This window comes from Strix aluco, unplaced genomic scaffold (assembly GCF_031877795.1).
Source record: "Strix aluco isolate bStrAlu1 unplaced genomic scaffold, bStrAlu1.hap1 H_1, whole genome shotgun sequence".
NCBI classification, from domain to species: domain Eukaryota; kingdom Metazoa; phylum Chordata; class Aves; order Strigiformes; family Strigidae; genus Strix; species Strix aluco.
This window is the reverse complement of record NW_027436666.1, coordinates 1,606,678-1,714,096: the sequence shown is the minus strand read 5'-3', so window position 1 is coordinate 1,714,096 and position 107,419 is coordinate 1,606,678. Positions and strand designations below refer to the sequence as shown.

Here is a 107,419-nt window from a genome sequence, read left to right as displayed (position 1 = left end):
TTGGTTTTGCTTAATGATAATTAGTTTGTCTCTGACAATGTCTTCAAATAAATGAAAACAAGTTTCAGAATGCAGGAAGAAATGAAGAATTCTTACTCTCTAACTCCATTGCTTCCCATTTTCTATTTCTTCTCCTGTCTCTAACCTTTGGGATTAATCTACAGGAGAGCACTTTTCTGCCAACCGTATTTTTCAGGTTACGAACACCATAATCACACGCAGGAGGTGAACTGCATTTTAAAGACATGTTGCTAAGCATTAAGTGAGTAATTCTCAATTTACTTTCAGACTGAAAAACCTCTACAAGTTTATGAGGCAGGCAGCTATCCTTGACATTTCACAATAAGCAGATACACAGGAATTCAGCAGCCACTTTTCAGAAGCAACACTTAGCACCAACAACTGCCCTTAAAATCAACAGCAGCATTCAGCCTTAACACTTCTGGCAACCTGACTACAAGTAATCGTGGTCTCAGGCACATGACTGAGATAAATCAGCTTGCTAAAATGCCATGCACTGCCACATGTGTTAAGAGTACAGTTTCATATAACCCCAAAGTGGACCCAACTATCCATTGCCATCAAAAGAGCTGGTCTGCTCTCTCTTTACACCCCCAGCAACAAAACTCTACTGATGGCCTTGTATTGGATCACAGGTGTCAGTTGGATTAGATCTCATTGGTCCAATGGAGAAATACACTTGCAATTAGATTTCCTTGGAATCAAAAAAATCTGACTCAGATTGCAAGATTGCTATAACCAACATTATGGAAGGGGAAAATATGCAACTAGAATATAAAATAAGCACAGAAGGTTGAAAGCAGGACTGCTTCTACAGCAGCTGCCTATTCTTTTATTAAAATAAAGCATAATGCAAAATGATACCCTTCACCTGTGGCCCACATAGAGAAAAACATATTATATATGCTTCAGTGATCAAAGTTTAGATGGACAGATTGTGATTCAGCTACAGCACAGTAGCCCATGAGCTTGACTCAGACTCTTAGGGCTCTTCAGAGATGGGCAGCCAAAACCCAGCCCACATGAAAGACTGCTTTGAAAACACATTGCTCAATGCAAGAAATAGGGCAACTGTGCAGATGTAATAAAACTGAGGACCTGCGTCCTCATTCTGCTGCAAGAATCTGACTTTTATTTCTCTATAAGCATTATAACTTGTACCTTCATCTTTTGACAGGCCAGTACCTCTACATAAAAGGACATTAAAGAAAAAAAAAATCAAACATAAATACATCATGATCAAGCTTACTTGTTTGTATCACCTAGACATTGGGGCTCCTGAATTTCCCCTATTGCTTTCCAGGAGTTACTTCCTGAGAACTAGCCCCCACCCCCCATTACTTTCTTGGAGTTTCCTGTGCTGCTTCCAGACAATCCCCAGACTGCTGTGCAGGACTGCACCTCCCTGCAATTCCTGGCATTCCAAAAACACCCCCACGCTACTTTCTAGGATTTCCCTCAGCTTTGTAGGAATGCCCCTGCCCCTCCAAATCCTTCTGGATTTCCAGGAAGTACTTGTGCTGCTTTCTAGGACCACCACGGATAGCTCCCCCCACCCCTACCCTTTTCAGGGAATCTTATTTTCTATCCAGGATTTCTCCCTTTTCTATTTTGTAATTAATATGATTTGCTTGTATAGCACTAGGAAAAGTACAATAATCTTGTTATTTTTTCCCCTTATACTATTTAAGGCCTCTAGCAAGACATGGGTCTGTGCTTCAGAAACAGTGTAATGAATGTTCATAAAATCATGTAATACTGCAAGGTCACTGGTAAAGTGCATTTAAGTCTTTCCAAAATTGACTCTAATCACTTTTACTGTTGTGAAATAATCAATTTCATAATTTACTTTAAACACATTGTGCTACCCCACTAGAGATAGGCAAGTATTATACTGGTTCCTTAAGGAAAGTTGCTGGAGTCCATTGGTTTATTGATCTTGCCATGCAAGACAGCAGAAATCTCAAACACACAAAATTATTTCTTCAAGTTTCAAGATGTCTGCCAGAATGAAAAAAAACAACCAACCAACCCACATCCAGAAATTCAACTGCCAGGGACAAAGCCCTTAATTGTCTGGTGAAAATGAGGAAGGACTGAAGCTAGTGGTGTATGTAGAAGTTCATGAGAACAGTCAAGTCAATGACTAGGCAATCTCATGAGATTTATCTGCTATAAGTCTTCGAGATCCAATTTAAGTCCTGATTTTCTAATGAATGAGAAGTCCCTACCACACACACACAGTTACATCCACTTCTTCCTAGAATGTTTCCTGAAAATCCAAAACCGCTGGAGGCAGCCTTCTAAAGCTACTGTTAAAAAGTACGTAATTAAACATAACTTTTGGTAAAGATTATTTCCATGGTAACTTCATCTCCAATACACCCATCTGCAAGTCTAGTGAGAAATGCAGAACTACATAGTCACTGTTTCTCCAAAATACAATATTGTTAAAACAGAAAGGAACAGCGTGTTTAACAAACTGTAAAATGTTTTGACTCAAAGTGTTGTACAGCAGATGGAGCTACAAGTATGGTCTATGAATAGCCACCTACACATGAGAACATACAGAGATAATAAATATACATAATGTATCCCATCAAGTGATTATCTTAACTTTTCTTTCTACTACAAAATGACACACTTTTGTGAACAGAAGTTCACAACAAAGCAGCTTTCCACGTTTCACATCAACAAAGATTGAAAATAAATAAATGTAGTCAGCTTGCAATGCTCATTCAAATGTCACACAAGTTCAAGGTCTTCTTTTGACCAATATCTACAATTATGTCATCCACATTCCTCTTAAGAGAAGATAAAAGCAGGACAGGGATGCCTGCCATCTTCCTCTGAAGTGTGGGGACTGAGAAAGGACATGTGTTACTTCACCATACACCAGTGACAAAAGTAAAAATCAGTTTGTTTCAAGTAAGATTCCTCCTGGAAGATCACGTGTTCATCCATTACTGCACTTCAAGAAAATTGTGACACTCCTCTCCTTTATCAGAAATAAGTGCACTGCAAGCATTCCACAGGTTCCTCTCCACCTCTCCCCTGCGTTCCTCTCTCCCCAAGACAATCCATCTGGCTGACCAACCAGACTATGCCAACCAGATCTGGAAGTGCTCCCAAGTGCACAATGACTTCATTTAGCAGAGGAGAAAGTCAGTTTTCCCAACGAAATCTTTCCAACCTCAGCTCCACAGCAGAGTAGAAACATTAATAAATTTAAATTAAGCACCTACCTTCTCTTCCTTCCCCCTCACAGAAATAAAGGACTTGCAGAAATGGGCAATATTGCTAGAAACATTTACTAATTCCCCTTTTTTCCCTACTAGCTATGAGGTGGTCAAAAAGAAGTATGTGAATAGGTCAGCAGAGTTCTTAAGGGTTTTACAATAAAATATGCAAACTCTTTGCCAGTAGCTCACAAGTCCAAGACCATCCAACCTGATGGTGAATCTTTTGACTTTTCCTTTAAGTTGGTATGAATTGAAAGCCTCACACAATTTAGACTGGACTCTTGTATACATGCTAATATCTTCTCCCCCTCACAATCACATTTTCTCCTTTCCATCTGGCTAAAAATCATGGCAAATTGTGTCTAACACACAGCAAAAAAACCAGGTATAAGACAGAACTGCCAAAGGAAAAAAAAAAAAAATCTAACAACATTACTTGTTACAGTTTTTCAAAATTTAGATACATCACCACAGGAGCATACTATCTTTCAAATTATGCTTTATTAGGAAAAAATCCTTCTTGATGGCATAAATACAGATAACATGCTCAAGACATTATCATTTTAGGCACTAACTTGATTTTGAATCATAATCTGTATGCTCAAGACTAAACAATTTCCCACTTTTAACCCTCTTAACAAACAACGAACTGCTAAAGGTGTTAATTTGCATGATGAGTTCTGAAAACAACTACCATGTATGACATTTAAAGTATGATTGAAGTCAAAATGGAGAAGGTGGCATCCATACTCAATATCCCTAAGTAGCAGTGGACAATTCTCTGGCAAGACAGGCTATATTACCTCATTAACACCGCAAAGCTGAGGCATTGTGAGACTCTGTGTTCTTAGAATTGTTGCCTATTTTTGACTATTCCTTATCATCAGTGAAAAAGGTCATATCCAAATTTGCAATTTGGCGTTTAGATCTCAGTCATTGAACCCTCAAAGCTGTTGTTTCTCTTCAACAGAAAGATTAACTTTTGTTTCGTTAGGAGGAAATTCCACTTCAGCTTGCTTCCCAAGCAGGCATAGTATTTTTGTTTACTCAACCAAAGATACAAGTATAAAAATCTTTTTCAGATGTTAATTTAAGCCAGCTGTGGTAAAATGGCTTTTAATTCTACGTTTAAAAGATCTACAATATCCCTCTACCCGGATGAGTTTCTGTTGATAATTCCAAAGACTTTCAGAAGTCCCGTGTAGATGTAAAAATCTACATGCTATTACACATCAATTTAAACTAATTTCTTGCTACAGGCTTCAAAAAATTATCACTTAAATAAGCAACTACATTCAAAAACAATTGTTTGCAGTTAATCTATTCCATTAATAACATTACAGAAGAAACAAACAAAAGAACACTAGTTTGGGAATCTTTGGACTAAAATACAGTTTCATAGAACCATAGAATACCAGGTCGAAAGGGACCTCAAGGATCATCTGCTCCAACAGTTTTATATCTTTGAAATTCAAATGAGGGTTCGAAGAGAGAAGTTCTGTATTAATCTAGGCAGATATATGCTAACATAATGTAATTTTTACTTTGACTATACTCACAGGAAAAGGCCATCATCATCTAATAATCTTTCATCTCATTAAAGATGAATTAAAGAACACGAAAAAAAGTTTTCATACACGTAAGCAGGTTATGAAATAACTGACCTAAACCAACTGAACTTAACCAAAACAGACTTTCAAGAAGTCAACCAGATGCTTCTAATATAATGTATACACAGTCCCACGAGTCACAGGCCACAACAGCTTCATCACTGATACTCTCATAATGCTGAAGAATCCAGCAGGCACAAGATTCTCCATGACAGTGTACATATGGCAAGTGACAAACATAATAGCACACATAAAATTTATAAAAAGATTTTTGGTTTCATTAATAACACAGGAGAGATTTGACCAATATGTTGTACTTTAATCCAAAAGCCCATTTGTATGGGCAAGACATTCTTGGTCACCTCCTCCTCCCCAGCCTCACACGTATACATTGAGGGTAGAATTCCAAACATTTCAAGAGTGGTAGCACATCACTTCACATGGTACCTTCCCACCCTCAGAGACAGAATAGCTTAAAATTCCAGCAGGACAATATAGCTCCAAGACCTCTGTAGAGTATTTTTAGAGGATCAAACAAAATGCATCTTGTCTCCTTTCAGTTCAGAGAGTAGCCCTAAACTAGAATGATTTAGATAGGACAAACTGAGAATTAAGGACTACGCTTCATGAACAGATTGCTTAAAGAAAAGTCCATGAAAGACAAACAGGTCTTGCCCAGAACACTGTTTTACAAATGTCCATAAATACAAATAATGTGGAACTGGGATGAGACCAAGAACAGTGTCCATGTTCAGAAAACTAAAAAGGAAAATGCATGACATCTGCAAATCAGCCACATGGAAAAGGTTAACTACCTCTTTGTCAGACTCTAAAACCTAAGTCATCAATCCCAAAGTGCAAGTCTCTGTGTCACTGCTGTGTGGCATCCAGCACATACTCTGAAGAACAACATCAAGCAGTTTTGCAAAAGAAACATCAAAGAAACCATGTCCTAAGTGCCAAAACCAAAACTTACTGAAGTGAAGCAAATCTGCATAGCAATACTTTCTGAGAACACAGTTCCCCCAGGAAAATGCTTTTCTTGGGATGAAAATCCTTTTTTAATAAAACATCAAAAAAGCCTTTATCTGTCGAAAAAGATCTTCTATTTCCTCATGTCCTTGTCATGTTAGCTGTTCAGCAATGATCTTCCACAATTCCTGTAGGAGTGGAAAAAATACATACAGGTATTTTCTCAGATCAGTAGGTTGCAATTATAAAAAAGTTCAACATGCCCACTTGAAGACAAGTTTTAAGACACACCCTCTACCTCCATCTCTAGAATCTCTACGTAATCTCCTAGAACAACCACCAAATTATCTTTGAGACAGAGCAACAGAATAGATTTCTTCATTCTTTTGCATGATTTTTAAAAAATAGTTAATATCATTCAAATAATGTTTTAAAATAATTTCATTGGTCTGCATGACCTTCTGCAGTATTTTGACTGATAATCTTGCTCTTTTTCTTAGCCTGTGTTGACAAATGTTTTCCATAATGCCAGTAAAAATGCAACTGAAAAAATACTCAATTTACCGAGGAATCAAGGTCTCACAAATGCATGTCTTATACAGACACACACACCCTTCTCAATCTGTTGGACGATAAAGATGAGAAACAAACAACTTTATTTCTGTAGAATAAATTAGCATATGCTTTGTCTGCTGTACAAGACTCACATACTCTTCACCATGACATCCTGAATTGTGGCAATACACCTCATGATAAATAAAAAACTTAGGCGTTTTAAAAATGCATATATTTCAAAGACAAGTAGCCTTCCACAAAAAGGCTAGGGAATGACACATTTAGGTATAATCCAGGTCACATTTATATACTTGTAAAAATTTAAAACAAGTTTTGCATGCATGTTTTATGCCTGAAGGTATCAGCATTAAGTAAAATAAATCAGTCTCATGAAATAACTTGTGGCCCCCGTAATCTTGCTGCGCATACATACTGCAGAAGACACAGCAATAGTAAGTTGACTACAGGAACATCACTTCTTGGTAACAGATTTGCAATCCAATACAAGATTTGCAAATTCTCTAAAAAGATCTGTTAGATTGTATTGTTCTAGAAGCTAGCAAGCCATCAGCTACCCTGCATAATATTCGTGAGAGCAGACAATTAGAAAAAACAAATAGAGAAAGAGAACTGTAAGTGCTTGGGAGGTAATTTCATAACTACCAACATTGTATCCGACATGTTTCTGAACAACAGAAGTTTACAGCTAATCAACTTCTTCATAGATACTAGAACATTATTTCCTGAACCCTGAACCGGGAAAGGAATTTACTAAAACTATGAAATTAATGCTCTTCTACAAGCAAATAAATGAAAAGAGATATTGGTCCCATTTTCTAGTCAATCGCAAAAATTGTGTTTTACAAAGTAATGGAGATTGTTTCTTAACCTTTGAGGAAATGAGTGCAATACAAGCCACTGTACTGCTACTGATAGAAAAGGGTGTTATGTCAATCTAGTATAGATTATGTAAGCATAAACAAGAATCATTTTAAAACAACAAAAAGCTAAATGGAAATGAATGAAAAGGTAATGTCTATTCTCCTGTTCTTACTTCATGTTAAGTAAACAGCTGAAAACTAATTTTAGATGATTAGCCCAACACATTACATTTATTTTAATGAATGCCACTTACCAACTGCTCAATTCGTTCATAAACGAGAAACTGGCAGAAATCAAGCTTAATGGGCTCCACAGTATATTTCATTTTTCTATCTTGGAGGTTCTCCAAATCATTTAGATTATTTCTAAAATGACTGTAGGCTTCACATGTAACATCCATATGTCTTAAAGTGAAGTTCAGCCTGGCAAGAGAATATTTCATTTAAAATGTCTCTCCTATACTGGCATCTTAAACAGCTATGTAACTTTCCTCAGCTAATAGAAAATGTGGGTCTTCTCAGCGTAATTAACTAACTTCAGCAGCCAAAAAAAAGTAACACCCCTCCCATCATTCCTGAAAGCAGACAAGACTTACGATAGCATCAATACACAGTAACTCTTGCATGAATCTTTCCATTGATTTTAATGCATTTTGCTGCAGAATCATTAGTTTGGCTTGGCTTGGCTTCCTGGACAGCACTTGGCAACAAATCACATGAACAGCTATTGCTAACATACCTCCAGAGATTTAAGCAAAGCCTATTTATATATTAGTTTATGAATGGACTGCAACACATGACTACTTAAAAACATTCAACGATTCCTTGAAAAAAACACAAGAGAAATTGTTATAGAGGTATTCAAGCTAGGAAACATATACACTAATTCTAGGCCCCTTCATTCCACTCTATGACCTCAAAAATGTATAGCAAATGTTGTCAAGCATTATAGAATACATCAGCCTAGCCACCTATTTATTCTTACTTGCACAGAGGTTATCTGATGCAAGACAAAGGTAGGACAAGGACAACAAAAGCCAAACTCCTGTGGAAGTCAAATCATGAACTGATAAAAATTAAGCACGTATAAAAACAAATGCTTGTCCTGAGCGTATACTGCAGCCTGTGATCAACTAACACAATGAAAATCAGAAGCCAACCTTCAATCAGATCAGATGTTTCTTCCAAATAAAGAAAGCAAGTGAAGTTTTTAGTGCTTTTTATTTGAAGTTCTTGGTAATACTTACCTCTTTTCTAATGCCAGGTAAATCGTGCAAGATTTTCTCAAGTTGTGTGTGATTCTATACAGTGTTCTGAACAAGGCATCTGTCAGGTCATCATCATAGAACACTACAAAAAAAGATTAAGAGCATAAAATATGTATGTTTAAGTGTATTATTTAAGTCTCACATATGAAATAACAACAGGCCTTAGTTTGATTATTCTAATCAAACAAGTCACTATTGTAACTAAATCCCAAAGTATATTTTTAATGGCAACAACCAACCCTGTAATAGTATCCTCTGCTGCTGCTTATGTCAGGCTTTCTTTAAGATTTGTCTCATATCAATGGGAATCACTTCTGTCAGACAACTTACAGAACTTTGACAAGTTTTCTGTCAGCCTGGAAGTATCTTACTGCAAAGCTAAAAAAAGACAGGATATTACAATGTATAGGGCCTCATTTCTTACAAAAATACAAAAAAGGCAGTAACTAATATACCATTATAACCACATCTCCTTGGAAACTGCTTGCAACACTTTTCAATATCATAACATATAAAACCAATGCTCCTTTATTTATATATCAAAACAACAATGGTTTTCCTATACAGCCAACTTACCTAGCCTGTCATTTTTCAGTCTTTCACGTAAGCAAGAGCAGAAAAAAAGACAGAGATATCCCAAGGCATAGACTCTATGGGCAAATGTAGCATCTGAAACTGTTTTCCACATTATAGAATATATTAGTCTAATGACCTATTTGTCATTATTTGCATAGAGGGTATCTGCTGCAAGACAAAGGTAGGACAACAAAACTCTTTTGAAAGTCAAATTCATCACTTACTTGTGCTTGTGTTCTTTGAGTAATTTATTTAGTCACAAATAATTACCACATCAAAGGAAAGAAAAAGCTGGTGGTTTTCAACATCTGTTCCCCTATTGCTAATTCAGCATGTAAATACAATAGTTTAAAAAAAAAAAATGCAGGCAGGAATACTTAAGGCAGAAATCTGACAAATTAGGTAAAGATCTGACCTATTAGATTTTAAAAGCAAACTAGGTATGTTTAGGTTATTACTCATAATGCTCAAATGTTTAAAACATGTACTGTTTACACTTTCCTACCATCAGCTGCCATTATCACAGTACAGTGGTCATGCAAATCAGCAATCTCTTCTTCCGACCAGCTATAAGGAGCTTCAGGATCTGTAACAAAGAATATGGCTTTGGTGTACATGATTAAATGTCTCAAATGATTGACAGCTGGAAAAAAGCAGCTTCTTAACTCCTGTGATCATCTGCTACTTGACAAATGGAGCACCCCACTGAAGGTAAACCAAAACCTCCCTCTATTCATTCCCTGAAGTTCCCTACAATTCTTTGCTTTCTCTGTGTTATGCTCAATCCTCCCAAGGCTGACTGGCAAAAGTAAGTTTTGACTTTAGAATTTACAACCAGTTACTCCCCTGTAGTGAGATCACAGATTTAACTAGGTTAAAATAAATACTGCTTTAAATAAAAAACCAAATGCATCTCCGTATAAGTTTTGATTAAGCTTCCTACTTCATCACGCTTTTTAAAATTTAGACTTTGTTAAAATATAGAAACTTTCTCTGAAATTCCAAAAAACAGCCTCTTCAACTGGCAGTATCAAATATTTTCATTAACCAGAATTTTTGGAGATTCAAGAGAGGCTTTTGAATGTGTAAAGGATGTTTCCACTTGCTTAAATAGTTGTTCTATTTTTAAGAAGCATCAGATCCAACTGATGATATAAAAATCTATAAAGCTGGCTTCATATAACCTAGTGCTACAATTTTGTGTTGACCTTGCACTCACTAGAAAGAAAGTTTTAGGGATCTGCTTGCACTTTAAATGTTACTCAAGTTAGTTGCCTTTATTTTGCTAAAAGGAGCAGAACACATTTCCTTGGCAAATATTTAAAATATAAAACATTCGCCACTACATTTGGAACAAGTATTTATACATCTTCAAATCAGCACCTCCCCTCCCTACCACCTTTTTGTAATTTTGTATTCATGCAGTCATAAGCCTCACAATACCATCGCATCAGACAAATCCACGGCACTGTGCCTGGATTCCATTATCACCACATAACAGACACATCTTGTTTGCACCTCTGGACCTTGATCTAAATAAAGGACAGACACCACTTGTCTATTCTCAACCTACCAGTAAACCCTTCCTTACTCATTCACATGACAATGATGCACCCTAAGAAAACTGTGTACTTTCAGCTATTTTTCCAGAGGCATATGTGCTGGAGGACTTACTTCATAAACAACAGAATAAGCTTTTCTTGATGGCTCTGAAGGGAAAAAAAAAAAAACCAAACCAAAACAAAACACCAACCCTATCTGGAAGGACCCATTATAACCACCTACCAGTGCAGAATTCATCTTTCAGCCAGTCCAGTTCTTTTACTTTAACTTCCCCTCCTGTGGGTGAAGAAAGACCACGTGTCACAAATGGCCTTTCAGACAGTGCCTAAGCAAAACTAAAGAGTCACAATCTGTACTGAAACAAGTGATGAAGATCTATTATGAGGAAATACAAAACAAGTAAAGTTGAACATCAACTCATGTGCTGCACAAAGCCAATTACTCACTCACTAGAGAACAGGATGAACTTAAGGGTCAGAAAGACAATCTGTGTTCTCTTTTACATGTCTCACTTGCAAAATACTTCACCTTTCCAGAGTTCTACCTCTGTCATTTACACTGTTTATGTGACCCTTGGCACCTGGGTATCTGTGATTCTCCCAAGTACCTCAGTGAAACTCACACAATGACTGTGTAGGAACTACAGCTGCTCTTAAATGATGACCAGAGAAACAGTAAGTATTTTGCTCTTCTCAAAAGGAAGCTGTCCCATTACAGACCACGTATATAGATATCTTGCGTCTTTCTTTTTAGATGAGTCACTTTTAACCAAGACAAAAATTTAATTTTACTTGTGAATATGGGAGGTAGTCAATGACTGTGCTGTTTAATCCCAAAGTAGTTCATATATAGGCAATTGTACAAACACTGACGTATAGCACTTACTTCCCAGCTTCAGCAGGTGTTTGTTTAATGCAACATTTTGCTCACACATGGCCAGAAGATCTTCACCAACATCTGGAAAAAAGGTACAATGATGCCCAAAATAAGAATATTTTGCATGGGCCATGCAGGTCCCTGACTTCTCAGACTAATATTCTAAGTTTCTGTCAAGATGACGAGATCAAGGAAAATTCAGAACAACTCTATCCACTGATGACTGCTTCCCTAGTATCCTCCTTGCTTTTGTCTTTCAGTGCTAAGCTTCGAGCCACCCCTGAAGAAAGAAGTTAGATCCCCCTACTACCTATATTAATCTAGGCACACTACCTTGAATTCACAGCAATGCATCTTGCTTTTAAACTGTTGCACTTAAAATAGTATTGCTTTTTCAATCTGTTGAGAAAGTTCTTGTTATTTTTCAGTAAACATGACTTTAATACACATTAATAAAAATTTATTAACGAAAACTGAACAGGTGAGGATGAAAATGCCATGATGAAAGCACTGCTTCTTGAAGTTTCATGAAAATATTTAATTGAAAATAACTGACTTACCTGTGCAATAAACTCTCTTGGCAACTGTTCCCATGATAATGCTTGTAATTCCAGTGCCACCTCCAAGCTCTAGCACCAAGCAACACTTGAATGCGTCCCGTTTAAACAGAATGTAATCAGCAAGAAGAAAGGCTGCACGCCAGACCTGTGGATAAGAGAAACAATTAAAACTGAGCAAATTCTGAAGCCCAATCCACGAACAGCAAGATACGACAAGGCAGAACACATACTTGTTTACCGACGTCTTCTAAGGGGGTTGCCATAGTATGTTCTGTGAAAATCAAAGCAGAGCAGAAACAATTATCTCAAAATGTTGTTCAAATCAAGTTCCATAGTGGCAAATTTGAAAATGAAGACATGCTTCTTTTTCAGATACAGAACTGAACACTCTTAATTCTATATAATAATGCTAGATAATGCCAAAAACCCCACTCTAAGGAGCACCGGGTTTCCCATTGTATACTATTGCCCAAATCACTTCTGGAGAGAACTGGTAAATTTTAAAAATATTTATAGTATCACAGTATTATGTTTGTTTTACTATCTCCTTTCAGTTAACAACTTCTGTTCCATTTCTAAAGAAAACCTGGTTTTCTTTTGTTTTACACAAACATATTTATTCCATTTCTCTTCGACTGTAAGCCTACTATTTACCTATTTTAACAACATCACTGCAAGTGCATTCTTGCTCTTCATCTTCAAAAGCATCTTCTTTCCCTTTCATCAGAATTACAGGATACACTCTATCCCTCAAAAGACCCTCCGCTTCTAGATCAGAGGCGCTTCGAGGTCTTCTGACCACTTCCAAGTCTCCATCATCATCCAGCAGAGCTTCTAATCCTTCACTATTTAATTCTCTTTCTTTTTTTAGATTATTCCTATCCTTGTCACACTGTTCATCTCCACTTCTGTATTGATGCTCTCTTTCTGTTGTAGCTTCTCTCACATGTTTCTCAGATGCCAAATCTTCTGCGTTCCAAAGGAGTTTGAAATATGACAGGAATACTGTAAGAACACAGAGGGAGGGAAAAAGTTAAACACCAGGTAAGAATAGAATCTATGCATAACTTCCACATGCATGAAATTGTGGTAAGCATCTCACATATTAAAACTCTAGAGGATAAAAAATTATATATAAATAACTTGAAATATAGTTCAATTTGCTACAGAAATATTTCTGTCAGTAGAAATAAATGAAGCACTTTCAGAGTCTACTGACTGACTCAGCATCTATGCAGTCACAGTGCACACTTACATCTGAATTAGTAACACTTATTTCACAGTTTACGGAGTTCAATTCCAGTCTCTTTAGAAAGCAAGATATCCAAAGTTGGTCTACTGTAAACTGAGAGTTTTCCTCTAGAGAGACCATTTTCAGCTAGATCTAAAAAAATCTTCATTGCCTATCCTAGCATGAGAAATTTTTAAAGTCATCTACTGTTTGCATGACATCCAGATTAAGCTGATTTGAATATTTAACAAATTAGAGGATGCCATGAGTGAATGAAATGCTTTTGTTCAAGTCCATTCTGAACCTCTGCATGTTCTATGGCATTTCAAAAGGTGTAAGGTAAAACTGACCCAAACCAGCAGACGCTAAATCCCCATGACGTTCCCTAAAAACCAGCAAAGCAACAGTGGTAGATTGTCACTGTATTTGGTAGAGTAAAAGCTGTCATACTACAATCCAATTCTTAATAACGGAACTTCCCAGACCAAGTACATTCAGAGTAGACAGCATTTCATTCTGTTGAAAGGTTCTTTGCATCAAGCAAAATCACAGCAAACAAATGTCGAACAGCATGAAGACACAACACAGCATTAATTACCTGGTTTTGACCTGATCAGGGTCAAAATTATTATCCACTCCTTTGTCAAGCCTACTTTTATCATGTTATACGTTGTCATATGCTAGAACAGCTGTTAAAAGTTATTCTTTTTATGTCACAGCCAGGTTTGAAAACAACTAACACTTCTGTCCCAGCAGGAGCAGTACTTTTCTACAGAATGTTTTACTAGCAGCTTCAAGGTCAGTCTCCCTGACAACTTTATAGAAACCTACAAGCTGGCAATCAGCCAGAGGCATTTGCCAATTCACTTCCACTACAGCCTGGACCCTTCAAATTATATAAGTCAGTCAAAGCTTTCTTGTTGCCAATTTTTTTAAAACAAAAAAAAACCCGGAACCAAACAAAGCTGTTAGGTTCCTCTGGAATAGATGGTAAGTCATCACATAAAATTTTATAAAAATTCATAAATTAATTACTGATAATTTTTGTTTTAAACTTAAGTTACACTATTTAAAATCCCTAGCTTCTCACCTTTTGTTTGTACGCAAGAAACATCCCAACTTTTTATCATGATTCCCAAAGTGCTATATGGAGCTATATATAGCTAAATGAACAAATAAATAAATAAATTTAAACCTGCAAGCAAGTTAATTTGGTTACTACTTCTCAGAAAGTAATTAGGCTGTCTACAAATTCTCCATTAATAGTTTTCATTTCTGTAGTTAACTTCCTGAGGAGAATCCAGCTAGCCCTCTTCCTGAAGACTGAGTAGGCAGTGATTATGCTTCTAACTGGAATAAAATATCTAATGATTAATATCAGCCACTGAAAGGAGGATTCAGATATTACAAAGATATGAATACACTTAAAATACAGCTCTATCAGTCTAAACATACATTACCTGGTTGTCCAACCGCATTCAGTCGTACCATGAGATGTCTTTTGTTCGGACAGTGTAAGTGAACATCAGAAAGTACAGTGTCACTTTTAAATGTGGGTTTATCCATCTTCTCCTCTGTTACATCTACCATGACGTGTTGGCGAGAGGAACATCTGTAGTACCCAAGCAGTCCCCTATGAAGTGCTGTCACAAGTGATTTGATACTCTTCTATTAACAGGCATCAAGTAACAGTCTTGCTTAGCAAGATAACCTCATGACATAGTTTCTGAGAAGACCTCAGGCAAGATGTGACCATACAAGCTCCACCATGCTCCAGTAAGACAGCAAGTTGCACTTCAGGATATTTAACCTAAAAGCAAACACAGACAGCTTTTAGTGACATCCTGACACTGAACATTGCTCCAGCAATATTTTAGAAGATAAAAATCAGATTACACTGAAAGTTGCAATGCTCCAATGCTCTTTTACAATGCTTCAAAGAGTCATCAAATACATAATTGCTAGTAGCTCACTGGCAGACATCACATATTTTAGGAAGAGCTACTAATTAGCTTGTGCTAAAAACACCACCCCACCCTACCCCTGCAAAAAAACCCCAGATGTTACCATGAATGCACACACCTACAATGCTAAGTCAAAGTCTACAAAGGAACATAAGGCCTTGTATGTACAATTTCACCATTTTAAGGGATCTCATTCTTTATAAGAATCTCTGAATTTTCTTAGAAATGGACACAATTACCGAATGTGTTATCATAGGTTAGTTGCCCAAATTTTGTAAAAGGAGTATCTGCCCTTCCTGGAGAAAATTCAGCTTCTTTTATATGCCTCATTGGGTAATTAATGTCTCCTGTCTTTGGTGCTCTTTATTCTTCCCCAGAAAAAAAACATATAAACACATGAAATCATCCTCATTACTTCACATTCAAGGCTGAGTTGTCTCTCTGTCCCAAGGCACAAATTAATTACCTCTTGTGAACAGAAAAATAAAGAGGACATTTATTTCCCTACGCTCTACAAAACTTGACATTTTGTGAAGGGTATGTGCAATACTGATGAACCACAGATCTGAAAACAAAGTTTATGTCTTTAAAAACTGAGATGACAAGCTTAGATCACACACACACAAAAATCATCAAGTTTTATATGGCTGATTTAGTTAAGAAAGACACCCAGGTCTCACCAGCTATGAACACCCCTCATACTCCTTACGTAGGAACTGTTGGCATTAACATCTTGGAAGATTAAGCTATTTTTTTTATTATCTGCTTGTGCTCGAACAAGATCATAAATATATAATGCTTCAAGTTATACAGGCAGCCTTGATAACTTTAGTTATGAGGTTCTATCAGCTTCTGCAAAACCCACTCCAGCCTCCAAACCTGCCCCTTGCCAGCAGAAATCTCCCACAAGCCGCATCCACGCTCGACGCGTGGCAACAAGCTGCTGCACTCCGGCGGGACGGCCGGGCCGGCGGGGGGGGGCGGCTGGGCCGGCGAGGGGGGGAAGCCGGGCCGGCGGGGCGGCAGCCGCCCAGCGCCGGGCGCCGTCCCGCGGTCAGGGCAGCGCCCGCAGCCGCGCGTTTCGGCCTGTCCGGCGCAGAGCCCGCAGCCCCCGCCGCCTCTGCCCGAGGAGCCGCCGCCCCGACTCGGGCAGGGCCGCGTGGCTGCGGAGGGCACGAAGGCGCCGAGGCGAGCGCGTCCCCTCGGCCTCTCCCCGGGCCCCACCTGCCGCCGCAGGGCGCCTCCCGCCGCCATTTCGGAGGCGACGGCTCCTTCCGGCGCGCGGTGACGCCGCGCCCGCGCCTGCTGCCCGGCAGCCCCCGCGCTGCGCGGCCCGGCCGGCGGGGCGGAGAGGCGGGCAGCGGGGCCCGGGCAGGGTGTCCTGCCGTGTCGCGGGGCTGGGCCGCTCCCCCTGCAGCCGCCGAGCGCCAACAGCAGCCGTGTCCTGCGGCCTCGCGTGGTGCCGTGGGCTCCCCCGTGCGCGTGGGGCCGTGTCACGGCCCACTCGGACGAGGCAGACAAGTGACTTAGACTCGTAAATCCCCAACGGAGTGGACAACGGTGAGACAAGTCTCGAAGTCCGGACATTTATTAGCTTCCCACAATGTGCTAATTGGATACACGATAATTGGCTAAGTGTATAACGACTTGTGGCAGGCAATACAGTGTGCCTTGCATTGCTTAATGGTCGTGAAGGAAAAGGGGGAAGAGGAAAGAAGGGAGATGGGGAGAAGCGAGGAATAGAGATCACTGGTTTGGGTTCCTGCGTCGATCCCACCAGCAAAGGTTCCAGGAGGCATCTGTCCACTTCCACTTCACTCTCCAGACAGCCCCCCACCCTCCTTGCCCTCAATTTATACGCAATTTCCTTGGCTTCATCCCCTAGGTCAACCTATGTATCCCATGTATGGGGAGGGGCAAGGATTTTCATGGGATGATGTAATTAGCAAGATCTTGTTAGTCTTTGTTAGCATATTCAGGGGTGTTTAATATGCATTTCATGGATAACAAAGCAGAAGTCATTCACCGGACAGACGGCCCTTCAAACTTGGCCAGGTGCCCAGGGCAGAGCCGTCCTGTCTCCACAGGGCTCCCCCTCCAGCTGCACCCTGTGTTATTGGGGCAGCCTGATCAGCTTTGACCTCCACACTATCCACCCCGCCACTATAGTTTCATTACTTGCAAGTGTTTGAGACATTCCTTAGCTCAGAGGGCCTCCACTCCCCCTGCTATGCTTTATCTCTTTCTCAAGCTGTTTTTCTCAGTCTTTGTTTCTCGCAGGCCTGTTTCTTTCAGGACCTGTTTTTACAAGTCATCTCTCACAGGGTGCTCCGTTGAAGACCTACCCGGCACTAAACCCTGGTGAAAGTCTCTCTGGGGAGTCAGTAAAAGGAAACAGCAGCGGCTAAGTTTAGTCTTGCTACTCAGGCATCCACCGCAGTTGCCCAGAGTTGGAACCTACGTACCTTACCCCCATTCTTTTGTTGGTTTCACCCTGTCTCAGTTCATGTGTAATTGCATGCAAAACCTCCAAACGGCTTCAAAAAAAAATACGGAAATGCCTGTATAGAGGTAAGTGGGCATTTCTTCCTTAACCCAAGTAATGTCAGAACTCAACTACCACCGTAAGGTTAGATGAAGCAACAGCAGTATCTGATCACTTACTTGGGGGATACGGGGTTTAGCTGCTAATTTTGCAGGGTTTTTAACTAGGTATCATGAACCAGGTGACATAAACAGAAGACTCTGTTAGGTGGTTGAGCAGGAACACCATACCAGAGTGCTTGGGGAAACTTTAATACCACAAGTTTATCTAACTTGCTGAGCTAGGCAACAGCTGACTGGCAGATTTTAGTACCTACATTCTGGATTTCAGTGTCATCAGTAGTCCTTGCACAGCTGAGCTCCTCTGCAGCTGAGCGCTGCCGCTGCCGTGGTGCCGGCTGCGGGGCCGTGCAGCCCGGCCGCGCTGGCCGGAGGCCGCGGGTGCTGTGGGGACACAGTGCACCGCAGCCGCTGGACACGCCGTGGCTGGCCCTAGCTCTGCAATCCAGTCTCTGTGCGAAATCGTAGACAGATGTCCTCCAAACTCCTGTCTCTATGCTAGTTAAATTCCTCTGCAAGTCTGCAAGGACTATTGAAGTTGTTTGTGTCTTTCAGCAGGAGGATCCAGTTCAAAAGCGGGCATTTACATATTAATTACTTGTTATATGATACTAATGTCAATTGCTACAGATGATCCTTGTATTTTTCTTGAGTGGATGCTTGTGGGGAAGGAGGAATTACAGAATTAATGCTGGAAAAAACCTTGGAATGTAATGCATGGTCTATATTTCTAGATGTCTGTTTCTCATCATCTGCATCCTTCTATAAAGGCTAAGAATTATTAAGAGAATGAAGTAATCTCTCCCTAATTTTACAGTCTGGAGTGTTGAGTGGTAATGAAATGGAAAACACAGCGAGCCATTCAGATCTCTCATTGGAATTTCTCTGGAGAATTCTATTGGATGAACAACTGATAAAAATGCTTTGCAGATTTGTTTTCCTTTTATCTGGCTCCTGTGAAAGAGCAGAATATTATTTTACTTCCTGTGGTGATACGCTGGCACATAAATTATTACTGTAGTCTCTCTCTGCTGGCATATTTCCCACTGCTATAAAGTGCTAACAATATGCAGACAAAGCAGATTATATTTGTCACAAAATCTTACCAGTTTGCACCAAGAGACTTACTGGTATGCAGACTGAGTATTACTAGAGGAGTAGCTAAAAAGCGAGGTGTTTAACTACACGGGATCTTTTAAACACAAAGGTACATTATATGAGAAATGGAGCTGCTGTAATTTATTTTCTAAAAAATGCAGATACCAAAGCAGAAATATCTTGTGGCTGCAGAAGGTCTTAAAGGAGCCAGTGTGGCTGCAGACATTATAATGTGGGTGATAAGCTAATGATAGTTGTTTAGGGATAATCTAGCACTGGAGATGCAGTTTCTGTACCACATACAAGAGGGATTTGGCAGCAAATTCCTGAGATCTACCCCTTTTTAAAGACTTTAGGATGCACCTCAGTTACATTTCCTATCTTCCTCACAGCCATGTAAGCTTAAAGAAAGCAATGCAAGAGTATCCCTTAGTCACATTACACCAGGAATTAGGGGACTGCTTCCCACATGATTTTTGCCAATCCTTTCATGGCCCAAAGGATATTGCTAGGATGAGGCCTTACAGAGTGCTTTCTAAAATGCCAGCACTGCTGCAGGAGGCTCAGAGAAGAAGAAAACTATACAGACAACCCTGAAAAATTTGTATTACAGGGAAAATCTAATTCCTTAGGAATAGATAAGAGTACAGAGCTAATTCTAAGCAGACAGGAATAACCAGATGAATTAATACACCACCACATATTTGTTCTTGTACTGTGCAGTAGTATATCCCTGATAGCTCATGGTATCTTTCCAGTACGTACTGTACTGTCTCTTTGCTTGTCTTCTTTTCTTTCATTATATGTCTACCAGACAGAAGCACATTCTGTGCTTTCATTAGGTCAGTAAAAACAAAAAATAAAACAAAAAACAAACTGAAGGCTGTCAGGAAGAAAAAATGTATAGCCTTCATCATTTCAATCCTACTGTAGCGGGGCTGTTGAAAGGAGATAATGCTGAACTAGTTTTCACTTCATCTTGTTTACTGGTATGCTGATATGCAAAGTACTTGAGACAAGTTCCTTAAGCTGCCAGAGCAGCACGGAGAAATGTCAGACAACACAGCAAATAAAAGGACTATTGGTGTAGATGATAAATCAGTGAAGAATTTTGCTCTGTGCTCCAAGCACGTAAGGTACCTCAGTGTTGGTCACCAGGTTGAAAATTCCTAAATAACTGCTTCAAGTTGAAAAGTGCATGAGAGGAATAACTGAAAAATAATTTAAAAGGACAACTGCAGCTGTCAGCTTTTTTGTCGCCACATTTCCTGAATATCCATTTCTCTTTCCCAGGGTAAGCTAAGAATCATACTGCCTCACCAGCAAGAAAACTGAATTACAAAGCACTAACATTAGCAGCACAGAGCTAAAATCCACAGTAATTTCATTTTCATTAACTGTTTTGTGGTTGTTTATCAGATGCATTCACACTCTTTGACTATAGCATTTTTCTCCATGGGCTTATTCAGAACAACAATTTGCATGCCTTTGACATCACCCCATCATGCCTTCTCATGTCCAACACAAGCTGATTGGTACACAAGTTTTACTGAGAGTCATGTATGTAATGTCTCAGGTGATTCTTAGAACGATGTCAACCCAGTGACTATGACTGCAAACACCAAAAATATCTCTCTTTAGTCAGGAGAGAAGGAACAAAATTAAGGTAAATGTAAAGCCCTCCCTCACTCCCAAGCACATCAAACCCACAAAATACAAAAGCCACTCTGATTCTTCAGCAGCAATCAGGGGTCATCAGCTGTCTTTTAAATCAGTATTTCTACACTAGATTACAGTGAAGAACTGCAGAAAAGTATTTTATATTTATGTGCTCCATACCAAAATGCTCTCTAAAATTTTAGCAAAGACTTTAACACTGATCAGTGCTCCAGAAAGTAAGAGAAAGTTCCATCCATCCATTCTGCTCAGCACTACTTCCCATTACTTTTTCAAGCATGTCAGCCTAACGAGGCAGTGAATCAGCTTCAGGCATTTCCTTAGACAGCCTTAGACCTGTAGTGTATGAAAAAGAGGAAGGTAAAGACTTTAATTTACCTCACATATCAGACAGCTTTACAGAGGTTTAACTGCTTGTTTTAAATGGTGAATTGGGCCAATTTAATCCATTGACTGAGTCCAAGAAGTCTATGCTAGACATAAAGTGGGCCTATTCAAGACAGAGTAATAATTAGATAATACTGCAGTTTATTCCAGGCTGTTCACATCATCATCATCACTGGTCATTTAATCTCAGTTTAGATTCTCATTAGACCTGCTCTTCTCTGCTATCCCGTACTTCTCACCTGCCCCTCATTGCGTCTCCTCTGTATTTGCCTGCATATACCATGGCAGACATCCTCTTTTGAGCTAGCTGGGCTAACCAAAAAATGCTACTGTTCCTGTTGCTTAATACAATCCACCATCTTGTCTACTAGTATTAAGACTGTAAGTGTCCCGTAATCTCCTTGAAGCAAACTCATACAGACGAGGTCACCTTTATCATCTGCTTCAAGTGGGCAGTATTTCACTTACTCTGTAACAAATCATAACTGTGCAATGGAAATGAGACACTTTTATTAAACTAAGCACTTTAGCATCACCATTGACCTTGAGACTATGAGAAGGTTTTGTATCCCATCCACCTCATTCATGTCTTCCCTGATCTGTTTTAGAGGCAGGCTGTTAATATAACCTTTGTTCACAGTTTGAGGATTCAGATGAGGCTATTCTCTAAGACTCCTGTAATTCTCATCCATATACTGAGCACTTGGGGCCTTATTATCTTAAAAAAAAGCCTGGATAATTCATGTCTGGATAACGCCCAAGAAAGAAGGTTTCAGTGTTGCTACATGTCTGTCTGGTTTTCCTCGCTGTATATGCACCATTAGATCTTGTGGAAGAAGCAGGAGACTGCAGCCTTTCAGAGACCAAATGGACATGCTCAGCTGGGAATCACAGAGGTTGGACAAACTGCGACTGAAAGACACACGTAGGGAACTTCCTTCCTGGGTATGGATGGAGAACAGAGCCTGACTGGGTGGCAGAGCTGATGGAGGGACAGACTCAGGGACCTAGAAAAGGCTGTGCAAAGTGTTGCGATGCTGGAGGCCACTTCGAGACGTCATGGCAAGGCAAAAGGCCCACCCTATGAAAGCCTCAGTGGGCAAGATGGAAAATAAAAGTCCCATATTTTAACATGATTTTTTTGTTTTAAAAGCTGCTTTGCTCCATTTTTTTTTTCTTGATAGGTCTTAGAGACCAAAGCTAATGCATCCTGCAAGTTAGGGTGCTGAGACACTAAGGGGGAATTTCTCTTAAGCTCTTTTTTTCCACATAGCTCTTCAGCAGTCAAAAATACTTCTGTGGATTGGTTCCTTCCTGTTTTTCCTGCACTGCCTTTGTGTTGTGCCCTCTTTTCCCTAGTCTTCCTGAGCAGTATTTGTCCCTGTCAGGCCTGTCACTTCCAGTGTTTGAGCTTATCAGCATCTGTTCTACCTGCTCAATACACTCTTATTAGCTATATATCTTCTGCTTGACGTGCTACATAAATACTTGCTTGACTAAGATTAAGTAACACAAACTTCCTTTTTCACTTTGTGTTTCCTACAGCAATTTCCAGTAAATCAAATTATGCTTCTCAGAGTTTTATGCAGTTCTTTGTACGTAGCCATGTCAGAATTCAAACCAGTGCTCCGTAAATCAATTTCCTGAGTGCACAACTTTCAAGAGAAGAGAAATGAGACCAGCTGTTGTTTTTTACTTTCAATACTCATTTCTTTTTTGTCTGGCATCTTTCTTGTGTATCTGAGGGATATGAGGCTAAGGCAACTTTTTTGGGTATGTTTAAATAAAATATTGGAGCTGGGATGCCCCACAGTGAAACACGGTGCCACTACTGCTGGGGATTGCCATGTGGATGGCTTGGAGGCTTTATTACTGAGAAAGTGACACATAAGAACAGCCTTGATTTTTGGGTGTTTTACAGTGATGGAGATCAAGCCCAGAAGAAAATGTTAGGAAATGTTATATTCAATAGAGCAACGAGATCATTTTCAGATGTCATTAGGCAGGATTAAAAGCAGAGTGCCTAAACCAGGAGCTCTTTTTTCATATCCTTGAGCTAACACTTTGTATGTTCAGAGCACTGGATTAACAGTCTTGCATACTTCACAGCTACTGGCTCCCTATTCAAAGAAAAGCTAGATTAAAAAATTTTTTTTTTTTTTTTTGGCTCTAGACAAGGAACTTTCAAAAGGATGAGAGGTGGCTAATCCCTTTATTGAGTGTTTTGTACTGCCTTTCAAGCAGAAAAGTATTTGGAAAAATCTTAACTACAAAGCTTATCTGAGCCAGCGTCTTGAGATCCTTCTTCAGTTTTTGTTCATGGTATCACCAAGTATAAGCATGGATAATCAGAGCTTTCCCACACTCTATATTGTCACACAGTGAAAACAGGAAAATGTGAGACTTACAGTGCACCCCAGTCCAAAGGAGGAAGCCTATGTACCATGTGACAAAACACAGAAATACATTAAGAACGAATGCCAAGGGAGCTTATTCAGCATGTTTTGAGCCTTCTTTATATTCTTTGCTTATAACTTGTGTGAAAGCTAAACCCTCTAAAGATAACAAAATACTAAGTTTTGGTACATATAGTCAAAGCAACTTCCTGAGATCCTGTGTGTCACACCATAAATTGGTAATGTTCTTAGCTGATCCAGTATGGAGTTTACAGGACTTAGTGGCATATTTTTCCTTCTTTGCATCAAAACACGAGCCTGTATTGTATGCAGCAGCAGTAACTTATTACACACCATAGTTTTGCCAGATAATCCTAAAGGCCAGAATGGCTTTGCCAGAACTTTGTCTATATCCAACGTACATGCCATAGTAACATCAATATTTTTTTTTCTTTAGGAAACCACTCTGATATAAACTAACATGGCATAACATTAGAAAAGAAGGTTTTGAGCTGCACTGTAAGGCAGCATTTGATCAGTGACTGCAGATGGCTTACAGTAGTCTTTTTCGTTGTTCTTGTGACTCCAGTAGGAAGGTTTGATATAACTGAGTAGGAAAGTTAGTTTCTGATAGTATGATATTAGATTTTGCCTAAAGATTGGTATTTTTCAATAGAACTGCAACTTCTTTTAGTGGCATGACCAGAATAGAGAATTACAGGAGCTACAGCTCCAGCAGATACACACAAGACAAATTCTAGTTCATAAAATATTTCAGTTGAACACTTGCACAAAGAATTCACCAATGCTCCTATACCTATCAAATGCTAGCACTTGCTAACGGGACAAGCAGCTACTGCACAAAGCGTTTCACTTCCCAGCACTTTCCCTCTCTGTACATGGTTAAGCGTTAGAACCTGAACTTTGTAAAGAAAAGCACATACTTGGTTTGTGCCATTCAAAAATATTGTTTCTAATACTCCACAAAGTCATCTCCTTTTCTGTATCAGAAAGCCCAATAATTGTATTTCTTCATTTTTCCACAGCATGTTCTGCAATCTTTATCTAAAAGCAATTACTTTATTCAAATAAGCCTTCTTAGGTATCCTTGGCAGTGTACTTCCTAAGTGGTTTGGAGAAAAGCTATTCCTGTATCACAGTGGAACTAAGCCTGAGACTAAAACATTTACACTTAACATCATGAAAAAGATCACAGGGCATCCAAATGAAAACTGAACACTAACCGTGGATTGTTTACAATCCATGCGAGCTTCGCAGTAGAGAGATTAGTATTCTACCTACATTTAGAAATGGATGGTGGTGTGTATGTGTAGACGGAAGATGCTTCCCTGGTGAATGGTAAGCAAAAATATAAATGCTACTACAGAATTTTTTGTTGCTGTAATTTGCTAGAATAAAATTGCTAAAATTTGTTGCAGTAAGGTCACAGATTATAATCTAGCCGGCTGGCCGAAAAGGAGATATCTCTGCTACTATAACCTCAACAACTAGTTTTCCATCAAAACAATTTACAACAGGACTTGAAAAAAACCCCAAAGTTGGCTGTGATAATCTGTGCTGGGTACTTCAGGCATGTCCCTTCTGTAATTCCCTTTTAATTCAATATGACATATCTACACTCCATGGGTTTCTTTGGCAGATCAGGTAATACTGAGTAAGAGTCAGGACACCGTGATATTATGCCCCGTAATCTCTTGTCAGAGATAAATTGTGACTGGTCCTTTAAATTCACTGCAGGTTGTGGCTGTTCAAAAAATGGACGTGTATAACTGCATAATGCAGAGATTAAATCTGAGAAGAAACGGTCAAACTTCCAATCAACCAGCCAAAAGCTAGTAATTTCAAAGGGCAGCAAATCTGAAAATTGTAATATTGTACATTGCCTTTCAGCTTTTCTCTTCAGAGCCACGGGGGAAGTAATTGTAATCTTTTAATTGTTTAAAAGAAGAATAAATTTCAGAATCCAATTAGCTTTACTGGAATGCTGAACGGTAAACTGGTTCTCTATGTAATTCTTCAGTCAATGAAAAAAAAAACAAGGGGAAAAAATGTGTTATGTCCCAGGAAAAGATTGTGAATGATATCAGGTGTGTTGATAGTACTTGTTTCTGTGGCAGTAACTAATTACAGTCATCGGTGCACATTTATGCTGACAGGCTTTTACTTTCCAGCAGTTGTAAGGGTAAACATTGCGGAAATCCCTCCCTTCCTCAGGTTACATGTAATTTACTTCTAGTAACTCAGTCACCTCTTTCACAAATGCAAACAGAGCAGGGGAAATGAAATAAAATAAACATTGGGGAAAACTGAGGAATTCATCTTGTAAGAAGAGTCTTCTTTAAAAAGAAAGGTTTTGATGAATGTCTTAAAAAGTATACGTGCTTACTGAACTTACATGGATAGTTTATACAGTTTAAAAAGACAAACACCGGGCCTATGAGAGGAAATGCTCTTTTCAATCCAGACAGAAGTTAAATCCAGAGAGAAGGTGGATGTTTTGCTGATAGCAAGCGCGTTTGTAAGAGGATTAATGACATGCTGTTTCCTACTCTGAGCGCTGATATTCAGTAAACCATTTAGAATGATTGACCACAAAGTGCCAAATCACTTTCTCTGGCTTTCAGTCACTCCTTTCCAGTATTAACACAAGTAGTATAGTACTTCACTTTACTTCAAGGATCTCATTTGGACTTAGCTCTCATATCATTAAACGTAACTGGGCTGGAGCCTTTGCTGCACCAGTACAGTGCAGGTTCAGAACAGCTCAGAAGGAACTATATTATAGATGCATTTTACCCAGGAAGAGTCCCAGGAAGCCACGCTGGTGATTTCCAGAGCACAATGCCCTCTGAATCCTTCAGCACACAAGTAATCTTGCAAGCAGAAAGGATAGGGTGAAAGTTACTTACACAAGCTCTGCTGTGCTCAGGCTGGAAGACTGCTAATTTTGCTGCATCACACTCTGTGGGCTATTAATTGTCTGCAACTTTGGGAGCATTTTCTGAATTATCTCTGATATTCTGAGTAGCAGATTGATGTTAGCAGGTCTAACCGACGCCTACTCTGTCTATGCAAAGTGAATTACTCCTTCTCCACAAAGATAAATCTAGATTAAAACTTTGAATCTTTTATGCTGAAAATCCTAGTTTAACTTTCACAGTCTCGTGGTCTTTTTAGAGACCTCAGTTAATTGGAAATTTCGTTTCATTACAAACCTTTGCTAATGAATACATGAAGATGTTTTGATGGACTCTGCTTTTTTAGTTTTCTGACTTTGTAGGAAGTAACTTTTCCTCAGCATGAGAATGAATGCCTGAATAGATTATGCTGATGTGGAAATCAAACCACCATGTAGACTTGATTTATTCTTCACATAAACTTTTCTATCATCAGAGTCTGGTCACAAAAGGATCAGAGGTTAGCAAGCTCTAACTTTTCTTACTGTAAAGTTAGTCTAGACAGATTCTAGAAGGAACTCCACATACCCTGATGGCTAGAAATAAGCACATGTCCAGAACTTTGTGGGCCCCAAGATGAGGACAAGAACTCTCTGGGACACAGATCATCACTGGTAAGCTTTTTGTCTAATACCTGATTAACAGCTTGGACCCAACTGCATTAAATGTTCCTGCAGCTTGACACCCTTTGTTTTCCCTTGATTTTAATTGGGAGATGACAATGGCTGATCATTACAGTGGCATGATGGTTTTGATGTATGAATGCCTCTGCTTTAGATTTATGAGAAGAGAGCTGATAAAACAACTGTGCAATACACAGTGTTTGTGGGGCTAAGTAAAACTTTCAGGTGACTGCAAAGATAGTTGGAAAAGACAGGCAAGCTTGGGGTCCCAGTTCAGACTCATGCGCCAAAGCTCATTTGTTTTTTCTTACTGCATCGGTTAGTGTAACAAAACATTTCACCTTGCTTCATAAACCTTGTAGGGCTTCTATCACCCCACCATCACAATTGCAACGAGGTAACACCTGCCTAGTTTGTAAAACTACACAGGCAGGCACTTTCATATATTAAAAGTGGAATTTGGAGATTTAAGAGATGGCAAAAGCTCAGAATAACTCTCTAGCAGCTTAACAGTGTATTTCTGAATGGAAAGACTATTACAGTCCCAGCAATATACACCTTTTGATACTTTTGCAGAGCAAAATGTGTCTGTAGTGCTGAGGATTACTGTGTTTAAATAAACACTCAGAATATTTTCCTTTTAACTGATCCTACTGCTGAAACCCTACTGGTTCATGATAGCTTGTTGCCATGGATGGGTAGTGATGTCACACATTCTGTCCTGTGTCCATGCCAGAAAATAAATGAGAATGATGTTTTTAATGACTGGGAGTTACTTAGCAATTCCCTGGAAGGCCTTAAGTGACTTAGAAGTAAGAAAAGATGCCCTGTTGACCCTACCTGCACTGTATCTTTATGCCACTGAAGTGATGCAGTAAAACTCCATAGTAAACGCTCTGCAGATTTAAAAACAAGGTTGTGTTAGTGCCCTTTACCTTGTTATCCGACAGGTTTCAGTGGGCTGAGATCAGCAGGAGGCTGGCTGAAGCGTGGGGTCGGGGACTCACACATGAACACATGTGCCCTTGGAAACTACGTAACCGTGTGTCCTTCTGAGGTTTTTGGCGGAGGGAATACTGCTTGTGTCCTTGCCTCCATCAGGGATACTTTGGCAGGAAAATGATCCTGAGCAGGGTACAGACATGACTGCATCAGGCAGCAGTTGCCACGCTACTGCCTTCTCTCACACCACCTTTCAAATTAGGATAAATCTATCCTTTTGAGGTCGGCATCTGGAAAGCAAAGAGCAAGAGGAAATCTCTCGTAAATACAGGCAACAGCAAGGCTGTAGGAACACCCGCACTGTTACTGCTCGCCAGACCTTGGCTTCTGCTCCCTTGGCATAAGGGAGCTTTTGTCGTTCGGAGGTGAGCCCAGCCGAGAGTGTCGCGGCTGCCTGAGCTGCCCGGGTGCCCCCTCCCCGTATGCTCTGACAGGGGCCCCGTTCCAGGACGGCAGCCTCGCCTTCCAGCGCTGCCCTACCCGCGCCTGGCCGCGCAGGGCTCCGCGCCCCGCCGCCCGCAGGCGCTCGCCCACAGCCCGCCGGGAGGCAGCGAGGCCGGGCGGGAAAGCGAACCGGGCGGGAAAGCGAACCGGCGGCACCGCGGAGCCGGGGTGTGGCGGCGGGACCCCCGCCCCGCCCGGCGGCAGGCGAGGAGCGGAGGGAGGCAGACAGCGCTGCCCGCCGGGCGGGGCGGGGCTCGAGGCGGGCAACCTGCGGCGGGCGCCGCTGGCCCGGCCCGGCCCGGCCCGGCGAGGCGCGGCGGCAGCGTCGCGCGGCCGCTGTGGAGACGCCGCGGGCGCGACCGCTGGGTCTGCGTGAGGCGGGGCGGCGGGATGAGGGTTAACCTGGGCGCCCTCTCCCTCGTCGTGGCCCTGGTGGGAGTTTCGAGCTTCGTCTTCCTCGTGGTGGCCATCGCCACGGACTTCTGGTACATCATCGATGCCTCCAAGCTGGAGACGTCCCGCAACGGCACGGACGCGCTCAGCTCGCACTCGGGGCTGTGGCGGACCTGCCGCGGTGAGTGTCCCGCCGGGCAGCGCTGCCCCTGCCCGCCCCACGCGTGACCGCCCGCGGCGGGGGGCGGCGGCTCCGGGCCGGGACCGGGCGGGGGCGGCGGGGGCAGCGCCGGCGGGGGGCGGCCGCTGCGGGGCGGGAGCGGGGGCCCGGGGCCGGCGGGCGCGGCGGCGCCTTGTCCTGGCTCTGCGCCTTGGGAAGAGCCGCCCGCGGCCCTGCCGGTGCGGGCCGGCCATTGGCGGGGCTTGCCAGAGGGGACGGACAGCGAATCTTCCGCTGCTGTAACCCAATTTTTGCATTAACTTTTAACGCAAAATAATTTAATAAACGTTAACTATTTAGAAGGAAAGAGATGTCTTTTCATTTGACTCAGGAGGAATTAAGGGGCGAAAGTTCTGGGCTAAAGCCGTCCAAATGATAGATAATAATATAAAGAATGTAACTATAAATAACATTAAACTATATATAGTTTATATATGTACGTAATATTACTACAAATGATATCAATAGAAATATTATTATTATTTGAAATGTATATCTTCTATAAATAATACAAATAAAATTAACTCAATCCCATACTAACTACAGGTAAGTGACTAAAGACTCACCAAGTTCACCCAGTAGTTGTATTGCATTTGGTCTTGCTTGGTATTTCACAGTTCTGGATTTTAATGAAAGATCCATAAATCCTCTGTGGATATAATAGGATTTTCCCCATTTAGTTTAATTTGTGTGCCAGACATATTACTTTTGGTTTTGATTCCACCATTAAAAATAAGGAGTCAGTATTGTTCATCACAGGCAAGAAAGGATGTTGTTTGCAGGGGAGAAAGGAGCAGGTTAGAGGAATTCTCCCCTTTGCTGTACCCTGAGCCCCGCTGAAATAAGCAGCTGTTTCCCTCTTGACTTCAGTGGACAGAACCATGGGAGCAGAACTTGGCCAACGCTGGGTACTGAAAATCCCCTCCTTTCCTTCCCTACCTAGGAATGACTGTTTTAAAAGCAGATAACATTATATGAATTATATGTACACGCACACAAAAAAGAGCATATATTGTAATAAGATACTATAGTGTATTTTTTTCTATTTGTTTTTTCCCTTCTCTGTTAGTGAGGAGCGAATGTTACCCTTTGATAAACCCCTTCTGGCATGAGAATGCAAACATCACCGATTCACACAGACAGCTTTTGTGTGAGTAACTTTTCTATTATTTCTGTACTTCCATCCACCCTTCCCTCCCTCCTTGGCCACTTCCAAGGTCCCATTTCTGATTCAGAAGGGGAGCTCTGAGTGTTTTGACTCTGCTTCTGTGCAATATTTGTCACTGCATGTGGTCTTTAATTGGGATTACTGTTGAAATAACCATCTATTTGATGTCAAGTTCAGCTAATTTCTTCCACAGGAGCAAGATGTTTCTGCCTGGAATGGCTCAGGAAGTTACACAGTTGTTAAAAATAAAAGGCAAAAATGTTCAAAATCCCCTCGAAAGAGTTTGATCACTGAAAATGCTAGGCACACATTTAAACTAATCTTAAACTAAGACACCTACTTGTCTACCCTTTCAGTGGGATTCTTTGCACTGAAAAAAACCTTAAGTATGTGGGAATTTAAGAAAATAATGACTAAAACCAGTGTTCAAAGTCTTTGAAGAACATCATGTTCAAAAAGATTAAGTTTCTAACTGTGTTGGTTGATATTTACTTCTTTTTCTTTAGATTCATTTGTCAATGTCAGAATGTTTTCAGAAGGTCCAAACCAAACATTTTCAAATACTTTTAGGCTTCTCCTAGAAGATGATTTATCTTCTTTGCATCATATTCTGCACAATGCTCCATTCATACACACTTGTATATGAGCTTGCTTTTTAAAATTTTTTTATCTGCCTACCCCTCTTGACTCTGGCTGCTTTACCCTTGCAAGCAGAATACAGGCATTTGTCCTGTGCCTTAAAATGGTACTTTTTCCCTCAAAACCGGCCATTTCCCTGAGCAATCCTTCAGAGAGGCTTGGAGTGTCTTTAGTCTCTTGGAGCAGCATCTCATGATACAGCTGAAAGTGCAGCAAATAAGGTGAAGTAAGCCTATGAGGTGCTAGTGGTAATGTAGCTGTGTCGCAACAGTAACTGGAAAGTTAAGGTAGGAATAAGATCCCAGTGGGCTACTGAAACAGCTGTATAAACATGTTGGCAGGTTCAAGACTAACAGCACAGATTGTCTCTCTGTGCTTTCAGATTGAAAGGTGCTATTTCATTAATCTTCCTTGCTTAAGACAAAGGACCTTAGCTGCTTGATGCTGCTGAAAACTGTGAGGATCAGTGAAAATGATTGTCTGCTGGATCACTTAGCCTTTGAGGGTTCAAAGTTAATTGAACCTAACCAGACTGATCACATCTTAAGTGTGGACACCTCAACCATTTATGTTGGGGATAGTCTAAAATTTCAGAATAAAATTATTAGCATTTCAAAAGTTGTGTTCATATTTGCAAAAGATACATCTGTAATTTTTCTCAGGTGAGGAGATTTTAGATTACAGCTCTTCAATAAAGCTGAATTCTGCAAAAACAAAAGCAGAGATTATACAGAGCTCTTGGTTATAGAAATGATGTTGGCTTGGAAACAAAGGACAGCTCTTTGGTAGACATGAAGGGTTAGAAAACAGTTCATATGAGTAAAATATGAGTAAAAATTGGATTCATAACTATGTTTACAGACTCTTCAGAGCCTCAGAGAAATTTTTTCTCTCTCACTCATATCAAATACTATTTTTAGGTTCCTTCAGGTCTGCAAGACACTTGCAGATTTTATTATAAGCCAGCATAGTCTGCCTAAAAATGATGAGGTAAGAAATCAAAGATACTTTCGTTGAAAGAACCTACTAGGTTTGATTAGAATGCCTTACAGAGTGAACTTTTTTGATATTTTAGATGTCCAGCTTCAATGCAGTTTCAGTGTGGTGAGGCTACAGAACTACAGCAACAGAAGCTGAACATAGGAACTGCCATGTCGGTACTTCTTACTTCTAGGAAATACAGATATTTCTAAGTGACATCTAGGTTTGTTAAATACTGGCATATTACCTTCTACTTCAGCCTTGCACTTCTGTCTTAAATATTTTCTGACTGTTGTCACTGAATCATATTTAGACAGATCAGGGCAAACCTTCATCTTCATCTACAACACATTTTAACTAGAATTTTAGAGGACAATTCTGGGATTGTGGATTGCAGTGTGGTTACACTAATTTCTTCATGTGTTGCTATATGGGGCAAACAGGCTAATTGCACAGCTTTAATCAGTTACTTCAAAAAATAATTTTTTTCTCTGTGTGTGCCTGTGCAGGTGTCTGTGTGAGGCACATTCACATGGAATTAATCTCATTCTGTCTAGCTGTACACCCGTATTTCTCACTGTCTGATTGGCAGACTGAATTTCAGGAGCTCTGGCAACATCAAACATATTTCTTGCCAATTTTTCCTAAAAAGATTTAGAAGGGCTGCGTCCTAATCTAGGCACTTAAGTAACAGATTGGGAATCCCGTCCCCCATTCTTCAGAGTTCCCATACTCTTCCTGGCATGTCTTAACTAGACACAAGTGCCCAGAAGATGTGAGAAAGTCTATACCTGAGTGCAAAGAGCTGGGTCTTAGTGGAAACAGAAGCCTTCAGTAGAGAATGAAAAGGCTTCACATTCCCTCCCTCCGCATTTCCAATCTCTCTCCTATTCATCCCCAGCAGGTTCCTTTTAGGCTTATTGCGTACTTCAAATAAAGCTCCTGGCAAATTGAAAGAATTGGGCGTACAAATTAAAGTTCTGTGCTACCAGCAATATTACTCAGGCAATCAACCTAGGTCTTGTTAAGCCTGAGATCAGTATGATGTATTTCACATCACGGGAGTACTCTAGAGCAGTTTCTCTAATGGATTAGACACAAGCATGCCTTCTCCTGTACATTAAGCTTCCATTTCTTTTCTTACCACTCCCTCCAGCTGAACATATGGCATATTCCCTCTCTCTCCCTCAAACCCACAATGTATGAAATATTTTCCTACCACATATCACATTATGGCATGGTTATATGTTTGTTTAAAATGTCAGCCACTGCCTAAAGAAATATACCACTAGACTACCTACCACTAGCTTTTCTGAAATTTCTGCATTTAAAAAAAAGCTTTTTACTAGAGATGTACATTTTCCTCTGTCCCATACAGGATTAAAAAGAAAGAGTCACTTTTCACAATTTAGACAGTTATTAGGGTCTCTTGGTCATTAGCATTAAAGCTAGTCCTCTGAAAGTCACCTTTAAAGCTGAAATCTGTCAGCAAAGACACCCCAGAAATCTTGTCTTGCCATGCATTCTCCTGTGCCAGCTACGGGAGACAAGCAGAAAGAACAACTTTTTTTTCATGATGAGCTGAATCCATCTCTCACTAAAATGGTAAAAGAAGGATGTCACTCTGACTTCAACGGAAGCTACATCAGGAGTTCTTGCCATTTTGCAGTAGAAGAAACATAACATTCAAAATCACATCTAAATATTGAGGGTCACATACAGAGAGAGGGAAGTTGGTGCATAGAAGGAATGGCTGTGTTTAGTTGACTGAAAATTTTTCCCAAAGAGTTGCAGCTTTGTAAAATAATTTCTTTCCAAAAAACCCTCCAAAAACCAACAAGTTACACTGGGGAAAGGTTACTCTTGGGCATTCTTGTAATATAAATATTTTTCATTTACCAAAGTCTGTATTGTTAATAATTAGTAAATACCAGTATAGATTTAGCTAAAGACAGCACCAGTGTAATTGTTTCAAAATGAACAATTTCGTAAATATTTCTTATCAAAATCAGTTTGTACTCTGGACTTGGTTTAAGTACTTCTTGCAGGACAGATGAGCTGTCAAAAGAAGGAAGTAATGTGTTTGCTGGATACTAATGTATCCTGTCAAAACTCTTCTACCAGCTTTTCTTTTTGGAAACGCGAGTAACCTGTTCCTATGTGTCTTAAGTTACAGCTGGATGGTGACCCCTGCTTGGTAACACAAAAATTACTTCCATCTGCATTCTTCTGAACTAAATGCTGTATGATTTGCTGATCCTAGAAAGCTGTGGCTAAGGTTTTTTCAAAGCATGGTGAAATTTGTTAAAATGTGGAGATTTTTTTGGTCTGCCTTCTCCCCCTCCTCTTATAGTTTAAAACCAAATTGCCACAAAGCTGCTTTTTTTTTTCTCTTTTTTTTCTTTTTTTTTTTTTTTTTTTTTCCTTTTGGCACATCAAAGCAACATCTATAACATGTTATTTGGACAAAATGTAAGATGCCATTTTGGTCCAAAGATGCAAACAGATGCAAAATTACAAAACAGATAATTTCTCTGGAATCTTAGTTTTGCACCCCAGACTGGTGCAGGATCCCATCTACACTGCAGAGCTGGGGTTAGTGTTATGAAAAACAATGTGAGAGGAACTACTGTTATTTCTTAATGGCTGCCTGGTTTGCCCCTGACACAAACCAGCTGCATAAGATACCTACAAGGTATGATTAAGCCTCTGACAATTCTGATTTTTTGTTAGTAACATGAACAGCATGGCCAGTCATTGATTTCCTGTTACAAGTCACTTTTTAGTGCTCTCCTCTATTCCCGAGCCATCCAGAAGATGTGGTTTTCACTTACATATGGCTGGAAGAAAGTATCTTTCTTGTTATAAACCCAAGACTGGAGTGTGCAGCTGCCCATGCACAACTGCTTAAATTATTCTCCCCAGAGTATTTTTATCTTTTCTTTTTAGACATCAGTGTGGCTGGAACCATGAGGCTGCAAGCAAGTTAGTGCTTCCTGCAGGGAAACAATCTTTGCAATAGGGGCAGCTACTGATACCTCTCAGTTGTTATAATGGAACAGATGCTTTGGTTTCTTCCTCAAAAAAAATTAGTTTAATAGTACTGTTAAACTAGACTGTATTTCTTTACAGCATGTGGACCCTGTAACAGTCACTAAGCAGCTGCTCTCACACTTCACCCCACTCTATGGGCCTGCTTCATTTTTACTGAGTTACATTATTATAATGTTATAATCCCAGAATGCCTTATTCTTTGGCTGCCGTTACATTTTTTCCGGAGGGTTTTACAGTTCTTCACAGTTTTTCCTTTTAGTTTTAACAGAAGGAAACAGCTGGTGCAGGAATACCTGGCAAGAGCCAGTTCAGAGGCCAAGTGAAATAAGACCCAAATGATGTATATAGAAATTCTAACTTAATTGATACAGTAGGTGTGTACCTAAACGGACCTGCTGTGTTTCTGAGCAACAGTGCAGTGCAGAGGTTCCAGTGGACATTTACTTCAGTACTTACAGTAGATATTACAATAAATGTATACAGAAATTCGAGATAACTTTAGCATCATTGCAGCTGAGACCTAATGAGTGACAACTTCTGATGAATGTTCTCATTTTCAAATTCATTGGTATTGTAGCAATAGAACGTGAACCACAGTGCATTGCTTACGTTTCTCATTCCATCCATTCCTAGTATTGAAGGTTTTAGTCAGTGCCTACCTGTACCAAGTCTAGCATCATTTTATTTCTACTACCTGCAATTTGTCTTCCAGTTTAGCTCAGAGACTTGTTGCATGAGAAGAGCACAAAGCCAAAACATGTAACACAAAGTCCAGAGCTCAACTGTTTATCCTGGGGTACCCTAATCCTGTGAGCTCTCCTCCACCATCATCTTTTCTCTACTGAACAGGAGGGAATCCAGGCCTTCATGTCCCTGGGGTTCAAGCCCAGAAATCTCACATTTAGCCAACGACAGCAGTTCTTTTCTGTTGCTCGTTGTTTCCCTAAGTTGTTTCCTTCCTTCCTTGCAAGAGGGTCAGTCTTTCTGAGTGCAGTTTGTTCCTGGCTTTGCCAAGTAGCCTTCCAGAGCGGCCCCACTGGTTTTAGTGACTGCCAGCATTCTGTTTCAGCTAGAGGCTTTTGTCTTTCTAACTGGCTATTTAGTTACTGCTGGGGAAGATAAACAGATCCTTAATTAAGCTCTTCTGAGCTGCTGCCATTTGGAGTATTTCTGATGAGGTGACTATTACAGATTTCTAGAGACTATTTGCTATAATAAGCTGTGCAAATGAATCCAAAGTTAGTTTGAAATAATTAAGCTCCAGCATGTTAACAGGAAATGTCTAACAAGACTGTTAGACCTGCAGTTGGTTACTTTTGAAACCATTCAGTTTTTCTAGTTCATTTCACGGATTTGTGTTACAAACAACTCATCAACAACTGTGTTGGGTGGTAGCGTAGAAATGTCTGCCAGATTCACAGATCTGGACACACAGTGCAGATGTCATTCTTACAAATATTTGGTCAGTCCTCTAGTAAAACAACGTTGTCTAGCTGGTGTAAAACTTCATTAACTCAGATCAAGTAATTAAAGTATGTTTTTCTACAAAAAAAAATGTTTTTTTTTTAAATGTTCATCAGCTTGTTTCAGTATTTTCAAGATTAAACTGTTGGGTCTTTCATATTGGACTTGACAGGGAACTTGGCTGTTGAGAAGTAGGTGTGGGAAACTGAATTCTGTTTTACAGGAAGGTGCACATACCTCTTGAACAAAATGCTTAGGTTGTTGGGTTTTTTTCAATACTAGATTAATTTCATCAAAATGAAGACAGTTATAATACATAATTTATAGATATGTATTTCAACACAACCTAAAAAACACTACAGTGACTGTAATAATAATGTTTTACGTTCTTTCACAGATGATTACTGAAGACAAAAACACAGTAAGATATTTTAAGTCGTGCCCTTCTATAAACTAATTCTGTCCCTCTAATCAAGGACTATAATGGCATAATACCATAGGCCAGACGGCACGAATTCAGATTCCTGAGTGGTTTCCATGGCAGCATTTTAGAATAAGTTTCCCAGGCAGTTGCAGATTTCATAGAAGAAGGACAAATGGGTATTAGGTATTGAACTAGAACACTGGAGGTGATAAAAGTAACGTTTAACCAAATACAGTCCATTAAATATTTGATTTTTGAAAAGCTGCAGGTGATTCATGAGAAATGTGATCCCAGCTGTGTGTAGGAAAAGTAAGGCTGTCACAGTGGAATTTGTGGGTTTCGGCTGGGATATCCCTAAAACCTGTATTTTCACTGAAGGTGGCATGAAAATCAGAGTTATTCTGATATTGCATGCAACTGTCACAGTTCATTAATATAATCTATGGCACTCCCCAGGAGAATACTCTGGTATGGATTTGTTTTCCCTGTGCTTCAAAAGGTTACATTCAGAGCCTTATCTTCTTCACCTGCACTTGTCCTGGGTAAGGTTACACTCCTAGCTGCAATAGCTGAAATCCACCATGAAAAGGAAAGTCAAAGAAATAGCAGCTGTTAGTGGTACTGTCCTGACGTATAGTTTGTTAGCAGCAGCTTTGACTGGTGAATGACACCTGGAAAATCACAAAGCACAGGCCCAGTAGTGAACTTGTTTATGATTCTTCCCTCCCAGGAAAGCCAGGTCTGAGGACAGAGTTGCACCATTCTTACATTCTTACTTTTAAAATGTTAATGGCATCAGATTTTATCCCCCCTCCAAGGCCTTTTCACCTCTTACATGCAAGACCAGATCTAAGAGGACACATGGATATCAAAATGGTGGAGAATAAAAATCAGGCCTAATACCCTCAGGAAGCACAAATGGGGCAGAAGACTAGCCTGTTCCTGCTGCCTCTGTAGAATATAAGAACTAAATTGTGTGCCAAATATCTATTCTGTCACATCATGTTGCATCACATCCCTGACAACCACTTCTAACTATATAAAACTCCTGACCTAAGTTCCAAGGCTATTTCTCCTCTTGGTATTCAACTAAGATTTGCAAACAGTTTTGACATGCTGGTTTATATGCAGTAAGCTGAAGACTGATTTGACTGTTAGCATCTGAGAGTTGCTATATGTCTGGGTTTCTTAGCCAGCAATGGCAGCCATGGCTAGCTTTGCTGAAGGAAAGCCTAGGGAGTATCCTCAGGTTTAGAAGCAAGGAGAGAAAGTGCTCCCTTCAATGCAGAATGCTGAATTCCTGCTTTCTGAGCATCAGCTGATCCTGATGCAGGCATGTGTGGGACTAAATATGAGAATATAATACCAGTGTAAATAAACAGAAATGGAAGAACAATTGAGCCACCTCCCAAAACTTTGTCATTTGCCGTATTTTTCCTTGTGAGCATGTTCTGTACTACACAAAACAAATAGTTATGTCTTGAAACCACATTCCACTCAAGAAATTAACAGTGTCTGCCTGCATCCCATGCAGACTCTTCCTAACCTTCCAAGGTTCTAGAGCTGAACAGAGATATGTACGTGATTGTGTCTTATCTTTATAATGATATTGAAGAGGACAAGCTGGATCCCCAGCCAGTAGCAGGTGGAATACCTCCAATTCAGTGGGCAGTTACAGTGGCTTAAAAAAATTGATCATCTGATCACACGCAAACTGATCTTTTAACTGACCCCTTTTTCTTGGGCACCAACTAATGGTGCATTGTTGTTCCTCAGTGAAATTAAATGACACTGAAGCCTAGAGCCCTTCAGAAAATGGATATTAAGTTTTCCTTTCCCAGTAACTCTGCACTTCACTCGGGTATGAAATAAATTGATACTGGAAGCTGGAATTACTTTTTTTTTGGTTATTCTAGTAAAGTTTGGGTTGAAGGTTGTGGGTAGATTGCGTGAGAGGGAACAATGACACAAAGATGGTTTATGATGGAAAAAACAGTGTGGTATGAAAAAATACATAGCAACCCTCTGTTTACCCAGCCATTAAAATGTTATAGGGATCAAGAAAGACTAATGTAAAACATTTAGCATGGAAGGAAGCAACCAGGATAGGTTAATGTACTTAGTGAAGCTGCTGTAGAAAACAATGACAGACAGAGAATCAGAGCTGGATGGGAAAATTTACCTCTAGCTGATGGTTGGCTGCAACAAAGGAAAAGGTCAACAATTTACTAGATCAGTTCAGCAGAGGACATGTGACAGAAAAGAAAACATTTAACCAAAGCATCTGCTAGATCTCACCACCCAAATAGAACAATGCCTCTCTCTGTGATCTGTACGATTCAGATAACTAGGTCTACTTTTTATTGAGGTTGTCAGTGACTGCCTGATTTGCAGTGCATCACCTGTTATCCAGCTAGGCTTAATATCTGAGAGCAGTTTAATTGCTTAAGTATATCCAGGTAGACATATCCTTCATATTTGTGGTCTCTGTTTGAAACACAGGCTGTGATCCTGTGAAGGGCTTTCTCTGTACGTTACCTTTTTCTCCGTACCATATATTTGTCCTGCCTGAAAATCCAACTCCTTGTTTGTGCAACACAGAATAAGGCTTTGATCCTGATCAGGGGCTTTGCACACTATTAGTACATCCAATGACACCATAACGAAATTTTAAAATATTAACATTCTTAATTTTTCTTCAGACATGCATGGAACATTTGTCATCCTGATGCCTCTCAGCCTGATATTGATGATTTTTGGAGGAATGACTGGATTCATCAGTATTCTTGCCAGGGCCTACCTACTGCTTCTAATGACGGGACTGCTTTTTCTTTTTGGAGGTACTATATCAAACTCCCATCTTAACTGTTTTAAATAATAAGAGATTATATCTGGGAAACATCACACTGTCTTCCAGGGGAAAAAAGCTAAGCAAGAGTTTGCTTTCAGAATAATGCTGGTGTTCATTCACTTGGTGTCTGCTCAGCTCCTGACGGGATTCTGGAATAGAAAATTGCCACTTAGAGTCAGGAAAGACAGATAATCACACACAACCATACATCCTTGTGGAGTGAGTCACACTTTGAACACAATGTATTTGCCCTGCCATTAACACAAAAGATTTAATACCTTCTCAGCACAGTGCCCAAATTCTTTACAGGCTGGGTAATGAAGTAATGGAGAAGTGACTCTGGAATTAGTAAAGCATAGGGTTCAATAGCCTTGCACAGATCTTAAAACTATTAATAAAACTGTCATTTTTTCAAAGGCATTTGCGTTGAGTTCCTGAAAAGGGTTTTGCTAAGCGTTCCTGGGTTAGCTTCACTGTTAGTTTTGAACTGGAGTGGTGTCCCCAAACTGTGGGTCACAAAAGGTAACCCCAAAGAGTTATTTTAGTTGGAGTGTAACATTTGAATTTGAAGCTAGTAAAATTCTTTTACATTTTGTTTTCTATTGTTTTTGCTGTAACCAATATCTCTGTGTTTTAGAAAGTAATTTATGAATTAAAAAGAAAAACATTCTGTCAAAGTAGGAAAGCTGGGTTTAAATCCATTTTAATTTTCTTCTCCAAATAGATTTTCAGTACTGTTTCACAACGTAACTTGAAATAAATTTTCCCCAAGAGAAAAGGGGATGCTCAGTTTTGGCCCTCATCACCTGATCATACAGTCCTGTTTCTAAGAAGAGAATGCTAAGAGATTGCTGGAAGCAAATGCTGCTGTCTCAAAGTCTTGTCTGACCTTTTTAGTCTGAAATGCTCTTACAAAGACCAACCATCCCCCATTATGCTTTTCTTCTGAAAAAAAAAAAGTTCTATTTCCTTAGAACATCAGAAAGCTGTATTCACTAAAAAGGCTCAGGCTATTCAAAAACTACTCCAAATAGTAAGTGAAAGATGAAAAGCTGTGAAGTGCAAAGCATGATTATCCTGCTGAGGAGTGGAGAACTGTGTCCTTCTAAGACACTTGGAGTTGCAAAGAGGGAAAGGAAACACAAAGACAATATTAGGAGAGGGGTGCTTGAATATGTTCTGAAGATGCAACTAGTGCTGTTTCCCAGGACAGCATGAACAGACTGCAGGGTGGCCTCTGGTGTGAGACCAGACCCTCCTCCTGCTCAGGCAATATTGTTCAGCTGTTTCAGCTATGTAACGGCCATGCACAGTTTTATAGAATATTACAGTTTGTGAAGTTTGGTATTGATTAGATAGTTCTATCTCAACAGAAAGAAATACTTTATGATGGAATTCCAGAAGCCTGGGTTTTTTTGAAAATACCAGAGCTGATGTGTTCCACATCCCAGGACATCCTATATGCTTCCCCATTCTTTTGAAATGCAGCCACATTTAAGGGGAATAATAGAACTTGGCATACCTTGTTGAAAATGTCATCAAAACAGTCATTTCCATTTCTGCTGGCAAAAGGTACAAAGTAAATATTTTCCCCACCCTTGCAGGGGACTAGAATAAGGTACAGGCATCATAGCATCGTTAAAATTTTGACTGTTGGATAACCCAATACTCTTCTGTCTTGGTGTGCCTCTACTCAAACTTGTCTTTCTAGCAAAAATGAAGCCTCATCTAGACTTACACTGTGATTTAACAGAAAGCCAGACCAAAATTTTTCTCCCTCAGAATCAGATAAGACTTGTCCTACAAGTGTTGCAGTATCTACCTTCCCTGGACTGCTGGGCCTTTCTGTCACATCTTTCCTGCCACTGATCCAGTAAAGTTATGGCTTTAGTTTAGCATACATCCTTTGAGTGACATAGATGCCAGGCCCAGGATGTAGCATGTACTTGTGCTAGATGTGTCATTCTCTAAGTTTGCTAGCTTCTGTACAGTCCTTTCATTCTGAAAACATCTGGCTTCATGTTTGAGTGCCTTTATTAATTTATTTTTAGTCTGCTCCAAGGATGTCTTTGGCTTAATTATTTGGAAGTCATGAATAGTCATGGCTCCACCACACTTGATGGGAGGTGACAGTAAAGACTAACCCATATACATTGAACACTCAAAGCTTACAATACTCAAAATTAGAAAACAGCCTAAATTCAGGTCACTGACCTGAAATGCAAGAATTCTCTGTCTCCGCAGGCTTTCTTGCATAGAGGTAGACAACTGTATGTAGCGCACAGCAGTGAGAAATTAGGATGCATTATAATACAGTATTAAAAACAGACGTGCATGCATTAGATATCTGTAAAAGACATGACTAGATTTTTATTGTAGGAGGCTTGCTGCTATATGTTTTAATTCAGTATTTAATAGTGAGAACATGTTAAACTCAGTGGACAGAAATAACCCTCCCTTTACTTCCCTCTCAGCCTTCCCCAAAACCAGCCTCAACTAGATTTCAAAGGTGAAGAGAGGCTAACCAGTAATCTGGCCTGGGTAGATAGGAAGGAGTGGCAAAGAAGCTCTAAGAGATATCCAATTAATTATTTTTAATTTCTGCAGTGGATGCTAACTAGCTGAATATGTTTTTCTTTCTCAGCTCTTGTTACACTTACTGGGATCAGTGTCTATATTGCATATTCAGCTGCTGCCTTCGAAGAAGCTCTCTGCCTCCTGAGGAGTAAGGATCTTCTGGTAGAAATTGACATCAGGTTTGGCTGGTCGCTGGCACTCGTTTGGGTCTCCTTTGTCACAGAAGTGCTCACCGGGGCTGTGTTTCTCCTGGCAGCAAGAGTTGTGGGTCTGAAGCGGCAACGTGAGCAGGTGTTGTGATCAACAGGTATCATTGCAACAACAGAACCCCGCCGAGCCTGAAAATGTGCATTGCTTGGTCCATCTGGTCAGTAGGGGTAATAAAAGTGGCAAGGCTCTGACTGAGTATTTTCTCAGCTGCCTTAAACGTTTTTCCTCACAGTTAGCTATAAAACACAAAGATGCTGATAAATCGGTAAAACATTTCAGGTGTTGTCAATAAGGAATCCCTTCTGACTTTAGAAGAAAGTACACTGTAGTGTTAGTGTTTCCAAAATAATTTCGGCTGGCAGCTCATAAGACATCTCCATTCATTGTTTAGACCAAGGCAGTTTTCTTGCTTTCTTTTCTCCTTTCTGCTGTTCCAGCAAAGTGCCTTGGAGTACCTTGCAGGCCAGTATGCACAGTCCACTTAGCTTTTGGTTTCTCCTCTGAGACTCCTGATAAGTATGCCCAGGATTCCAGTCGTGCTGGCAGCCTCCACCAGCAGCGCTGCTCCGAGATGGCTGCTTTGTGGTAGGTAGTGTGATCTTCCTGCTGCCTTTGGAGCACCATAGGGATATATGATATCTATACACCTGAATCCAGGGAAAGACTGTGAGGCGTAAATATCCTCAGTTAATATTGCATACTTAACATGGCTTTGTTGCACAAAGTGAAGTAGAAAATAAAGATCTAGAATAGGAAGAACTTCAGAGTATTTGGAGAACTTCAGTGATAATTCCCAACACTAGGGCATCTAAGTGAGGTGAATATTAATCTTTACCGTGGTGTACACTTTCGGTATAGGATCTTTCTTTCCCTCATGTCTCCCCAAAGAGTCCATCCTTTCTCCTGTACCACAATCACACTATTTCTTTGTGACAACACAGAAAAATGGGATGATTTGAGAAACCAGAGAAGCCCAGAAGCCTAATCCATGTAATCGATATGTAATGTCTAAGAAGAGACATAGCATCATGTTTTCGTTCCTAACTTTCTAAAAATGTGCTTTGGTGCTGTGTTAAAATGAAAAGATATAGGTCATAGATACTGTGAATGACTTGATGTTAGTTCTCTGCAGACAGTAGTGACTATGATGGTGAAGCTCTCAAGTGTGGTGCAATGGTGAGTGTACTGCAAGAGAAAGATACAGCCGCTTTTCCAGATGTTTTAACTAGCTACTGTAGCCAGCCCCAGTCTGTCAGATGCTCAGGCTACATACTTACCTCTTTCACGTTGTTACTAGCTGCTTTTTCAGTTCTGTAATGCAGAAGATGTATCTGATGCATTTCGCAGTTTTTACTTACCAATTTTGATGATGCTTCCTTTTCATGAAATTCGTGCAAATGCTTTGTGATAGAATATGTTTAACTTGTGCTGAAAACTGCTGAGTAAAACTGAACAGACAGGATACCTGAATTTCATCTTAGGTGCCAAGCAATCTAGTTTTTCTTTATTAGTTTTTCCTCTGGGTTTAGCAGAAAATTTGCTTCAGTGCCCACTGAAGTTAATGAAGAAATTTTCCCCTGACTGCTGTGGCTTTGAATAAAGACTTGAATGTGTTAACAGCTCTACTACATTTCTGTTAGATCATGTATTTCTGGAGGACTTCAGCATATTACAGTTCAAGACTGTGGCTCAGGAGCTGTGTCAGCAAGGCACACTGTGTCGTTGGGCAAGTCCCTTGTACTTTCTCCAGTAGTGCAAAGGGCATCATTTACCTACCTCTGTTAAATATCAGAACAATTTTATCATTGTGTCTTGTGTTAAAGATTGCACATTTACTGAGCTCAGCTCTAGTCTTAGTCCCACACTACCAATTACTTTACAAAAAATAGTGTCAGGGAGCTTCCGAGAGCTTTCAGTCTTTGGAGATAGAAGGAAATATTATTACTACCATGCTGTGAATGGAGAACTGAGGCAGAAATCTGTCCAAGGTCACATGAAACCAGAGTTTCTGAATCCCCGTCTAAGACCTTAGTTGGCAGACCTTGCTTGTTATCAGAATGAAATAAGGCTAGAAATCCTGAATAGACTGAGCACTAGAAATTCTGTGAATAGCCAGTACAATTTGGTAATTCTCGTTTGCTCCCACATTGGTTTTCACATATTTTTCATGTTGCCTTATGTTGGGACTACGTAATTGAGTTATTTTCCAAGTTGAAGCATACCAAATCAGCTCTATAAGAAGAGTAAGAAATAAATCCTTTGTAGCCAAAATTCCATGTGCTTAAGTGAATTATGTAAAATGTAATATTTCTATGGTTTGGTGCTGGTGAAGCTATTTATAATACAATTTGTATGATGGTACTCAGACATTACTGTAAGCTGTAACAGTAAAATATAATCTGAGTTATTTTTGAATATTTATCACAGATGTTATTTTACAGTGGTTTTGAATGTTGTAAAATTAAATAAAATGACATCTCAGAGCTGGGAATTATTTATCAAGACAGGGAAGAACTAAGATATATATTTTTATTTAACTTTTTCTGCAGATCTATTCTACAGTTTATATGATGCTTTTGAAGTGCCTGTGTCACATGTGGTAGGTATTTATAAGATACTTATGCAGCTACAATATAAAATACTCAAGTGATCAAACCTAATTAGAAAGCCAATGAATCTGTTATTGAATTAGAGCAGTTCTCATTTCAATAGCTTTCCTAAATTTCTCATTCTGTCCTCCTGCAATATCTGGCACAATGGTAATAAAGAGTATCTTCTGCTCCTGAATATTTGTATAACCCCTGAATTTCTCGGAAATTCCTTCTGAATACAAAGAAAAAAAGACGGTTTGGAATTGTCAAATAAGCCTTGAATGTTTTGAAGAATTATGCTAGAAAGAGAAAACATCCTAGAAAGGACATTTATGTAATTTGATACAAGTGACCTTATCAGGTTCTTCCTCTTACTGAAACTAATGTTTATTTAATAGCCAGTTCTTTGCTGTATTTTCCCCAAAATGTGTTACTGAGATGAGGACGCTGACTGTTACCATTACTTTCTGGTGAATTGCAAACTCATAGGTAATTGGCCGCATTTAAAGTGAAGCAAAACAGATGTACTGAGCAGAGCAGTACTGTCTTGAGCGGGTAGTGCACAGAGCTACTGGCCAATATAGTCACTAATGTAAAGGCTTCCTCAAGGGATGGCAAAGAAGGATAGGGGAAATCAAAGGCATCCTTGAGGATATACAGAATCCTGCAGATATACAAGACATTAGGGGAGATGCTGGTGAATATAACGTAGATATGAAACCACAAGGATTCAGTCTGGGTCTGTGCTGTTCCTGAGCTGGCTCCTGCAGGGCAGCTTGGATGTGTCTGTCTACCCGCCTCTGATGTCCGAGGGGACATTGTTGGTTCAGACACAGCTTCAGTTAAAGTAGCTCCATACGTTTGTTGATCACTGATCCAAGGCCAATAGACCTGACTGACTATGCAGACACACATGTTTCATAATATCCTTCCTCCAAATTTAGAAGGATGGCGACGGGACATGCTCTGTCCATTCCTGGTCCGTGAGCAGCAGGGGAGAGCCAGAACCTGCCCAGAAGCTTTCCACTGAGGTGAGCACAGCAAGACACGGCGTGCCTGTCCACTGAAGCCCTTAAGGAAAACTGGAACTGGCCCATGAGACAGATCCAAAAGACATAGATTTTCCCAAGCTTGATTGACACCTTGGGATCTCAAGTAATCTTGGCGTCCGATTTATCACTTGTTTGGCATTGTTTGCAAATTAAATCCAATGGTTTCAACTATTTGAAAACCAAAATCTGAAGAAATCTGAGCCTACTTCATGAATACAACTATCCTTTTCTCTGGTTCATTCTGTAAATTCCTTGCAGTGAAGCAGTTCATAGTTAGCCAAGATATATCAGTAAGAACACATGTCCCTTGGCCTCCTGACTGTCATTTTCATATTAACGGATTAAATTGCCCCAGCTCAGGACCAAAAACGTTAGAATAAATGCTCTGGCTTTGTACTAGAGAATCAAACTGTCCCCAGAATTGGTATATCCATGCTCAAGAGAGACTCCCCCTCAGTACTCCTGGTTTGTTTGCTAAGTGGGCACAATTGTTGGCCCAGCAATTGCAAGCTGACAGGAATTTAGTCAGATGTCAGAGGCCAGACAAAACTACCTCGAAGACCAGGTTCAACCCTCAGAGCTTTAGCCATTCCTGGTTTAGGTTACAGGTCTTTAACTACTGGATTGCATTCTAGTTAGGTTACAAAAAGGTTAGATCTTTTTACTTTTACTAAAACATTATAGTGCTATTTCACTGTAATAGCTTTCCCCTACGTTTTATACATCAGCTTTAACTCTAACTAGGCCCTTAAACTTTTCCCTCCCTTTTTGCCAGTCCTTTCAGCAGTCATATCACTGTCACATTCAATCTTTGGATGCGTATTAGCAGTGGCAGTATGTACTGCTGGGTCACATCCCACTTTGGCGTTTTTATGGCCAGTAATCATAATTTGGAAGCTCTGACTTGAGAGACCTTTTCTGTTTTATAATGGCTTGCACAGAAACAGTGGTCTCTACTGACATCTCATGGCTACACTAAGCAGTTGACTGTATTTGGAAAGACACCATTCATTTCCATATATACTGCTTTTTGTATGGTTTGAAGAGCAGAGGAAACAGTCACGCTCACCAGGCCCTAGCTCCTGTATTTTATAGCCCAGAGAATCTCATCTAGAAACTGCTGAATTGCAGTCAGTAACATCTCCCAGCCACTGGCCATCTTAAATGTTAAAATGTCAGGTGATGGACAATGTACTGTTAAACTTCCTTGTTTTTTAAAAAAAAATAATCACAAAACAGTCTTAAAGCTTTTTACTGCTTCTGTTCCTAGGAGATAGATGCTATAGCCATTCCACTGATGTTATGTTTCAATTAGATCAACCAGTATTGTTTTTTGTTTACATTTGTGGCATAAATGTCGATACTATCAAGCTGAAACTAATCAAATTGAATATCTGAGGATGCAAATAATAAGAAAAGAACTAAATAGCTTTATATCATGGCTTGTTTCCTCAGTATGACAGACTGTCTAAGAATTGAACAGTTGAGCGTGACAGACTTCAGGATTGGTCCAGAAAATATAAGAGGAGTTCTGAAGGAAACAGCATGCTGCATTTTTCTATGGCTCTTAATTTCTTTACCCTCTCTCAATAAAAACATTTTTTCCAAGAAAATCAGGGAGCTCTGCTCTCAGTATGAGCTGAGCAACTTCAGTGAGATGCACCAAGACATTGTTGAATTTTGAAACTATGCAACTGTCAAAGTAGAAGAGACCAACTCTAACCTCTCACATTTATTAGATTCAATCTTCCTTTCCTGGGAACTGTGGCAGCATTGTCCACTCCAGAGCTATGAATATACCTCTGTGTAGACTACTCAGACACACCTGTAAATCTTACAAGCCAAACTACTAGGGTAGAGCATCTCCTGTAAAAAAATGTTCTTAGCTGTGGTGCAGGATTGAGTTGCTAGACTTATATGTTGGATGAACACTATCTGGGGATAGTTCCTTCATCCCTGAGCTGTAGTCCCCAAACAGATGAAGAGCAGTTGGTTAACAATCTGCAAGTATGTGAAGTCAGGTATTAGAGGGAAAGGAAGAGGGATGCAATGCCATACCCCACCGTAACTAAAGTGGCACTGACTGAAATCTCTTGTTACGTGTGACCTAGTTTCTCAGCCTATTACCTAAGAAAACCCATCTCTGTGATCTTACAGGAACATTTTGGGTTCCATCACCATTGAGGACAAGGCACTAAAGTTAATACTTGTAAAACTGTCGGGAAGGAAGGGATATGAGACCGTAAGTAGGCAAGTTATCATCAGTTAATGAGTTAGTGCTTATCAGCCAAGCTGTCACAACTGAATGGATTTATATTCTCAAGTCATCTCCCACCACTCTTGAGAATCAAAATGCAGAACACCACCTCTACAGCCTGGTCCCATTCACATGATGGTTTAAGCTATTGGGTTTAGTATTTCATTTGGAGCAGACAAGAGCGATGAACAGTGAAGTATTAAAAAGTAGCATCTTAGTCCTTGTGATAGTCTGCTTATACTACTCATTTCAAAGCTAGCTGAAAGACTCCTTGGTTGGGATTGGATGGACGACAGGCAGTTCCCTGAAGAGCTTTTGGCTCATTATTTTACTGTTTTCATTTTTGCCAAGGACAAGGCAAACACTTATCATGGAAGGCTGGGATTCTCTCAGTGTAATGCTCCCTAGGTGTTGAAAGGAATTTGTCTGCCAGTAGCTGAACAGCATTTGCTAATCGCTTATGCTTCTGGACAACACATCTGGCTGCTGAAGGAGCTAACATATTTCTCCATCCAACCTGGCCTTCTCAAATATTTATAAGCTAATGTTGTATGTAATGCCTGCAGCATACAGAGAGGCTGAACTGAATTGCACTATGGAGGAGTCTCTATTTCCACAGCCTTTTGGAGTTGGCTGCATCAGCACTGTGAAAACCCTTTGGCATCATAAACCTTTTATTGCCACAGCTCCCACTTGACTAGTATTATACAGTGAAGCATTTAATTATGTAAAAAAATGCATAAAAAGAATTTTATAACTGTCAGGCAAAATCCATAGAAGGAACAAAGTTTGTAGGAGTTGCAATAACAAGTCTTTTGAGCTATCTGCCTTTCTGTTTATAAACAGGACATTACAGGCATGGCAACAGCTGTAGTCAGCAGACTTGGAAGCTGTATCTCCTTCCTGTCTGTGACAAACTTCACATATGACAGGACCTTGATTTGGTCCAGGGCACTTCTGATAAAATGGAGAAGTTCTACGTAAGTAACTGAGAAGACCAGGCCTGTTTCATTCAGTGACGAGACAGATAAGAGACGTGTTTAATACAGTGTGCAACATGGAAGTTTTAATATTTCTTTCTCAAAACTCAGGAATAATGCAGTATTTAATGAAAACAAAAGAAGAAAGAAATAGCTACAGGGTTCTTTCTCAGCCAACAGAAATCAAGACATTCACAAGCCTATCTTTTAGACTCTGACCTTCAGGATCACCTCATGCTCAGATATTAATTTATGCAAACACCCAAGTGACAGGGCTTACTACTGTGAGTTTCATTTTGCTGAACAGGTGACAATTAAAAACCCCCCATCTTTACTTGAATCATTCGGCCCCCCTGGTCATATGCATCAACAAGACACACTGGTGTCATTCTTGAGGTACTCAGCACACAGTAGCAATGAGGGTTTGAACCAGCTGTAGCTGACCTGCAGGCGTCACTGAAATAACAGGCAAGGAAGTAGAAGAAACCTCACCGGTGACCATGTCTTAAAGAGAACTGTTCTGACTTCTGTGGCTTGCCACAGATGAACCTGTAAGTGCAAACTGGTGTTGATAATCCAGCTGAATAGCAATATCTTTGCTGAATGGGCTGATTAACAAAAAAGGCACAGTACAGCGTCTTTATTGTCCTACTTCAGTGAACACTTGCTTGTCACATTAGCATCCAGAGACACGTGACTGTAACTGTATGCAGGGAGCTCTGCTGGGTTGGCTTCCTCTTGAAAGTAAGATTTGTTATTCCCCCTTGGGGGTCTCTGGCTTGCTCTTTGGGTAGCCAGGAGGCTATTACATCAGCAACATAAATGAGAAAAGAGTCCACTTCCAATACAGATATCCAATATAAAGACCATGCTCCTGCTCCCAGGCCCCTCCTGGGCACAGACCTGCCCTTCAGAGTCTGTCTTGGGCTCACTTTCCTGCTCTCCTGTTCGCCAGAAAGTCCTTGTACTCCACCTTGGCAGTAATAGCAGTGCATCAGGACCCTCTGTCACCATAACAACTGGGATATCTGATTTATAATTCAAACTGCCCTCTAACTTCAAGGGCCTCTTCCTACACACCGTCTAGAGCTCATCAATCCTTCCCTGAGCAATTCTACATTCTTTATTGGAGCTGTAACTCCCACACCCACTCTTTCTAAAGCTGCTTCTCTGCCATTTTATTTCCAAAAGCCTGATGAACCATATACTCACCAATTTGGGAAGAGGATTGAATTTGATACAGGTAAGCCCTAGTCTTTTCAAAGACCAGCTAACCCTGTGATTAACCCCATTGTCTTGGGTTTGCCTGTGGGAACAGTTGCCCCAAGGAGTTCAGAAAGTAATCCCACAGAGAGCAAACCACTCACACAGCAAATCCCTTTGTAACTCCTAATTCCGTTGGAATTTAGACATGACAAGCATTAAAACACTAAAGGCTCTTAGAAAGCAGCATGTTCCTCCAAGATGACAAATGCGTCCTCAAAATCTTACTTAGCCACTAACTTTGTGACATTGGACTAACTGATATCTGTTTCTGTACTGCACCATCTTCAGTGGCAGTGTTCCTACCCAATTGCCTCAAGTTTACCTTTTAGATGTAAAATGACTTTATAAACCTCCCCAAGCTCACTTAGAGATTGAATCATTTTCATGAGTTTTCCTTTCATTATATGCAGAGATTTCAGCCTGCACTGTCAGTTGCAACCCATACAAGCACTGCAAATATTTTCCACTAATTTGGTTAAAATGTTATTAGCCTCTAAATAGTGCTGTTACATGAGAAATAAGGATACAGTATAAATTAGTGCTTGAAATGGCTTTTGCAATACACATAATCATAAGTTGGCATTTCACCAAACTCATTTATAAACCGTTATCATGACATGGGCACCCAACTAAGTGGTAGCTGTATGAATGTAATTTTACCGTACAGAAGCAGTCCTTGTGATAACAGCATTCCTGGTTCTATATTGCTGTGCTTTGCCTGAGCAGCCACTGCACGTCACTATTGTTCCACACAGAAGAGTCAAAAGGCACTCATTTATGTGAGCAGGTAGCAAGAGTCTCTGCCTTTTCAATCAAGGGAAGAAAATGTGCTACAAACCAAGGGGTGGAGCTTACTGAAGTCAAGGGGGATTTTTTCCCCAGGACTGAAGGGAGGTCATACCTGTTTTTTGTTTTTTCATTTGCCTGTGCAAAAAGGCTTTATCCATCTTTTCTCTTTAAAGGTGTGAAAAGAGAATGGTCATTAGACAGACACAAAGATCCTGAGGGAATTGCCTGCTTTTCACAGGCCCTGCGTGAACTGTGACAAGTCACTAAACTTCTTGATGCTCAAGTTCTGCGGCAATGACACCATACCCTGACTCATGGCATTACTGTGAGGACTGAAACTAAAGATGAGATGCTCAGATATAACCGTAAGAGCAACATTATGTATACCTTCTTAGATTTGGAGCATTTCTTCCTTCCAAGCAAAGGGGAAATTTTGGAGTCACATAAGCTGACTAAGCTTCTCCTTCCGGTACTTGCCACTAAAAATACTGAAATATTCCCAGTTTCTCACATGACTTTTTTTTCAGGTTTTCAGCAACTGCCACATTGTCTGAGTGCAATGGGAAGGCTTAATTCGTTTTTCAATAAAGTTTCATATGAAACAATTCAAGAGGAATGAAGCTGCCACTGTAGACAATTCCAGTAGAGGGTAGGAAGGGACTGAAGGATAAAATAAAAAATAAAAGAAAAACATGAGAAGATGTTGAGGGAAATTAACAACAGAAGAGATATATAAATTTAACAGAAAATGCTTTAGCACATAGGGACCTTGTGGGATCTTCTGGAACACTCAACACACTAAAAGCAATAGTTCCCCATCCATGGGCTTCCGTATGGTGCTTGCAGTGCATCAGTGACAGTTGTACTCACCAGATCCTACTGTTGCAGCCCAACTTGGCTGCCGCTGGCGTATTAATTGATCACATGGCTGGCAATCCATGGATCTGGGATCATAAGGAGGAAGTGACATTTCAGCTGCAGGTGGCACTGAGGTGCCACGTAGACGTACTCAAGCTGGGTTTACTCATCTAACTCCAGTTTCAGCAACAAAGCAGAGGGACAAATTTCAGTATGGAGTAGCTGTGTTCCTGCCAGCCTTGGTGGCGCATGATGACTCCCATGCCACTGTGTTTTTCCTGATCACAGAATCACAGCATTGTCTAGGTTGGAAAAGACCTTGAAGATCATCCAGTCCAACCATCAACCCAACATTAACAGTTCCCAACTACACCATATCCCTCAGCGCTCCACCACTTCCCTGGGCAGCCCATTCCAACGCCTGACAGCCCGTTCTGTAAAGAAATGTGTCCTAATATCCAGTCTAAACCTTCCCTGGCACAACTTGAGGCCGTTATCTGTTGTCCTATCGCTTGCTACTTGGTTAAAGAGACTCATCCTCCCTTTCTGCACCCTCCTTTCAGGTAGCTGTAGAGGGCGATGAGGTCTCCACTCAGCCTCCTCTTCTCCAGACTAAACCCCCCCAGTTCCCTCAGCTGCTCCTCGTACGACATGTGCTCCAGACCCTTCATCAGATTCGTTGCCCTTCTTTGGACAGGCTCGAGTCATTCAATGTCCTTTTTGTAGTTGATATTACTACCCTGATTTGTGATGATTACAGTTATTTCACAGATGCTTTTCCACATCTCCAGTCTGCGAAAGAGAATCAACCTGAGAAAAACATTCTTCTTTTCTTCTCTAGCACCCTGCTAAAAGTAGCAGGAATCAGATCCCAACTTTGTGCGGTTGAGCCCTGGCATTTCCCGCGCTGGGAATGCTCACACAGGCACAGAAATACCTGCATCTCTCTGGCTGTATGAAGAAGCTAAGCCTCTGTACACTCGACCTGAGTGCTGCTGTAGATTCTGTGTCACGGATAGGAAGAAAATTCCAAAAAGAAATTATCCTGCAACCTCCAGTCGTGATCTTAATCCTTTGAGAGGCCTAAAATCAGGCCAGAATTCTTCATGCAGCACAAGAACAAGGAGGTTTGTTTCTGAGGTTATGAAACCAATGTTTATTTCATAAGACCCGATCCACAAACATGAGAAGAGAAGAGATCATACTGCCAGAGGGAAGGAAACCCTTTCCTGAAGCAAATGACTGGGCTGTAACACTGCATCCTACTGAGACAGGAATGATTTATAAAAGAGAAAACATACACGACTTGACGATCAAAACAGTTGCCTCAAGATTGCTGAGCTGAGTGAAGAAGTGAAGGGACACAGAAGTGAATCAAAGTGTAGAATCGAAGGCAGAGGACTGAAAATGTCTGCCCTTCTTCAGACTTTGTGGGAAAATAGCATTAGCTTTGCCTGCAATTTTGTTCTCCATTTTGTGTGTTACCCCTGTGCTGCTAAGGGATGTGTAATTTCAGATGTCTTGGTCTCTACCTCACGGTAGCATGCATTGGTCAAGATGATCCCTGCTGCTGTACTGCCCTAAGTATACTTGACCTGCAGCTGTTTTCTTTCCTACAAATAACAGATGAAAGAAATCTGACAGAAACGATGGGCCAGATTCTCCTCTTAAGCAGAAGCCTTGGCAGAGAAAGTGGGGCCTTGGGGAGTCACAGCTGCTGTGTAATAATGTCCTGGTGCCCACTGGCTTTTGAGACTAATTGACTGCAAGTTCATTCCCCAGGCAGGGCTAAGGAAGAGCTGTGCTTTGCCTTGCCCATTGGCTGAGCTAAGAATTATCGTTTAAACCAGTAATAACCTGATTTTTGTTGGACAAAAATTTTAGCAGTCTTTGCTGGTGCAGTTTTTAACAAGGCAGCTCTGAACAGATTCAAGTTCTTTGTGTGACTAAAATACTGCTGAATGGTTGGAGCCAGAGAAGCCAAGTCTGGCTCTGACCTGACACCATAAATTGTTTTTGTCTGTATAATTGCAAGATTTGCTTGTAGTTTGTTTGCTGCATGAGCCCAAATGGAAGCTTGAGGATCTATTTGCAGACTCACTTATCTAAAGCTTTTCAGCATACATACTTGTAGGTCCAGCTTTGTATTATTTAGAGTTTTTGCTTGTTGTTTTAGGTTTAATGTGTTTGCTCTCTTGATGGCTCCGTCAATATACATTCTGCAATGAAAAAGTTAAATGTCAATATATAAAAAAAGATAGGGCCAAAAATACCCATCCAGAGTTTGGAGATGGAAGGCAAATTGCAGGTTTGTCAATAGTGTGTTTGGGAGCATTTTAAATAGTGAATCACTTGATGCTAGCTATTGTAAATATTGGTTTAAAGGTGCTATAAAATTGATGGTGTACAGTTAAACCTTCCTCCAAATCCTGATCTATTTATGCTGCTTCACTGTCAGATCCAAAGACCGCTGAAGGTAATAGGAGTCTTTACCAAGTCGTTAACAAGCACAGTGTAGTTTCAGCAAATGTACATAATCTTGCAGTAGGAGCACAGTACATTTTCTTACAGTTTTTGTTAAATTAGGCATACTATACTCCAGAACATGCCTTTCATTTTTTTTTTTTTATATGTGACAGCAGAGAAAAATGGCATAGAGTGACATTCAAAGAAGAATATCACTCTCTACTGTAGCTGCACAGCTTTTTGTGACGTAAGGTTAGACAATGAAAATAGTATTCAACTCCCACCACAAATCATAGTGTGGGACATGGTGATTGAGGTCTGAATCCTGAGCAGACCTGGACTGAATATTATTTTGAGTAGCAATTGAGTGAGGTTTGCTGTTTTTGCAAGTCCTTCATTGAATGCTGGATCTGATCAGAGTAAAACATTTGAGCTGTGGTGCCAAAACAGTGAACCTGAAAAATGATTAATGTAACTTCTACCCAGTCCAACCCCCACTCTGTGAAATGTGAAGGACTTCTTTATCACATTGGCCCTAGTCTCTACAAAATCATAGAATCAAAGAATGGTTTGGGTGGAAGGACCTTAAAGATCATCTAGTCCAACCCCCCTGCCCTGGGCAGGGACACCTTCCACTAGCCCAGGTTGCTCAAAGCCCCGTCCAACCTGGCCTTGAACCCTTCCAGGGAGGGGGCAGCCACGGCTTCTCTGGGCAACCTGTGCCAGTGTCTCACCACCCTCACAGGGAAGAATTTCTTCCCTATATCTAATCTAAATCTACCCTTTTTCAGTTTAAAACCATTACCCCTGGTCCTATCCCTACACTCGGCTGTACCACACAGCTTGGTGTCGTTGGTGAACTTGCTGAGGGTGCCTCGATCCCACTGTCCATGGCACTGACAAAGATGTTAAACAGCGCCGGTCCCAACCCCCACCCCTGAGGAATGGCACTTGTCACTGCTCTCCACTTGGACACTGAGCTGTTGACCGCAACTCTTTGAGTGCGACCATCCAGCCAGTTCCTTACCCACTGAGTGGTCCATCCATCAAATCCTTGTCTCCTCTGTTTAGAGACAAGGATGTCATGCAGGACAGTGTCAGATGCTTTGCGCAAGTCTGAGTAGATGACATGAGTTGCTCTGTGGGGACTCTAAAGGAGTCCCTGCGAGAAAATGGACGTGTGAGCAATCCTGCATATGAGCAAGACTGGTAAAGCCTCAGCATCGGCAAGGACATAACCCGGAAAGAATGAAGAAGAACATAGGAAGTTAAACAACTTCAGGGTGTGGGTTTGGGCAGAGAAGGAAGTTTGTACAATGTCAATGTGGCAGTTTTCATCCAATCAGAAGAGAGAGCTTAAGGAGCATGTGCAAAGCTAACTGTCCAATCAGAAAGAATTATACCATGTGATTACATCATGTGATTCTCACTAGCATTATAAAAGGCTTGCTTCACCACAATAAAACTGGCATTGCTAAATCATGTTGATTGTCTGCATGCCCATATCTCCTGCATTGCTCTTCCCTTATCTGTACTTGCTGTAACCCTGTTGTGAAAGGCCACCAAATTTGCCAGGCACAAATTGCCCTTAGTGCAGCCATGTTGGCTGTGCCCAGTCACCTCCTTATTTTCTGTGTGCCCTAGAAGTTTCCAGGAGGATCAGCTCCATGATCTTACCGGGCACAGAGGTGAGACTGACTTATTCTTATTTCATCTTCTCAGAGGCATGTAACTGTCTCAATATCTGTACATTAGATTAAGTCCTAATTTAAAAGCAATGAATTATTATTGAGGGCTAGATTTCACAAAATGCTTAACATCAGCAGCACAGCCATATTTTCCAAGGATTTAATGTATTGAATGTATATGGAAGAGTCTGGCCAGCACTGTCCTAACACTGGCTTTTGGTTTTTATTTTTGTTTTCATGTAGATACCCAAATGAAAGAAAATGTGTTATGTATGGTGAGCACCTTAAAATCTGGCTGAAAGAGTTCTGAAGAATAAATGGGAATTCAGGCTCCACAAAGGTAAATCAGTTTTGCTATTGACCTGAGTGGAACTGGCATACGTAGATTTGGAGATCTTTGAATGGAAATCCATTTCTCAGTCTTGCAAAGACAAGTACTTAATTCAGCCCAAACTTTATGACACCGTGATCCTTGCCTGGAGTATTAGTATACCTGAACTGCACATGGAGAAAGGAATTAATGAGGAAGAAAATCCAACAGGAGAGTTATTTATGCTCATTTTCTTTTGGTGTAGCTGTCTATTGTAGTACATCTGCATTTTTGCCCTTGTCTCCCCACTTTTTCCCCATTCTTTCCCAGGGAATAAATTGAAAACAATTCTGCTGTGGGCAAGTCTGGAACCTGTCTGGTTCTTCACCTGTGGTTTCCATCACAAAGAAAACTGTGATTAAGGGTGACAGGGCCCTTAGGAGACTGGAAGGTGAGATGGCAGCTGGAGAAGAAAATGACAGGCCTCTAGAATTATCTGTTGCCATAGAACAGGTGTCAGCAATCGCAGATAAGGCAATGCCTGAAAGTTTCAGTGCTCCAGGCGGCACTGAGAGGGGAAGATGTGTTTGCAAAAGGGCATGTTCACTCAGTTATAGAGTGCATGTGTTGTGCTAAATGTCCTTAAATCCCTCTGGTAATGCAGCCGTCTGTAACAATAAATAGCAAATAACTATTGTCTCCTCTGGGACTACAGCTATCATGCTTCCAAATAGGAGTCATCCCGCTCTGTGTTGAGGTGTAAGAGACCATACATTTACTATGAGTTCTGGGGAAAACCACTGAAACACACATAATTTAACCTGAAATCTTAGACTACTTCTGTTAACAGAGTTTTGCATTAAAGCAAAACTTAATACTTTTAAAATCCCAAGCAGCCCACTCCTCCCAATTATTCTAGGTTCACAACACCTGTTAGGTAAGAAATGTTTGTGTGTTAGTACTGAAAAATGTTATTAGTTGTCTGTCTTTCCATTCCACTTCCTGCCCCCCTGTTTCCAAGGACATTCTCATTTAAAATCTCCTCCTGAAAAGATACCATTGAAAATCTCTCATTGTGCAATTTTTTGTGATTGGTAGGAGTATAAGAAAGTCGATAGATCAGCTGAGAAGTGAAGAATCTAGCAGATTATGTACATACATAATCCTTTAAAAAGTGAGTAGCAGCTCGCCCTCTTTGTTTTAAAATGTTCATGTATATTTCTGGAAAAGAGGATAACAGAACATCTATTAATAGCAAAGGGTTTTATAAACCAAAGCCAAGACCGTCAGTGTCTTGAAAGTATTTTACAAACATGAGCATAAATATACTTCATGACTCATCTGTAAGGCAGCTATCATTATTTCTGTTGTTCAGATGGGGGAAATCCAGAGAGACCAAGAAACTCAAATAAGTAGCTCATGTTAAAAGACTGGTGGCGATTAAAACAAAAAAAATTACTAGCAGATGATATTGTTACTTCAGCTCACTGTCTGAAATTATTGAAATAGTAACACCCCCAAAAAATCCAGGACCATATTTCACACCAAAATACACAGAACCAGAACACCCAAAGAAAGATACAAGTAGTTCAGAGGCTGTAAAGAACACTGAGGTTTTCTGAGCTGATCACAAATCTCAGACCAGGCTCAATTGTAATATAACATCTGGAAACCCTCCAACAGCTAACATTCTTCCCCACTGCAATACCCATGCCCAGTTATTTGGCAGTTTCTTTCACATGTAAACCGATATTTCTCTCCTGGCTCTGGGAACAGAATTTAACAGTGCTACCTGCTTGCTGTTTTCCAAATAGGTACTTAAACCCTCAAAAGGTTGCAGTTATTTAAAAGCTGCATGGGAACATACAGATTTCCATGGTTTTGAAGCAGTCTTTTAGAAAGGCAAAACCTGTTAGATTAATTACTAGTAAAGAATGTATTGCTGATCACTGAGCAATAGTATATTATGAAAGGTCCTTGAGAAGCCTGTCACACCGTTAAAAGCTGAATTTTGCAGCTGAGTTTGGTGAAGGACAAAACTGGTCTTCCTAGAAGTTGCTAAAACCTAAGGCCTGAAGAGACTTCAGATTAAGCTAATTATCTGCATCCTTCTTAAAAAAAATGGTTTTGCACTTAGTCTTGAGCTCTAGAATCACATCCTAGATAACAGTCACAGGCTGTGGGGAGTGGGACTTAGAACTGCTGTGCACTTCATCAACGTAATATGTGCAACACTCACAAATCTAAAATTAGGATTTAGCAGCTCATCAATAGAGAGGTCAAGGCCTACCCAGTATCTTCCCTTTATGAGAGAACCGAAAAATGGTTTCCTTCTGGCTAGAAGTCTAGCATGCCCACTGTCATGTTTATCTCAGCCAGCCACATAACCCATAACTTCTTCCTTTCCATGGAACCTTAAAAGGACATCCTTTCCACTAACTGCCTCCAGGACTGGATTTCCCAAATGATACTTTCACCTTTTATGAAAGTTCTTTTTTCTGTAGTTGTATGGAAGCATTGAGCATTTGTTTCTTCATCACACAGCTTGTGATCAGCCAGCATATCTACCTTGTGCCAAAAGCCACAAGTCACAGAATGGTTCCATTTCAGAGTGCTGCCAAGAACTCCTTTTCTATCTGTCCCCTTTCTGTAGTTGTCAAGGCATTTGGAGCCAATGCTTTTGGCTCCTCATCTGCACCACTGTGACTCCTAGTCTTCTGCTATATCACTCTGCATCTCTAACTGCTCTGCACTTAACCAGCAGTGAGCTGCAGCAGCGTTGCCTCTTCACTGCAGACTCGGTTCTCCGTAACCTGATGAGAATGACTTACTGCATTCTCGTTGTTTCATGTGCGGTCTGCTTCTAATTTCAGCTTGTCCTTTAGCTCTTCACATTCTTCCAAGAAATCTTGCTCTACTATTAGAAAACATCTAGTCTGTATGATGCTTGGTGCTCAGCTTGACTTTCTCCTTCACCCCAAAGAAATGTTGGTGTTGCACTCGTATCAGCCAAGCTTACCTGTTCATGCTATGTAGCAGTGAACAATGCTTCTGTTACTCAAGTACTTCAAAGTGCCAGCAATAACATCTCTTCATTTTCATAGCTACTGACCAGTTAGTAGCCTCTGTTTATTCACTGGGCTCAGCACTGTTCTGTACCTTTCCAACATCTGGTTACATTTCTCCAGCCCAACACTGTTGTTTATCCCTGCTGCTTGAATTTTATAGAGCTGGAATTGAACTGGTCGTTGCCTTATCAACACAGCTGAAAATATGGCAGTGGAATGACTGACAGCCGTCTTCAGTAGTGCATATAATCAGTACTTCAGTAGTTCTTCACAGGTCCCTATATCTAGGTCCACAGAAAAGGCTTTTGAGGAGGACTGTGCTTCCGTGTAAGATTCATGGAGTAGCAGGAGGCAGAGAGGGGCCAGACTACACCCAGAGATTTTTTTTCTGACTGCACAGGCTGTCAACACTCTGATTCTTCTTGGGCTTCTGAAAACACCTCATTTACAAGGGGTGTGCTGAGAGGCTTCGCAGGGGTATTAGCACAGTCAGTTCCATTACAAGAACATGACATCTGGCTTTCCCTCCCATGTCCTCCTTGTCTTTCTGCTGATCACTCTTAAACTCAGCAGAATCACTTTCTATTTTCAGCTTTTTCCATTATTCTTGCACATACCTTCCATCTCCTGTCCTGTTCACATTCTAGTTGCTTTCCCTTGCACTTTCAGTGGCATCTTTCTCCACTCGCTTTTGGTGTTACATCTCAGTGTTTATGTAATTGTTTTTATTTTTTCCTTATAAAATTTTAATTCTCTCTGTGCTTTGCATTTCTCTTCTTCTTCACTTCTATTATAACTTATTAGGTTTTGAACTACATAGGTCTTAAAAATCTTACAAAAGGGATTAAATTATATCCATATTATGATTAAACTCAGATGAAAACTGAATATTGTAATGTTTGAATGTAAATGGACTGACAATGGTATTAAAGAGATCAGTTATATCTCAAAGTACTCTCTGGAAAGAGAGTAATCATACACAAAGATTCAGAGGTGCATGTGTGTATATGTACACATACGTGTATGCACAGACACACTCAGAAATAAAACACATGCAGTAGACATAACCGAGTCAACTGCTAAACTGATGGGTTTAAGACACTTTCCCAAAGGTTTACAGTACATTGAAGTATCCACATAGCCAATTATGCACATCTGTGTGCTGTCTGGAAGCTGCACTTCTACTGTGTGGGCCTTTGTAAGCAAGAGGTCTGTTATGTGCAAGAGAGGAGACAAAGCCTTGGTGAATTTTTTCTAGTTCTGCTTTGCTTTTCAGTTACTTCGTTTAAAAATAGGCCAATTTACAATGTTACCAAGTATCACAGCCCATTTTAGAATCCAAACAGGCTTGATTTTCCAGTTAGCTGCAATTACTGGTCAAGGCAAGGCATGTTGCCTCAGAAAATGACCCTCCATCAGAGGTATATAATTCTTCACAGATGCCAAAACAAGTGCTCAAACACTAAAATCAGTGAAATAAACACAAATACAAGTATTATTTAACGTCTTATTTTAATGGGCAAGAGCTGTTTCTGTCCTTTAAAACACAGGGACAACCATTTTCCTTTGGTTGTTCACTGAGCAGTTGGTTTATTACAGGCTGCAGGGAGGTTATGTTACTATGTACACAGGAGCTGGTGAGATGTTTGAAGTATTGACATATTCAAGAGTTCAAGCAAGGTATTTAGTTTAATAACAATTGAGTTTCTTAGTTACTTTGATTTATCTGTTTTTCACATTGCTCTCAAAATCCCCATTCTTTTCTGATCCACCATGTTTAAGATCAAAACCAAATAGAAACATCCAATCCAGTTTCATAAGGCTTCCAAAACATGGAGACCAACAACCCTGGGATGAGATGTGGCCTGAATGGAGTTCATTAGCCACGTACATAAGGAAAAGTAAACCCCACTGCTCCTTGCTTACTGTGGGCAGATGCTGGTTTCCAGAGTCAGTAGCAGGGACATAATAGGTCTAGATCCTCCCATATTTTGCCTCAAAGAGCTTTTCCAAATATTTCATGTTGATTTCCCCTTATGCATAAGCAGTTATACAGTTGACTTGCCTAATGTCTATATTAATTTTGGAACGTTGTTAATTAGCAGATAGCTAATTAACATAGTATAAGGTTATCTTGTTAAATGTTAATTGGATATGTAAACATTCTTTACAAGTTAATATTCAGAGGAAAAATATGTAATATGCATTTGTTGCCTGTGTCATTCTGAATTAATTACATGACAGCCAGATTTATCCCTTCCCAACTTGAGAACCCTCAATAAGTACTCTTTTAAGAATCAATTGATACTTAATTAATATGTACTGGCTGTCCTATTTAATTTAAATTAGTTCTTTCAACAAGTTACAGCATCGCTGAAAGACACAGCATTCCCCCTGTGACACAGAGCATTTTCTGCGGAGAGCACACGAGGGTGCTGTGAGAAAAGGCTTGGTGCTGCTGGCCCATATTTCATGACTGCACTCACAACCTCCTCCTTTCTTCTTATTAAAAGCAAAAACTACCCACACGGAAATCTTTATGAAAGTTGCATGTACTGTACTGTATCTCATTCCATGGGGCTTCATATTGCTCAGGGCTCTGTGATAGCTCCCTACCTGGATGGTGTTTATTACATTAGATGATGAGGTCAGTAACCTTCTCCCCCGATCAGGTAGGGAGCGAGGTCCACATTCCTTCACTCCCCTTTTATGTTATCTTCATAACATCCACTGATGAGATACACGTAGATTTAGCTCATTGTTTCAGTGCATTGATATTCCTAGCTACAGGAGAACAGCATGATTGAGTCCCCGAGGGGCTGAATTCTGGGATGGATGCATGGCAACAATGTTCACGTATAATTTATTATGTGTATGAAATCCTTAACATCAGCAAAATGGTTGCAGAGTTTGCCTTTCCTTTCATCACACAATAAGGCTGTTAATGAATAAGAAACGTCTCTGCATGTTGCAGTTTAACACATTCTGTGCCCAAGAAGCGGCAACAGGGATCTGAACAGCTTTTCTGTCTGCCCGGACAGCGATTCCCTCTTCTGTACCTTTGCTGCAAATGACTGTGGTTTTAATTTTTGGATGATTATATCTTCAGTGATCCCCCAGCACTTTATAAATAACAATTAAGTATCACCACGCTCAGGTGATGTAAGTATTACAGGCAGGTTAACTGAAAGACAGAGGTGAAGCCTCTTGCCCAAAGCCACAATGTGATATAATAGCAGCTCCCAAGAGCTCTGGCTCTCAGTTTCTCCCTCTAAACACAAGATCACACTTCCTTTCTCAGGTAGCTGCACTAACTGACCTCTTTCTGGACAGGTGATCTGTCATCATATGAAAAATAAAACCCCTTGAATTCAGACTGGACCCTGTAAGTGAGGGTCTGGTCTGACTCTCTGAGGTCAATACAAAAAAATCCCCTTTACCCTTGTGTGGTAGCAGAATGACAAATGGTGAAGATTAAAGGGTCTGATTTTCATAGGTGCTTAGACCCTGGGCCTGCTAGTAACTTCAGAAGGAGTTTTAAATGCTCAACCTTTCTAAAACCACATCTGAAGGCTTGCCCAAGGTCACACAGGCAGCCTTTTGCAGTGCTATGGCAGCAGTAAATTTGTCCAATTGTCTTGTCTCTGAGTTTGCTGGTGTTACTAAATTTTCCTCTAAGGAGGTTTGCCCCATTTGTTGCAGCTGAAAAAGCTGTTCTTTCAGCTTGAAGCAGCTGAAAGAATCTGAATACATTGTATTGTAATCATTAAATACCAGTTTTCTACTGGATATAAGCAGAACACCTATTTTTAGTTTAAAAGCTGCTGTTAGGTTACACAATATCTTTTATGGCTGAAGTAATGCAGCAAGCTGGCACAAACCAAATGGTACTTGACTGTTTGCAAATTGAGCATCAACACAACCAGCAGGTGGTCACTCGGCTCTAGACTTTCATGCCGATTGCTATAATAATCGCTCTAGCAATAATACTAAATAAATAACATTCAGCAATCTACGTGTGTTTTTTCATGGGGGGTTTGAATACTGAAGATCCACTTTTACAATTTGCACTCAGGCAATTATTACCTGCAGCTTTATTTTTATCATTACTTTCTCCATTTTCCTATTGTTGAAAGTTAGGATTAGTATCCCTGTATCCCTGTAGTCAAGACCTTCAGATCAGATAGATACCTTCCTGAAGCTCCAGGGTGCCTTTTATTGTACATGACTGCTGCACCAAGTTTTGTCTAGAGAGAATTTTTTAGTCTTGTAAACCCTAAATGTAGGAACACATGACCCACTTTAAATCATAACTAAAAATTTCTAAAATAGGCTTGTATGACAGCAGTATTCTTACTGCATTTCTCCTAGCTTCTCTAAACATTAACTGATCTAGTTAGCTTCCCTATGTCCATCTCTCTGGGCAGGGGGAAGAACTGAATAGTCATTCACTTCAGAGCATTTTATGATACTGTGTCTGTGTAGATACATGTGAAGAATTCAGATTATCATGTAGCAGCCAGGAATTTTAAACTGGAAACCAGAAGTTAGGCTAAGAAAATCTCCTGGTGTCCAGAAATTCTGAAAACTTGCAGATATCCATCACTATTGGCATACCTTCTTATTTATTTATTTATTTATTTATTATTATTATTATTACATATAGCCAAACTTCTATTTCCTTGTCCCCACTAAAGAGTGCTAGTGGCCACGAGGACTACTTGTGGAAGATGCTAATTGATACAGAGATGGTCCAGCCTGTCCCTGAATCAGGCTGAATGCAGTTTTTGTAACTCTCGGTATTAGGCACTTAAAATGTCTGCTGTTATATTTACTGTGAGGAGAGTTTGCCTCTACAGCCCTTTGTGCTAACAGGACACTGGGAGCGTACCGGTTACAGACCAACAGACACTGGTCCCTGTGTGACAGTTCCCGTGTGCTTGTCAGACTCCCAGCCTTGCTGATGCTGATGCGCCCTAGCACAGTCCGGTACGGGAGGATCCAACAATGTAATAGCATTAACTGCTTGGTTAAGTCCACCCATGTGGTGAGGATGACACTGGTGCAGGATGAAAGGTCCGAGATAAACGGCAACTCATATGCAGAAGGAATAAAAAAAGCTGACAAAGGGAAATTCTGAAAGAATCTTGCGGGTCTCGAGGAAGAAGTGAAAGTGAACATTATGAAAATGAAACCAACAGAGGCTTTATCTCAAGAAAATTTAGTTTTATGTATACAGTAATATTTATCTTGTGCATAAAAGTCCTCCCAGGGGCGCTGCAAGGCATACCCTAGAGTAATGCAACACCTAATTATCACTATTAGAAAACAATGAAAGGCAATGTTAATGATGAACATATAAAGCAGATACAAAGTTTAAGTTTTAATCATTTTCTGTGCATTCCCATGAAATTTCAGATCCCCAGAAGCAAGCAATATACAAATGCAGCTTTACAAGTATAACACAGCAGTTCACTTCTGCTAGAAACAGGATAGTCTTCATCCGAATAATCTGGTTGCCTCAAACTGTAATTTGAGGAGACCCATGACTATCTACGAATTCATGTCAAATATTTTTGGTGGAACAAAAGCGAAAAGACTGTATTGAAACATTCCAGTGTTTTTTGAACTGTCTGAAACTAGAGTTCCCTGATCAACTGAAAATTAGAAGCAACACAAAACAAGTTAATATGGGATTTCTAGTCTGAGTTCCTGAAGCATGAGCAATCTGAGATGAAGTTGCAGAGACCGTGGACAGGACACATCCTCATGTGACACAACTGCTTTTGCACATACCTGCTTGGCATAATGAGCACTTAGCACTAGACACTATGAGCACTTGGAACGAGACACTATAAAGCAGGGAAAGCATGAAAAAGATTTAGCAACCACTCTTGCAAGTAGATGTCACGTTCTGCCAGATTATCAGCAGGCCAGCCTGAAAAAGAAGCAGGCATTGTACTTTTACAGGTGTAACATACAGGGAGATTGCCAAAACTGCTCTCAAAGAACTGCAATTCCCAGAACTGACAACCCCAAAGATCATACAAATACTTAAAGTGAAGCATTAAACAGGGTCTTGTCGGCTGAGTGGCATGTCTGTTAAACCTTCTAAAGCAACACAATCAACTACTGTCAGAAAATTCAGATTCATATTTGTGTCAACATTTGTGCTCTCCAGTGTCAGCTGAGATATCCTCTTCTATGCTTGTCTCCTGAAATGATTAGTAGACCTTGGGAGAGTGAAAGCTATTTTTTTGAGCAGCTGGTTCTGATATTGTAAAATGAATCCACTCTACATTCCTCTGAAATCTGGTGACAGGTGGGATTTTAATCAAAAATGGCTGGCATTTCATGGAGAAGGGGAAAAAGTAGGGACTCTACACCAAAGGCTACATTTTCAAAGGCACTTCAATCTCTGTGGCAGGATGGATCCACAGTGCCCACATAAACTCCTTATTCTAATCCAGCAGTTTGTTCCAGGAGGCGGGCGTTGTGTTGCTTGCCCAGCCTTAGTGTACACCGTCACATTTGGTCCTTGTCTCCAGAGGAAGATAACGTGGTGTGGGGTTGGCACAGGGGCTGGGCTGGAGGCGTGTGGATGTCTGCACGTGCAAAGCTGTGGGAGCAGACCTGGCGAGGCTGACTTTGCAGACCTACCATCACCTACTCAACGGGGTCTTCACAGCACAATGCCAGCTTGAGGAGGCTTCCAGGACTAAAGCAGGCAGAGTGAGCTAGAAAACTAGAAAGCGTGAGCTGGGTGCAGGCAGGACCTAACACTGGAGCAGAGCGGTTGCCACCCTGGTTTGGAAAGGGAGGCTGTGTGGCCATGGGTGTGCAAGGCAAGCCTGGGCTGCCTGGCTGGTGCTAATGAGAGGAGAGCCATGCTCCTTGTGCCTGCTTTACTGGCTGTGACAACACAGAAGCTCTTTAAGTGGAATTAAAAGCCCTTCCTGCCCTTAATATGCGTGAGAACAAAATGAGTTTCTTCAGCAAGATACTCTCTTTTTGTGAAACTTCAAAGAAAGCTCAGACTCCCTGTTTCTTCACGAATAACCCAGTTTGAGTATTCTAATATTAATAAATGCATTAGAACTATTTTTAAGTAAGCAAAGACTGGATGATAGTCATCCAAATTAATGAAGGGTATGAACTTAAAATTGATTATATAAACTGCACTAAATCCCTTCGCAGATTTAATGATTTAAATTCAAATTTAATTTAGATTTAGCTCAAACACTAACTTGAATTAAAGCCACTTTAATTCTGAATGAGGGTGCCCAGAATGGGCTTTAGTATAGGTCAACAAATCTGCTCTGTACAAAGATTTTCTTAAACTGCGTTATTTTTTCTTAATGCCATTAAGTCAGTAGTCAGTAGATTGAATACACTGGGCTCTAAAGAGAGCCGGTGCTTGGAAGTAGAGTATGACTCACCAAAATGCATAAAGCAGCCCCCAGCTATAAGTATAGGAGAAAACTCACATTTTTTAGGCTAATTAAATCCCTCAATGAGGGCTTAGTCTTGCACCTTTCAAAGGAAAAGGAATTCCCTTCTCTGGTGTGCAGGACAGTGGGCTGGGGTCTTGAATCTCCCCCTCCTACCAGTATGCTCCCCCCTAAGGACAGAACTGAAAAGGAAGGAAAGTTCCCCGGCTACTGACTCCCTTTATTGGAGTGCGTCAAAAACCAAAGGAAAACGTGACTGTTGCAAAGGAGACAGAAGCTCCAGGTTTTCCTCTGTTGCAAGACATTGGTTTCTATTAATTAAATCCCTGTATTTATCACAGATATTTATCACACCCACTTTGAGTTCACTGACCGGGGAAGGCCATCGGTGTGTTTCTAACAAGTTCCTCACTGGGTGCACACTGGATGTTGTTCCAGTTTATTTCGTGTTGGACATGTAGCACTCTGCGGGGTGCCCGTGCCCAGGGGCTGCAGGGCCACTGTGAGGAGGGGCTGGGGCTGCCCCATGCCGGACACAACCGGTTCCAGCTGGTTCCAGCCAGTTCCAATCACCCCAGCACAGGGCACAGCTGAACCCCTCAGAGAGGCTGCAGGTGCCTCTGGGAAAACACATTTAAGAAAGGGGCAAACCGCTGCTAAGGTAGTGAGGAGAAGGGTGTGAGGTGTTGGAGTAGAGATTCTCCTGCAGCCCTTGAGGAGACCATGGTGGAGCAGGGGCAAAGTGTGAGGGGAAGGAGCAGCAGAGAGGAGCTCTATGGGCTGAGCACAGCCCCCAGTGCCATCCCCCTGTGCTGCCTGAGTCGGAGGGACAGGAGGTAGAGGAGTCCAGGATGAAGGAGTGAGGTTGGTGAAGAAGGGGGTTATGGGATGTGTGTGTATTTTAGTTTTTGTCTTTGTTTCTCACAATCCTACTCTCTTTTTAATTGGCAATATATTAGATTAATTTTCCCCAAGTGAAGTCTGTTTTGCCTGTGATGGTAACTGGTAAGTGATCTCCCTTCTTTATCTTGACCCATGAGCTTTTTTCTGTCTTATTTTCTCCCCCTGGGCTGCTGAGAATGGGGAGTGTGAGAGTGGCTGAGTGGGCACCTGGCTGAGCCCAGCCCACAGCTGGGCCTTATCATGGCTAGATCAGTGCAAGTTTGAAGAAATGCTGTGACAACTGCTGGGGTTTAAGCACATGCACACTTCTGTCTTGTAACAAAGACATTGGACAGCAGTCTGACAGACATCCAGAACATCTTCCTGAGGCAGCAGGGGGTCTGTTACATCTGGCTATGTGTCCTGTGTTTCTGCTAGGGACTGCTCAGCCCAGGTGGGTGCCACGAGTGAAGCTTGTACCCCTCAGCTAAGTCTAATCAAAATGGGTATGGCAACAAGAGATGGAAAGGATCCAGGTGTGTTGCAAGTTCACTCATTCTAGGCAACTGTGGATGTGACAGTTTCCCCTCTTAAGTTTCTGGGGCCAGAACACAGGCTGTCTCGGGTGCTGTTGGAAACTGCCTACCCTGAGAAGGCTGGGTTTCTCTTTAAGAAAGCACATGGCGTACTCCAGCTTAATGGTACATGTTAAGCAAGAACATCTGCTTATGAGGAGATAGATATGCTGAAACATTTACTGATGTTTTGCTTCCTCCCCTTGTGTCACCTGAAATCTATCATCTCACTATGGTATCCCAGCACAGTCCTGCTTGCAAATCCAGGGAAGCAGGGCAGTGGTGCACAGCTTTTAGGAAATGATTAGTGATCTGTCAGGCTAATGTCTAAACATGGGCACTGACTCAGATGTGTTACCTATAAATCTGTTCATCAGCAGCTGAGGAACATATGTGCCTCCTCTTCCTTAAACATAAAAACATTAATTACATTATATTGTACCACAGTAATGGGCAATGTAGTGACAGAGGCTTGCCAAAACTTTAATTTTAACCATAAATCTGGAAGGTCTGAAATGGCCATTCGAGCTGCTTTAAAAGATGAAGATAAAGCTGAAGTCAGGTGTGTAGGAGCAGGAGTTGATGGGGGTGGGGAAGAAGGCATGGAGAATTAGCATAGACTGGCTGAAACACTTGAGACTAAGCTAATAAAACTAAAATCTCCCTGGATAAGGAATAAGAGAGAACAAATTGGAATTCAGTAGCAGCTCCTCTTCTGACTTTCTGCACTAGCTGTGGGATAAAAAGGTCTCTTCTCTGCTATGATTTGGTCTTGGCTTTCTACTATTTAGTTTTGCTGTCCCTCCTTTTCTCTTCCCCAGTGCGATCATCTAATCACAGACAGAATACTGAACAAGCAGCCCTTGGTGTCCTTCCTCTGGCTGGATTTTCATTTTCAATAGAGCTGCTCAGGAGAAAAGATGAGGCACAGCATGTAGCTTGCACTGTCCTTTGTACCTGGATAAGAGCAATAGGAAGGAGCATCCAGGTTATTTATCAACAGAAACAGGAGGAATATGGAAGTCTGTGCGTACCTTTAAATATGAAAGGCACCAGGAATAGGTTCTCCTATTGCATTAGGTGCTGTACCACTGACTGTTCAAAGGGTTTATCAGATGAAACGGTCCTGCTCATTTGAACAAGAGAGATTAAAAGGCAGCAGCTGCCAGCGCCCCATGCCACTGCTTGTCCCATGCGTGCTCCTCCCAGTTCTGACCCAATCCTGCCTGGCTGCTACTTCGAACCAGCTGATGCCCCTGAAATCAGTGCAAAGATGGGCCCTTTGGCAGCCAGAAACCTCCGCTGCGATTGCCCCAGTCTGCCACAAGCAAAAGGGCTTCTCTTTCTGAAATTAAGGAGATTCCTTCTGAACTCTCTGCCTTCATTTTGGGATTTGCCTGCAGTGTTGCAGAGCCATCTGGCCATGCTCAGGTTACAAATCTGAAATGTTGCAGCAACCTGCATCAGATAGAGGGTTGGTTTTGGTACTAGGTCTTTAAAGGTTTGTCTCTCCTGGGCACTTGTGTCCACTCTTTAAGGAGAAGGAGGAAATTATACTGGAGATGGGACTCTACTGAAGGGAAAACTACCCCTTGTCATTTGTTTATTCTCTAATTCTTCTCTCTCTCATAACAAATTCATGTCCATGGGAGTGATAAAGATGATGCTACTTGTCTGCATAAGAAAGCAAGCACAATAAAAGCAGAACAAACTGTTCAGAGTAATACTTCTTGTGGGAACAAATCCAGAAGGAAATTTTCCCTTTGGAAAGGCAGCAGTTTTTCAGAAACTATGTAACCACTATTATTCTACAGTCCTGCTCTACTTTACTATATTTTTGCTGGTCAGTTTTCTTGGGTAAAAAGCCCTGAACTGGTTTACTGTTTCAGTAGTTTGTGAAAGTTTTGCTCTATTTCAAATAGAGCATTATATGTTTTTAAAACAACACAAACCTATGGATGACTTATATTCTACGCACAGTCTGTTTCCCTGCTCTTGCTCCAGTGTCTCTTACATGTATGTATGTTCCTCTGATCTTCTGTAAGTAGTAACTCAACCCTTTCAATGCCTCTTCTCCCTTCTGATGTAAGAAAGCTTTCAGAAACTCAGCATTTGAACAATAGATACACTAGCCCTGGCTGAGCAGTGCTTTAATCCATCTAGGTCCAGCTTCAACTGGCAAGGTTTTCACAGGTATTAAAAGGGCAAAAATCTGGAGTACCATGTACAAATAATCCAGGCTTGGACTGCAGAGGTCCCAGATAAAGATATGTAGTTGTTTAGAAATTCTGTAAGGTCCATGACTTTTGTTTTCCCAAAGCAGGAACCATGACATGGAAAATGCTTTCTATTTGCCTCTTGGCTAAAGGAATTTAACTCCCTGCCAGATGTATTAGCCTAGAGAAGAGTGTGTAGCAGCAGAAGATAGCAACCCATTTGACCCAAAGTATAGGCTGGGGCGCAGGGCTGAGTTAGCAGCTGCTGTGCAGGGAGTTTCTCCCCTGTCAGATCAGCACAGGATGTATCTATCACAGAGCAGAACATTGAATATTCACTGTGCACTGGACAGCAATATTTCATTTCACGCATCATTAAGAACCTGCATTGATTCCAACTTGTCATATAACCTCATCCTGCACTCACTTTAAAGCAAAAGGGGGGAAAAACAAGTCTCTCCTTCCCAAGTCATCTAGATAACTTTAAAACTTGGGTACTTGAAGAAATAGTCTTTCTTAGTGTCATCTCTTGGGGACCAAGATGCCAAATGCAGTAGCCTACGACTTGGAAAACAGCAAGGACTCCAGTGAGGGTCTGGGTTTCAGTGTAACGTCGGTTTGTTTAGCACACATCCACGTTGCAGTCATGTATTTGCAGGAGGTCTTATCTCCCTGTCAGCGTTGGAATCAGTTTGATTTGGAGTAAAGCTCAGTTCAAATACAATAAAAAAAGAGGAAAAATATCAGAAGAGAATAAATGGGCAGGGTAGCTAACGTTAGTCTCTGCAGCCAGCTGAGCTGGCTGTGAAGCATGTGCTCCTGGGCAGCTTGCTTTGGTGCTCTCCGGTACAACCATGTAACGGTGCTGTGGGCCAGCACTGTTAGTAAGAGAACCATGTCAGCTTAAAAAAATAACATCTTTGTACATATTTCAGTTTGAAGGCATTTAGTGGATTTAGCTCAATCTACTGTTGGTGTCTAGAGCTATATCTGAATTTGCAGTCTGGATCTAGATTAAGAACAAGAAAAATTCTGTGATACTAAGGCTGAGTTGTCCAATGCTAACACTTCCATGCTGGAGCAGGCAGACTGCCCCTCTGCTAGAAGCATAGAGACGTTAGAGGATGCTTCCTCTCTTTCCAGGCTGTAGCAAGATGGTTGGGCCATGCATGATGGTCTTCCCTAGGGTTGTCTGGACTGTGATGGGGTCGTTGGCCCCATTGTGAACTCAGTTTGAGGTGAAAAGGTGCCAAGCAGAGTGATTTGGGAAGACTCAAACAGCTCTTACTGTCTCTTTTCGATGGCCGTTGCTCATTTCTAACCATTGTCTTTGGCATGTTACTAACATTTCTAACTGAATTTTCCAAGAATCACATGCACCTGTCACTCTCAAAGGGAACCTACAAATGTTTATCAGTTAAAGAAGGAGCCCTGAAGGCTGAAAGTGCTGTACGAATTTGCAAAACTCACGGTATTTAAGAGGAATGTTATTGTTTGTTTACACTAACAGTCCCTCCTCCTCAGCTTCAGAAGAGGAAAGGGGGAAAAAATGAAAGTTTAACTGGCATCATTACCAGCTACTGTTACTGGCATCCATCTTCCCAGCAAGAAACACTCTCTGAAGGCTTATTAGCTGTCTTCAACAGCAGACACTACCTCTTTGCCACTAATCTGTACACCAACCTGTCCCAGGATGTGGGGCAATGCACTACCAAAAAAAAAAAAAAATATCATGTTAATATATTATTTACTGTTTGAATGAGACACAATGTCCTTCATAAGGTATGTGGCAAAGACTGTTGGGGTGCTTACTCTCCATGAATAGGCTGGGTTTATTGTACGTGACATAATCCAGAGTAGAATAAGAGCCTTGCATTCATTTCTGACCATAATTTCACAACAAAACTTGCCTTTTCCTTGTATTTTAGTCTCTCATTGCCACTGTTTGACTTTTTTTCCTCCCCCCGTATCTTCAGATCCCACAGCATCTGGTGGCAAATCAAACATCATAAAATGTTTTTGAGCTTAATAATATTTTCCAAGTCATTTATTTACCAAATGCTCTTGGTGGAAGTGTTTTGTTCTGTATGTTAACAGGTGGTGCAGACTCAATCTGAATGTATGGGTAATCAAATCATAGCAATAGGCGAGTGAGTCTCTCAGGGTGTGGTGTTGAAGTTGGACAAGTCCTCATAAATTCAGAGGCTGCACGTTTTGACTGTCTGAGCTTCTTGGTCACTCCTTCTCCCAAACATGGGTGTAGATTTTGCTATCACATTACTTTAACTGTTATGGTTTGCTTTTCTGTACCTGTTGTATTTATATTGCAAGGCAGTGATGGCCTCTAGCAGGGAGAACAGTAAATGGGCTTATCCAGTACAAAACTTCAGCTAAAAATTCAGGATTCAGCTAGAAAGTTGCCACCTCATCTTTCTTCAGACCCAAGCCAGACCTTAGCACTCTGCGCTCTCTCCTTGGCAGGCTGAGCTTATCTTTAGAGCTTGCCAGATGTGTCTCACTCTTCAGGGGGTTTACTTCATATTCTCCCATTTTCAGTGACTACAGATCTCAAAGGCAACAGAAATAGCAGTATAAAAGTATAATTGCTGTTCTATACATTGCCTTTGGATGAGTTCACAGCCCAGTTTAAGATTAGTCACCTAAATTCTATAGGAAAAAGAAAATGAATAGAGAAACACTGTAAGTAAAGTAACTCCCCCCTTCTTTTTTTCTTCATTAGAAAACCACATCTTTCTTTCAAAGAATCATAATTTTAACCTGATTTTATATTCTTAGAGTACCTGCAGAAATGTGGAGTTATCCATCATAACCTCTGTGACACCAAAACATAAGGGGCCTTTGCAATATGATACTGTTTATTAAAAAAAAAAAAAACAAACCAAAACACTAGAAAAGTTGTATGTGTCTGTTATTCAACAAAAGAGAAATTCTTTATAATGGTATCAGAGGGGACTGTCCAAAATCATGACCCTTCTAACTTCAGAGCATTGGGTAGATTCAAACTGTAAACTTAGACATGAAAGTTGTTGGGGGTTTTTTTCAATCCACCAAACAACAGGAGCAGATGCAGATTATTTTTTGGATAAGACATCCCTCTTTTGGAGTGATTTCACATGCTAACTTTGCTTGGGAACTGCTCCTGTTGGTGACCATGTGTTCAGCACATCTGCTTTGGCTTGTTGTTTTCTCTGAGAATGACAATATTGTGGCAAGACGTCAGAGTGAATTGAGGTGAAGAAAAAGGAAAAGGAAAATTAACATGAAAGAGCTGCATTGCAAGTCCAAATGAACCCTGAGAGACTTTCTATCCCTTGATCCTTCATGTGTATATTAGGATACGTGTAGAGGGATTTGAAGAGGTGGGAGGAACTGACAGGCTTGAAGTAATACCTGGGCTTGTCTTGTCACAGTCAAAAACTGAGCTTGAGCAGACATTCTGGGAGGACGTTTCTGACTTCTAGCCCATGGGAGAGGATGCCTTCAAAAAGTTGGGAAAATCCTGCCAATGACTCATCAAGGCTAGCTTCACTGTTCACTGCATAATGCACTCATTCATCAAACTGAAAGGTTTTCAATCAATATTGTCAAACTAAAAAGTTATGTATTAAATACACATGCACACACAAGTTCACTCAATTATGCATAAAATGTGGTGGTCATCATCAAATTACAGAGCCGGGTTCCAAGCTGAATTTACTAAAAATCCCTATCTCTACCTGTCCCTTATTTGCACAGAGATTCCCACATAAAACTCAATATTTTTTCATCTGCTTGAGACAACCATCAATTAATAAAAACATTTGAAAAATAAAAAAATCAGGAACCTTTTTCCTTTTTCCTTTTTCCTTTTTCCTTTTTCCTTTTTCCTTTTTCCTTTTTCCTTTTTCCTTTTTCCTTTTTCCTTTTTCCTTTTTCCTTTTTCCTTTTTCCTGATGTCTGCAAAGAGGGAAGTGATGAGAATAAACATTAATTCTCTTAACACTCCCCTCCTTTGGACTACAGATAAAGCTGGTTGGAAAGAGAGGAAAAAGGTAAAATAGGGATGTTCTGTGGCCATTAGCCAATTCAATAAAATTTAAAGAGTGCATGGAAGTAATCTGATTTTGTAAAATAGAGGCCAGAGTTATAGATCTCTGCCTTGATCCCTGACACCTCAGCAACTCTGCTTCATGGCAACCTGCCTGGTAAGTGAGAACCTGGAGAACTTGTTTTCACCATTTCTGGCTTCTCAGCCACCTAGATGTCTGGGCCCTGGGGGCACTAATAGTCCTTAATGGCCTTGAGTATCCTCATCTGTGGCCTCCACCCTCCCCCTCTGCCCATGGTTTAGCGCTTTCCCTGGTCTGGGACTTTTCATGGACCCCGTTACCAGCGCTCAGCTCTGCCTGCTGTGCACAGGCACTGCAGGTCTGTGGCTGCTGCTGCAGGTGCAGCCTGGCTGCTCTGCCTTGCCTTCTGGTTGCCCTTCCCTCCTGGAGCAGCCCTGCTCTTGCAGGTCCCTGACACTAGTGTTTGTGGTCTGATACAGCCAGTTAGGCTGTCATTCAGGGTTTCATGCAAGAAGTTTGAAGCTTGGAGTGTTAATTGTGAATTGAATCAAATTTTGGTATATTGCTGCTATTCATGAACTGGAATTGCTACCCTTCTGTGAACTAATCATACATCAGGCAACACGGTCCTAGATACCAACATGTCTTCCCTTGTAATTATCAAGTGTCTATGAAAGCTGTTAAGAGCTGGTTGGCTTAACAGCATAATTCTGCTGGGTTCTGCCCACACACCAACTCCAAGAGCATTCATTGGGCAGGAGGCTCCTTGCTGACTTCTCGCAGTGTCAGTTGGTAGCTTCTGCCAATGGGCAGATGCCATACAGTCATGTCCACGTGGCATCACTCTCTAGAGGTACACAACAGAAGAGTAGCCTAATGGCTGGCTTCTAAGGCCAACCATTGATGCAGACAAGGACTGAGTAAAGAATTTGCCTGTCAGGTTGAAATCTCACTCATATGAAGCTTTTTATAGGGGGATCTCAAAGAATCTTATAGATATATAAAAATGTAAAAAGACATGAGAGTTGAAGGGATTTTTTTTTAATATGCACAAACTGGAGCAGCAAATCATGTAGTAAAGATTTGATTTGACATGGGATATACACTCCAGTGCTCAGTCTAGAAAAGTACTTATATAGTACTCACTAGAGGACTTATATAGGCTCACTAGAGTTAATATTAAGCCAGTAAGTAAGAATTTTATTGGTTCAGGGATGGGTGCACTGAGCATCCTCCAGGAAAAATACCCTCCATTTGCTTATGGGCTTGGACGAATGAGGCAGGCTAAGCTCAGCTGCCTTGTGCTTTCTGTGGAGGAAACTACTCTGATGTACATGTCTGCAATTTTCTGAATTGCCAATCCAGACATCTCAACCAATAAAAACAATACCTGGCATCACCGAAGGAGTGGCACAGTACTACAAGTCATGTAAAATTAGAATTGGGCAGGCTTTAAACCATGACACCAAACTATTCTGTTGTGGCCACCATAGAATGAACACTGTTTTAATGGGATAATTATTTTCATTGTTCTTATTAAATGTAGGGGGGAAAAAGAGGTCCTCTTTCCTGCAATGCTGGGTTAACCCTCTGTTTTATTAATTTAGGTGTCTTTGTAGGGACAGTTTCTCTCTCTCCTCTACAGCGGTTCTCCCTTTTCAGAACTTGTTCCTCATTGCCATTTGTTTGGCTTTCCTGGTGTTCCTGATCTCTCTCTTCAGCTCGGAAGCTCCTGGCCCTTTCACCTTTGTGTCTTACTTCTAGTAACACTTGTGAGGCTCCTGTTGAATCTGTGCACCCCTCCCTGCTAGGTGGAGGCTGTGCGCTTGCTGCCAGGGGAAGCAACTTTCACTCCAGATATGCTGGGGTCCCTCCAGCCCTGGGGCAGGCGTGTGTGGAGGGGTCTGAGATGTAATCTCAGCGTGATTCTAGCTCTGTAACTGATGTATTAACCAGCAACATCAGGGAATAGTGTGATCTGCTCGCTTCCCGTTGCTGGTAGTTGTTGGTCTCTATGCCACAGCTCATCTCTGTGTTGAGTGAGTGAATCTGGTGGCTGGATTCTCAGCTGAGGTGGTGGTACTAGGATGAGCTCAAGCCCTCCTTCCAAGGCTGGAAAGAAGGCCGCTATCTTTACCTCTCTGAAGTTAAATACAGGTCTCCCAACACTTTGTGAAGAGCCATGCACTGCTGAGTCAGACTCTCAAACAGCATCAGCAATATTTCCCTCCATCCTTCAACACATCCAGTATAAACACATGGAGTCTGCACTATGCCTTAGAAAGAATATCTTTCAGTCTTCCCTTAACAGTAATTGAGTACCAAACACTGAGACAGCTTTTTTTCAGATTATTGTCTAGGCAATTTGGTAGCCTTTTAGCAAAAATAGAGTGCATTACCATCCACAGGCTTTGGAGGTCTTACTTTCTGGAGTATTTAGTTACTAAAAAAACTAATCTTTGCCTGCTCATTCTACTTTGAGAGACAGAGTCAGCAATTTTCCTGCTAAATGGATTGAGTACTTTATAATATCAAAGCATTTGTGCCAGGGTCGACCTTATTGTGACTTGAGTTCCCTCCTTGGAGAAGGTTGAAAGCTGTATCGGCAGGCACAGATGGGAGAGTTTATTGCAGGTATGGGAACCCACATGATGAACTGCAGTGCTAGGTGAGGTATTTTATTTAGCATTTAGCTTTGCCTCACATGTCTGCGGCCTATTAATTCATTCCCAGGAGACCTATTGTAATTTTCCAGACACCTGAAAATTTTCAAGCAGATGTCACTTTAAACAAAACCAAAAAACTTGGAGACGTCTCTGCTGATTCTTACTGGTGTCTGCAAGCAGTAATTTCTACACTAAAGTTGCTCATTCTTAAGATAAGAGAGGAACAGGCTCCAATATCTGACTAGGAGCAATATTTTTTACATTTAAAAACAGAAGTGTGGAAAAGGGACGTCTGCTATGTTGGAGGAGAAGGAAGGGTTGGGAGTGAGCACTTGGCTTTAATCCTGGAAAGGGCTGGAATAGTCAGCTTCAAACTGGATGTGTCTAGATATGAGAAACCTTTATATAAGTCTTTCTTTGAGCCTCACTCAGGCAGATAATGAAATTATCTGGAAGACGAGTAGGGAAATACACCTAGGAAAACGCCAATGCCAAAACCATTGCTAAATGACAGTTTAAGTAGGGAGCTTGTCAGCAGATGGCTAACACCTGAAGAATTTTAAAGCTTTGTTGTTATAGTATGGTTATAACCTCCACCTTGCCCAGTTCTATATAATAAAGTTTCAAACTGAATTATCAGTGTATCCAGCTCCTTTGCAATGTAACAGATTTCCACCGCTCACCCAGTTTTCTACACCGTTTAAGGACAACTACAGAGGTAACAGCATCAAGGTGAGTATCCGTGACTTTCATTACCTGCAAGTATAGGTGACAGATGAATACACTAATTTTTCCAGTTACCCCAGTTCTAGCTGTTCCTGCGGGAAGATTCCGGATGGTGATTGCTCAGTGTGGGGAGAGCTGTTGGGAAGCTGGAGGTGGTGCTGTCTAGCAGGTTGCCTTGTCTCCCTGCGCAGCATGAGGTCAGATGTGGGAGGACTGAACAAGAGCACAGGAAGGCTGACAGCTCTACTTCAGCCACGCTCAGACTGTGTGCCATTAAGCCTGCTCAGGAGGGTGTTCCTTCATCCCTTTTGTCAAAGAAAAGAAGAGCATAAGCAGTACTGTTTTTCTTTCACTAAACAGTTAAGAAGACAAAAATACATTTAAAAGCTCAATGCCTGAATCTTTTCCTGGATGCCAAGGTGGTGAAATATTAAGAACTTTGCTAGCTCAGTCAGGTCACTCCATGAGCATCAGAAAATCAGGCAGTGGACTGTGTTACCCATCTGTCAAGAAAGTTACCAAACAGCTTTCAATTAATTATTTTTAGGAGGAATGCAAATTGTTGCCGCTTAGGACAGCTCCACTGCAGGCCAGAGTCTGTGCTCCATAAAGCAATGTTGTTCCAGTGAAATTGGTGCAACTTTGTTGGCTTGTAATAGCTGAGAATATGGCCTATGCTAATTTTTGCTTAAACCTTGTACAATAAAATGTTTTAGCACATGATGAATGTTAGGTTTCTTGGTACTTCCAGGTAATAATGAGATTCTGATTGCTTGGGTTAACTCTTCAGTGTTTGAGTCTTCATCAGCAAACTTGAACAGTTCCAATTAAACGAGCTGTGTATTTAATGCCTTTTCCTCTGAGCTGGAGAAAATGGTTTGCAGTAGTTATAGGAATACAAAAGACTGACATAATAGGATTAATGTATAAAATCAAACCCTGTACCTGTAAATATGTGAGAAGACATTGAGTTGAGAGGAAATACTGATTGTACAGAGCACTGCACGTGCATGGCAAGCTCGTGTAACACGACCCTATTTATGATAGGAGCTTCCCAAGACATGATGTTTTCAAGGTTCTCTTCCCTTGCACTGTCATTCTCAACCTCTCCCTTTCTCATAGGCAGGCCAATTACTGGGATAGCTCAGAAGTTTCTGTCACAACTCGAGCAGTTTCTCAAAACAAGTATCAGCTTAAAAAAGCATAGACGGAGGAAACCGAAAAAAGCTACAGGGATATAGCTAGAGGGGGAAAAGGGAGGGAACGTCAGTTGTCTACTTCCAAAGCAATTGTGGATATGGATTGCATGGAAGCCTTCTCATCAGCAGGGAGTCTGACAGGTCTATCAGGGGAGAGTTCATCTACTTCTATAATAGTAGTTATTTGAACAACTAGAGATCGATATAGTTTCTAGGGGAGATGCTGCTATTTATTGGGAAATAAGAGAGAAACATTGGTGAAAGTTTCCTTTTTGTTTCTACAGTAACCACCATCAGGAGGACTGTGTACATGTTTACTCTAGCTGGGGTTCACGCTTAGTGGTTCAAAATCATGTGGCTACAGAGCAAAAGCAGTCTATGCATGTCACGTACGGAGCGCCCTTGCTTTGCCTCGAACTTTCCAAAGCTCAGAGTGGTCAGACACTGGGCATTAAAGTGATGAGTTAGCACCTGAAGGAGATCACTTGTGAAATAAAAATTGGCGTTGAATTTGCATCTGCCTCTGGCCAGTGACAGAATGTTTGGACAGGGGCCCACCCATACCTGCCTGCAAGTGGTTCCTGCAGCCTCTTCTGCTTCCCAGCTTTCTGAGAATAGCTTGTGTGCAGAAGGCAGCATGTTACAAGGCCAGGAAACACGCAGTGCTCAAGGTCAGCAGCTCATTTCTGTGTAGAAAGCAGAAATATCCTGATAGGTGGTGGGCAAAAGGTTTAGATTTAGCTCTGAATTTCCTTGAGAAAGGGAATCATTCGTTGTATCATTCATCATCCATCTCATTCATTGTATGTAAAACAGACATTGCATATCTGTTACCCCACGTGAAGGGGGCGGGGGGGTGCCATGCTGGTGCCCTCCACCACCTCAGACCCCTTACAGAAAAGTCATTTCTACAAGTACCCATCACAAAAAAGCAACACACTTTAGGGTGTGGGCACTTAAGGACTGGGATTTGGTTAAGTAATGAATAGGGAGACAATGAATACTACTGCGTGGTGCATTGTCAAAGCCAGGCAGGAATACTTCTACTCTGTTAGCAAACATACCTGCAATATCTTTACCTTAAATGAGCTATAAAGTTGTCTGCCTCTCCTTCACTGTTTACTTTGTGTTACCATTTTCTGCATATGCTGCAGTATTTTGCTCCTTAAGAGGTGTGTGTGATAAGCTCATGAATAACAAATGAGGATTTATGTTTGTGGATTGTGAAATAATATTAACGTGACTATTACTTTTAATCTTTGCTTTTGAACGATCTATTGAGCTGCAGGTAATCCCAGAGGGATATTATTAGGGTCTGAGTATTGAAAATGTCTCCTTCTTTTGTCTTCCTTACCATTAAGTGTGGAATTGAATGTAGAAAAGTGAAGAAAGTAGGACAAACACAGGCTCTCTGATTTAATGTCTTATTTTATAGTCTAAGAGCCCCCCCATCTGTATAATATAATGGGGGGGGTGGGGGTGGGGGGAGGACAGAAGAAAGATGAGAAATTCTGAAAATCTGAACACAAGCTACCTTTTTTGAGAGAAATGATGAAAGTCTTTCCACGCTAAATCTTGATCTCCAGTAATGAAGACTGAAATTAGCTGTTTCCAAGAAGCGTTCATTCATTTAAAAACCTAAATCTTCCTTACTGTTTGGAAATGAACAAATACATTTTCTTTGCAGCTTCTGAGTACCAGAACTGGAAACTGGACTGAATTTTGCAGCCCAACATTTGAAATAATAGTAGAAAAAAGTAAAGTGCTTGCAATTCTGTTGGAACAAAATTGAATAGACTGTCTCTTCAAATTTACCCTTCTTTAGCTGACTGTGATAAGATGCTGTTTCTTTAAGAGGATGGATCTCTGAAAACATTCTCCAGGACTGTAAATATGAGAGGAAAAATACACTGTCTGGGATGGTTTCATGCAAATATACACCCCCATACATATTTGTAAGTAAACAGACAATCTTGCTAGCTCTATAAATCTACTGTTCATTTCACGACATCAAACAAATATTGTTTGTTATCTTTGCATATCAGTAATACTGCTATTAACTTCCATTTGTACATTATTGTTGTATCTCTGTTGATAAAGCTGGCTGGACAAAAGAGGAAATTTGGGGGCAGAAGGAGATATACTTGCTATTATTTTAATTCTCATTCAGATACACTTCTACTGAATATCTTTCCAGGATATACATCAGAAAAACCTCCAGCCAGCCTGCAGGTGTGGTTCAAACTTCCTAGCCATAAGAATTGTACCTGGGGTTTGTAGTGGGCCACAGGCAGCAGCAGGGCTGAGCTCATGCTTGTGAATCTGCCCCAGGGAGCAAGACTGCTCCTGGAAAGGACAGGGAGTAGAATGGCTGCTCTCCCATGCGTGGCCTGACACGGGGATGGGGAGAGCAAACAGGAGGATGAAAGCAGAGTGACAAGTATGGGTGGACTTCAGGTACTCAAAAGGACCAACCCCCCCTGGCTCTTCCAGAGGCAACTGCTATCCCCTGCCTGTGTCATGGCAGCAGCGTGTGGGCGAGAGGAAGGTGCTCAGCTGTCAGGACAAGCTTCTCTGAGTGACTGGTAGGTTCCTATCTTCTCTGGGGCAATGTTGGCTGCAGGGAAGCCTTCTGCTGGCTTGATCTAACATAGGCCACCAAGCCATACCACCGCATTGCATCAACTGCTCTTAATCCCCCTAAGGACAGAAATGCAGAGAGGTCACAACATGCACAAGATCAACTACCAGCTCTTTGTCTTGCACAGTATCGTAATGCAAAATCTACCAAACACTGTTGAGAAGGTGAGCACAGACTCCTGTGTCCCCCTCCTGAGGGATCTTCTAGCAAAAATGTTGTAGATGGCTCAGCTGAAGGCAATGCAGGTTTGCAAAAAACTGAATGAAAAGCCTGCAACATTGAGAAGCTTGAAGTGTGTAGAAATTTAAATGTGGTCCCTGCTGTAGGGCAGATCAGAACTGAAGGAAGCTGTGGTGCAAGGCTGGTTGGGAAGGAGCAGTGTCCATTTTCAGGAGCAAAGTGACTGCAGGTCTGCAGGTCTTGTGTACTCACAACTCTGAGGCCAGTAAAAATGACAGGTGGATAAGGGGTGAAGATTAGGTCCCTTTGTCCTTTTTAACTTTACTCTGGGAAACAGTTTAAATTGCAGTGGGAATTCTTATTCTTAAAGCTAAGACAGTCCTGTCCTTGAAAGCTGGTAGACCTAATTATGAGAGGCTTATAGGGATGGTGAATAGATCATCTTTGCTTCTTGAGTTAATCTTGATATATAATGCATGGCAAATATTGTCTTGTTTCTTTTAAAAACCATCAGTGAAAGGAAATTCCAGAGACGGGAAATGCAATCTTTCAAAGGATTAAGAGAGAACTAACTAACATGAACCAGATCATTAGCTTTGTATTTTCTGTTCCACCTTCTGATGCCCATATTTCACTCATGAGGATGAGTTGGAACAACTCCAAAAACTAAGTGGAAATTAATTTCTCAAAGGCTGATCTGGAAGTTAAGATGCATTTCAAAATCACTTGCTTTACAGATCCCATCCATTTGCCCTGAAGAAAGAAAAAATAATGCTTTATGTAGCAACACGAAGTACAAGTTAAAATGAATATGGGTGAGCCACTACAGGAGGCTCAGGGGGGAAACCATCCAGCAATCCAGCACTGCCGTGAAATGCTACATCAGCCATTGTGAGGGTGCATTTAACATGTTTAAAACAGATCTGTAAAACGGAGGATTTTTTAAGGAAGCTGGGAGGACAATGCAAGGAGGATTGTACACACTATGATTTCACAGAAGATTGAAATTAGGTTTATGAAGAGACCCCCTATATTATGAAAATTACAGAAAATTTAGGAAAAAAGGTTTGATTTTGCATTCAACATTATGTTCTCTAATATAGACTATTTAAGAACCTATTTTCAAAATGAAAGTAACTGATAAAATGTTGAAGCTCTTTTCTTCCTCTAAAGCATTATTTTTAGGATACAAAAATTGCAATTTTTATGAAATATCAAACTTATGGAAGATTTAATTACTAAAAGAATAATTCTTTTCATGACAAAAACCTGCTTTGCAGAAGGTTCTGCAGAGCTGTTTTGCAACTAGCTTTAACATAAGCAATTTCAATTGCAAACAAAAAACAGCGAGGAAATTAATCGGGTGTTCTTCATTGTTTGAAAGATTCTCTTCTGAACACATCTGAGCTTCAGATAAACACAGCAGAATTAAGGAAAAATAGGGATCTTGTGAGATCTGATTCTAGGCTCAGCCTCAAATTATGTCCCTAATTTTAAGGCTGAGAAGTAAAGGGTAAAATACTGGTGCTTTGAGTTATGAATACACTTACGGTCTTTGCTGAACTATGATATGAGACTAATGATGATAAATATTGTGAAAGTGATTAAAGCATGATTGCACAGAAATGCATTTGTATTACTAATATGAGGTAATTAAGGTCCTTGCATTCTTCCTAGCTATGCTTACATATAGGTAAGAGGAATCCCAGTGAAACTGATACCTTCATTTTCAGAAGTGCTGAAAAACTCTCTTCTGCCACTCTTTTCTGTGTGCCATGATTATATTTAGTATCTCCAGACATCTTGCTTAAAGTCACAGGACAGCTGAGCAGTGGCATAAGTCATCTGGTTTCATATCTAACCTGCAGATCATTTTGGAAGGGATTTCTCCTGTCACAGGATGGGGAAGAAAGGATCAAGTACTGCAAATATGGTGCAAATCATTTAATCCTGACACTTTGTACCTTGATTCACATTGCAAGCAAAAGTATGCCTTGGGGTAAATAAAATGCTGACTCTGCAAAAGGAAGTGTCAAAATCAGTGTGGATTTTAATAGCACGGGATGTTAGCACTGACATTTCAGTGTGATGGACTTGTGAGATGAGTTAGCACGTGCCAATCTAATTGAGAAAAGTACCCTCCTAAATGAGAGCTAAAGGCTGAATGGGAGTGACTTGTTCCTTCCTGCTTTGGGGAAGCACCAAAGAGCAAGGCTGCAAGCTGGCTGAACTCTATGGAGAAATTATTTGCATAAATGCAGAACTGAGGTTTCCAAAGCTGCTGTGTAAACTTCTTTTCTAAGGCTTAAATTAATGCAGTACCCATGAAAAAGCTTCCCTTTGTTCCAGTCTTAAAATGTGCCTTTTCATCCAGTTGAACCTATTTGCACTGACTTAAAGCAGTAATTGCTAATGATTCTTTTGGTTCAATGTTATTCTGGACAAATTATGGCAATTATCTAGATCACAAATATATGTAACAGTCTTTGATACTTTCTGTAATTGCGCTTGAAGTTCAAATGCCTGATGTTTAATATGGCCTATTCCATTAAGGATTGTTCCAAGTAAAGTCAATGGCAAAAGTCCCAGTGACTTCAGTGATGAAGGTTCACACCCTTAGATACAGTTCATCTTACTTCAGAGGAAGGTTTTGTTTTCTTTTAATTCACTAGATGGTAGCAGTGTACAAATTGTGTTGTGTGTGTATTTTTTTTTTAAATTCTAATCAGACTAATTCAGAACCTTCTTTCATTTCCCAACCCATCCTTTCTTAGTCTTGTACTAGGGTCTTGAGGGGAAAGAAGACAAAAAGTTTTAAACATCCTTCTGAAGGGATGCCAAAATTTGTGCTGTCCTCCAGATGTTTTCTTGCGATGGCAGAAGCCACACTGCATTGTGAGAGTACAGCTACTGATGGTCAGAGAATGAATCAACGTCTAAGGCTGAGCTTAAACACTTTCATACAGCCAACATATACAAAAAGAAGAAAGAGACATTAAATCTCCATTAGTTCTGTATCCTTTCCACCAGTTTTTACTGAATTCTCTGCAGCGTATCAGGCAGCACGATTAAATGAATATCTGTTATGACGGTAGTTGGTCCTGGGAAAGTCACTGAGTTGAGCAAGGGACAATCTAATTGACAATAGGCAAGAGGACTTGGGCTTCCAAACTACTAATCTAGGGTAGGGTTGTTGCTGGGTGTAGTCCATTTTTGTCAACAGTGGATGTGCAGATAAACAAGAAACAGTCATTTGAAATGGATGTTGCTGTTTTGTCCTACCTAATACATTGCACTTAGTAGGGTTAGACTCCTGATCTACATGCTGCTACGTGAGCATTAACCATTTCTTGGGAAGGAGGAAGGGAAAATTTAAAATAAAATGTTGGCAGTCTTTCTCCAGCAACAAGAAATTGTTTTCTGACATGTTGGTATAACCTTTGACGTTTCACTTTTATCACTAGCATGCTCTGTGCTTTCAGTGACAGTGGCCAGCACTGAGTGGTGCTCTTAGGGAGCTGGTCACAGCCAAATGTGCCACTAAAAGGGCTGTTTCCTGCCAAGGGGCTTCTCAGCATCTCTGCAGAGAGTCTGTATCCCTCTGGTTTCTCATCTACTCCTCTCCACCTTTTCTCTCACAGTTTGCTCTACTATTCAGGATCTTCTGGGGTATGGGGTTTATTACCGTTATCATGGTGCTAGGTTTAGCCAAAAATTAATTCCAGAGAAGGTGCTGTGCTGTTATGGCTTACCTCTAGTTTGGTGTTACATCTTACCAACCACATAGGTGGCTCCTCTCCAAGCTTGACTGTTTCTGCATGTCTGTGTCTTGAACAATCATGGTCAAGCAAGCTGACTGCCTTGGTTACTGCAGCAACTTGAAACTAGCTCAGTATTTTTTAAAAATATACAGCCCTCATAGCTCTAAATTTCATTCCTAATAGTTCTACTACAATATATCAGAGATGAACGATGAAAATTTGAAGTAGTCTATCAGTGAGATTTTTTTAGCCTAAAAATACATGATGCTAAAAAAGATGAAGATATTTATGTACTGATAGATAATGGCCAGAAGTAGCAGAGGTATGATTAATGCAACCCTCCAGTGAGTAGCTAGAACTAACTGTAGTTATCCAATATCCCCATCTGATCCCAGTGGGATGCAGATAGGAGCCTTATCACTAACTAGAACAGAGTCCTCCTGACTGAATCAGACAGGCTGATACTGAGATCACTTTGCAGAAGTTGCTCTATATAAAGCTTGCAGAAAACATAGTTTTCTGGTGGTACAATGAAATAAATCCAGGGGACATTTGCAGGAGAGTTTTCAGAATTCCTTCAGGCAATAACTGAGGAAGAGAGACTGTAATATAAGTACACTCTTGCTTTGTGAAAAGCACGGTGAGATAGGCAGAATTAAACATTGATGGGAGAAAGCACACTCAGTTTTCACGAAGATGTTTAAATATCTGATATAGTTTTGCCAATTTGAGTGGTTGAGTGGCAGGAATATACTGGGTTTTACACTTTATCTCTGGCAACAATTGAGATTCTGAATTTTAAAATGCGCATGCAGATGCAAAAAAAAAAAAAAGTATCATTGTAAATGGGTATCATACCTTAATGCCTTGTTCATTTTATAAGTCTTTGTATAATACCTTGGGTAATATGAAATAATTTCCTAGTCAGGGGCACAAAAATCATCCTAAAATATATGATAGAAAATGGTGATAAAACAAGACAGTCAACATCAAATTTCCATTTTCTTTTGGTTCTTGTTATTTCATAATCACTAGCAAAACCTTCAAAATGAGGGTCCCAATCTAAAATTTCAGCAAGGAAATGCTTCACGCCTGGAAAATAACAGGCTATGCTGAAAATAGCAAACAAAATATACCAGTTCGTGTTGCAAGTATGCGAATGGGAGGAAAGCAGGGTATATGCTGATTCCGTGTCATACTAATTCTACAACTATCACTTAGGAATTAATAAAACATATAACATGACTCTCTTGCAGCTACATTCCTGCTGGCTGCTGCTGTGGTGATACATTGAAATAATATGCCAGTGATGATATTCCCGTAATAAATGATGGTAATATACCATCAGATCGTCATCACTCCAGTGATGTACTATTGCCATACATCATCAGGCAATGGAGTTTAAGCATTAGTGGAAGAGGCAAACTTCAATATACGTATACTGAAGACAGTGTACGACATAATGTACCGTAGGCACTGGGGGGGTGTGTTCAACAGTAACGGCATATGAGATGTATACTGCATATATGGGCTTTTCCTACTCATTTGAATACTTAAAATCTAAAGGGACTGTGAGTAGAATAGAATCATAGAATCATTTAGGTTGGAAAAGACCCCTAAGACCATCGAGTGATGGAGCTGCTTGGGAATCAGCGCTCCAGATTTTCACCTCCCTGCATTGCAATGTGAGCGTGTTGGGTGATTGTCTCTTGTAGCAGTTATACACCAGAATGATATGTAGAACTTTGGCATGATAGGCCAGGGTCAGCAGGATTTCGATTTAATTTGCGACTGCTTCTCAGCTTGTTCCTAAGACGGTGATTACTGCCGGAGGGGGCTCAAACTATTTTGTGAATACCAACCAACTCTTCTGCAATAATGGGATAATATTACACCTGATATGCATGCAAATGGACCAACTAATTGGAGGGGAAAATTGAAGTTAGTTCTCATTCTTCATTCCTATTCCTTATTTCTTTCATTTGGCAGCTGTCTTCATGTGAAGCTTATCACATGTAAGACCTCACAGCGGTGACATGTTCACTGAAGTCTTCTCAGATGACATAATTCATAGATTAATCTCCAGTGAAGTTTCCTGAAGAACTGATGCATCCTAGCTCCCAAACAGGGATGTGAGTTTGGGGAGTCAAGCTGAGTCACCTGCCTACAAGTAGGTTTCAAAGGAAGGGAAGATTTTGGTTTGGAAGACCTGAGGGTCAAGGGAAGAGACTCCTTTTTAGTTAGTAAAGTGCAGTTTCAGAGGTTCAGTTTTGATGACAACAGACCAGAGAATTAAGCTATGCACTTTAAAGATTTTTCTTAGCCTTTGTGATACTGAATTTCTCCAGAGGAATTCAGCACCAGCCAGCTCTGTGATCAATAAATATGCCATTGATGGAAAATGAGGGAAGGACTTAAAGAATCATTAAAGGTCAGCTGATTTGTCCCTAAAGCTCATATGCTCAGCATCTGTTTACTACTTAAGAGTCACAGACTGAGACAGTGAAATTCACCTGGGAAAGAGGTTTGATTTTGTACGGCTGGCTGAAATTTATATCTCCTAACATTAAAGAATATTAATTTCTAGGAATTGGTGTGAGTAGCTTCTGCATGAGCAATAAAATTAGTCACTTCTGTTTCCACTGTTCTTTGATGTAAAACAAGTAAGATCATTCTATTTAAGTTGAAATAAAAAAACTCCAAGGCAAGTAAAGCATCACTCAGAAAGCTTGGAGCACTGCAGCTTCATCACCCAAAATGCTGCCACTGTAAATTTGGTTCAGCTACAAAGATTGAATCTTTTAGTACATTATAAATAAACTTTTTAGGATACTATTGCAAGAGTCATTGCCACATGCTGGAAAAAAAGCAATTAGAAGGAAAGAAAGGTAGGAGAGGTGAAGATCTCCAAGTGTAATATACGTGTTGTAACCCAACAGAGCATCCAGAGCCACAGGGGCAAACTGCGTTTCCTGCTGGGCTTGAAACATTTTGTCTGCTTTATTAACTTCCAGTAGTGATAGTGGAACTATAGCCTCAGATGGAAAAAATACCCACCTTTAATATAAAGATTCCTAGAAAACTATCACAACCTTCATTAAATTGTTCCTCTGCTTACGAAGCTTCACTGTTAGCAACTTGAAATATATGTCTGGTATATACACAATTTGACTTGCTTAAAGTTGAAGCAATTTGGCTTCTACTATAGATTTCCTTGTTCAGCAGAGGTTCCTGCTTTCCGGTGGCTTTTACCTTTCCAGTCACTTACTCTATAGCCCAGTTATTGTGTATCTTTCTATTCTGTTTGACCTTTTAGTACACCTATTGATTTATTTTCTTTTAAACTTTCTAAGTTCATAGTTTTATTTCGTCAGCTGTACAGCAAGGTTTTACTGAAGCCTAAGTATATTTATTAAATGCTCTTCCCATTTCAACCAGGTTAATAATCTCTCTAAGAAGATTAAAGTTACTTCAAGAAGATATATTTTCCATACTTTGTTGATCAGCATTAACAGTAGCACGCACCTTTCAGTCTCTGTTAATTGAATTAAATATGAGCTTTTCCTTTGTTTTCCCATACTGATGTCAGCCTGACAACCTCTGTTATCTCAGCCATCTTGCCCATTCTTTTTAACGAACTAACAAGGAACAAACATTCTTAAAGTTTTCTGGAATTCTCCCCTGTCCACGGGTTACTGAAAAAATCAGCATTAGCTGCCAAAAAGCTCCTCAGCCAGCTGCTTTAAAATTCCTTGATGCAAATTACCCAGAACTTCTGATTTAAGTATGTCTAACTACAGTAGCTGTTGATTAATATCCTCTTTAGTTACAGTAGGAATAGACAGTATATTACCATCATCATATAACAAATACATCATCCTTTCTCCCCAGTACAGAACAGACATCTTTATTGAATTCTCTTGCATTGTTACTAAATAAAAAAGAAGTAACTATTGTTTCTGTTTGGGAACAGACCTATTGGTCTGTTTCAAGGGTTTTCTTTCCATTCCAGAAACGTCTTGCTAAAACTGTTCCCTTATTAATGTTCTCAACTACACATTTTTGTTTTTCTTGTCAATTATCTATCCTCTTTTACTATCAAATTTGTCTTTTTCCTCCTTATCAGTGAGTCTTACTTTTATGGCTGCATTCCCTTCCTTCCTGCTGCAGAGGTTTCTGATTTATTATGCTGAGCTTATTCTGTTGTTTTTTTACACAGATACGACCTTCTTTCTCCTGTTAAAATAAGATATTCTTAATCAGTTCTTATAAAGCTCTGGTATTTTATGCCTTATTTCCTTCTTCTAGTTGATTTTGCTCATAATGGTTTTTGGCCTTATAAAGCCAACTTTATTGAGGCACCACTGTATACTGTACTGGTTCATACTTCATTTTGCTTGCATATAGAAACATTAGTTGAATTATTATCACTCGTATGTCAATAATGAAGTCAAGACTGGTCCTTGGTGCAGATATTTTCCCTTTATTCAAGAGCACATCAAAGATAAGCAAAAATCACACATAAAACTGATTCATTCACTCCTGACACTGAAGTCTTCCTTTCTGGTAAAGGTTCCTCATCTTTCCTACAGGAAAGACCTGGCTGCTGAGTTAAACCAGGAGATATGCCAGCCTCACCAGAGGAGTTTTATAGCTCCCTGTGGGATATGGCAACTCGCTCCATCTGGGCCCGGGCACAAATTCCCCCTCCCTCCTCTTTCCCCCATGGCAGGGTTCCCTGGCAGCCCCTGAAATGAGGACAGGCAGCTGTGAGGTGTCCTCTGCCAAGGCAAGGAGCATTAACCCTCTTCTTATCGTGCAGGACTTATGAAGGAATCATTCAACCTCCATGGGCTCTGCCCCAAAGTTGCCTGGCATCAAGGGGGAGCTTTCCCCAAGTGAATTCTGTGCTGGGCTGGCTTCAAGCCTGTGCTAATGCTGGAGGTAAAGTATCAGAGCTTGGCTTCTTAATAGGCTGCATTTTGCAAGTTTCTTTGCAGCACTCCTAGTCACTCAGCTGCTGGCTGAGAGAAGTAACTGCTTTAAGTGTTTGTGTCTATTTGGAGCAGGTTCAGGCTGCTCGCTGCTTCAGTCTGAGGGAGTGAACGAGTGGTACTCCCCACTGCTCCCTCGCCTTGAAGCCCAACGTTATGCTCTCAAAACAATACCCCTATTTAGTTTGGTTCCCTGGACTAAAATGTCTGCACACTGTTTTCCTCACTTGCACTTGTGTTTGGATCTTTACTCATAGCTGCTGTAATTGAAAATGGTTAATGTGCAACGGCTTCGCTAGGTGGTTAACACATCCAATTAGGGCTGAGTTCAATATCTGTTATGTTGCTTTGCAGAGGACCAAAACTGACTTACATCTTAACTTCAAACCTGATTAGAGAAAAAAATCCTTCAGAAGTTCCTTCCCATTTTATCTCCTCCATCTCTGACAGTATTTGGACTTATGTGTGTGTCTTCAGCAGCTGAACGGCAATGCAAACAAGCAAAATAGCCAGCAAAGGCAAAGTGCTCTTGCAAAGAGGCTGGCCGTGCCGTGCAGGCTGCCATGAAGTGGCATTTCTGTGGTCGCATCGCTAGCCCGTTCCAGCCCCTGCTGGCCTTAACAAACACACACTTCATGACAGTGTGCTGTGGCTCCAGCGGTCTGTAAAGCTGCCCGCAGGTCACCATGCGCCCAGCTCGGTGCTGAGCCCCGTGGGAGTGCTGGGGCTGGGGTGGGCACTGGCACCGGGGGCCTTTGCCCGCTCACTCTGCGCAGCTGGAACTTCTCATCCCACAGAAAGGCTGAAGTCAGGCTCTGCATCCAAATATGACTGACGGCGTGGTATGTCAAATACGTTAACAGAGCTTCTTTATAGCTGCTCTTCCCCCTCTTCATCCAAAAAAAGAAACAAAGAATTCTTTCTATTTTGGCGCTTAGGCTGTAGGCTTAAATACTATATATACACGAACTTTCAACACGCAATACCGTATTTTATAAAACCATGGCAAAGGAAATATATTGAATGCTTGCCAGAGTCCTCCCCCTCAGTCCTGCTCCTGACACTAGGCACCTATTGTAGAGCTAGGAATATTCTCTCCCCATATCTAGGTTTTGACAGTAGCTTGCTTTTGTGATTCCAAGTGAGCTGTAAAAAAAAAGAGAAAGAAGAGAGTTACAGCAAATTAATAAGTCTTCTCTGCTGAATATGTTATTTCTATTAAAATTTTAAAAGAGTTTGAAGTGACAGTAAATGTGGTCTTATTTTAGAATGGTTTCCATAACACTACACAACAGTTGCCAATGGCACTTATGCCTTCTCGTACATATACACACAGCTATTTAGCTGACAACAGTGTTTAAGCCATTAAACAAGATAATATTGCAACTGTTATGCAATGGTGAAGCTCGCTCTTGAAAGAAGTATTTGGTGTTTTAAGCTGAAAGTCGACATTTGTTCCATATTCATTTATATTTTCTTTATTAGAAATGTATAATTTAATGTAATATTCAAGGCCCTTAGGGTATACACTCTGTTACCTATAAAACATTCATGCACATTGAACACTTTTTTGGTGCCAGTTCTTGGCTTTGTACATCTGCTATACAATACTGAGTATTCTAACAACATGCCTTAATTGAGTTTAGGTGTTCGAGTCATTTATTTAAATTTAGTAGTGTGAATAATTTATTTCAATTTACATTTTAATTATTTTACCACTTTTTTGGGAGTAACCTCATTTTCTAGCCTCTAAAAAAATAATCGGCATATGTTTACTGCAGCAACATTCACACTTACTAAATTCTCTGAGAAGTTTAGTTCCAAACTGAGAAATACTAATGAATTATTCATATGTCAGGCATTAGCTGGAATTAAATTAGGATGTCCAGATCTAGAAGAAACCTGACCTTCCAGTACTCAACAGACCCTAAAGCTCCCTAAGGATTGTTCATCTGCCATGGCAAGTTGGACTAAGCTCCATTTTAGTTTGGCAAAATTTGAATATTTCTGCAGTCAATGTGGGTTTATATGTTTTTATTTATTGTTATATCTTATTATTTATTATCTGTAATTGAACAGTTTATTGGGACATCATATATGGCATGTTGTTCCTTGTCCTCTTTGCCCAGAAACATTTATAATCCAAAGGAAACTGTTTTGCTTTTGGTTTTGTTTTTTTTTTGTTTTGTTTTGTTTTTTTTTTTTTTTTTTTTTAATAGTACTAGTTGACTTTGCAAAAATGGGCTAAACAAGGTGATTTTTCTATTCCCCCCCCCCCCCATGTAACTAATAGAAAGTGAAGGTCTGAGATAAGGCATTCCATTTCCAGACGGTGCTCATTGTATTTAGGGACCTCACAAGTGAGGAAGCAGATACATACCCATACATGCAAGCATCTAATCTGTGGCACCCTCAGAAGTTCACCAGTGTGCCCAGAGCTCAGCTCAATTTACAGAAGCTGCAGTGTGGTGTATTGGTTGTGTGTTTGCTGGGAGACTGCAAGGAAATCCAAGCTCAAAGGACTTATGTCCCAGAAATAAATAGGGACTTTGGTGGGAAACCAGCGACAATTTAGAAAGCATTATGTATTTATTCACTGACAACAAAAGGTAATTGCTCATTGCCTGAAAAAAATCTGCTTTCTTTAAAGGTGGGTCTGAAAAATGGAGTCACCCAAAAATAGACCAAACTAAAAAAGTGCCCAACTGATTAAAACGCTGAGCTTGCAGGGCGAAGCCTTACTGTTGCCAGCCCCAGGCCGAGGATCGCTGAGGCACACGGGCTGCCTGATCTCTGCTGCCCTCTCCGAGTCCCACAGGGCTGAGGTGAGCACAAATGTCCTTCCCCTGAGCCAGTGTAATTTCCTTGTAGCATGTGGAAAACTTGGAAAGCAGCTAATTTTGTTTGCAGAATTATGTAAGACTTTTTAAAGGCTTCTGCTCTCTCTGAAGTACAAGCCCTGAGCAGTTATTACCAGGGAGCCGTAGGCAGGCGTGGCTTTACCTTCTTCTCTTGCTGTTTCCTGGGTATTAGCCGCAGACCTTTTTCTTGCCACCACATGTGTCAATAGTTTAACTCCTTTCACTGGAGCTATTTGGATACATCATTATTGGCATGGCTTAGTCTTCAGGACTCATCAGTTTAACCCATGAAGTGCTGCAGCTGTTTTAACTGCTGCTGCTCCGCTGCACACAGAGATGAATCAAGGTTGCTCATCCCGGGCATGGCTTGGTAATTTGTTCACCAAACAGCATCTGTAACAGTTGTCTCCAACTCTTTCATGGGTTTCTAGTGCATTCAGCCTCAGGATCTAACTAATGTTAAGACATCCAGTATGATCTGATTTTAGAGGAGTTTAGTATCTAAGAAAATATCTAACGTCTGACCCCAGCTCGTACAGAACAGGTTTCAAAGTGTTAACAGGAGAAACACTGTCCCAATTTCATAGACACTTGTTAATGACTGAGATGGCTAAAATAGTTTTATACCCATAAAAAGATGCCTTCAACAAAGGGCAATGAAAACCACTCAGCCTTAAATATGTGAGGATTTTTCTTTAGTGGCAAAGTCAATTTGTGACATCTGGCCATCAGTCCTGCATGCAGGCATGCATACACACATGCACCTGTGTTTCTTGAATTGTCTGTTTTTTTTTTTTTTTATGACCTTTTCCAAATACAATATAAATATAAGCAAAAATGTATGCATTGGTTTCAGCCTGAATGTCTTTGTTCATTGGATTTCTATGTATACATATACATATTATTCAGCACTGTCTTTTTTTACTCATGCATATTTTTTCACACACACAAGTGTGCCCTGAGATGTTATGGTCTCCCTTGCCTGTCGATCTATAGCTACATAAATGTTTCTCTGGGTAAATAAATTTCACCACATTTTACTTTAAAATGTAATTTTTTTCAAATCCACTTTTACTGCTAAATATAGTACATAACGGCCTGTCCATAAATGAACACCTTGAAAATGGAAAATGGTAAGCTGGAAATATTTTTAATAATAAATGTGTTGTAGCCTTTAGCTACAACAAACTACATGCATATCTTTGTTTTGAATATCAATTGAGATGCTATTCAAAATAAGCCTTTTTTTCAGCTGTAGAAAAAAATCGCAGCTGAGCAGAATAAGGGTGTAGAGAAGTCTGCAGAGAAGCAGTGATCCGGTGGGTTGTGATTCATGTGCAGCGACAGTCGTCTTAGCTGAAACTATGAACCGCAGCTTTGCAGAGCTAAAAGCACAGTTTGCGGCTTCAGCCGAAGAGGTGGCGGCGCTGCTGAGAGCTGCACTGCCTGGGACTTCCCACTGACCAGGCGGCTGCCCCGGAGGTGACACTAAACTCATTTTGAAGTCGGCAAGTTCTCTGCTTGGGAAAGGTTTGATATTAGTTGTTGTGGGGTGCAGTGAATGCTCAGGCTGCTTTCTCTGCATCGCAGTCTGCAAATTCCAGCTGAAGGAGCTGATTAGTTCAGCAGATGGTTAAATACCTTGTTGAACCAGAGCCATATCCAATCCCTACACATGGGGAAATAACTTGAGGAATGATTATGACAAGCACAAGGCTATGAACTTCTGAGAAGCGAGGGGTCCCAGAGCCGTGTGCGGGCGGTGATGGGGACAGTGCCAGCCTGGACACAGGGCTGCTGCGGGACGGGGAGCCCGCGGCTGGGGCTGCGGGGGGCAGCTGCCCCAGGCACTGCAGGGAGGCACGGGCCGCGGGGAGCAGAGCCCCACGGGGACTTCGGCGTGTGAAGGGTGGAAGGTCCATCTGTGCTGCTCTGGCACCAGCAAGCAGCAGAGCAGGAGTATCCGGAGAGGCATCGCACCATGAAACGAGCTATAGGGACCACGAGCTGCTGCAAATTCATGGTATTGTAAAATCTGCTCCACAGTCATCTTTCAATGTTTATTCCTCAAGCTACATGCTAACAGGCAGCTTTTCACCCAGCCCCTTACAAACCCCTGTCCTAAACCACTCTCTGGTAGTAATGCTGGTATGCAGTGCTGCCAGGAAGCTACTGGCGAGCTGTGGTGAATATGCAATATACACAGCTTTCCATATTACAGACCTGCATGTGTCCTGCAAGTAAAAGGATTAAAATAATTTTTGGACAATATGACCTCTGTTTTGAAGGTCACAAGCAAAAGACCTTCCTGAAAGCTAGTCAGAACCTTTCGCAGATGACAAGGAGTAATTTCTATAAGTAAAAAAATCTGCCTTTGAGCAAAGAGCTTAATAAAAAATATAAGCAAAAGGTAGAAAACCAGCATTGGTTGTTGAAAAAAAAAAAAAAAAAGAAAAAAACCCCCTTGTTTCACACAATATATTTATAAATACCTTTTTTTTATAGTGGTCCAAATTTTTAGGCATTTTGTGGGCAACTCTGAGACTAGTTCTTTGTCCCATTGCAGTTACTGTGCAATACTGCACATATGCAACAAATGAGCAGGTGGTAAGACTGGGGGTGATGGACACAACTGTGAAAACAGTTTTGGCCTTGTTTGACTGTGAATGGCTTTTCAGGTGCAGATTGATTTGAAAAAGGACTAATATGAGAAGGATGTCTTCTTATTTGATGGCTCAGAACCTACTCCCTCTCCTCACCTTCTTTATGCTAGCGGCACAGTGGATAAGCTGGGAGAAGGATCATGCCATACTTTTCCTCTAAGCCTCCACTGTTGGAAACAGGATATTAACTGCTTGGCAATAAAGCAGGTTCTGCTTGTTGTTCAGTAACCTTGTAGCCTTCAGCTCTGCTCTAAAATCTTATAGGAGCCGAGTACCCAAGCAGGAATCAATGATTTGTATCAGAGAGGAAGGAGGATATTAAAGACACACCGGAGGAAACAAAAAAAGCGAAGCTAACCTTGGAGCAGCCAAATGGGTAGAGACCCATCGGTTCAACTTCTAACCCTCATTACTTGTCCCTTCTCACTGCTGAGTTTAATCTTCTTTACATGATTCTTGCCAGCCCCAGGCCCCTCCTCTGGCACTGCAAGCTGGCTGTTTCACTTGATTAGTGGCTTTTGTGCACAGCCTCTCCTGGGCGGGGAGCTGAGGCGGTTGGGGTAATGGCGCTGCTTTTCCATCTGGGCTCCAGCAGGGCCTGGTGGATGGAACCTATCAATCATGGGAGAAAGGTTCCTCAGCACTGCTAGAGCTGAGGAAAGCATATGTTTCTTCCCACCTTTGTTATTAGTCCACCCCCCTACTCCAGGGCGGCATGCTCATTAGCAGCCACCTCTTTCTTTGTAATGCCCAGGAGGAGCTTTGCTGCTGATCCTGATGGGAGGCAAGGCGGCAGCGGGCGGGGGGCAGTGAGCGAGGCCAGGCCAGCGCCGAGCTGCTGAGCCACTGCTCCCGGCGGCTGCAGGTGATGGTGTCTGCAGGTCTCCTGGGTGGTGCTGGAGGTGCGGGGCAGGGAGCAGAGCACCACAGGAGCAGCACCTGGGCACGGCTCAATACCATGGTTTGCATATTCCCCTCCAGCTCAACTGTCAGCTATCAACCACTTCTAACAGTCCTCGTCTGCCTCCACTATTCCTTCCTCATCTTTCTATAAAAATTTTCCAGACTTTTAAACTTGCAATACCCAGAGAGCTGTCCCTGCGGAATGAGCTCTGCCCCTTGGCCTCTGCTTTTCATGTAATGGCCAAACCAGTTGTCATGGTTTAAGCCCAGAGGGCAACTGAGCACCACGCAGCTGCTCGCTCACTCCTCCCCGCGGTGGGATGGGGAGAAGAAAATAGAACAACAGGCTTGGGGGGGGTCAAGACAAACACAGGGAGGGCTCACTCACCAGTTACGGTCACAGGCAAAAGACAAACTTTTTTAGGGGAAGAAAACCCCATCAATTTAATTTAAACACCACCACCACGCGTAGTCACCATCCAGCTCCCTGCAGAGTCCACTGGGTTAAGCCTTCCTGTCCGCCCGCACATGCGGAGCTGCTCCCCAGCCCTGCTGCAGCTGAAGGGACACCAGAGGCCCCTTGCGTGACGGTGGCTTATTCTGCTGTTTGAAACAGAGAGCCTCTTTCACATTGCCTCTTAATTTTGATCTGGAATGACTACTCATTCTCATGTCTCGCCGTAAAATCAATCTGGAATGCTAGATTCATTCCAATTAAATACCAAGCTTCCAGATTAGTCCAAGTGTAATACAAGAATCATTAACTAATTCTGAGCATTCACGTTCTCCTGGCCCTAGCAGAAGGCTGCGAGAGAGGCTCAGTGCTTTTAAATCACTCCACTGTGCTCTCTTATTAAATGCCACACTTTTCAGCCCCATATCGCATTATTACCATTGTTGTCCTTTAGGGGTTGATGTTAATGACGACTGAAAAAGCTTAATGAGCATGTGCCTTGAATAAGCTCTTTATACACCTTATAAAATAATTACTCACATTTTATTGAAAACTCCACAGGGCCAAGCTCACAGAAGCAGTCAGGGGTGCCAATTTAATACGATATGGTACACTGCCTTACTCAAATAAGGCCTGATCCTACAAAAGTTCACCTTCATTGCCACAAAGGACAGCAGAATCACACCTGCGGCTGCTGAGCACAGGGCTCAGGATACCTGCCGTTCTCCACCCCCAGACACTGAGGAGAAGCAATTGAATGTAAGGATCACAAAACACCTTCTTAGACTGGAAGTGGTGTTGTATGGCAAGAGAAATAGGATTTGGGTTCTAACAGCACAAAGACACCTGATGATCTCTGATGAAAAGTGACTTGTCAATAGCGTGTTAAACATTCTTTAAATAGCACTACTAAGCTCCTTTTTCCTGTCTTGTTCCCATCCAGCACAGATCAAAATTGTTGACCTATTAAAAGAAGGAAGGATATTCACAAGGGAATGACTTGCGGTGTCTTCTGGGATGCAGTGCGGTCTCTGCCTTTAACAACGCACAGCCGCAGCAGCTCTCCTAAGGGCTATAGAAAGTTCTTAAACAGGGATGAGTGACAAACAAAGATCCTATTGAGTCTGTGATAGGGTAAGTCTCTCATCATGTAAGTGTTTTGTCTTTGTCAGAGGAAAATTGCTACATGATTTGCAGTAGGTGAATTGCTTGTAATACATTTGGTTGGAAAAGTAAAATTCGGAAATTTATTTTTCATCTTTAAACAAAAAGCTTCCGCATCTATCATTGAGGAAATATTCTTTGAGTCTGAACAAAATAAAAGAAGGAAGGCCAAATGAAGTACTCACTTAACATGCTTTGACTGTTATGAAATATCATTTTCTGGATGAAATTAAAACCCTTATGAAAACTTTTTCAACCAGTGCCAGGTTTTAATTATTTATAGTGCACAAATGCTTCAGGATCTCACCATTTCAAAAACAGACCCTTCAACAAAATGTGCCTTTTTTACTAATGGGCCTATGAAAACTCCTTTCAAAATATTTACTAAATGTGCTCAAGAGAGTATCAGACCCCACAATGACCAATGTGTCAGTGAAGCTCCTTCCTATCTGTGTCTCTCAAGGCAGGGAGGCTGCAGCTACCGATGAGATTTGAACTACAGCAGACCGGACCAAAAAGCAAGGGAAGTCTTCAGCATCCAGATCCCAAACTCCTTTGTGGGCAAAAATCTGAATTTTGTGTTAACGCAAAGTCAATGCAGAAAATCATGGCATGCTTAGGGAAGGTGAAAGTCTGGCATATTTTTTCTCTGCCTCATGGTTTCTGAGTCCTTACAGTAGAGTACTGTCATGTTTTCCAAATTCTCCTTTGCAACTGTGGAGGTTAAAAGTGTGTTTTAAAATGTCGCATGCATGAATAATTATCAATTTCCTACTATTCCCGCAACATTTCCAGGCTCCCATCCGTGGCTGCTCATTTCTACCCAGCCGACCACAGCTTCCGAGCCCTCAGCTAAGGAACACCCCCCCCCCCCCCCCCCCCCCCCCATATAATCACTTTAGCTCTGGGCAGAGGATCAGGCTGGGATGAGGAGCAGGGAACAGGAGGAACCTCCCAGAAGGGATCAGCATCAAGGAGAACAGAAAGGTTTTCAGCCCGTGCAGGATGCACTTTAGGGGGTTTCACCCACTCCTCTTCTTCAGCATCTTATGGGCCCATCATGATTCACTGCAAGCTTCTCCCCAGCCACAGTGCTGCAGGTGTCAGGAGGAATCCACCCCTGATGGGAAAGAAATATCCAGCATGGACCCCTGCTTAGTTACGTGTCTTGCTCAAAGCAACTGCTAGAAGAGAAAGTGTCAAGAAGTAAAGAAGGTGATAAAAAGGAAGGTAAAAGAAAAAAGGCTCTTTGAGCGAAGCAAGGCACAAGCACTTCCCACGTTTCACCCCTACAGTTTACAACAGGGAGTCAAAACAAACCAAGGGAAGGCACTGAGGATGTCCCTGATCTGCTCAGTGACTGTACGCAGGGACGTCTGTCACGGGCAGCCACGCGGGACCACCAAGGCCGAGCCTCGTACGTGCTCAGTTAAACACTGAACTCTGAAGCCAGCGTCTCCAAACGCGCTCCTCGCCTGTATTCCGTGCCAGGGGTTACACTCGGGCGTCTGTCTGCAGTTTATAACCAGAGGAGCTCTATGAAATCATGTCATTAGGCAGGTGTGAGGTAAATGTACAGTGTAATCCAGTACAACACAATCATCATCACATTTTGATTCCCCTGCCCACCACCTTCCACATTTATCTTCAGAGACCTCTTGATGAAACAGCTGCTTAGATTTAATTAAACAACAGCATTATATAAACAAGTTCTTTTGTTTTGTGCGCTGAACAGGGTATTCATCTTCAAAAGCTTTTCTGCCAGAGCTGGCCTTGCTGCCCCTTGACTTGTCTTTACTCCAATTACCACTCCAGTTTAGCTGATTAATTTGTAGCCACTGGCAAACATGCACAGTTGGCAGGACATCATTCCATTTCAGTGACAAGCACTATAAAAAGATCATTATTTTCATTAGCATAAATAACTGCGTGTTGATAGAACTCTGGTTTCTGAAAATAGGTTAAAGTCTTAACTGTCTTTATTCATTACCCAGATATAATTGGAAGTAAAATTATCACATAAGTGAACAATAAGCTATCAGTGTATAACGCTTAAAGTCTGCACTCAGTCCAGTAACAGTCTGGAATGATTTTCTTTCTTAAAATGAGACATTTTAATGTAAATGTCTGCGTAGACACACGCTAATTTTTTACAGAACCATGCATATTTGATGGTATATAAGAAGAGTCAGTAGAAAAAAGAATCACGTGGCAAATAAAGATGTTTTCTACTGCATAGCTTCTGTTTTGACAGGGCATACGGATATTATTTTTCCAGTCCCCGGCCCACGTTGGATGCTTTGAAAGCTCTCTGGCTGCAGCCTTCTAGTCAATCATCTTCCTAATAGTTTTTCCCTTACTGGGTTTTTAGGAGTTAATATTGCATAACATGGTCCTTTGAGATTAAAGGCTTAGTTTTCTCTTTCATTCTCTTTTCTCTACCATGCTGACTCCACATTCTTGGTGGCAGTTTTATGCTGGCTTGGAAATGCAGCACCTGAGTCACACTGGTTATAGCACTGTCTGTGCTTGCGAAGCAATTGTCCCCAGTGGGACCCTGCTCTGTGATGATACCTCGTACATGCCAAGACAACAACAATAATAAAAGAAACCAGCAGTAATAAAAAACTGTGTTTGAAAGGTAGATGTTTCAAGAGCTTTAGACTCATTTGTAGCTTAGCAGCTCTTCAGATGAAAAAGTATATCAATACACAGGATGTGACCATCTAGATGGTTTTAAACCACCAAAGAGAAAGTTTGAAATGAGATTTCTGCTTTCAGCACTTACGGAGTATTTGATTTTATTTCACTCAGAAAACTTTACAAAGTTTATATATATACCTTCTGTGTATATATACGCCTTCTGATGCTGTTTCTGTAGCAATGGTCTAGGGTAAACTCCAGCAAGTGTTGGACCAGCAGGAATTTTAGTGACTCTAGTGCCCATGTTCAGGATTAAGAGAAGAGCAGCCCTTGGAAGATACTGCCGTTGATTTTTTACTTAATTCACTACTCATAGGAAGTATTAGTGGTAAAATAAATTTTCCTTTGTGTTATATAGCAAAACAAAACAAGGGGTACTGCAAGATGGAAGAACGAGAGAGGCTGCCTTTACTTTGCTGCCATCCAGAAGCCTTGCCACTGGTTTGAAAAGTTGCCCAGAATGTTTTTGTGCCCAGCTTGTATCTCTGTACATGTCAGAAGATGACTTTGAAAATTAGCTGGTGTTTAGAGAAGAGCTAAGGGTAATAAATATGAGAGCAAATGATTGCCTCAGTATTGAATATTGTCCAGGAAAAAAATGTAGAGGAGTGAAAGGTGAAAACAAGATTTGGACTCCAACAAACCTGTGACATCCGTCAGATCCCCCGGTACTGGATGCAGGTCCCTGCAGCTGGCCCCAGCCCTGGGCGGAGCGGGCACCTGTAGAGAGAGTGAAGAACCCGTTACCTTGCCAGAAGATAAACTGAAAACCTCTTGCAAAATGCTGTGCAGCTTTTGCTGAAATTTCACACTCAGAGTGGGATACAGGGGAGAGGAGGGTGGAAGGTCTGACAGCACTGGTGAACATCCAGTTCCATGGGAATGGAATGATATGAGTAGGTGCTAAAATGGGTTTTTTTCCTTTTGAAATGACTCTTGTGAAATGCTTATTTTGCAACAAGTATCTCATAAAACTTTTAAAAAAAGGCATTGAAACATGCTTTTATTTTGTCAAAAAACCAAACAACCCACACATCAGCGGAGTTTCTTCAGTTTTTGCTTGTACTTGGAACAAACGCTGCGAATTAAAGCGCATCAGGCCACAGCATCCGTCTGCATGCCATGAGTCCTGCGGCACCAGCACACTCCCTGGGACGGGCTGGGGCTGGCAAAATCCACTCCTGGACAGAGCTGGGGCTGGTGACGGCAGGGCCCCAGGACCAGCTCTGCCCTGGGCTGCGATGGAGCGGGCACCGGCGGGGTGGGCCAGGCCCTGCCTCACCCGCTCCTGTGAGCAGCAGCAAGAATCCCCATCGCCATCAGCTCAGGTGAGCGATAGGTGGGTCACAGGCATCGGGGCTTGGACACCTCGTCGTGGCAGCGAGCAGGCTACTAGAGAGGCAGCAGAAGACTCTCTTCAGACATGAGCAGGGGAACCCCCTGCCTGCATCCTGCAGCGCATGGACATGCCTGGGAAATGCCTTGCAACACCAGTGATTTACTGAGCCATGGTGTCTGCTGATGACAGCAGGAGCCAGAACAGCAGCAAACTGTGGTTACCTGTCTGAGGGGGGACGAAGAGGTTCAGGATTGTTTGAGGTAGACAACAACCTGCAGAGAGGAGCAAACAGGGTTTTTTGTTTGTTTGGTTGTTTTTTTTTAAGTTACTGCAAAACATCCTTGGAGGGTCATAGTAAATAAATAACATTTTGGACCTAACTGCTTGGGGTGGTGCTGAATTGCATGCATTGTATGAACAGGACAAAAGGCACTAACAAGTCAACAAAAGTCAGGCATTAAGGTGGAATAAGAGCTTGCCTATTTCATGTGTGGAGAAAACCGGATATTTAAAATGCAGTGCAACTGCTGGTGAATTGTGGTGGTTTAGAAAATGCTACTGTAATTCTGAAAAACCATGACAGGAAGTAGATACAGTCTCAAGGAATGATCTTTACTTGCTGTAGCAGAGTTCACCTGGGCTGGTGCTGTGTGGACGCAGGAGAGGAGCTTTGTGCAGAGCAAGGACTGCAGGTTAAAGCAAGCAAGCTGCCTGCCTGCCAGATTAGCACTAAACGTGCCCTACCACCATTTAGGGAAGTGCTGCTTTCACAGTGGCAGCAAACTTGGAAAAAACAGCTCGCCTGAACTTAATGAAACAAAAAGACTCTATTTTAGACTGGTAGGCACCTTTGAGTTTTGGTAAACATGAAAATTCATTTACCTGAACTATCACCTGTAAATGGTTTTATAATACCAATTAGCAGCTATGAGAAAAAAATTAAAAGAGACCAGAACAGTTTTTTATAAAAGATAAAAAACATCATCTTGAAGTGAATTCAATGCCATTTACCTGGAATAGAGCTGTAATGTCTTGTTAAACTCACTGACTGGCCAACGTGTCCTCGAAACCACCTGCCTCAATCAGCTGGCAGAGTTAGTAGCTGTTTTGTTTTCTGTAAGTCCATGGCAAATTACAGTTGGGACTTTGTGCTAGATGCTCAAACACCCAGCAAACAGACATGCTGCTGGTGCCCATGCTGGAGATGGATTTTTTTCCTTTGAACGACTGTTTCTGTTACACCACCATTATCGTAGGAATTGTCCCAGAAAGCACAACAAACGCAGGTTTTAACCTCTCGAGTCAGCGCTGAGGACTCATTCCGGTGTCCTGTTCCTTTGCTGGGCAGAAAATGCTTGTGTTTGCACCTTCTTCAGCTGTCGCTATCCTGGCTGCCAACACGGCTAAACTCATGATGGATCAGACTCGCTGCTGCAAGATGGCTTGCTTGGAGCGAAAGACTCAAAATGCTTTGAGAGGCATCCATGCTGCTCTCTATCACTCTACTGGCTGCCCTCCAGTAGCCTTATCTGGCTAACATAATAGTGCAGAAACAAAGTTGTAGAGACAAAAAAGCGATGTGTGTGGACGTGTATTGTAAAAACACCGACCAGGGAGAACACATTTTTAATGTAAGGCAGGTGACCTGGAATATCGTTCATTCCTGTGTCCATTTCCCTATACATAATACAGCAGATTTAAACACTTTTTAGTCCTTTGAGCATGGATTTCTGGGCTGAAAGATCACAATGAAGTTTTATAGCCCTTTCTTATGAAGTGTGGCATTTCTGACATTATTTGATGTGCAAGAGCAACTGCATTAGTCAAAGGCTATGCTTGAATAGTTATCACTTTAAGCCCATGCCCTGGGAGTATTGTATTCAGTTCCCTCATTATTTCCAGCCCTGCAGGTTATACCAAGAGTTGCTATTAGTACATTACAAACATAAAATGAAGGTAGTCACTTTCTATAAGGGTCAAGTTTACTCCTAGAAGCAGGCAAACTTCATTTCGTTGCTTGGATGGACTGGCAGTGCCCTGTTCCAAGCTTTTCGGTCACCCAGCTGTTTTGCGTGCAGCCTTGCTCTACCTTCTTGGGTCCAAGACTCGGTTGGACAATACCAAAAAACATTTTACAAAATCTAAGACCACAGCATCTATATGTCACAGCCAATCAGCCTGTTCACCTTACACAAGCTCCTATGTCATTTACCAAACATACAGACCATGGTATCTGAGGAGTGCTTGGGTCAGAGTCATGGAGATTGCACATCGCTATGAGAGAGAAGCATTTTGGATATATTTAGCACTTGATAATACTGAGGAACAGCAGTTTTCAAGTGGGTAGCATCTTGTGTTTGGTGAAGTCAGTGTGCCTTCCAAGTAGTCTAAACCTTCGCAGCATCTTGTTGGATATCACGGACAGATAAAGAAACTGAGACAGTGTCCTTCAGTGAGGCACCCGGCCCTGTGCTTCACTCCTGTCTGCCAGGCTCTGTGAGCTACTGATACTGGTGTTGGTTCGCTGAGGAATCATGGTGATCGAGGTCACCAAATCTGGAGGAAGATGTTCAGAAAGAGACATAATCATGACATCCAGGTCCACCTCTTAACTGTCATTCCTTCTCCTCCAGCTCCTGACCCAGATTGCAGGTGGAGTAACCACCAGCTGCGTGCTGCAGGCAAGGCAGCACGGACTCACACTGCCTCTGGGCTTTTCTCCAGCTGTTGGTAGGCAGCAGTGGTGTAGGTGCTGGTGACTGTGCCTAAGGGAGTGAAACTGCTCCTAATCCGGCTGGTATAAGGGTGTAACTTCCCACAGCCTGGCAAAACACTGCTGTTTGACTGAATACACCCCCGATGGCAAAAAGATAGGCAGGTTCCTTGGGCACATCTGAGTGCAGATCTACTGCTGAAAACGTCCTGATAGATTTTAAGCCTGAAAGAAACAGCTGAAATTGAAAAAATGTTTTCCAGGAGAAGGATTTCCTTGATCCCAATTCTCTATGTGGTACAACAAGCAAGACACAGATCTGAGGGGCATACAAAATCAAATAGAGAAGAACAAGGATCCCCATCCTCATTTGAGCCACATGCTTACTTGGTTGAGCTTTGCTGTTGTGCTGTAGCACACAGGTCATGCGTCCACACCATGCCTTTCATTCGAGAATTACTTTTTGCAAGAGCAGGGAGATCGCTTTTGCTAAAGCAGCGTTTAACAGGGGTGCCTCACATCTGATCAACATTAATCAGTGAAATGAAAGCCATTAACTTAATGATAAAATGATAGGATAAAATCTTAATGCATCTCATTGATGGTGCTTCGCCTCAGAGGCACAGGAAAGTGCCTTACTTGGCTGTTTGTTGTCTACGTTCAACAGTGCTTTGAAGCCTGGTCTTTAAATGTGGCACCTTTCCCTATAAATAACCCCTATGCTTACTTAATCACAGTCCTAACCAAAATCAGTAAAAGAGTAACATCACAACTGCACCCCAAATAGTTTTTTATGATCCTCTGTGGAAACACAGTTTCAGCAATACATAAGAAAGATTTTAATCAACTATTTTCTTGGATGCTTTCTGAGAAAAGACCAGTCTTTAAGAAATCTCAGATCTGTGGCATGAACTCCTAAAGCAGCAATAAACTTTTTATGACCCTGCCTTCCCCGCCCCAGAATTTACAGTAGTATATTTAAAAAAAACCCAACAAAATCCAAATTCCAAAATATTCCCCTGCACAATTTTTTTCTGAGAAAAAGTTAAAAAAATATGTGATGGGTGTTAACCACACCACTTAAAAGTATTTAAATGCTGTGGTGTTAGGCAGGGTATAAGAACATAAATAGAATATCAGGATTACATAGTTAACATTATACACATGTTTATTTATAGATGTCTTTCTAAAATGTATATACAGACTACAAATATGTCTAGTACACACAGAGATAGTCAGTGGAGATAACCTGAGGGATTTTCTTTGTTATGTTTTGGGTTTGGTAAAGTTTCTTATTCAAAGCATAGCCAGAGCGATTTCGAAAGGTTAAGGAAAGACATTCTGGCCACTCTCTAAGCTGCTGTTATAATGGCCAACTAGGTCACCAGATTATTTACTGCCGTGGCTTATGGTCTATCATCTGC

The 107,419-nt window shown here is 41.1% G+C and overlaps 2 protein-coding genes across 9 annotated transcripts; one reads left to right on the top strand and one right to left on the bottom strand.

The window, feature by feature from the left end:
• Positions 1-3,745: 3,745 nt before the first annotated feature.
• Positions 3,746-29,030, bottom strand: LOC141919141 (methyltransferase-like protein 22). Of its 5 annotated transcripts, none has more exons than XM_074814161.1 (12): positions 28,931-29,030; positions 28,018-28,314; positions 14,816-15,165; positions 12,779-13,129; positions 12,355-12,395; positions 12,125-12,269; positions 11,574-11,645; positions 10,911-10,964; positions 9,631-9,711; positions 8,529-8,631; positions 7,536-7,704; positions 3,746-6,033 (listed from the first exon to the last, which is right to left on the bottom strand). In XM_074814161.1, exons 3-12 carry the CDS (start codon positions 14,943-14,945, stop codon positions 5,998-6,000), a joined length of 1,182 nt encoding a protein of 393 aa, XP_074670262.1. In that variant the 5' UTR covers positions 14,946-15,165; positions 28,018-28,314; positions 28,931-29,030; the 3' UTR covers positions 3,746-5,997. The 5 variants fall into 5 exon arrangements, with proteins under 5 accessions (XP_074670262.1, XP_074670261.1, XP_074670264.1 ...); XM_074814160.1 differs by lacking the exons at positions 28,018-28,314; positions 28,931-29,030 and adding exons at positions 15,559-15,785; positions 16,544-16,582; XM_074814163.1 differs by lacking the exon at positions 28,931-29,030 and having other exon boundaries at positions 28,018-28,383.
• Positions 28,919-46,075, top strand: LOC141919143 (transmembrane protein 114-like). Of its 4 annotated transcripts, XM_074814167.1 has the most exons (7): positions 28,919-29,102; positions 30,211-30,291; positions 39,574-39,711; positions 42,367-42,447; positions 42,523-42,606; positions 45,059-45,108; positions 46,045-46,075. In XM_074814167.1, exons 1-5 carry the CDS (start codon positions 28,919-28,921, stop codon positions 42,597-42,599), a joined length of 561 nt encoding a protein of 186 aa, XP_074670268.1. In that variant the 3' UTR covers positions 42,600-42,606; positions 45,059-45,108; positions 46,045-46,075. The 4 variants fall into 4 exon arrangements, with proteins under 4 accessions (XP_074670268.1, XP_074670267.1, XP_074670265.1 ...); XM_074814166.1 differs by having other exon boundaries at positions 42,412-42,606; XM_074814164.1 differs by having other exon boundaries at positions 42,367-42,606.
• The last annotated feature ends 61,344 nt before the right edge of the window (positions 46,076-107,419 follow it).

Coding starts and splice junctions, on each gene's coding strand:
- LOC141919141 (XM_074814161.1), bottom strand. CDS start 14,945: ATGGTAGATGTAACAGAGGAGAAGATGGATAAACCCACATTTAAAAGT. Junction 13,130..14,815: donor GAATGCGGTTGGACAACCAG/GTAATGTATGTT, acceptor GTGTTCTTACAG/TATTCCTGTCATATTTCAAA. Junction 9,712..10,910: donor GAAAGATGAATTCTGCACTG/GTAGGTGGTTAT, acceptor TCTTTGTTACAG/ATCCTGAAGCTCCTTATAGC.
- LOC141919143 (XM_074814164.1), top strand. CDS start 28,919: ATGAGGGTTAACCTGGGCGCCCTCTCCCTCGTCGTGGCCCTGGTGGGA. Junction 29,103..30,210: donor GCTGTGGCGGACCTGCCGCG/GTGAGTGTCCCG, acceptor CTTCTCTGTTAG/TGAGGAGCGAATGTTACCCT. Junction 39,712..42,366: donor ACTGCTTTTTCTTTTTGGAG/GTACTATATCAA, acceptor TTTCTTTCTCAG/CTCTTGTTACACTTACTGGG.